The sequence below is a fragment of the Epinephelus moara genome, chromosome 12, assembly GCF_006386435.1.
Source record: "Epinephelus moara isolate mb chromosome 12, YSFRI_EMoa_1.0, whole genome shotgun sequence".
Lineage (NCBI taxonomy): Eukaryota > Metazoa > Chordata > Actinopteri > Perciformes > Serranidae > Epinephelus > Epinephelus moara.
This window is the reverse complement of record NC_065517.1, coordinates 18,333,845-18,438,121: the sequence shown is the minus strand read 5'-3', so window position 1 is coordinate 18,438,121 and position 104,277 is coordinate 18,333,845. Positions and strand designations below refer to the sequence as shown.

The 104,277-nt window shown below is 40.7% G+C and overlaps 5 protein-coding genes across 7 annotated transcripts; 3 read left to right on the top strand and 2 right to left on the bottom strand.

Annotated features, from left to right (window-relative positions):
• The first annotated feature begins 8,197 nt into the window (after positions 1 to 8,197).
• Positions 8,198 to 26,844, top strand: clu (clusterin). Its single transcript, XM_050057610.1, has 10 exons — positions 8,198 to 8,297; positions 15,116 to 15,274; positions 17,252 to 17,400; positions 17,641 to 17,811; positions 17,933 to 18,103; positions 20,013 to 20,226; positions 21,206 to 21,346; positions 22,001 to 22,221; positions 23,384 to 23,571; positions 26,092 to 26,844. Exons 2-10 carry the CDS (start codon positions 15,160 to 15,162, stop codon positions 26,102 to 26,104), a joined length of 1,383 nt encoding a protein of 460 aa, XP_049913567.1. The 5' UTR covers positions 8,198 to 8,297; positions 15,116 to 15,159; the 3' UTR covers positions 26,105 to 26,844.
• Positions 26,845 to 29,627: 2,783 nt separating this feature from the next.
• Positions 29,628 to 52,538, bottom strand: reps1 (RALBP1 associated Eps domain containing 1). 2 transcript variants are annotated; one of them, XM_050057598.1, is made up of 19 exons: positions 51,792 to 52,538; positions 48,701 to 48,824; positions 45,670 to 45,899; positions 44,872 to 45,034; positions 42,919 to 43,049; positions 42,157 to 42,319; positions 41,990 to 42,053; positions 41,744 to 41,898; positions 39,268 to 39,389; positions 38,749 to 38,829; positions 36,933 to 37,020; positions 36,297 to 36,398; positions 34,573 to 34,633; positions 34,174 to 34,372; positions 33,872 to 34,066; positions 33,559 to 33,648; positions 33,029 to 33,186; positions 32,825 to 32,930; positions 29,628 to 32,738 (listed from the first exon to the last, which is right to left on the bottom strand). In XM_050057598.1, exons 1-19 carry the CDS (start codon positions 51,942 to 51,944, stop codon positions 32,670 to 32,672), a joined length of 2,454 nt encoding a protein of 817 aa, XP_049913555.1. In that variant the 5' UTR covers positions 51,945 to 52,538; the 3' UTR covers positions 29,628 to 32,669. The 2 variants fall into 2 exon arrangements, with proteins under 2 accessions (XP_049913555.1, XP_049913556.1); XM_050057599.1 differs by lacking the exon at positions 38,749 to 38,829.
• Positions 52,539 to 56,273: 3,735 nt separating this feature from the next.
• Positions 56,274 to 62,871, top strand: abracl (ABRA C-terminal like). The gene is made up of 3 exons (XM_050057639.1): positions 56,274 to 56,420; positions 58,223 to 58,288; positions 59,927 to 62,871. Exons 2-3 carry the CDS (start codon positions 58,228 to 58,230, stop codon positions 60,109 to 60,111), a joined length of 246 nt encoding a protein of 81 aa, XP_049913596.1. The 5' UTR covers positions 56,274 to 56,420; positions 58,223 to 58,227; the 3' UTR covers positions 60,112 to 62,871.
• Positions 62,872 to 65,542: 2,671 nt separating this feature from the next.
• On the top strand, positions 65,543 to 87,975 carry heca (hdc homolog, cell cycle regulator). Of its 2 annotated transcripts, none has more exons than XM_050058416.1 (5): positions 65,543 to 65,991; positions 70,155 to 71,220; positions 76,763 to 76,929; positions 82,858 to 83,012; positions 85,426 to 87,975. In XM_050058416.1, the coding sequence occupies exons 1-5, from the start codon at positions 65,850 to 65,852 to the stop codon at positions 85,588 to 85,590; spliced, it is 1,695 nt and encodes a 564-aa protein (XP_049914373.1). In that variant the 5' UTR covers positions 65,543 to 65,849; the 3' UTR covers positions 85,591 to 87,975. The 2 variants fall into 2 exon arrangements, with proteins under 2 accessions (XP_049914373.1, XP_049914374.1); XM_050058417.1 differs by having other exon boundaries at positions 82,858 to 83,044; positions 85,426 to 85,562.
• An 86-nt stretch (positions 87,976 to 88,061) lies between these two features.
• Positions 88,062 to 93,543, bottom strand: mtif3 (mitochondrial translational initiation factor 3). Its single transcript, XM_050058418.1, has 4 exons — positions 93,420 to 93,543; positions 91,874 to 92,333; positions 89,425 to 89,576; positions 88,062 to 89,226 (listed from the first exon to the last, which is right to left on the bottom strand). The coding sequence occupies exons 2-4, from the start codon at positions 92,328 to 92,330 to the stop codon at positions 88,984 to 88,986; spliced, it is 852 nt and encodes a 283-aa protein (XP_049914375.1). The 5' UTR covers positions 92,331 to 92,333; positions 93,420 to 93,543; the 3' UTR covers positions 88,062 to 88,983.
• Between the last annotated feature and the right edge of the window lie 10,734 nt (positions 93,544 to 104,277).

Here is a 104,277-nt window from a genome sequence, read left to right as displayed (position 1 = left end):
TCCCTTTATGACCACAGTGTACCCATCTTCTGATGGCTACTTCCAGCAGGATAACGCACCACGTCACAAATCTCAAATCATCTCAAACTGGTTTCTTGAACATGACAATGAGTTCACTGTACTCCAATGGCCTCCACAGTCACCAGATCTGAATCCAATAGAGCACCTTTGGGATGTGGTGGAATGGGAGATTCGCATTATAGGACAATCTGCAGCAACTGTGTGATGCTATCATGTCAATATGGACCAAAATCTCTGAGGAATGTTTCCAGCACCTTGTTGAATCTATGCCACCAAGAATCAAGGCAGTCCTGAAGGCAAATGCGTCCAACCGAGTACTAGCAAGGTGTACCTAATAAAGTGGCTGGTGAGTGTATACCAAAACATCAGTTTCCAAGTCTCATGTACCCATTTGTCTGCTCAGCACTTCCCAAACATGTGCACTGTCACTAAAATTTAGAGTTAGAGAGAAGTTAGAAAGAATGAGCTTACCAGATCTCTGTAGCCCACTCCTCAGCTCTGCTTGAGGCTAGCAAGGCAACATTAGCTTCTACTAGCATAACACACTCAAATCTTAGTCGAGTTGTATTGTGGGTAATATTGGCGCCAGGTTTTGACATGGAAGAAAATTGTGTGGAATAAAAGAGACTTTATCTCTGGTTCTTATGATCTTATGATCTTTCATGGAGCCAACAGTGTTGGAGTGCAATGCTAAATCAGTGGACTCTTATAAATGCAAAAACATTCAAATCTCAAGTTCTGACCCAGTAAAATACCAGAAGAGCAAAAGACAAAGAGTAAAGACAGCAACAGAGACCCCATTTACACTTAGCCACAAAATACATCTGCTACACAGCTCACAGATTGTGTAGTTTTAATAGTCAGTGAGACTTGCAGCTGGCTTTTGAGGACTTGTGACTTGATTTTTTTTATCGTACTGTTTCTTCAAATTAGGACCACATTTCTCAAAAAGAAAAAAAAAAGCTATTTGATGCTCCTTCTTCCAAAGAGTGTGCTGTTTCTCTGGTTAAATATTTTCTCTTTGGAACATGTTGGGGAATATTTCCAGATCAGCAACTTTAGGCAATGCAAGTGAAGGGCAAACACTTCAAGAAAAATGCCAGAAAGTACAAGCGGAAAACTTGGTATGTATAAAGTATTTTGTTTTAACATCTGGTGTACAAAAATTTAATTGAAAAAGAACATCTCAGAAATACAAAGCTGCACCATGCAAGCACATAGATAACCTTTACCTGCTGATTGAAAAGTGCAGTGACCTTATCTAGTTATACTAGTTAACATCACCACTAACATCAGAAGAAACCGACCATCTAAACATCAATCTACCCATAACCACTTATCCTTTACAGAGTCAAGGGGGGCTGGAGCCAATCCCAGCTTACGTCTGGCGAGTAGCAGGGTACACCCTGGGCAAGTTGCCAGACTAACATAGGGCTGACACATAGAGCCTTATTGCACCTGCTATTAACATGCATTTCAGTGATCCTAACACAAGTGGACAGCCGAGACACATCGCCGTTCACAACTTTGTCTGTATCCCCAGATGACCACTTGTGTTCAGATGTTGTTACTGCCTACTTCACTTACGCAAGAAGGTTTAAGGGCCCCGTGCACAGTTATTAGCCTACGTCCGCACTCTTGCTGGCTGCTCGCTAGCATGGTCACTAGCTTGCTCACAAGCCACGTTGGCAGTTTTGTTAGTACACATGGAGATAACAGTCTCAACAGAATTTAATGCGTCTCCTTCAACGTGGCAAAACGATGGAGGGTACTGCAACGCGTCATCAAACTCAAAGTAAAATGGATGAGTTAAAGAGTATTAACACGCTGTCACTAAAACAACTATCACGCTGGGGACGCATCATGATGCATTAACATGTACACTCCAAAAGATACGTGGTCAAATGAATGCTGACTGATCGGATCATAATGCACCTTGGTGGTCGTTTACACTTGCATTTATCACTGTCCACTTGTGACTGGATCACCCAAGAGGCATGTCAATACCAGGTATAAACAGGGCCATAGGGACAGAAAGCCAATCACGCTCACACCTACGAGCAATTCAAAATGACCAATTAACCTAACCTGCATATCTTTGAACTGGGAGAGGTAGATGGAAGACCCACGCTAAGACGGGGAGAACAAACTCCACACAGAATGGCCCAAGCTATCCTGCGGATTCGAACCTAGAACCCTATTGTTGTGAGACAACAACATTAGCAATTACTGCACCACAATGCCGCACCATACCCAACAGTGGACCCATTATTCCACAGTTGCCTTGAAAACAAATGCCACAAACATTTTATTTCTTCAGTATGTTGATCCAGACGAGGCTCTTGCTCAGTCATCATCTAATCTGCTGACTAAAAAGAAAAAATCTTACATATTTTGTCCAGAACTGTTTATCAGAAACATCCTGTAGCTACATTCTTGTGTTGGTAATTGATACCAGTTACTATACAGTACCAATGTCTCAAAATTAGCAAAAAAAAAAATAAAAAATTGTTTTGCATGTCTGTGACGAGAAGCGTCTTTCAGGAATCTTCCAGCTGAGAGTGCAAGAGTGAGTTCAGCGTGGCTATAAATCAACATAAAGGATAAACACTGCAAGATGCTCTAAGAATACCATCTTCCGCACGGCTGTCTGACAGCAATTTACTCTTTTGCAACAATGTCCGTCTTGGTTTGATGAAGCTCCATCCGGAGTATGTTGTGAAGCAAATCAATCTCCAGAACCCAAGACAGTAAGGGAGGCAAAACAGGAACAAATAAAACGACGTAATGTGATAGGAACACTTGAAATGAACATCTGGCTCTTGTCACTCCTCACCACACGGTCATTGTTATTCAAACGCTGTTACATTTCCATGCGATGTTTTGAATGGAGAGGAACTTTGTTTAATAGATTATCTAGATTAAAGCTGTTGTTACGCCAACAATCAAGCCGCTGTTAAATGAGGGATGCAATGTCACAGCTGGCTGGAATTTCACACGTGGGGTCCATATTGGACCATGGAGGACATTTTTTCAAAGTGTGTCATTGACATTTATAATTCCAGTGTTCTCTCCATCCTCAGTATCTTTACACAGATGTTTTGGTCACTTTGGATGATTTATTTAAATGCAGTGAGACGCTGTAAACAGACTCTAAGTGACTTGTGGCTGAGGAACAACACAGACATGTTGTCAACAGCAAGGAAAAACGACATTAGTAGCAAATTTACACATAGTTATATTTGGACTGAATTCTTTCCAGAGAATTAAAAGCAAATAAAGGTGCAGGGTAGGAAAATAAATACTGAACATGTAGTTGAAAACAACCAGTAAAATATGTAATATATGCAGTGTTAGGATATGGAGGAGAATTCACTGCAAAAGCATGGAGCTCCTGCCACCTAGTGTCACATTTGGCTTTTGCACTTAGGTACAAGACAGCCACATCCCTCACAAAAAAAGAAAACAAAAAAAAAAACACTAGCTGACTCAGAAGTTAGTAATTGATTACGTCTGTGTGGACATGTTTCAGCTGCAGGCAGCAAAGAACAAGGCGTCAGCCAGATTCACAGACTGAGCTCCTTTATTTGATTTTTGAAAATGTGGATGATCAATTCCACTTTAATCTTCCCTAGAGGGCATATTTGGGATGCTGTATGTGCTCTAAGTGCAGGGTGCTGCATGTAAATGAATATTACATGTAATCTGGTGTATATTTTTGTCTCAGGAAGAACTCTATGCTCATTAAACTGTCTGACGCTTATAAAAGGAGCTGCTGTGATTGGAATTACTGAAGCTTATAATAACTCCACCTGTAATATTTGGACATTACTTTAGAAATCAAGTATGATTTGTTTGTATATGACATTATAATTTTACTGTTTGTCTACCCTCCAAGCTATGAGGCTAAGAATAAAGTTCTCCCCGGTGGTTCAAAACAGTACACTTTAACAAAAAAATTTAATCTGCACAAAGCAGCCAAACCCTGCTGTCTGTTATCTTTTTTTTAATCTTGCAAAAGCCTGACACTATTAAAAATGTGAGTTTAAAAGTCTAAGTCATTAAAGTACCACCATATAATATAATGCACATACCAGAGCGTTTGTCCAAACGTGTGCTGACACAGACCTAAGGAATGCGTATGAGTGCATAAACGTGTGTGCAATTTACTGGAATATCCATCCCTCAGATGACACACTCCTCATCCGTTGTGTGTTTTTGTGTGCACGTCTATGTTTTGACCTCTTTGTGTGCCTCTGTTTGCCATTATGAATTCCCAACAGCCTCCTCACACTTACGGAAAATTACAGTTCATGTTACTGCACGCAGATTATCAGTGAAAACAATCTGAGATGAGGCTTAATTAACTAAACACTGACGCTTTGCTTTGTTGAAGGTTTTTTTTAGGGGAACAATAAAAGTAGATAATGACTCCCAAGACAGTTCTGCAGTAACTCCCACACACTTCTGTTCACACTGGTGTGCAGTTTTACTACAGAAACAAATGTTTTTTGCAGTGATTTTGATTCGTAAAAGTAGGAAAAGCACAGGTATAATTAATAACAATAAAGCTTGCTAAAGATAAAGATTTAGGCGTCCCAGTTCCAGGGTTCTGGTGGTGTGCATGACTAACTGATGCCAGTTTACTGGGACACTAAGAGCCTTCGTTTATAATAACAACTGTGCTTTTAGTGGTATGATGTATTCTGTGAAAAAAGGTCTCTGGAGTCTCTAAAACCTCTCAAATACAAATGCTAAAATGAAAATGTTAACATGTTAAAATGTTAATTTTAAAAAATCCTGAATGTCTGACTATGTGTCCAGACACAAGAAAGGATGAAGGGAACAGAGCTCTGGTTGGCAGAATATCAATACACGCCTTCCTCCTGTAGCTCTCTCCATCTTCAGCCCCTTCATCCAGATGAGCACAGGCATGTGCACATGCCTCATTCAGGAACAGTTAGCAGTGTTTCCCGTATATAGATTATTGTGGCACCCTGTCATAATATCAATAGCAACCGCCGATTATTGATTTTCCTTTCTTATAACCATTTAAAATGGGCAAAATCTTATTTCATTATAGAGCTGTATGTAGTACATTCTCTCAGCCCCTCCTTGCCACGCACTTTTTCACTTTAGCTGACCACAAATGAGACAAGAATCAGCTAGCTAGCCCACCACAGGGTGCCTCTGCCTCACCCCAAGCTGCTACGGACTGCAGTTCCAGTGACGGCCCTTTCACAGCTGTAGAGACTGTAACTCAAACAGCACAAACCCCAGTGCCAAGGGGTCACAGCAGGCCGATGGCCTGCAGCAGGGCCAGGTCTAACCTGTGTAACGGCAGCAACAGAAAGTTTGCTGATCCGGTGGGGAGTTGGGGCAGTCCGGGATCAGACCCCCAGCGCTGAGGTTTGCTCTGGCTTTGAGTTGCTACACATGTTCACTGAAGGTGTCAGTACAGCCCTTATAGAGGACATTCTGTGATTCAAGGCACTAGCTAGCTACATAAACTAGAATTAGCTGCAGCTGTGAACCTTTGGCTCCAGTTAGCAGAAGAATGAACTAACTAACTAACTACAACATTTTCTCTCACCTCAAAAATGCAAAAATGGGGTTGCTTTGCAGTGTACCCAGTAGTTGCCAGTGCCAGAAAAGCACGTTTTCCCACCATTGAATCAGGCTTTCACTGTCTAAAGGGACCTGCTTTTGCATCTGCATTTGGAGAACAGCCAATAGGAACACCCTCTCCCTAAAATAACCTGTGATAGGACACAATCTCCCATCATGGCCTAGATTTTTTGAAGCCTGAAAACAGAGCTAAGAGGGGGTGCATAAGTCCTCTGTCCTCCGACCACCTCAATAACAACATGCTGCAAGGTTATTATGGGATTTTTGACAAATGAAACACACAAAGCAAATGAAAACAAAAAAATATGCCTACCAGAGCTTTAAATGGTTGAAATTGTAGTATAGTTTTTCAGGTTTTTCATTATTTTTGGCCTAGGATTTTTTAAAGAATTCAGTCTGAATATCATTTTCACTATATTTTAAAATGTATGCACATGCACAGTCTGGCATAAAGGTAAATTAAATATTACTATTATTGCTATTCTTAAGGCTTTGCCAGATAGATAGTGTCAATATAGGAACTATGTTGTGATACATTTAATGAATTCTTCCAGTAACTTGTTTTATAAGCCCATATTACATATTTGTGTGTTAAGCAGTCCATAAACCTAAGATCTGATTTGGTATTAAGCAGATAAAGAAGCATGAAAGTGAAGGTATTAGTAAATGTTGAGTCATAGTGAGGGTGAATCAAATGTTTGTCTCCCTGCTCTGCAGCTCGGAGCGCTGCTGCCAATAAATTACAAAACTTCTGGAAATTCCTCAGGCTCAGGAGCGTCAAGTCAGATACAGCCACACACCGTGAAGACAGGAAGACGCCAAAATAAAAGCCCACCGAGTAAAATAAGAAGCTCTTCAGGAGTGGTACACATAAAAAACGATTAGTCATTGGGAAATTACTGGTGTTATATTAAGGATGGCAGTCAAAAATTATAAATATAAGATATGCAGCCTCAGTGAAAGTCAGGCAGAAAACGTAGGCTATCCAAAGACAAGAATAGTTTGTGCAGTGGTGTTTTCACATGGAAAAAAAAGGTGGGTAACATGTTACTTTGAACAGCTGTGAAAACAGAAAGTGACACTATTTCACATATTACGTTATTTCACATTTCCCACACAGTTAAACACAGGTGATAATCTGACTCGTCACTTACCTGTTCTCCTCTGTTAGCTTTCAAACAGCTTGACACTGTGTTACACTGTCAGTTCATGTATGTTTGTCCATTTTAATCATGGCGTCCTTCTGCTTCCATTTTCAGTAATCCTCTCAGAAACATGTTTTACATCCTGAGAGTCTGTTCTTGACCATGTAGGCCTACGTCTGAACAATTCACACAGGCGTCGCAGACACCTCATCTTCTCTGGCAAGCTAACGTTAACGTTAGCAATTAACATTAGCCATTTTGAAATCCGATTATTTTTACCAGCGGTCTGGTTTGTAATAATATTCCGTCGCTGGAGGACACTGGGGGGTTTAAACCACGGTTTTTCTTCGAAAGACAGACTTATAAGATGTATTGCTGTAGAAAATAATCCATATAATTGAGTGGTATCTTCTTTAAAGATGCACCAACGGCTGTAAACCACGCGCATGCGCAATGGTGTTTTCCCACACTAGCGGCACTTGACGTTGAGAGGCCTCTCAGACCGAGCACCATTTTAGAACACCATTTTAAAACTATTTTATCAGTCACTGACCATAAATTGTAAAATAAGGACAAATAACAAAAGCAACCGAGGATTTTTTTATGCCATGCATTAATCCAGAATTTCTTGGTATCACTAAAATACCCTTTTTGAATGATGTGATCAATTGAATAATACTGGCAACTTTTTTTGCAGTTCAACAGTTATTTCAGTCGTATCACTTAGATGGGGGTGTGTTTTATTATTGTAGCCTTAATTAATATTTGTGTTATGGGAAATCTTTTTCATTTATTTTATTTATAATACGCAGTTATTTTCATAATCATTTAGCAACTTTTCATGGAAAAATGGCAATCATTTTACAGTTTTAGCATCTGAAATGTGAGGATTTGCTAATTATGTTTTTATTACTTTTGAGGTTTGTATTATTTGTTGGAGAAAAAAAAGCCTTGTGAAGGTGTCACTTTAGGCATTTATTAGGTTATTTTCTGAATTTTTATAAACCAAACAATCAATCATTTCATGTAGCAAATTATCAGCAGATGAATCCATGATGAAAATAATCATTAGTTGCTTTTTAATACAGAATAGTTTATCACTACAACTCAAATGGAAGATCGTGACTTTACATTAATGTATAAGAAGAAATCATTTAGCAGCATGAGATAACAGTCACAGGGGCCATTCAAGTCCAATTTTCCACTTAAATACTTTCATGAAGGCATAAATAACATTTTCAGTGCAGGACTTTTACTTGTAATGGAGTAAGCTTTTTTTGCAGGCTGGTATTCTAAGGAACTGAATATTTCGTCCTCATATCAAGCAACTTATTTTGAAGGGTAAAACAGGAAGCTAAGTTTTGTTTTGCTGCAGCCTGACGGTAGCGGCGGGGAGAATGAATCACATGTCTGCACCGTCCCCGTTATCCGCTGGTATAAAACCGAGCAGCAGAGAGACTGGAGCAGCTTCAGACGGTCTGGAGTCTCAGGAAACAAACAGAGGTGAGTCACAGGGACCTTTGTGTTTTGTTTTTTTCTCGTGCAGAGTCTGCAGCTCGGTGATGCTCAGAGGAAAACGGGCTCTTCATGTGCAAGCTGTGATTTTAGGGTTATTATGATCAATTAGAACAGAATAGGGTGCACTGCATTTTCCCGGTTTTGCTTATAAAATGACATCATATCTAACTTTAATGCAGCTGTTTAATGTGTCTTGATTTTATCTCTAAAATCTGGTCCCTTCAGTTGTTTTTCTTTATGCAGACTTTGTGGCTGACAAGGTGACTGTTGTTTGTATTGCTTACTCATGGGTGTGACCTCCATCTTTGGATCAAAACAACTGGATTAGGGTAGATGACATCATGTGGTTTAAACTGGACACACCCAGTAACAGCAGGCTACTATCTGTAAAATAGAAAAAGGCTATGACATGCTATTTGACCAGGAGCTGTTGACAGAGTTGAGCACAGGTACAGATGATTTTAAAAGAAAATTCTGGCATTTCAAATATTATAATATTCAAAATATACATATTTTTGACAAATAGCTATTCGCAGCATTGACAGTTCTTAAAATTTTGTACATATTCTTCTTTGAGATGACCCTAATTTCTTCATAGCCTCATGACAGGTGAATCCTCTGGGTGCAGAAATCCCCAAACACCAAAAATGAGGCCAGAATAGGGCCGTGTGTGACAGTGTCCCATTTGTTGTAAATGGAGCCGAGATGATCCAGATTAGTTGGTCCCTGTTATTCGGGCATTGGGAAAGTCGTTTGTGCAGGTTTGAGCTTCTGAAAGAGAGAATGAGACACAAGGAGGGGAATTAACCAATAGTGATAATAACAGGCATCAGCAGGAGCAGTGACGTGCAGTTATCAGCTGATGTGTAATGTTACCGCACCAGATGTTTTAGACATGTCAGCTCACCTCAACCAGGAGGGAAAATAATATGTTACAGCAGCACAGACACGAGCCAAGAGGTAAGAAAACATAAATAACCGTTCAATCAAATTTAAAAAATAAGAGAAATTACAATTAAAAGGTGATATACAGAACAATACATACATTGAAGTACACCTGACTACATCAGTTAGTTTGCAAATATTTGTGCCAAGAAATCCAGTCATGCAAGTCTACTATGCATGAACTGATAAGCATGAATAAGAAATATAACACTCTTAATAATATGTTAATGTGTGGTTAACTAACAATTATCAATCTGCCAATTATTTTCACAATTAACTGATTAATTGTTTGGTCTGTAAAATGTAAATTATTAGAGTAAAGTTTCCTGAGGTCAGGGTTGTGTCTTCAAATTGCTTGTTTTGTTCGACCAACAGTCCCAGACCCAAAGATACTACATTTATTATTGTAAAACTATCAAGAAAACAGGCAAGCGTTCGTATCTGGAGCTGGAACAGAAGCCGGAGCCGGTGACATTTTTGCAGTTTGGCTTAAAAATGATAAACCGATTATCAAAATCTTTGCAATTTTTAGCAAGTAATCAACAAACCATTTCAGCTTCATATGAAAGTACATAGTGTTATATCCTTCTGAGACCCGAACTTTTGTTTGGTATGCATTTTTAGTTTCTCCTAGCTATTTGGGATCAGTAGGACCCAAAAAGTATAAAACACTAAACACTGTCAATGATAATTAAGTCCCAATATCCTCAAACGAGTACTTCTCAGTGTCAGCTTGTTACTGTTGCTTTAATTAGTCACATTTGTATTCTTTATCAAACTACAAAGCTTATTAATCATACATAAACAAGTTTCAACCGTAAAGGTTTTGGACCTTGTCCACTTTTGTGTCGGGATCGGCTGCAGACTGACTTGGCAGAGATGGCTGCCATCTTGTTTTCACATAGATTAGTGTATTGTGCGAATTATACTTCCGCATGTTTACCGACGAAAACCTTGTTATGACTTTTACTTCTTTAGATATTCAAGTTTTATTGTCCTCTAAGCGCTCCGCCAGGGCTGCTAGACGAGTCAAAAAAGTGTCCACGAACGAGGACAACTGGTCTAAGTTAAGTAGGATGAAGTATAAGGTCAAGTAAACCCAAAATGTAAAGTCCTTATATGAGGACACAGGGTCTCAGGAGGATATATATGTGCAGTGTGTATAATAAACACACACAGTACAGTACCAATACAATGCTAAGAAATGTATACTGTATAACAATAGGAGACAAGGCCATGATTTACCATATAACAATATAAATGAATGTGTATTTCACTTCATGGAGCTGTAGCTGAACTCTCTAGAAGGCCTCACAGGCAACATCTGCACGGTTGGTCGCTTTGCATTCTTTCAGTTGTGTAACCAGGATCCCTGCAGCTGCTACTCAGCAAATAACGTAGCTCGACCTCTGCCGTGTAAATTATTTCCCCTTTCTCTCCTCCTTTTCCTTTTTTATTTGTTTAACTTTCTCTCTGTAAACCTTACTCTCTCGGGCTCTGTTTTTTTAAAAGCATTGCTCATTCTTTCCTCTCTCTCTCTGTACGTCAAGCCTTACTCATTATGTTTTTATATTTTCTCATTTAAAAAAAAGGTCTCAGTGGTCAGAGTCAGCTCCTGTTTACAAACCTTCCAGTAAGCGGTGTGCTGTAATTAAAGCGAGAGGCTTATTGTCACATGGATAATGACCTCATTGTGTTAGCGGCTGCAGTTTGCCGCACTGTATGTGTTAAACTCATGAGCTCATATAGAGAGGAGAAAGTGGGACGGTTTTTTTTAGCTGCCAGGTGGGCGTCCAGTTCTTTTTTTTTCTTTCTGTTTTTCACTGCAGATTTAAAGCTCAGAAATTCGAAAAGGTTATACCACAGTGCACTGAATATATCCTCAGTGTAATACTCATAACAGATACAACTAGATTTATCTGAGAGGTAAGAAAATCCATTGTTCAATATTTGATGGTGCAGCCTAAAAACACAGACTCTTTATGTGCAAACATTTTAGAGCCTCAATGAAAGTTTGAATAAGATGATACTGAATCTACTGTATGCGTGATATAGTCAGATAGTGTGGGATAACATGGGAAAAAGTGGGTAAATTGTGTGTCAAGAGGCCAAGTATAACATTAATGTAAAAAGTTGTAAACCTTTTTAGTGTTTAATGGACAGCTTTAGACCAAATATGATGCAAAAACAACATGCTGTACTCTACTTGTTTCCATAGGAACAGGAGATGGTGGGCGAGCAGGTGACTGCACACACATCTCAGAGCAGGGAGATCAATCGGAAAAAAACAAGTTACATAAGATATTTTGGTTTCAGGACATTTTATGGTTTTATAGTATTTTTAGAAACACAGTTCAGATAGTAAACAAACAACCTTTTACTGCTTTTATTGCCCTCTTAGCTTGGAGAATATAATGACCTACCATAACTTCACTTATACGGTCCATTTGTACTTTAAGTTGCTATTATCAGTGTTTTTATACTGATTAAATGGCTGTGTGGTGTGGAAGGTGTCGCTCGTGTAGACAGTCTCACCTGACTGCAGTTCCCCTCAGCTCCACAGAGTGTTTTAGCATCTTACGGCTCATTGTTTCTGTTTTCCAGGCCACAAGTTTACGGTTTTGGTTCAGTCTCAAAGCTCAGATAATCCCTGTGTACACTGTAAATAAAAAATAAAAATAAAAAACTATTTACTTAACTCAAAAAAGTTGGTGTTCAGGCTGCCTTAAAATTTTAAGTTGACTGCATTTGTGAAGACAAGTTGAGCCAATTTTGTAACAATTCAATGTGTCTTCTCAAATTCAGTCAATTTAAAAATTTAAGGCAGCCTAGACACTAACTTTTTTTAGGTTAAAACAAATGATTTCTTTTTACAGTGTAGGCTACTGGGGTGCGAATTTGCCTTTCCTAGGATAGTGAAGGCATGACACACCCTACTCTCTCTATGATTGGCTAGTACTCGTTGTCTTCATTGGTTGAATTGGTTTGGTTTAAACAGGAGGAGTAAAATTAGTTAGGGTATGAATGTCAGGGTAAACCAATCGGAGTAAGGCAGGGTAGGACGGGTCATGCCTAGTCTAGGAAATGCAAATTAGCTACCTGTCCAGCACTAAACAGCAGAGGGACAATGCTAGCAACTAGCTGGTGAACATAGTGGAGTATTTAGCAGCTAGAGAGACAGATTTTTCCCTCAGCAGTTGGTGGAGACCAAAAACAGAGATAAAAGAAGAGTGAATATTAGACTTATATTCAGCAGGTGGACAAAAACACAACTATAAAGAAATGATAATGTTGCTCTGTGTCTGTTGGATGTGTAAATAAGCTGTTTGCTAACAAGTTCACCATATTAACTTAACTTTATACAATGTCAGTGATGTGTTTAGAGATGGTTTGCCTAAAAAAGTCAGTTAAAGGGAAGCTATATTACTTTTAAACCCAAACTCTATTTTCCCATGTTTTTTTGTCTCATCTAATCTGGTTGAAATCAATATACATAAACTCTTGAGGATCGACTCATTACTCAAAGTGTATGTCATTCAAGAGAGACAATAAAAACTAAAGTAATGGTCAAAGTTGTCACAGTGAAAATTTTTTAGATATTTAAAGATATTTTTTCGGGCATTTTTAAGCCTTTAATTGATAGGACAGATGAGCGTGAGGGGGAGAGAGAGAGAGAGGGAGTGATATGCAGCAAAGGGCCACAGGCTGGAGTCGAACCTGGGCCGCTGCGGCAACAGCCTTGTACATGGGGTGCCTGCTCTACCACTAAGCCACCGACGCCCCAGTCACAGTGAAATTTAAGGTGTGTTGATGGATTCACAACATCAACTCATACATTGAGTAAAATTACAAGTAAACGTTCCACCTTAAAAGTTGCCGGCAGTCGGCCCAGTGAATTAAATAATTTTTTTCTCAGACTCCAGCTGCTGTGAGAGGCAGCAAAACATCCTTTCATTTTATAGTTACAGTTTACTAATAAAACTCTCCACAGTATGAACAGTGGTTACATGAGCTTTAAAACCAGCCACAACTCAGCCCTGAGCAGAGTGACCGTCCTCTATTGACCAATCAACAGACTGCAGTGTTCACAGCCCCACCTTTTAGTACCAGATCTGTGTGCTAGGTGTCCCAACAGAGGGGGGACCAAAACGTGCTTGTTTTTGCCACTGACAGGCTCAGTCAGTGGCCAAAACATTACAGAAAGAACCCTGCAGAGAAATTAAACCTTTTCCTTACCTTTTACTGATGTGTGTTGTCAGTATGTGTAACCAAGTCGCTCAAGGAGAAGTCTTGCTGTGAAATCTCTTTTCCACATTGACAAAATCAGCTACATATTCAGCCATGACGTTGAAAATCTTTTAGATAACACTGAGCTACACTTTACTCCAACGCAGCAATCTCTTCCCAGCACTCCTCCCTCTATCTCTCACAAATGTTTCCACCTTTGTCTTTCTGCAAGTCACCTCCTGTGAGACTTCTCCTTGAGCAAGACTTTGTCACAATAACAAACAAGTAAAGGTAAAGCAAAATGTTTCAATTCTCTGTAGGATTCTTTGTGTAATTTTTGAGCCTGTCAGTGGCAAAAACAAGCACTTTTAATGGACGTAAAATGTTGTTGCACAATTGCCTGCAGGGATTACATTGCAGTCTCACTCAACACTGGACCAGTTTCAAAAATGGTTGACTCCATTAATCACTTAGACACAAAAACATCGGAAAATTGGGTCTAGCTTTTTAAAAACACCACCCTTTAAGCCCACCTTGTGTCCCTGTGGACAGAGTGAGGTCTGTAAAGAAGTGGTTTCCTGAGAAGACCTTGACTGTCCTGCACAGAGCTCTGACCTCAACCCCATTCATCACCTTTGGGATGAAATGGAAAGCTGACTGCGAGCCAGACCAACATCAGAGCCCGACCTCTGTAATGCTCTGGTGGCTGAATGGGAACAAATCCCTGCAGCCAGGTTTCTATATCTGGAAAATTCTGGAGGGTGTTACTACCAGCGTGATTTTTGAATGAGACATTTAACAATCACATATGGGGTGTAATGTTTAGTTGTCCACATACTTTTGGCCATAGAGTACAATGTAGCCTATGCTAAGTGTTGGTTATTCCCCACTCTGGCTGGCTAACTTCACATAATGTCATTACTTTGCTCAACAGTGGCAGATAGATCGGTGCATTTAGACTGCTGCGCTGTGTATTTACAGGAAAAGGGAGGATTATGTCCGGCTGCAGAAATAATCAACAGAGCGGCGTCACATAGAGATATGAATACTGCCAGGGGAAAGCTGCACAGAGAGGAGAGAGGGCCAGTCCATCTGTCTGATGACTTTCTCCCTCTGTCTTTTTCTTGTGTGTTACGGGAATAAAAACTATCAGGAGCTACAGACACTCTCTGTTGGAGCTGTCATTGTTGAATATGCAGGCAGCTGACCAAGCACACGTCAGAAGAAAAAAATGGGTAAACAGAGAAAGGGCCTGCTGTTCCCTTTATATAATGCACAGTTTGTCAAAGTCACAGGAAACACTGATCTGAGGTCAGTTTGGTGATAACGCCCTTGCTGGTTTTAGTGAATGAAACAAGAGAGGAGAAAAATGATCCTTTCAGCAGGCGTGCATCTGAATTATTTATTAGTGTCGATCAGTGGTGTTATTTTTATGTTTTGCTGTGTAAGGGTGCAAAACTGCTGAGCAATGATTGTTATTTTCTACTGCGTAGGTCTCTGTCTGCTTTCTGTACAGCTCATGTCGCCCTCCAGTGGAGATGCAGGGGCATTACAACAACATCATGACAGCCAGGAGTCAAAGACTGAATCTGTACATTTATGTCTGATGTTTTTTTTTTTCTATCCCCCAGATTTTTTTCATCATTGCCTGCTGGCCCTGTGAGAGTCAGAGAGGATGTTAATGATGATGATGATGATGAAGAAGAAGGGGTCCAAGTGTCTGGCGATGGTGGCTCTTTTTCTGGCTACAGCCAACTGCATTGTTCCTCCATCAAAAGACGATCTGAACGGTATGTTTCTTTGCACTACATTAGAAAACTTTAAAGGGTCAGTTCACCCAAAATCCAAAACTAACTTTTACTGTGTGTATTTGTCATTTTTGTTTTTGTTTTATTTTCCAGTAAAAAAGAGTATAAAGTGACCTGGACTCACAAGCGCCCTTGCCAATCTTCCCCTTTTCCCAGGAGACTCCCATTTTTCATTGCCCTTTCCTGGTGTCATCCCAGGGTCACAGTTCTCCTGTATTTCTCCTGATTTATGACGAATGTTCACACCATTTTTTCCTTTTCGCTATCTCAACCTTTATGGCACTATAAGCCCTACAATTTAAAAATCTACTGTTTCCTACCTCCGACCTTCCAGGGGCGGAGCGGGGTGCCCGTCAGGCCGACCTAAGTTGGGCTGTCGGTAAATACCTTCTGAGCTGTGTTATGGTACATGACCACAGGCTCTCAGAAAAAAGCCTTGCATTTGCTGAATTGGTCTTCATTTTAGATCGACAACAGTTTGTGTAAAAGGTTATCAGGTGTATTCAGAAGCAGTGAGTTGCACCAGGTGCCCCTGCTTTGCATTAAGTTGCTAGATTCAACTTCATGCAAATGAGAGGCGGATGCCCCAACTCTTGAAATGCAATGCAGTGCTACGAAAATGCATTGCACAACTAATGAATGGGAGGCATGGAAATGGAGACATGTACTTGGACACGCGTGCATAAGTCCAACGGGACACCCAAGAAGGGTAGATTATGAGACAACAATCATCACGCCACAGAGGCACTGACGTGAACAATTTTGTTTATGGTGCAGCCAGCTGACTATGTGAAGTATATATCCAGTCCTTAAAATGTTTCAAGATGACTTCTTATGTTCATCTTTAAAGTGAATGTTTAGGCTGTTCTTTACATTTTTCAGTAGAACTTTTGGAGCATTGACATGAATAACTACGCCCTTTAATAATGCAACAAGAAAATGCAAAGTTAACAGGGACTTAAAGCAGAAGTTCTGGCGTAGGAGCCCCACCCAAACTTTCAGGCTCCTGGACCCGAGCCTGGTAGGCCCGTTCTGTAATCCATCAATGGGTTTGAGGAGTGTCTCAAGGGTTGCGGGGGAACTGGTTTGCCCTTTTCCACCGTGGCAGGGTGCTCAGTTGTCTTCCAGAGACCGCAAGCCTCCCTTTCCACCTCGTCTAGGCAACCAGGACTCAGGAGTGAGTGGGCCAGAGAGGACAGCTGGCTGTGGGACCCTCTCCTCCCGGTACTCTGGTGGAGAACCATGGTCATGAAGCAAAATGTAAACCAAATCAAAAGTATTTAACATAAAAATCCAGATGCTGTGTGCTCATTATTTTATTTTGAATCTTTAAAAGTCCCTAGAATGAAGGAAACAAAGTCTCTGACTCCACTTAGGTTTCCAAATCCTCCCTATTTTTGAGGTCTCAAGGTTGGCAAATGTGCTCCTACGTATTTTGTTAATGCTTTAAACACCACAAATGAAATACCATTTGTCTACATTACATCACGGTGGCAGCAGAAATCGCAGTGACAAATATCAAAACTAAAAACTTAAGTTGCAGTGTTTGGATGACTAAATATCACATGAGAAGGAAAATTTATTATGATTTTTTTGGCGAACTGGTCCTTTAAACCAACTCAGCCTGCTGAAAATAACTTACGCTTATTTGAAATTTAAAAAGTACCCTATAAATTACCCTTAAGTGCTCTAAAATGTTTGTTATTTGCTTCATGTTTCAGTTAAAATGTCTAAAATAGATATTAGGAGATGTGGCAGTATCACAGGGTGCAGACAGAAATAAAAGGATTTTTCTTATAAAGAATATTAAATGAAACAAAAAAGCATTGAACAAAAATATCCCACATATATTTCTATCTACTTAAATCCTCAGTTTGGTCAAAGAGTGTAGACTCTCAGGAGCCTGTCACAGAAATCCACACCTGCAGTAAATATATGAGACGTTTCTTTATTTTACAGCGATCTCACTCCAGGGAGAAAAGTATCTGGATGAACAGATCGAAAATGCCGTTAACGGAGTGAAGGAGATGAAGAGCGTGATGCAGAAGTCTTCAGAGGACCACCAGAAGTTTTTGGACGACCTGGAGAAAACCAAGGAGAAGAAAGAGGTAGAGACATCTGATGATTTGTCTCCGATATCAGCGCTGATGACAGAATGAGATGTTTCTTTATAGACTTTATAGAATTTCCTGTTGATAATCATTTTACTTTGACCTACAGATGCTCAAACTTACTGATATCTGATCCCTCAGAAGCATGATGCAACAATAATAACTCGCAGTGACCACAATGGATCCCACCAAAATAAGAGCTTGTCTCTTGAAATCTTTGTTTCTGTTTCATGACAGGAAGCGATGCGTGTTGCTCAGGAGATGGAGGCCAAGCTGGAGCAGGAGGAGGAGGTTTGCAACGAGACCATGAAGGCTCTGTGGGAGGAGTGTAAGCCGTGTCTGAAGAACACTTGCGTTAAATATTACTCCCGAACATGCAGCAGTGGATCCGGAATGGTGGGACGTCAGGTCAGACTATCACATATTTACATACATGTACTCATACCAGATTATATACACAGGGCTAACAAAATATAGATATGCTATGTACAATTTGATTTTAAATCAAAAGTTCTCCTTTGACATGCAGCTTGAGGAGATGCTAAACAGGACGTCTCCCTTCTCCATCTGGATCAACGGGGAGAAGATAGACGACCTGATGCAGGAGGGACAGCGTCAGAACAAAGAGTTCAAGAACCTGGAGGAAAAATACACAGAGATGGCCGACGGTGTGGACACCATATTTTCAGACAGCATGAAGGTACCACAGATGGAAACACTGGACACAGAGATACATGTCTTCATGTATACATAGGCCTATATAGTGTATGGAGGTAGTACCGTACCTGCTGATGATGTCCAAGAGGTTAACAACACAGTGGACACTGTTTCCAGGGGACACCAAAAAGTGATGCACACAGCTGGGACAGGCTTGTTGTTGCCATAGTTTTTGGCTTATTAATTTCTGAAGTTGGCTATCAGTCACCTAAAATATATATCTTTTTGGCCTAACATTGTGATCCCCATTCAGATATTATACAACTGCTGTTAACCCATAAATTGTACAAAGAAATGGATGTAGCTGCTGTAGCTACCGCAGCCTGTCACTCAAAGGCTTTGCCCTAACAAATGCGTAACTTTAAGCCTTAATAGAATGTGAATGGGTGAGTTATTTAAAAATTCACACCTCGCACAGTTGTTATGAGGGGGTAAATTAGCCACAGAGCCCAAAACTGTAAACATGTTGTGCTGTAAAGTTGGGCATCTTAACATGGGATCTATCTATGGTGATTGACTGGCTTCTGGAGTCAGCCTCCAGTGGCCATTAGAGGAACTGCAGCTTTTTGGCACCTCGTGTTGACTTTATTTTTGAGACATGTACAGATGCAGACACATTCCGACTGTAGCGTACACAACACGCCCCTACAAACCGCGCCCACCACTAGTACAAAACGAACCCACCAATGCGACAGCTATCTGAAGTGTGCTACAATACTACACTGTATGAGACTAAATGTCACAATAATCCACATTATAATTCATAATACATGAAGACGTGGTTCCCTTTATATGTAACAAGATGTAACTCTTACCCTTACCCTTATCATAACCTTAACCACCTCTCTTTTAACGTAATACTTCATAGCTAGCTAATTGCTAACTTAGCATTAGCTACGGGATGTAGCCTTCCCATTACCTAGAGCCATAGAATAGACAGGGCTCTACCCTTACCCTACCCTTAACCACCTCTCTTTCAACGTAATACGTCATAGCTTGGCAGTTTCTTTGGGACTTCCACTTTAGGGCTAAGGAGTAAGGAGAGCTGATATGTAGGTTAAGGTGGGCGGGTCACGTAGCTAGAGGGTGGGTCATGTAGCTGCTGCAGTTATGTGTACTTGTATGTACTTTCATCTCTGGAGGTTGCTGCTTGTGCTAACCTGGAGTTAGCCTTTAGCCTGCCAATACAAAACAAATTTATAGCACCACAGGCAAAGTTATTGAACTAGTGTTAGTATCCTCCAATTGGAGATAAGGTAATTTAAGGATGACCAGCTATCGTTACGTAATTGTTAGCTGATAAGTGAATTAGGCAAAGTGATTTTGTTTTATTAGCCATGTTAGCAAAACCTACCAGTACTTTATTTAGCTCAACCCCTATTACAGTGTTACATAATTGGTGGTGTGTTTTTCATCAGATTATTTGAACTGGCAATTTAATAATGAGCAAAAGGCTAACGCTAGGTTAACAAAAGATCTGTAATAATATGTGAATCAGGATCATAATATTAAAGTTAGCCACTTTAACACCAACACCACTGATGATAGCTACCTTTAACAACTTCATAAGCCAAAAGCCATGGCAGCAATAAATGTGTGCATCACTACGTAGTGCCCTCTGGAAACAGTTAACCTTGTGTTGAGAGTTTCTTGCAGCCCTTTTTGATAAATGATAAATGTTTCTTTATTTGCTCATGGTGTGTCTATTTGCAGCGCGCTTGCCTTAGTCAGCCACTGTAGAATACACTGAAAAACACATACCGCAATCACATGTTCTAAATTCAGAGTAATATATTATTGACTCATTATACACAGATATAGATACAACAGCACACTCACTGAGGAACAACGTAGTGAACAGGCTGTGTCTCTGTGTTGTCGGTGTGTCTCAGGTGGCCGATCACGTGCACCACAACCCTCCAGTGTTCTACATTCCCAACTTCCTGGGGCCGTACACCCGCCACAGCAGAAGCATCCGCTCTCTCTTCCACGATCCATTCCACAACTTCCAGAGTATGTTCTCCCCGATGATGGGCATGGGCAGGAACTTCTTCAGCTCCATGGGCTCCATGATGGACATCGACCCAGACGCAGTTCCTAATGAGGGTGCATATTCTGCTTCAATCTAAACTACAGATGCCCTGTTTACTGTTGCTCAGTCTCAGCTTTTGTAGGGTTTGCAGGTGGTTTTTTATTGAGTCTAAAAGATCCTTTTTTAACAAAATATCTCAAACACTTCATGAAAAACGAGTTAAGTAACTAAATCAACACCAGTATAAGAATCAGTCATATAAGGTAAAATCAGATCTCAGGAGATGACTCGAGGGCTGAGCACATGGAAAACAGGGCAACAAAAAACATGTGAGCACAAAAAAACACAAGGAAGAAATCACTACAGAAGCAACACTGGAAAAGAGTACATTTGGCAACACAGACAGAATTATCTAGCAGAGTGGTGAAGTGAGGACCGGATATATGTAGGCAGGTTGATGAGCTGAATAGAAACAGGTGTGCATCGTCAGCTGCAGTGGGAAGAGCTAGCCACGCCCCCTTCCACACACAAGCCTGACAGGAACAGAAAGAGAAAGGGATGGGAGAAGGGAGAACACACCAAAACTAAAACAGAATCATCACATATGACCTTCTCCGTATCACAGAAGGACATAACAGATTTTATTTTAGAGATGCTTCTTAATTGCAAGAAACAAGCTTGAACTAGTGTCTTGACCTGCTTTTCAAAGGTGAGGCATGAGTCAGGGGTCTATTCAGAATGGACTGGTGACCCACTTTTGGACCCCAAACCACCAGTTGGGAACCACTGTTTTAAGAGAATATCAAAAACAGTGATATATTGTTGCTCTATCAGTTCCCCTCATCTGCAACAGGCTCCTCAAACATATATACATATTTGTATCATGTCATGTGACTGGCTATAAAATCATAAGAAATTATTATGAAAGTTTGAGTTCAAACAAGTCGATCTTTCATGGTTCCTCAGTAAGTTTCAAACCATACATCTAAACTTAGAAAGAATATGAGGTTGTGAATTTACAAAAAACATTTTCACGTTTGTGTCTGGTTGCAGACGGCAGTGTGAACGAGGACGTGGTCATCACCAAACCCTTTGGCAACGGCAGGATGACCTGCAGAGAGATTCGTCGCAACTCAGCTGGCTGCCTCAAGTTCCGCGACGAGTGTCAGAAATGCAAAGATATCCAGCATATTGGTAAGATAACCCTTTTATTCTGAAAGGTATGATCATAGACATCATGATATAGACTGTGCAAGATGTGTAACATAGAGGCAGCAAAAATAAACAAGTAATAAGCAACACTGCATATATTAAATAAAACAGAACATGAATAACATCCTTGATTATTAAATAAACTGTTTAAATGTCATAAAACAACTAATAAAAGGTTCAGAAGGTTAAGTGGATGGAGTGAGGTCCAGCTGTGTCCTTTCATGCCGCCTCCTCCTGCAGGAAACCGGAGGTTGAGACCTGAATGATGGACCACAGATGTTTTTATTAGAGCAACACAATTAGGATTTATGATAATGCTGGAAACAGGAAGAGCTTCAAATGAGGGTGATTTAATCATGTAATCTCTTCCTTTGTGTTGATGATGTTTTGTTCCTCTGACATCATAAACGTATCATCTGCATCTGAGGTATTTAGACATTTGGAAAATACAGAGACTTCACATTCAAAGGGATGCTTCAGCCGGTTGATATAAACATTGAAGCCTAAAATCTTTGCTTCAGTATAAAAAATCATGCAATGAGTGAGATACGTCTTCTGCTAATGAAAATAATCCCAGCGTGATTATAAAGTGCTTTCTCTAACATTACTGGAGCGCCATGATGCTTTCTCCATCAGACTGCTCTGGGAAGAGACCTCTGGAGGGCCCGCTGAAGAAGGAGCTGGAGGACGCGCTGGCGATAGCAGAGCGCTTCACTCAGCAGTACAACAACCTCCTGAAAAGGTTCGAAGAGCAGATGTTCAACACATCCTCCATCGTGGACATGCTCAACAGAGAGTTCGGCTGGGTGTCATCTCTGGTGAACAACACCAGGGGCGACGTCTTCCGGGTTCAGATGGTACGTAGACCTGGGGGGCCAGTTTGTAGCCAATATCAATAAGTCGTTATCATTTGTGACATTGTTCTTTTACCAGTGCCAGAAAAAAATGTTGGCATTGTGCGCTCAGAGTTACAGTGCACGTCACACCTTGTTTCCACATAGCTATGATTGTATGCAAGTCAACCAGAAGTCCATTCATTCCAGTGAGAACTTCTGAGATCTACAATGTATTTGCGAAACCCCTTGAAAAAAAGAAAAAAAATTAACTTTGTGGCAGACTGTATCACTGTGTCACAGTGAGTTAGCATAAACATGAATTAGCTAATAGACTGATGAATGTAATACAGCTCTGTTTATAGATTTTTTCAAGTGAAAAATTCACTCTGTGCCGCTCCACGCAATCTATTCATAAAGATTTAATGGCGAAAAACTTTTTCTAGCCTTCCATAAAGAGATGCATTTCCTGGCGTTGAACACTAGGGGGCATACTTTATATACTAAACAGAAAAATGGACAAAAACCAAAACAGTGGGGAAACAAGGCTTTATTATGTAGCAGATACATTTAATCTTTATGTTTTAACAACACTGTCATTAAAGTGTGGTTAGGTTTGGGAACAATATCCAAACCACACAAACCAAAGATCATATTTTGGCTTAAACCACCCAGTTTTGGGGGCACAATCCTGGCAGGACAGGCAACGATGTCTTGGCAAAAAACAACTGCTTTTCGTGGCAATATCCTGCTAGAAAAACAGACAGGTCGCTACAAAACACTAACATGTGGAGCCAAAAAAGCAACACAGCAATGCTATGTTAAAAAAATAATAGTTTTGTTATTTGTTGGTCTCGACCAGTGGTCTGCTCTGCAGCTTAGCAGGCATCTCACCTAGGTGACACACCATCCACCATCCCCTGCGCCTCCTGATAATAAAGATGCTTTAGAAACGTTGATATGATATGTATGAAACGTGCAAATGTAACATACTCACGGTTTGCAGAAACGTACAATGCCATTATTTTCTTCTGGTGACTGGGCTTTTTTATTTCATGTTGGTAATATGACTTTCTAACAAGCTGCTACAGAAAATGGGTTAAGTAATACAATAGCATGTTTGGGCTGTAGGAATAGGCTTTGTAATGTAACTAAAAAATAAACTAAAACTGTCCCGGATCTGCAGGTGAACTGCAAGGACACTGAGGAGAAGTCAGGTGAGGAGAAGAAGCCTGGAGAAACAAACGTGTCTGTGCAGCTCTTTGATGGTCCAGCCATGAACTTCACCGTGTCAGGCGACATCCCCTGGACTGACCCCAAGTTCTCTGAGGTGGTGGCCCAGGAGGCTCTGGACCGCTACAAGGAGACCAGTGTGTGAGTGTCGAGCAAGAGGAAATATTAACCAAATTTAGGGGAGAAGTTTGGGGATATATGTGTATTCTTCTTTCTAAGAGTTAGATAAAAAGATTGATACCACTCTGATGTCTGTATGGTTAGCATAAAGCTACAGCCAGCAGCTAGTTAGCTTAGCTTAGCTTAGCATAAAGACTGGAAACTGTGAAACAGCTAGCCTGGTTCTGGCCATGGCTAACAAAATTCAGTCGTATAAAAAGGTTAAGTGTTAAAATAATAATTAGATGTTTTACGGGGGGTTCGAACATTCTTGAATCCTCACTGGTTGCCTGGTAATGGCTCGTAGTGCATGTTACCATTAGACAGATGCAGGCTAGCTGTTTCCCTTGTTTCCAGTATTTATGCTAACGCTGCCTTCACATGTAACGTAAATTGTGAGCTTGTGGTAACCACATGCGAATCAGTGTACATATGCTTGACGTTAAAGTGGTTGTCGTGAGAGCACCACTGCTAGGCAGCAACAACATGGATGTTACTGTCGTTGTCTAGAAGCCACCGAGGCTAACAATCTAGCAAGCTAAGAAGCTAACGTAAGGGACTATAAAGCCATAGTGGCAGGAAAAAGATGAGGCCATTGGAAATATCGACATTTTCCTTGCACACATTGTAAAATTACAAATAAAAACTCTAAACTAAAATTACATTATCTTACCATACATGAAAAATTTACGTTCATGGCCTCCACCATTTCAGAAAACGCCAGCAAACACGTCACAACTTGAGAACCAGGAGCTTTCAGAAGATTTCCTCTTATGATATCATGAATGGCACAAGAGCAGGGCGTTCATATGGTGTTTTCTCGTGATCACAGGAAACACAACCCCATTTAAATTAATATAATATAAATTAACCTTACTGGCTGTAGCCACTTATTTACCACACGCGTATATTTTTCAGAAGGTCAAACAATTTCTTTAAGCATTTGTATGTTCTTGCCACATGCCCTTAAGGATACCTACAATTTAGTTGCAGAGCTGCTAGCATTTTTCATTTTCTAGATAACTATAATGACACTGGTCAAAAGAAACCGAGCAGAGTTACTATACGGTACGTACAGTCATTAGTACATATATGAGGTAATGGTTCGTTACTTGAGTATTCCCTTTTAGATTCTGCTTTTACCCCACAACATTTCAGAGGGAAACATTGTACAGTTTACTTGATTTTATGATCAATGTAGTGACTAATCAAATTCTGAATTCAGTATTTTTTTTTTACATGTAAGGTAATAGAGTGGTTGCCTGATATCAGACAGAATTGTCAACTCGTTGCACTATGTTTCCATCTTCGGTCAACTCGAACTTAGTTGGTTAAAAGGTCTGGACCAAGGCAAATAGAGTGGTGCAGGGATGATGTGCATTTGTGGGCCAGCCTGGAAGTTAGTATCACTCTGGTTCCCTCGTCAAAAGCCTATGGGATTTTCCCATTGGATTTTGGATATTTGCAAAATAAGCTCTGTGGCAAACAAACATTTATGATACTTACATATTTTGTTTAGCAAAATAATCTTGACAAGTAAACACCACTTTTAGGATTTTTGATGCCTAAATGCAATCGCCAGAAGTAAAAAAAAACTAATGTTAGGTTATAAAACAACTCCACCATGGTCGCATTACTTCACGTCTTCAACACAACAAGGTTATAGCACTGAGTTCGGCGCAGTTCGGCATTATGATGTTCTGTAATATCATTTAGCCACTTGTTAGCAACTGCCTCTTGTAAGACACTTTAAAGCTTCAAAATTCACATGTGGGGTGTTTACTGACATATTTTATGTCGTAGAACAAAACGTGAATGTCTCTTAAGCTTGTGTTAACGGCAGATCTCATTTCAGGCATGTAATTGCACGTTAAAGAAAACCTACTGACCTTGAGACGAACCAACCGGTGGTGCTAAAATGCTGACTCATTCCTGTACCACTTTATAGTCCTCCCCCTTGCCTTGTGCTTTTATTTAAGTAAATTATTAGTTAACTTTGACCTGAATTTAGGATCTGAAATCTCACAAAGAAAATAGAGAAACTGCCAGGATTTTCCTTGACACTTTTTTGAAATAGTTTCAGGGATTTCAAAGTTATGATTCAAGGTTAACATACTAGATTTACCCATCACTTTTTTCACAACTTGTGGTCTTCCACAGCGGATCATCTTAAAACAATGATTTTGTCACTATAGAGATACAGATATATACAGATACAGAGGGTCACTGCACTTTGAGTTAATTTTTTTGGTTAAACTATTGTTTCCAAGGTCAATAATGAACTGTAACACTGAACAACAGCAGCGTTTCAAAGATATACTCAGCTCTTGTCTTGTCAGGGCTCTTTGGTCCTCTGCTATCCCCAAATCCTGCTGTCCTCTCTGTCTTCAGTTTACAGGGAACAGTAGATGGATTGAATGTAATGAAAATTAACTTTCTAAGGATGATAGAATTTAGAATAATCACTGACAATCACTGATCTCCTTCTCTTTGTTTTTCCAGTGTGGTCAAATAAAGTCCCAAAGTCCCCATCTGCGCTGTCTGCTGACAAGTGAATGTTCTGGACTCACCCGACGAAACCCCAATGATAAACAAACCTGGGGGAAAAAAACAACCTGAAGCCAACACACTGATTCTGTTGTAAATCCTCTTTAAGTCCTGCTTTTGCAAACGACTCAGTTTAAGCTCAGAGATTTATATTGTTACATTAGAGCTCTTTGTCCTGCTGTGAGAGAAGATACTCAGTAGATGTAGATAACAGGCCTCCATGTGTCTATAGTACCTTCAACATTTACGGCCTTACGTCATATATGTAAACTGGGCTTTGCAAAAAAGGGCCATTGTACTTACATGATTTACGCTTGAGTTTCCATTAAAAGCCAGAATGGTTGTAACTGACTATTATTTCCCTGCTTTTTTAACACATGAAGATAAAACCTGATACTTCCTCCATCACAGTGTAATGAAATAAAGAACTGGTTTGTTTAAAGATTTGTAGAAAGCAAACGTTTAGAGCGAGTTAATTGAGGCTGTTTCAGTGACTTTAAAGACCTGATTCACTCTTCTGCAGATCTCTGATAGCTCTTATCTGAGTTGGTTGAAGTGGTTGATTTGCTGGTGTTAAACTCACTGATTGGAGAGACTGAAGTTGAGAAATAGGAATTGATTATGTTCAGGATTGCTTTGGGCCCCTCTGTACAACAGCCTAGCCATGAAGCAATACTTAGAGATCCAATAAAAACCTGCTCAAACCCACTCAGTGTCTTTGTGTTTCTGTTGATCCAAAGGAAAGCAAAGGTTATACAATCTCTAATTTGTCCAGCCTTTATCTCCTAAACATTCCTGAGCTCAGTATAACATCAATATGAGAAATCAGCTTCTAAGAAATAGTCTTCCTCTTGTCTCAGCCCGATCCTAATCTAAGATCTTAAAATGCTCTCCCACTGCAGTAAATCTTTATTTGTCTGATGTAATCAGCTCTTGAGATAACGGTACGATATGAAAGAAAACTTGATTGGCTTATAAATTAACCTTCACAGTTTCAGAAACTGGTTTTAGTGGGGCACCCATCAGCTCAACTATTGGAGCAGATGCCCCATGTACATGTTCCTTTTGAGATTATTTCCTATCCTGCTTCTGATGGAAGATATTACGCCAAACTCCCTTTGAGAAATATGACATATTAACAATTCCTTAGGTGTCTGCAATAACACATAACTCTAGAAACACAAGATAAAATATGTTATATGTCGACAGTCTTCTTGTCAATTAGGCATCAATATCATTTTTCATAGATTTTGTCACCTCAGCTTGCTATACCAGCCTCCATTGGTTAGCTGTGACATTTTAGTGGGAGAAGAGGAATGTGAAGATGAACCATTTTAAAAAGTAAGACTTTCACTATAAAAAGTTGTGGTTGGTGAATCAGACACACGCTGAATTAACAACCAACTCTTGTTCCCTCCACAACTTTCTTCTCCTTTTCCACAACACAAGTATGACATTAAAAAATGACATTAAAATGTGTCTACAACAGTGAAATTTCTTGAAAAGTAGTTGGTGTAAGCCCGGCATAAGCTGATTTATGCATTTCAGAGATATCAGCTGCTTTGTCAAACGAAGACTTTTTTCCTTTTGTGGAATCAAAATATGTCTGTGTGCCTGAAATTGAAATTTTGGACTCTTAAAAGTAAAAGTTTGCAATTTTCCCATGATGATCTTAGTAAGAAAAGACATTTGACAAAGTTTTTGTGACTTAGAAATACTTTTAAGTTTGGGAGAGCTCGGGAGGTCTCAGATGGTGTCAGTATAGAAACAGGCGAAACATAACTTCTGAGACAAAATGTGGATTGACTTGGAAAGTGTTCAAATCCCTTGACTTTTTACACACTTTATTGTGCATTATAGATGTGATATGAGATGTATTTTATTTTCACTTTCATTCACACACAATTACCCATAATGACAAGGCAAAAACATGGTTTTAAGTTTGTTTTTTGTTATCAAAACCTGAAATCTTTGCAGACTGAGCTCAGGTGCATCCTGTTTGATTCCTTTAGATTTCTCTAGAACTCGATTAATAATAATCAGACAAGCTTTAGTGAACGATTTGCAGCTGCTGCTAGTTTCTTAGCACTTTCCTTTCATGCCTGTAGACCTTTTTCACAGCAGACATTTTGATGCATCATAGTAGGAAAACATTTGTGACTAATAGCACTAATGATGGCTCTGCTCTGTTTGAGTGAGAGTGACAGTGAGCATGTATATGCACATACCAGGAACCTGAACTCAAAGCAGCTAAATGGAATTCAGCCATCATTAACTTCATTATTTACTGTGCTTTTCCTACTTTGACATATCAAAATGTTATCTGAGAAAAAGGTGTATTCTTCCTTGATCTGGTTTGATCTACTGTTGGTTTCAATTTTAGCTATTTCACAATCAATTTTTTTCACAATTAATCTGTAATTTTAAAACACAAACATATCAGATTGTTCTTATTTTAGCAATTACTTTCTATTGGCGATATTAAAGGCAGCACGGTGGTGCAGTGGTTAGCACTGTCCCCAGGGTGGGGGAGCCCATTTGTGAGGCGTTTGCATGTTCTCCCCGTGTCAGCGTGGGTTTTCTCTGGGTATTCCAGCTTCCTCCCACAGTCCAAAGACATGCAGGTTAATTGGTGACTCTAAATTGGCCGTAGGTGTGAATGGTTGTTTGTCTCTATGTGTCAGCCCTGTGATAGTCTGTTGACCTGTCCAGGGTGTACCCCACCTCTCACCAAGTGTCAGCTGGGATAGGCTCCAGCCCCCCCACGACCTCTTACAGGATAAGCAGTTACAGAATCAATGGAGATATTAAAATATTTCACACCAACAAAATTAACGTATTGAAAAAAAATCCTTTAGCCCCAAAGGCTCGTAAAATATCATGGAGAAAAACCAAGAATATGTTTTGGAATTTTCTTGAAAAAGAACCAGTGTCTGGCTATTTCTCCTACCTTTAAGTACCTCTACATTACATTAAATAGGCAAAAAACCTCAGCATGTCTGCCTCATCATGACTGTTGATTAAATATTGCGTTTTTCCAACATAATTCAGTCCACTTTAAATAAGTGAGACGGAACAGCACACAAAGAAATCTCTTGTGTAAAACATCTAAAAAATTGTTCTGACTTTCGCACTAGATGGAGTTCATGTGTAGGTGTAGATTTCAGGGTGGACGCAGGGGACATATCCCCTACAATAAAAACATTTAGGTAGCAGACGACTTGTTTTGTCAAAATTAAAGGCACTTATACCATAAACGGATGCATAAAAGGCACAAACTGCTGCGGAAACATCCACCAGAATGCAGGAAATTAAGTGTTTGACGCACATAATCTTCTGAAAGAGGATTCACAAACCCCTTCTTCTCATCCCACTGTTAAAACCTACGTCCTTGTGTTCACGACGGACTTCATCGCTAATTAAAGGAAGCACGAAAACCTGTTTTCAAGGCCTTTTAACAAACAATAAAGAAGTCAGTAAAGGAGCGCACATTTAAAATATTGTGCCGTTTTTATTTTTGTGTAAAAATCACACAGCTGCTAGTTGACTCTGCAGAGATACAGTACATCCATGCAGTTAAACATCTAGGATCCCACAGCCAAGAGAGAAGGAATTAAATAGAATATTCTTTCGCTGTTAGTCAGCAATTAATGCAAATTTACATATGAGTCCAAAAGTGTGTATCATATACAATATACAACACAGATCTGGGAGCAAATAGCATTCAAAATCCCATCAAAGACTTTCGTGATTGCTTCTGCCTGCCTGGATTGCCTTTTGGGTTTCAGGATGAACGGGGGAGCTATTGTGCTAGCAAACATAAATCAATCCCACATCAAGGTTTTTAATAGGCTTTTAAATGGTATTAGTTCCAGGTCTGGAGACAATATAACACACACACACACACGCACGCACGCACACGCACACATACACACAGTACATCATCGTCCTCAACAGCAGAAAAAAGAAGGCGAGCCTTGATACGACAAGGAAGAGAGGTCAGTCAGCCACCATGGAAACCTGAACGCCAGTCGGGGAAGGGGGAGTAAGGCTTTAGAAGAAGACAGATTCTTCGCGAAACACACACAGGAAGCTCCGGGGACAAAACATTCATAAAAATAAAAAAATAACTAACCAAACAAGACGGGATTATTTTAGGGTACTGGCACAAAAAACACTCTTACAGTTTCCAAGGTTGTACTGAAGAAATAAAACTCGAGTGGTTCATTATTTTTCTTTCTTCTTAAAGCATCTTCTTTTTTTTAAATACATGTGACAGACAAGAACATGCAACGTTAAAAGAAAGCAACGAGGGATTAACAAATAAAAATACAAAAAGAAATACAGAGAAGGAGGTGGATTGCGGTGGGGTGGGGGTTGAGTTCAAAGTGCAGTTGGGTCATTCAGGTCTCCCATTCTGTTGACTGGTCTCCGTCTGTAGTCCTGTTAAGCTTCATCTACGCCCAGCAAGGGTCGCATCTTGCAGATTTAGGGTGAAAGTGCCCTGATAAAACACTGATCTGGACTTCCCTCTGGAGCCGGAGGGAGCAGGGCGGGGGAAGCTCCAGAAAAAAAAAAGGCAAAATGAATCACAAACATACAGTAGATGGTGTTCTGGAAGATCTACGATACAAAAACCAGAGTATACTGTTCACACAGTTGCTACTATCATAGTACAAACAGCTAAGTATAGTTGGTCTGTGAGGATGTATCGCCCGTACTTGCATAGTGCCGACTGCCCGATTGGAAAACAGCTGAATCTGAACCTGCTCTATTTGCACCGTGAGTTTGGATCTGTGCACGCCGATCGGAAAAATCACAGGAAAACTTCTCCCCGATCGCAATTCTTCATAAATGCCGCCTCCTGCAGTCAAGCAGCTGGAACATCCCAAACCCTTGAAGTGAATGCCGCTTTTGATTCAACGGTGTCCCGTCCAGACGCGAAATAACCGCAGCAACCGAGAACAGGACGCTGACAAAGAAAGCTGAGATGCTGACACACAGCTATGCTTGAGAATAAACACAGCCCAAGTAGAGGTGAGAGAGCGGTGATAGTTCAGTCATTTGGCATTAAGTTAAACCATTCAGTCACATCAAACCCCAAACACTGTGTAACATAAAGAAAAAGACATTCATTCATCACATCATGCCATCAACCACACACACACACGCACACATATATATATGTGTAGACTTCAAGGGGCAGTTAGAAGAGAGAGGTGGGCTGAATTCATGTCACAGGATGAGTCAAACAAAAAACATAAAAGCCTTCACTGTGATGATTTAGCCGTTAAAGGCCTCACAGAAACACACACGCAAAGTCCTGTCCAGATGTAGCACAGTATGTTTTACAGAGAGACCGACCACACCAAACCCCAGTCGAGAAAAGGCCAATTTTACGCTCAGACGTAGATTACTGGTTCCTGTATCGTGTAGTAGCATGTCTCTGTGACTTAGTTTTACATGTAGATATTTGAAATGGTGACATTCAGGAGGCAAATGTTCAGTAGAAAGACTTTCTGTGAGGATGTTTAAAGCAGAAAAGCTTCCACAGTTGTCCAGTTTTGAAGGCAGTAGAGAAGACGGTACACCAATATGTGAGCAGACAATTAAAGGAATAGTTAAACTTTTTGGGAAATACATCTGAACACTTTCTTCTTCAGAGTTAGATGAAGTAGTTTAGTATATAACTTCCCCCCCCTTAATCACAAATTGATGTTTCACTGTTCCATTTTTGCATGGATAAAACAAACGAGACAAATTTTGAACCGTGGACAGAGCCAGGCTAACTGTCCCCCCCGCTTCCATTCATTATGCTAAGCTAAGCTAAGCTAATCACAGACTCCATCTCTTTACTTAAGGGACGTCAAGTAGAGCTTCTCATCTAACTCAAACAAAGAAAGCGAAGGAGCTTATTTCCCAAAAATACTGAGCTGCTCGTTTAAATTCGCCTTTTTTTTAACAGGAGTTTGGTGCGGCACAGTCTGTACCCTCAGACAGAATAAACTTATCGGTGCTTGCCTCAAGTTGAGTCACTTAACAGGAACACAAATACATAAACAGTCACACACGCAGGACAAACACACTCCGCCTTTCTTCTTCAGTCATTCCGAGAGTAATCAGACACCAGCAGTTTGTCTTCAGACGGCATTCGTCGTTGGAAAAAGTCTCGTCCGCCACGCCTAACCGTTTCTCAGTTCGCTGTCATCCTCACCTCTCTTCAGAGAAAATTGAAAAGTGCCAGTTTGTAAACCCCCCGCACACGCACACACACGGGTGCACGCTCCTGTCACCTCCTCCTCTTGGTAAGACTGTGCTCTCAGGTCCTTCTGGGTTTATGATTAATAAGTGTGAGATCGAGCGTAAGAGTTTTAACGGAGCACCCTGCGGCAGGTCGGAGCCTCCAGGGAAAGCTGAGATGGTGGAAGGAGGAGGGAGGGAGGAAAGGAGGGATGGAGGGGAGGGGGAGTCACACTGAGGACCACAGCTTTGCTTCGCATGAACTACAGCCGAGTTTTTCCTCCTCATGTTGGTTAAAGATGAGAGAAAGGTCTGAGCTGCTCCAGCTGGACTTCCAGGGATATCCTCTCTTCAAGCAGGTCCTGGGAAATGTTGAGAAGTTAGGAGTGACTTTTTGTTTTGCCAGAGATAAAGAGAGTCAGAGAGAAAACATTTTAATCGTGCGTACCTTCAGCTGTTGCTGCAGTTCACTGTTAAGTCGTGCCAACACTGTGTTTGTCTCCTTGTTTCTTCTGATTGAGGCTTGAATCGCCTTTTTGTCCTTTCCTATTGACCTGGAAACACACAAGCACACACATTTGTACTCAAATGTGTTAAGAAAAATTACATTTCAGATTAAACAAGAGCTCCTAACAACCAATGAGTGTCCTACCTGGGGATGGAGGGCTGAGTGGCCAGGACAGCAGCTATGACGTTTGATTTCTGCGGGCCGTGTTGCTCGTCCTCCGGTCGTAGTTCGTCTTCAGATTTCAACCTTCGGCGCACAGGTTTTGGAGGAGGCGCTAGCGGACCGGACCCAGAACCTTTGGCCTGATGGGAAAATAAAACCAACAAAAACATTGATTCAATCAGTGGCATAAAAAATAGTTACAAGTTATGTCACTTTTCACCTTAGATAACATTGTGAGACAGGGCATTTGGCCATGACAGAAAAAATGCCATACATCTTAAAATCTAGTAGATGTAGACAATGCTAACCACTGCTCTTATCTTAACTTTATCTGGTAGTATATTGAATATCTTTAGGTTTCAACTAAACAAGCAGTTGTCAAATTTTGATCTTGGAAACTGATCAGCATTTTTTTTTTATTTTATAAATGTATAAGTAATAATCACCAAGGACACAAAGTGACATGATCCTTCATTACATTTTTCAGATATAACTCAGCTGTGTTGACTCACAGAGTTGACAGTAGCTGTGACTCTCTCATCTGCTTGGCCGTCACTTTTGACTGTTCTTAAAGGGCCGGCTCCCTCCGATGTCTTCTCCACCTGTAAACACAAAAAAGTTCACATGGTCAGAAACATGACACGCCAAACTCTGAACCCGAAACAGAACACCAGACAAAAGGAGAATCTTTGCTTAACAACTTTCACCTGTTGGTAATTTTTCTCATGCATAAAAGATGATCATGACCAAAAAGACATTTACAATGTGATACAAAAAAGAAATTCTCGAAACAGAGACACACACACACTCCAGAAAACAACCTACCTGTCCGGGCTCACTGTGTATGTCGACCTCTGGCAGGCTGGAAGGCTGTTCAGACGCAGCGAAGGCCTGAAACTGACTGAAGTCAGCGAAATTGGGTTGCTGGGGAATTTGTTGGGGGGAGGTGGTGGTGAGCACCGCGCCGCCTCCTGGTACACCCTCTGCCTCCGCACGATGCCCTGTGTGTGGTGCTGACGTCTGAGGGAGAAGATGGAGGAGTAGGGTGAAGGCGTTTATATAGTCAGAACAAACTTATTGCAGGATTTATGACGCTGTGATGCAGTTAGAGAGTTAGTCAGTCGTACCTGTGTGGGTAGCGGTCGGGGAGGCACAGCAGGCGGGTAAGCTATTGTAGAGGATTGTGGTTGTCCTGCAGCAGTTGCGGCAGCGAAGGTGCGGTTCATGTCCAGAGATGAGGATCGGGAGTGAGAGGGGTGAGGACGAGGCGGAGGTGGAGGGGGGGCTACCACCTTCAGAGCCTCGGGAGATGTTCCCGACTGAGACCTGAACAAAACAACAAACATTGATGCTTCTCAGGATACTAACTCATACTCCATCTATCTACAGTGCAGTTTATCAGAGCAGATCTTAATCCAAGAGGAAAGATGGTCAACGATACAGAGAAACACATAGATACAAAAGTCAAAACCCCCAACAATAAAGAACATATACAAAATTAAATCACAGGTCAATAAGCCACTGACCGTTGTCTTGTGATTGGCTCCTGGTCTGAGGTGAAGGAGTCTGAACTGCTGTAACCATCACCTTCATGACAGACAAAACAAAACAAAAAAAGTATCCCATAAACATTTGATCAACCTACTGACCTATAATGCAAAAAAATCCAAATTACAATGCGTTCAAAAAAAGATCAGCAAATAAATACATTTAATGCCACAGTTAGCTAAAACAACTTAATTTCTATGACATTAAAAACGAGCAAATTTAATCACTTTGGCCAAACTGATAAAAATATTTAGAGTTTTTCTTACATATTATAGCATGGAGCCTAACTTTAAGGGATTTCCACTGATTTTACACATCAAAGTCTGTTTTACAGGTCTTGGGGAGACCTCCTGCATATGGTTAAAAAGTTACATTAGGCCTCTTATGGCTGTAGAGGGAGCTGAGCAAAACCTCATGAGTTCAACTGATTCAGCTTATATCACTTGAGTCAGCACTGGTTGGAGATGAATACTTGAAGTCTTAGGGCAGGGCGATATAGACGAAAATTCATATCTCAGTATTTACAGGCTGACTACACCAAATATACCTCTTAATGAAATGGACTATATATTTAGTTGCAAGTCAAAGCCACATTTGAGATGACACAAGCACTTTTATAAAAACAGACTGTGATCTAAATAAAATGTAAAGACAGGGATTTTATTCCCCGTTTGAAAATATACAGCTGCACAACATGTAAATGAAAAATGATATTCACAGCCGCTGCTGATTTTTTTTTTCTTTCGTCTTAGCTCTTTATAAACTACAGTTATATTATTTGCCGCTACGGACGCTTCATATCCAGTCCTATAGAACAGGTCTATACCTTGTCCTTTTATTAAACAAACTAAATAGCCTTATGCTATTTATGTTATTTACATGACGGCATGTCATTTCTGTCTCTACATGGTCGCGTGTTTACAATTCTGTATCGCGCACGGCGTAGTTTCGCCCCGATACGCGTGCACGCACACACACACACAGACACAGACACACAGACACATGTGCCTGCACACACAGGTGAGCGCACTAGAGTGCAGGTTGGGACACATTTTCCTGATTGAAGCCGACCCGAGTCCGAGACAATTATAACCGAGCACGGCACTAATGGAGTGGAGCCTGTGTTGCATTCAGGCGTTGTCACGTAAATAACAAATTCCAGCACTTGAATAGGCCATAGCACAACACAGCAGCATGTCAAGTGGGCCGAACCCGAGCAAAATACCGTCAAATACCGTGAAACCGATATGATTAAAAAAAAAAAGAAAAAAAACTTTTGTCATACCGGCCAGCCCTAACTACCAAGAAGAACGGCAACGTGCTATGATCCACCTCACACACAAACTGGCAGCGCAGCAATGGATTGCACATGTGCTACTGCGGTAATTTCATTCACCTCACAGGCTGATTTAGCGTAGCACATGCAACATAAAGACCGTTGTCACACCGTAGACTAATTAACAGACATTTTACTCAGTACATAGTCGTTATATCATCATATCATCATCTCTGCCTGAGCTTACATTAGTCCCAACTACCACAACACAACTGAACCTTAGACCCAACTATCGGTGGCTGAGTTGTATCTATATCTCTGTTTTTCTCTTAAACTCTCCATCACCAATCTGCCAACGATTCATTCAAGGATAACTCAGTGTAGTTCTCTGTTAAACATGGACCCTCTGACACAGCAGCTACTCACCTACAGTGTTGGCGGCTACAAACTTCATGGAGGGAGGTAATTTGGCTTCTTCAGACAGTTCGGGAGGTTTAGCCAGCAGCGGACTGGTTGGGTGGTTGTGGTCTGAAAGTTTGAGAAATAACAGGAAGGGCAAAAGTGTTGCATCAATTACACAGGGTGACGACAATAACTGAAAACAGTTAACAGTCTAATTTCATCCCAAAATATCTGCAGTGGCAGTTTTGGGGAAAACTAATAAGCCTCACCACAGAAAAATTCCACTGTATGTTTATAACTAAAATCCAGACTGATTATGTTTAATGACGTTGGTTTCTGTTACTCATAACAAACGGCAGCCTCTTTGGTTTGTCATTACCTCTCCCTCCCTGGAAACTTAGCGAGGAACACAATGTTCTGGGGTGGTAGACATGTTCTGAATGTGTCAACAGGACGTTACTGAGCCGATCATGTGAAAACCATTCACATCTTTGTGTCTTTACATCTCCAAAATGTGCTAGTTAGCTTCTAATGCAGGTTTATTTTATTTTACATATCAGCACTTTTGGTTCTGCATACACACAACGACACAAACTGATTGTATGTATATTTATACAACTGTAATCTGTGATGCAGCCATGAGGCCAGAGGTTTTCTCACCACTGCCAGTCCTCTTCAGCTCCATCTCCTGCATGTGGATCTTACTGGGTGTCATCCGGATGGGGACTGGGTGGACGATGGCCGTGTCCTGAGGGACAGATAAAAGAGACAGGAGGTGAGACAGATAGATATATAATGAGAGAGACAGACATCTTTCACAGAAGGAGACACGTTATAACACTTTGTTGTCAGTTTACTTTGTCAGGCTTTGCGTCCATCTGTCAGTGGACCTGGTTTGAGACGTAACAGCTTTGTGTATCGAATCCAAAGAAACTGAAAATTCGACTTTCTAACAGCTTCAACTGTCATTGTTTCAATGAAAGACATGTATGATATTGACATTTTTTTTTTCTTCTAAATATTCTAATTAAATTGACTGTGGTAATGAAGTAACTGTACATTTACCCTTTACTTCAACTGTACTTTAATACACATTTGAGGTATCTGTACTTTACTTGAGTATTTCCATTTTATGCTACTTCATACCTTTACTCTACAACAATTTTCTAAAGTTACTATTTACCTAGCTGATTATGATTTTAAATGGAAAACCTATGATGATCTTAGACAAATACGATGCATTATTACAGACTGAACTACCCAACTATCTAACAGCAACATTTGCATCAGTAATAATACTTTTTTTTTTCAACCTTTTGTAACTTAAGGCCCACTTTTGATTGTTGAAAAATTCCAACTACCACCTTCCCAATTAAATGAGAATTTTTTTTAGCTCCACATTTGACAGTATTTCACCAAATTCAACACACTGTGCTTTCGCTCAGCATCACTGCTTGCTGTTATGAATCCAAATTTAACGTATTCAGGGTCATATTTGGAGCTTTCACTGGCTCTGGGTCGTCTCCCACGTCACTTGTTTGTTTCAAAACTAAGGGGACATTTGCTAGCCAACAGCTGCAGCGCATGTTTGTCTCTACCTGATGATGTGTTGTGATTAGCGTGTGGTGATATTCAAATACAACTAGTTACTGATATTACGCAATCTAATTTGACGGTTTTTATTTGTGTGAATTCTTGAGCATGTTTAGATATATAAAAAAAGTAAGTAGAAAACTTAAGTTATATAAAGGACTGTATGAACCTCTGTGCATGTTCCATCCTCTTAGTAAAACATCTACCTGTCATATTTCAGTAAAACAGCTCATTTATTTGCCGTTCCAACGATTTAAGCGAGACGTTTTACATCATTGTTCAGGTTCTGCTCTGTGAATCTTTGCTCGGATTTCTGCCCAGAATTTCAGAGCCCCCAAAAGCAATCTAAAAAAGATGCACACTCTTGCAATACAGCATATTGTGGTAGTCAATAGTGCACTTTACACCAGATTAATTGTGCAGAGCCATTCGTGAGCCAATTATTGCTGTAAAAAAAAAAAAATCTGCCAGAGGGGCAAAAAAAGGACCTGGATACTTGAACAGTAAACGACAAGGCAACACAGTACTTACAGCATATGACCATATATGGAAAAATGTGCAAATGCACTAGGTGGATGTCACTGTAGAAAAAAAGGTGATGTCCAATAAAAGCTAAGCCAGCCAAATTACAACACACACACACACACACAGGCCACTGCTGATGCAGCAGACTGCACTTTGAAAGAACATCATGCAAAGACAGAGAGAGTGTGAGAGGAGGGAGAGATGTAGAGAGAGAGTAAGACTGAGTGACAGAGAGAGTGACAGAGAGATAGAGACTTAAAGAGAGAGGCTGAGACTGAGAGAGAATTCATGGAGATCCAGAGAGGGTTAATGTCTGTCCATTAATGGTGAAACCATGCATACTAAGTGATTGACTTACAGGGTCAGCTGGTGCAATGTTAGAGTCAAATTGGGTCAGAGTTTGTGAGCTGGAGGAGCGCTCGCTAAACGTCTCCCACTGCTGCAGGAGACAGACAGACAGTGAGAAAAAACATGTCAGTCAGCCAGTGCAGTGACATCACACATTTACATCATCAGCCTCGACCGTCACGTGACACCATCAGCCATCGGCAGACAATGTGGCGATGTGACATCGTCGGCGGGCATGGAAACAAAACAAGACTTTGGTACAGAGCAGCTGCAGGCTACCACCACAGTCCAGGAGAGTGAGAGAAGAGGTGCTGAATTATCAGTAATTATGATTGATGACGAAGAGAATGAAGTGGCAATCAAATCATGATGGATGGATGAAGAAAATAAAAAGCACCTAATTAACCCTGAGCAATTAATTATGATGGTACAAATGCAAACACAGCAGAAGCAAACAGACATGGAGCTCACAGTATGTGTGGAGATACACCAAGTAGCTGTGTGTGCGTTGTGTGTGTGTGTTGTGAACCTCATTGCTCTGGTTCATCTCCGGCCAGGCCTGGTTGAGTGAAGGCATGGAGGGAGACTTGCTGGGGGTGACCTCCACTGGGGAGCCCGAGTATCCAACGTCAGCAGTCTGTTCTGGGACCTCTGAGTACAACAATATTAGACACAGGTTAGCCAGGCTCCTTAACAACAACCATGGGCACAAATAGGAGTCCAGATGGTCAACAAAATGCAAAATATGATCTTGAGAATTGTGTCTTTAAGTTTCTTTCAGGGTTTGAAATTAACACCAGCCAAGTGCGAGATGTGGGTAGGTTTTCATGTGACGAGAAATTCTCAGAAGGCTATTCGCCACGCTGGTGGGTAAGTGTTTGTACCAAAATAACCATGTAAACTACGCTCAGAGTCTCAACTGCCTTTTGATGTCATTTATAAGCAAGTGTGTCTGTCTTCTGCTGTCAGTGTCAGAGTCTGACACACACGCACACACATACATATATACAACCAGATGTGTTTTTCCACATGTCTGTGGAGATTAAGGAGCATGATGAGCAGGTTCAAGTTGATTAAAATGATAAAACATCCGACAAAACCTTAAAATTTACTCTGATGTTTTGACCCTGAACGACACTTAATAGCAAATACTTTGGTAAACTTCTGAGATCAGTACCTCTTGATTTGCACTGAGGCTTGAACTGATTAACTGTTGATCAAAATATTAAAATAGCTTTACTCCAAAACTTGCTCTGGCCTCTTCTTTGAGTTTCAACATAATACCTTTATTATTGCCATGAAATGTACTGAAATGAATTTAGGCTATATGTCATACAAAAAAAAGCAATTTATGATTTTGACCGGTAAAAAATAAGTCAAAAGTTAATTCTGGACACTGGCTTCTTCCTTCAGAGAGCTACAGAAAATACTCTGAATATTTCGTGACTATACTTGGGGGAGGAAACATTATCGACCAAAAATCTGGTATGCATTTTTAAAGTGTGTGACTTTCAGGAGACGAAATGCTCAAATCAGTCCACTCAGAGGTTTGCAGCAAATGCTAAAATTGGTCTGGTGTGACTGATGACTGTTAGCTTAACGTGGCTAATGCTACCTAATTAGCAAAGTTAAGACAGATGCTGCTGTGTAACTGACAGTCAGTTTGCTGACATTATGATTCATATCCATTTTTGCTGCTGTTCCACTACCTTCTGGGCAATATGGACAAAATTTCATATCTCTGTATTTTCTATGAAATGGACTACATGTTTTCAGATGTCAAAAGCACTTTTATAAAAACAGACTGATCAAAATAAAATGCAAACACAGGGATTTTATTCCTGTTTGAAAATATGCAGCAGTGGAGCTACAGAGGTTCAAAGGTTTGCAGCTCAGGACACAAAACTATAACATGAGTATAAAAGTATCAAGTAGGCCTAAATATATTGTAGTTTGAAACAATTAAAAATCTTTCTGGGGGGAATTAAAAACTCATTTTCCATCTGTTGGCCTTTCAAATCAATCTAGTGCTGGGAAATGATTTAAATCTTTTTATTTATTTAGGCTATTAATCTGATTTATGCACAGAACATCAACAGAGAGGCCAAGGGAGGGAAGAGACACCTTGTCCACTTTATACACGTCTTGTAAATGACACGTCTGTGTTGTCACTGCATTAAAGAAACACATCTGTCGCTGTCTCCATGTCACAAAATAGACTACAGCGACCAAGAAGAACAGCAGCGCGCAATGATCTACAGCGCTGGGTTGCACGTGTACTGCGCTAACTTCATCTCACAGCGTGATTTAGCGTAGCATGTGCAACATATATACCGATGTCACACTGTAGACTAATTAACAGACAGATTAAACACAGTAGCAGCACAATGTGTTGCTGGAGAACTTGTGAGTGAATGAATAGGGAGGAGCTGTGCGGAGAGTGTGAGAGAGGAGATGCTCACTGGTATGCATTATGTAACGCAAATTGACCCTATATCGATATAAATGGTGTTGTCTATATTTATATCTTGCTTGAAAATATATCAATACATTGTGCATAGTCATTATATCCCCTCACCCTAGCATAAGGAAAAGACACCACAGGCCTTATATTTGGCAAACAATGGTTAAAAAGATTTACATGGAACCTGAAACCCCAAGAGCGATGAACAATTCCGCCTAATGCCTTGCTACTCAAAACACAATTATCTTACAATACAGAAAACAATGATGCTGATTGCAAAGCATTTAGTCTCTTTGCTGTTCTGACAGAATCCAACATGTATAAACAAGTTGTTTGCTAAATAAGTAATGCTAAATAAACACGTGGATTGTTGTTGTCAGCACAAACACACTGCCCCACTAAATCTATGAATGAACTACAACTCCTGTGATTCAGGTTTTGCCCACTGCAGTGCTGTAACCTCACAGCTGTTATGAGGCCTGAGGGTGAGAAATTAGGAGAGGGAGCAACACAGAGAGCGAGAGAGAGAGAGGCTGCGTACCTGCTGAGTCATCCAGGTCAATCAGCTTTGGCATCAGGCTCTCAGGCAGCTTTTCAGGCAGGTCGTAGCCATTCTTCCTGGCCACCACCAGGTGGAAGGCAGCGCAGAACTCATCTAGGGTCAGCGCCCCGTCTTTATCGAAGTCTGACAGCTCCCTTCAGAACACACATTAGACATCGGTCATTACACACAACAATATTCAATGACACAGCAGAGAAAGTGATTAGCAGAATACTGACGACTCACCAAATATGTGACAACTCTAAAATCGGTAGTTTTGATTTGGTGAAGAATTCTTTTGCGGCTGAACCTGGAACACACACAAAAAAAACAACAAAAAAAACAGATGATTAAAACATTTTTTTATCTAATGGAAGTCCTGTCTTGTGTGTGTATGTGTCTGCTTAACCTACCAGGTATGAAGCCGGTGAGGTCTGGCTGGATGGTTTTGAACTGGTTAATATAATACTGTCTCTGCTCGTCCGTGATCTTCCACGGATCATCGTAGCCACTGGACTGTCGTTGGATCTCATTGGTCATCGCTGCTGAGGCCACCGTTCGTATCGTTGTGCTTTCCTACGGGAAGCCACAGGGGACATTAACAGAAACACATGAAACATATCAGCATGACGTTTGTCTACAATCACTGGGTACAGAGGCCTTTGTAGTTTTTTTCTTTGCCCGAGCAATGTCACACAAGTTGCTTGCAGAGTTTTACTCGAGCGGTGCAGGCAGATAAAGCACTGATATAAAATGCTGGCTCATGTTTGACGCACCAATGTGGTTAGAAAGATATCTTCCATGTTATGTTTGCAGTGTCTGGTGGCGCCTTTTCATCTGATGAAAGAGGTTGATGAAGTTTACCATCCTGATTAACACAGCCTGTCACTGTGTTTCTTTGGTCATGCTAATAATTTATATTGATGATTTAATATATTGCCTCCTGCCTCAACAAGATGTGAGACTGTCTTTGTGATTTCTTTATTACCACAGACCCCATTTTTACTGTATGTAGCTCTAGTTTATGAGGGGATTTTGTGTTTAATAAAAAAAAAATAGCATAAGGGCCAGAAAGAGAGAATAATAAATAAATAAATAATACTTCATCAGGGTAAAAAGAGTACGTCTGACCAGCCCCCGTATTGGGACAGAGACGATGTGTAGCACTGCCCTACCTGGACTGACGAGGGATGCATTCCTGGGATGGCGCTGGATGGCGGGGTGTCTGCTGTGAAACTGACCCAGCTTTCCTGACCTGGAGGCGGGGGAGAGTGGGACGGCCACATGCCTTCACCGGGCACTGGGCCTGCAGGGAGGAGGAGAAGAGGAAACATTCAGTCATATCCCATGCTACACAAATAAATATACTGTAAATGTTTTTAGGAAACATTTAAGGCTGCAACTATTGACTAACTGATCAAACTTTGCAGCTCTACAAAGGATCATTTTCATACCATTCTTTTCAACTACATCTCCACCACATATTGTGCTGATGGAAGCACATGATGTCTCCTTTGTTCCTCTAATGACTAACTGCTGTAACTGCCGCTCTCAGCAAACATTATTTATGTTCAAGCTGCAAACATCAGGAAGTAACACAACCAATAGGCTCCGTACTGACTCGTCCTGACCAAAGCCAGAGTTTCTGCCAAGTCTGTCACATTTTCTTTGGTGTTGTCACCATCAGTGGACCACAAAGAGTGAAACTCTGCCCCTCTTTGCTACAGTCAGCAAATATGATAGCTGGAAAGCGTTCTTTTTAAACATTATCTTTTTGGATTTTTGGCCTTTTATTTGATAGGAAGGAGGGGAAGATGTGTGGCAAAGGGCTGCAGATCGGACTTGAACCTCGGCCGCTGCTAGGATTCAGTCTATGTAGGGCCAAATGAGCTATTAGGGCACCCCACCTTGTTTTGGGTTCTCCTATAAAAATATTACTTCTACTTTAGCTTTAGAAAATACACCAGAAAAAGAAGCCATTATCATTCACCCTGTGGCCTCTTCCTATTGACTTTAATTTACGACTACTGACAATTATTTTCAGTATCAGTTAATCTACAGATTATTTTCATGATTGATCAGGAGATACAGAAAAGTGTCCATCTCTGTTTCTCAGAGTCCAAGGTGACTTCTTCATATATTATGTTTTGTCTAACCAACAATCTAAAACCCAAACATCAGTTCACAACGATATCAAACAGACAAAAGCATGAAATCTGAGAAACTGACAGCAGAGTATCTTGGCATTTTTTAAATTAATTAATTTCAAATTCGACCTCAGAATATTTGCAAATTAAAGAGATACTTCCCTGATTTTCAACCAGCTCTGTATTATAATACTGTGGGAAGTATGTGTGAATGAACTTTGATAAACTTCCCTCCATCTTACCAGCACCCAGATCCCTGTGCTTGTTTAACAACGAACTTCTTTTCGCAGGTTCTTAGGCTGTTGTTTGAACTACAGATTGTACGTCTGCACCACAGAGTAAAGCAACACATCTCAGACCAAACTCAGTTCAAACAGTAAAACTAAGCAGTGCTGATCAAATATAAACCAAGATTCTGTTACTGCGTTGTCTATTTCTCACCTAAAATGTGCTAGGAAAAATATTTTAGTGCCCTGTTTAGCTGTAATTCAACAATTTGTGAACAGGAGGTGGGTGCCAAACTGTTTCCGAGCCTGAAAAAACTAAGCAGTAGTGATAAAGTATAAACCAAAATTCTGTTACTGCTTTGCCTATCTCAAATGTTTCCAGAAACATATTTTAGCTAAGTGTTTGTTAGCAGCTGGCAGCCATATTGTTTTCGAACTTGCATTAATTCACCCACTAGCAAGAGTATTTATTGGTCCAGTGAGACGCAGTGCACTCTGGTGGTTGTAGGTTCTATACCTCTTAAGCAAAGGCAAATGCCACAGCCCTTTTTTCTTTATTTTCTCTGGTCATGTTGCACCAATTTCAAAAGTACTTGTGTCTTTCTGCTGCAAGGACAGCCCAGTTTTATTAAAAGATCTTTCCAGCAGTGAAATACTTTAACATGCTGCTGATCGACTAATCACTGAAGCTCTACTACAAACGGCACATGTTAAAGAAACTTCTCCTCAGCAGCAGTGGGTTATGGGATGTTACCTGCTTGTGGTTCTCTAAACTGCGTCCACACAGCTGTAGTTGGAGCCACCACCGGCTGCCTGTCTGCGTTCCCTCCACTGGGCTGCCTCTTGTGTTTCCTCCACGAGTGAGGGGAGGTGGGAGGGGACTGGTGAGGGGAGACCACCGGGGACGTTGGCTCAGGCTGGTAACACATACAAATACAATCACAGGCATGAAATATGGATGTGGTCAGTCAACATTTTAACAACTGTAGAAAAAAAACACACAACAAGGAAACAGAAGCGAAGTGTGCAGAAGTGCAGTCACTACTGCCTTATCATGGTTTCAAATGTTATGGGTATTAACTTTCAGCAGATACCATCTCGTATAACACAAGATGAACACATGAGCCACATCTGAGCCCATAAAGACTGCTTCAGAGCTTTTTATCTGCTCATCACAGATGTAAGATGTTCAAGCAACCGGCGAATGACCATTTCACAATAGCTGCAACTAGATTAGAGGTCTCTGTAACTGACACGCTACACACAGCTGGTTACAGCCAACACACAGGCAGCAGCAGGAAACGTCACGCAGTAATTTGAGCTGGAACTACTCAAACATGCACAGGAAGAAGACACAGGAAAGGACAACAGTATTCCAGTGGCATATCTCTAGTGACCACAGGGGAGGAAATAAAAATGTGTGTGTGTGTGTGTGTGTTTCCAAGATAAATAACAGTAAAGCCCATTTTTAACACAGTTATAAATCTATTGTCAATGCACATACATGTCTTTTTATATCATGGGATAGGTCATTATAAGTACATTTACTGACCTGTGGTTCTATGCTGGGTGCCAGGGGCTGGATGACCTCGTGGGCAGGAAGTGAAGTGGACGATGGCGGACCCTTCTTGTTCTGGAGCCCCCTGCCTGGAGGTCTGGGCATTACTGCAGTGGCAGAGGTTTGGTACAGCCCCTGGCTGTCCGTGTCCTGGTACAGGGCTGCGTGCCTCGCCTCTGCCTCATTCTTCCCCACCACGAACCTGGGCAGCGGCAGGTCTTTGACTGGTGAGACAGGAATCCATTCACAGGATTAGAGGGAGGGATTAGTTTCATATTGATTTGTCAAGCGCTTTAATGCACTAAACTTGAGGAGTGAAGACACTCTCCATCGGACTGAAATTGTCAGATATCATTAGTCTGTCATGTTTTGTGGATTTCATCTGTTTCATCCTCACTTACTGAAACCCTACATGTCCCAGAATGCCTAGAGGAGAAGCATGAGCTGTGGTTTGTTAGTGTTTGTGAAGAGGGTGACAACAGTATAATGACAACAACAGTATGAGAGTATCGACTTCAGAAAGAGTCGGGCTGCTTCCTCAAAATAACATGCACTGAATGTTAATATGTGTACTGTCTGAGACAATTACTGTGTATTGTATTGCATGCAATTTACCTCTACCTTGCTGAGCACTTCTCATGAGTCTTTACAAGAATGAAATAAGCAAGCAGAAATTAATAAAACAGGCATGAAAAAAAACAACAAAAAAAAACAATATCAAAAAAGCAGCACGGACTCAGAAACGCAAGGTGCTTTGGCAAAAACTCTTCTCTGGCAGCGGCCTCTGTACCCCAAAACCTCACTATGCGATACTGAGCAGGGAGAGTAACAAATGAGGTGTGTGTTGTAAAGAGCAGTGGTTCCCAGCTGGTGGGTCACAGTCCAAAAGTGGGTTGCAGATCCATCCTGAATGGACCGCAGGTGACTGGCAACCATGTCAAGTTTGTAAAAAATTTCCAGCACAGAGCTTTCATTTCAAAGTGCCGTTTCCTGCTGTAGAGTGAGTGACTAACAGACATTTATGTGACAGAGACAGAAAAACTAGCTCGGCGATATGGCCAAACAAAAGTATGACGCTCAATGTGTCAAACTGTTTGGACCTTGAAGTAGTGACTAAAAAAGAAATCTGGATCCTGGGACTGGACCAGTTGGGAACCACTGGTATGGAAAATGCCAACTTGACGTCACGCAGTGGATTGCACTGTGTTATCTGTGCCTACTACGGTGGACAAGCAATGGTCTAACATGGGTGCCACACTGAATGACTAGCTAGCGCAGCTCATGTTAGTATAGTATAGTGAGGTCACTATGGCGCTATGGTGCTTGGAAGAGCTGCCAAAACTAACATACACCTTCTTGCGAAAGCCAGCAGTAAAGCTCCATAGAGCTGACCACCCTCTTCTTAAACTTGATGGTGCTTTGCTTCAATTTAGTAGCCAGCTAGGCTAGCTAACGGGCTAACCTCACTATTTAAAGACTGAGGTGATTATCACAATGATCAATAACGCTATATACAAAAACGAACAGTACATACATGTACAAAGTTAACTGAAAAGTGAAGTAACTAACTTAAGGATGAAAAAGCACAGTGATCACTGAGGTCACAGCAAAGGTTACGTTACTGTAGTGCTGACAGGAAGTAAACAAACATGAAGTTTGTAAAACAGATATACGTCATACACTACATTGTGCAAATAGATACTTTGACTGTCAAAATTAACCATAAACAAGTGGGAGTGTAGCATTGCAGTGCCAGATTTTGAATGCCAAAACTGATATCAAAATAAAAACTGACTGCCAACTGTTCTAGTAATTGATTACCCATTTCAGTCATTCAAATATTTGCTGGTTCAAACACCTCAAACATGAGGATTTACTGCTTGTCTTTGTCACATATGACAGTAAATCAAATGTCTTTAGGTTTTAGACAGTTGGTCTGACAAAACAATTTACTGTAGGCTATGACTTTCAACTGAATTGAAAGATCTAATGTGTTGCTGCCCAACAAGCCTGAATGCATGTAGCAGAAAACACAGGACCAATATGTGCTATGGACAGCCTTATAGCAAGCACACAGCAAATCCTATCCATGATTCACTGCATCTCCTCCTGAGACAGGCGGCCAGCCTTATCTATAAGAGAGAAAGGTTTCCCAAGTCCGAAAATCCCCAAATCTAATAAGCATCACGCTGTGCATTGCATCCATTTCGCTATGAGGAAGTGGCCCCTGTGCTTCCTTATATTTATATGAAATTATGAAATAATTTCAGCAACTTCATGTTGCAATATTTCAGGTCAGATGAGTAGCTTCATGCGGCGGGTGACTGTGACATCTTCCCTTGTGTTTTGTTTTTTTTTTTGTGAGAGGAGTCACGCCAAAGACAAACAGACAAAAGCAATTTTGCAGTTGAACCCTCAGGGACTTAGGCTACAGACTCTATTTAGTAAAGATAAATAGAAAGCCAGGAGAAACAGCATCTTGCTGTCAAGCATCTGATGACACGAATATTGTGCTACTGCCACCAACAGTGCGGAATGAATGAAATCATTGCTAATATTACATTTATACATATTTACATTACATTTTTGTCCCCCCCACCCACATAATGAGCAGTTTGGGGTTCAGTGTTCTGCTCAAGGACACTTTGACATGTGGACAGAAGGAGACTGGAATCAAACCATCAACAATAATGGCTGACACACAAACCCACAGAATAAAAAGCTTTTTCTTTTTTATATTAAACCCATCATCTGCACAGTTAGAAACACAGACTGCATTCTTCAGGACTCTAAAGTCTTCCCTACTGCTCCTTACTTCCTGCCCCATGAACTCCTCAAATTCATTACATCTAAACTGATAACAAGACTTTGATCAAACTAGATACACACAAAGCTTTGAGTCCAGTGGCGCTTGTCTGAGAACCTTGTATGTTTCACATGACAGTGCTGAATGGGAATCTGTTCTTCTTTGTGTGAGGGGAGGTTCTGAAGCAAGATCAATGGTTAAACACAACGGTACACTCACCAGAGTTGAGGCTTTCCACCCTCAGCGGCAGACCCGACTGGGCGATGGCGATGAGCTTCAGAGCGATGTAGAACTGGCTCCGCCCGAAGTGACCCAGCCGAGTGGCTCCACACAGCTCTGTGATCTAAACCCCCCCACACACACAAAGACGAGAAGGAACAGTTAACAATAATGTATTCATAAGAAACTCTGATATTGACCGTTACAGAGAGAAGAGAAGACTTACAATTTACAAAATCTGATATGGAAGTTAAACAGGAAAATAAAAGCAACACCGTGGACACGATATATTGTATGAAACAGTGACCTAAGGGTCCAGTGTGTAGGATTTAGGGGGCTATAATATAATAAGTATGTGTATAATTACCTGAAAATTACAATCATTGGGTTTTCGTTTCCTTAAAATGAGCTGTTTATATCTACATTGGGAGCCGGTTCTCATCCATGGAGTCCACCATGCTGCACCGCTGTTTCTACAATAGCCCACAATGGACAAACTTAACACTGGCCATAGACAGGGCCATTCGCATTTTCGCATGGGTCACCATAGTTAGCAGCTGCTCCACAAGAAGCCAAACAGCATCAGAAAAACACTGATTTGTAACGGAAAACTGCTTTATTCAGTGATTATACCGGTTTAAATCACAAGGTCCATTTGTTTTGGAGAGGAAGAGACCTCTGCGGATAATTCGGCTCCTGGTAACGACCCGCTGAATGTCTGGATCTTAATTTATCAGAGAAAAATGTGAGCACACATTAGCAGGTGCTAGGCTAGCAGCCCATCTGCCACAAGCCAAACAGCATAAGAAAATACCTGATTTGTAACGTGAAACTACTTCATTCAGCGTTGTTACCGGTTTAAATCCCCTAATCTGTTTGTTTTGGAGAGGAAGAGACCTCTGTGGATAATTTGGCTTCTGCTAATAACCTCCAGAACAATAAACACTTAAGGAATCCTAGCCTGGAGTTCATGCCTGGCACACGGGAGAGGTTTCAGCTGGTTGCAAACTGCAATCCTCATCACTAGATGCTACTAAATTCTACACACTGCTCCTTTAATGTGATGTAGCTTACCTGCTTATGTCACTAAAAACGGCCCAAGCACCAGTCTCCTTTAATCAGCTCATTGGCAGATGTTCAGAGGGTCTCGCCACTAATAAGCCTGATTATCACATATTTTGTTGAACTTGACGTCATGCTGAGCAGGATTTGTCCAGAATGGTAGCTTGGGCTCATAGCAAGAAACTACAAAATGTCACAGATGCATTTTTTGTGCGAGCCTGCAGTATGATGAATGTGGTCACGTGATTAATTGTGGACGCCAGCAACCTGTGGGCGATTAACACCCGGGGAGTTAAACTTCATAACATTAGGTTGAGTCCCTCAGTGCCGGGAGCAACAACACCGACAGCCCGCCACAGCTGACTGATCCCTTTCTTGCTGACAAAGGACTTATTCTGAGTATGTCTGGATACAAAGCACCAGTCACTTTTCTCCGCCTGTTACAACATGACACTGTAGCCGCATGTGTCTCATTGGCCGCCACAGTGTGCATTTTGAAAGTGGAGGATTACAACACTGCCTAATTCTTCCACCACACAGCTCCCCTTGTTGACCTTGAAAAAGGATTCTGACTCACAAACTGCAAATATTGGCCTGCTGACTGAGACCTGAAGTCACAACAAAATGGAGCTGCTGCAGTTGAGCTGGCTGCTTGTAACTCAGTTAGACGGAGCAGGGACAGCGTGGATGGCATCATGCTCGGTGTGACCATAATGTGACAATGATAGTCTGACAAGTAGTAAATGTATGTTTGGGTTATTTACAACATCTGTGCAAAGGCTGCTTGAATGATTCCTCAGATATATATTTAGCTCAGGTAACAACTTTTATAAACCAAGTGGCCACTGTGACATTGAGTCTGCATTTCCATCATGTCAGCTCGACCCAGTGGCAAGCTAAATAACAGATTTAAATGCAGTGAGAAGACAGGAAAGAGTGAGCAGTGATCTGAGGCAAAGGGCTGATGAGGACATAATTTACTCTGGGTGCTGTTCAACACATGCCCACAAAAAGATACTTGGAGAGCAGACATATAAACATCTGTTTTATGTATAAGACGCTCATTTGAGCCACAATCTTCAGCTAAGGTTAGCTATGTGACTGGCCTGGAGCAGCTACATCATTTTCAGTCTGCAATCGTACCAAAGCAATACACTACTCAGAATGTATATGTTCCCCATCATTTAAGCCCTGCTCTGTCACTCATCTGCTTTAAATGCAAAGAAGAAGTTGGGACTCATTTTGTTAGGTCATGCTGCAAGCTGCAAATGTGTATTACAATGTGCAATGTGCTATCTGAAAAAGGAAAACTACTGGGTATGGAGCTGGCCATGGACTTTGTGTCTCACATCCTGGGCTTGCCAAAAATATATGCACTGTATTCTTACTTATGGTGCTAGAAAATAACATAAAGGTGAAATAAAATGAATGTGGATTAAGTGGATTAATGATAAAGTACCAGCTGTTTAAGGCTGGCAGAGAGTGGTGTTTGTTTTAGTCATTAGAGTACCTTACATGTATACTACATACAATAACAGACTATTTCTATCAAGTGTGGGAACCCTACCTGAGCTACACAGAGTCTGGTGTCTCTGCCATTATGCTGCAGACATTTTCTTGATTGTTCTTAATGCACATTATCATTGTAACCTCTGAGGTTGAAGCTGAGCTAGTGTTTGTTATTGTTGTTTAGTCTGGTGTAGTTTGTCTCTCATGTGAATTCTATAATGTACCCACCTTCTACTTGTTGTAAAAGTGAAAACTACTGAATATATTGTCAAAAAACTAGGTGACTTAGCAGCCCACTCTCTCTTTGGCTAAGGCTAACATTAGCCAGAAGAAGGTGTGTCTCCTTTGCTGCGCAGCATTGCTAACCACCAAGGCTAACTATAGCTCTAACTGGACGCCAGGTCAGCTCTGACAGCCAGTCAAGTTTGTAAAATATCCATAATTAATGCTACATGTCATGGCCGACCTCCCGGTGTGGTGATAACACTTGAAAAGCTGGCACTGGCTAGGGCTAGCTTACCTGCAGAACAACTTCGCTGGGTAGCTGGGCCGCCCGGAAAAGGTCAAGAACTCTCCCATTGGAAGCCACTTTTTTGGTGTTGTCCGTGTCGCAGTAAACGAACAAATCCGAGTAATATTTCTGCTCGACATCAGTCAGCGTTAGACTTTCCATCGTAGTACCAGTCGACCCTGAAAACCAGACGACTTGGCTGTTGATTAGCCTTTAGCCAATGGCTGGGGCAGGATCCAAAAAATGGGCGAGACTTCAGGATCCCAACTTAGCTAGCGTTGCTGCACTAGCTAGGTTAGCAGGAATAATGTTCTCAACGCGCTGTGTCGACTTGTTGTCGCCTGATCCCACGCTCTGTGGGAAACCCCTAATACTATCTGGTGACACACACGGCTGATCGCCACTCGGATATTCAAATGAGGAATGCTTTCATACAGTTAATCACTTAGTTAACTTGTTGGGCCAGCCAAGCCAAGTAGCCAACAGCGAGCTAACAGCTACCTTGAATCAAAGTCAGTGGCACTAACGTTAAGCTAACTAGCAAGTCGCAAAGTGCGTCCACCTCCTCAGCCTGGACGTGTGCCGCGATAATCTCGCGTTGGAGCACTTCTCCTCCGTTATATCCGTTATGGGGTGGTGTTTCTGCGTTTCGCTGGAGACAAATTCCTCAGCGGGGCCGTTAGAAGTAAAGTTTCATGGTCTTTGGGTTCCTTCCTCTAGTAATCTTAGCCGCCATTCCTGCCACCAGTGTCAAGCAGCTCGGAGTACAAGTAACATTTCCGGTGGGACTTTCAGATTAAAACACCCGTTGACGTTCATTTCAGAATCAGAATCATTTTTATTGTCCAAGCAGGTGAACTCGGGTGCCCTTTCAGTGGAGAAAGCATAATTAAGTGCCCTCTAGGATGGCCTTCTAGTGGGGAAAACGCGAAGGGTTCCTTTCCAGTGGAGAAAATGTCATGACGTCCCTTCTAGGATGCCTAGAGTCCTCCGGGATGCCTTCTAGTAGAGAAAACATGATAAAGTGCCATCTTGGGTACCCTTCTAGTGGAGAAAATGCAATGAAAACAAGATGAGGTTCCCTCTAAGGTGTCTTTCTAAAAGAGAAAACGTGATTGTCCTCTGGGGTGTCCTTGTAGTAGAGAAAACATGGTGAAGCACCCCTAGGGTACTTTCAAGGGTGCCCCTCTAGTAGAGAAAATGTGATAGAGTGCCCTCTTGGGTGCCCATCCAGTGGAAATAAATATTATGAAGTTCCCTCTAGAGTGCTGTTCTAGAAAATGTAGTCAAGTCCCCCCTAGGGTGCCCTTCTCATAGAGAAAACTTGATGAAGTGCCTTCTTGGGTGCCCATCCAGTGGAAAGAATATGATGAAGTGCCATCTAGGGTGCCCTTCAAGTGGGGAAAATGTCATGAAGTGCCTTCTAGGGTGCCCCTCTAGTAAAAAAAACATGATGAAGTACCCTTTAGGGTGCCCTTCTAGTAGAGAAAATGTGATGACGTGCCCTCTAGGGTGCCTTTCCAGTTGAGAAAACATCATAAAGTATCCTTTAGGGTGCCCCTCCAGTGGAGAAAACGTAAAGAAGTGCCCTCTAGGGTGCCTTCTAGTAGAGAAAATGTGATGACATACTGTCTTGGGTGCCCATCCAGTGGAAAAAAATATGATGAGGTTCCCCCTAGGATGTCCTTCCAGCGCAGAAAATGTAAAGAGGTGCCCTCCAGGGTGCCTTCTAGTAGAGAAAATGTGATGAAGTGCTTTCAAGGGTGCTCTTCTAGTAGAGAAAATGTGATGAAGTGCCCTCTTGGGTGCCCAGCAGTGGAAAAAATATGATGAAGTTCCCCCTAGGGTGCCCTTCCAGTGGAGGAAACGTAAAGAAGTGCCCTCTAGGGTGTCTTCTAGTAGAGAAAATGTGATGAATTGCCCTTTTGGGTGCCCCTCCAGTGGAGAAAACATGATGATGTGCCCTTAAGGGTGTCTTTCCAGTGAAGAAAACGTCATGAAGTGCCTTCTGGGATGCCCTTGTAGTATAGAAAACATGATTAAGTTCCCTCAAGGGTGCCTTTCCTTTTTAAGAAAATTTGATGGAATGCTCTCTTGGATGCCCTCTCAGTGGAGAAAACATAAAGAAGTGCCCTTTAGGGTGACCCTAAACCTAACAAAAAATGTGATGCAGTGCTATATAGGCTGCCCTGCCTTCCTGCACACTGGTGCCCCACTGCATGTAGCTGCCCTTTTAATTGTTTCGCCCCTGCCTCTCAGACAGTATGAGTCTGTCACTGTGTACACATACAAAAAAATCTCACAACAGTTTTCATCTGTTTCAATAGTATAAATGATTTCAGTAGAAACAGAGATTTAAAAGACAAACAGCTAAAAACAGGGACGACAAAGGTAAACGTGTTTTCTACTACAGTAAATATATATGACGTAATGTATATGTCTAAACATAAGTCAAGTGTTTCTGTAAACAAATACAAGCAGGCAAAGAAATAAATACATGGTAATTCCATCACTACTCGACACCAACATTTTCAAAGCATTTCTTTTTCCACAGCTTGAGTGTGAGTAGGCAAAGTGGGCAGTTGTCTCTGGGCCCAGACTGTTAGGGCCCCCAAATGCCCCACATCCATTATGCAAGTTGCATGTGCTGATTTGATCAATTGGAAGTATATTATAATGTGTACCATGTCTACCTGTGTCTCTTTCACAGGTGATGCATTTTCACCTGCCTTGTCTACCTGTCTTGTAGAGGGAACCACACGCAGGGAGTCAATCTGGACCCACATCAGGTGTGATCCCCATGCAGGACTCTCTGGAGGGCCCAAAATTAAGGTCAGAATCTTTGTCTGTCTGAATACACAAAATACTAATGACTGCACATCTCATGTTGAGCTTTCACGTGAGAGTTTTTAATGTGTTCAAGACTGAATAGAGCAAAGAATTACAGCATCAAAATGTACAACTTTAACTGATTAATTATATTTACTGTAAATATAAATGGGCCTGAATGGAGATAAACACAAAAGTAAATGTAATTCCCTGCAGTATAAGGTTTTAAATACATTTCTGCAGCAGCCCCTGAGAGAACCTTGACACAAAATCCTCTGGCATAAATCCAACAAATATTACACCCTCCAAAAACCAACACACACGTTACGCTTTTTGTTCTGAAAATAAACGTGAAAATCTTCCGGTCTTTCCTCCTGTTTCTCGGAGCTAGCTTGACGGTCTCGCGACGTCACTGGGCTACGGTCCGAGTCAGCGCGAGCTTGCTTGGCCTGCAGAGACCCGGATGAGTGATTTCAAAATAAAAGCTGTACTGATACCATGATACAGACGGGACAATTTACTGTAGTGAGAATAAGGACAGGAAAGAGGAGGTTAGACTTTCAGAGTGTTTTCTGTCTCTCTCAAGTGCTTTCTCCCTTTTCAGGGATAAATAATATGATAATAAAACATAAATTGTGTGTCATTTATCAGTTTTCACATACAAAAAGCATACACACTCATCACTTACACTTAGCTTTAACAAAAATACAACAAAATCATGAGCTGTTGGGTCCCTTTTAACCCCTGTTCCTCCCTTCTTCTGAGCAAAGAGTTTATCTTTATTGAAATACTGCCTGGCACATTTTTCCAGTGTGGTGAGGTTTTAAATGCATTCATTTTGGAACATGCACAATATAGGCAGAAAACTGAAACCAAAAGGTCTTGAAACTACATTTGTGACACTGGGATCCTCTTCAAGACAAGGCCTTGAAACCACTCAGACCCTACAGCATCTTAAGGTGATAAAGCTGCCTTGCCCTGCTGTAAGGTCTTCATCATGCCAGTTGACACTGATACTAAATCAGGAATGCCATGCAGGTGGTGGAGGGAGACAGGAAAAGACAGGAAGGTGGGAGAAAGGTGGATAAGGGATGCAAGAGAGGGAATGGAAAGGAAGAGGTGTGGGAGAGGAAGATGGTAAATATGGAGATGAAGATAAAAAGGGCTGTTGTGGCCTGTGCACAGACATACCATTAATTCCTACATGTTTGAGTTTTATTTTGTCTTAAGACAGCTTCCATACAGTAAATACACAGCTTTGTCCAGCTGCCCTGGACTGCATGTTTACAGCTGTGATAGATGGAGCTGGTGTGTGAAGGAAATATAACAAAAAGCTGTTTTTATTTTGTAGTTGCATGTGGGCTATTTCCTCTGTCATTCAGGAGGACTAGAAAAGGTAAGTGGTTAGAGACAGGCATCTCTCCTCCATGCCATATAAGGAGCCGTGAAAGTAACGCATTGTGTCACGATGAAGTCAGATGAGCTTTAACGGTGCCTTTAGGGGTCATAGGAAATTCGATTTCTAATATAACCCGTGGCAGTTATACAATAAATCCTAAGTTTTGACACCTTGTGATGCCTCGCTTTGGCAGACGGTCACTTATTGGACTCACATCACATCTCATGTAATTCATCAATGAATTTGCTTTCCGCGTCTTACTAGATACAACTAGTCTAATTAGATGCAGCTAGAGCACAAGGGAAGTGTCCGAGGCTCCGAGCAGACAATGAACGCGTCGTCATTATCCACCGGAGCAGACTGAGCATAAAGTCGTCCATCATTTTATTAGACTCAAGACGAATAAACCGGTAAGTATACACACTTTAACTTAATATTTAAACATGTTTTGGGTTGACTTTTGTTACATCGTCTTGCCGCTACATATTGCATCCGTGTAGCAGCCTGAAACGCCTCCATCCTCCTCATTAACGGATCATTTGTTGAACGTTAGAAGCTAACGTTACCGGCGAGCTCGTATCTGCTGCTTATTTTATTACTTCCTGTTGTGTCTGAAGTTGTGTAAGATATATTTGAGTTGTGAATATTAACCCGCACTCAAGAATGACTGCATATCTGTATAAATGAGTAATAGTAATCGGGGTTTGCGCTCAGTGATGGCTAGCTGGGAGTGCTAATCCACCCATTTCCGCATTGATCACAGTCCGCCCTGCTCGTGTTGAGGCTTGTTACGTTAATCTCAGTGCTGCACTCAGTTCTCCTGTTAAACCATTTTTTAAAAATAGTTTTTGTGTATTTTTGACAACTTAAAATTGCATTTATATTCACTTAATGGCCATATCACCCGTTTTCTTGCAAAAGAAAAATCCCAGTCCCAAACTCAATTAAACTATTCAGGGAAAAAAATGAAATTGCCTTACTGATAATCAAATAAGGGGGACAAAAGAAAAGTTAATATTTTTCTCTGAATTTCTACTTTCTTCTTTAAAATTCGGCGTGCATTAAATCACCAAGCAGCACTAACTTTAGTGATTAAAAGAAAAATCACATAATCATTGTTGGTCCAAGGTTCCTATTTCAGTTAAAAAAGTTGAAGATTTATTAAAAATAAACGCTACTTCCTGGATTAGGTGTATGCCGAATTAAAGTATGGGCCTGTATTGAAAAGATCATATGTTTAAAAGGCATTAACTTTTCCCTAAAAGCATCAGAACATGAAAATATTATAATTTTGAACGGACTTTGGCTGGGTGGTCTCTCCCTGCAAGAGAATGGCGTGTAAAAGGGATAATTGCTCCCCTCTCACACAGTGTGTTTGATGCTTTAGCGGTCTAGTGTGGATATATTGGCAGATAGGATATATAATATAATAAGTATGTTTTCTTGAGTGTATAATCACCTGAAAATTAGAATTGACATGTTATATTACCCCAGAATGAGCTGTTTATATCTGCATAGGGATAGGGAGCGGGTTCTCGTCCACAAAGTCCACCATGGTACATTGCTATCTTTCTACAGTAGATCAAAACCAACACATCAAACCCTGGCTCTTATGTGTTTTCCAGTCAGCCACCTTAGTTAGCAGCTCCTCTGAGACGAGCCAAACAACATTGGAAAAACTTGGATTTTAAGCATGAAACCGATTTATTCAGTGTTGTTAGCGGTTTAAACCACCAAGTGTGTTTGTTTTTGAGAGGAAGAGACTACTGTGGATGATTCAGCTCCCGGTAAAAACTTCTTGAATGTCTGGATCTTAAGTTATCAGAGAAAAAATGTGAGCACATTTAAAAGGTTGTGGGCTAGCTCAGTGACTAACCAAACAGCATCAGTGAAGCACTGATTTGTCACATTAAACTGCTTTATTCTGTGTTTTTACTGGTTTTTATTACCTGGTCCGTTTGTTTTGGAGAGGTAGAGACCTCTGCGGATAATTTGGCTCCAATTTAAAAACCTCCTGAACAATAAACACTGAAGGAATTCCAGCTGGGAGACGTTTTAGCTCATTGCAATCTGCATCCTCACTGCTAGATGCTGTGCTACTTAATGCTACACACAGTTCCTTAAAGAAAATAAGCAGACTTATTTCAAGTTAAGATGTCAATTTTTGTTTATATATTTAATATGTTTGCTTTCATTGTGTTTTCTTTTCCAGCAACAATGAATATCTCTCATGAAGTCGAGTTGCTGGTGGAGGAGATCAAGCGTCTTGGCAGTCCAAGTGAGTCCATGCTGTGATTTTGTGTGTGTTTGATCTTCAAGTATTTTGGCATAGCTGACAAAACAAGCAATTTGAAAACATCAACATGGGCGCCGGGACATTGTTATTACCCTTTTCCTTTGTTTTCCGACATTTTGTAGTCTAAATGGTGAATGAATTAGTTGTAAGAAGTCCCAAAGCCACGTTTACGAGTGGTTACACCAAAATAAAATCCAATATCAACACTAATTCAGTCTATTAAGCAGATTTAAAAATGAGCTGTACACTGTATGTATTTGGTTTCACCTGTTAATAAACCACTTTAACAAAGTAACACAACAACAACAACAGCTAATTTTGGTTTAATTCTCATTCTCTCTTATCTGGTGTGACTTAAAGGTCAACACTGGGGGAACGTTGTAAAATAATGCATTAACACTCCAGGCATTATTACTTTGTAGGCCCAGACACACCAAACTGACATCAAAGAACTAGGGGCAACAAAAGCTGAGTGTTACTTTGCCCCACGTTGCCTTGGTCTCAGCCAAAAAGTTGCACATGAACACACCGCAAAGGCTACAGCCGACAGCCAACCAGCATGTACGTTCTGTGCCTACGTGAGAGGAAATAAGTCTCCACACCAGCAGATGGCAGTGGTCTGTATTTGTCATTCAAAAAGGGAAACGGAAGACCAACTCGATGGTAGTTAGCCACTCAGCACATTATCAACACATTCCAGTTTTAAAAGAACTGAGCATATTAACTGTGCACCAGCGAACAACACCACAAACCATCACCAGACTTTCCTGCTATAGAGCTCAGTGGCTAAAGAGAAATCATCTTACCTTATGTAACAAGTTCGTTTTGGTCTCACTCCCTCTTGACTTTAGCTCTTTGTTTACTTTCCTCACTTTCATTTCTCTTCTTGTGCGCTAAGCTGAACTGCCAATCAGAGTGAGTTCCCTCACCAATTGGCTCCGCCGTCATCAACGCTGATTCAACATGCTGAATTTGGCAAAAACAAAGTAGACGAGGGCTGACGAGAGGCAACTGTGTGAGAAACGCCACACTGACTAGGGCGACAGACGCTCATAGACGGCCTAACATTGATCGACGGCCGACTGTCGGCTTGGTCTGTCAGGGCCTTCTTTTTTTTTCATTTGCATTTCTTATTGAGTTTTCTCAGATGGATCAACAGTACAAACACAATGACACAAAATAAAACAATGCAGGACAAACACCAGAGTAGCAATAATTGTTTTTCTGGGGCGGTTTCAGTATTTAAATAAGTGTCTTCAAGTTAGGGATTCTTTTAGATGGCGTCTTGTCTCATATAGATGTTCCATTTTCTCCGGTTCTTTTTAAATGTATTCTCTTTAACTCTCAAAACATATGTCAACTTTTCCATCACTAAAATTTCTTGGACAGTTTCTAGCCAGTGTTCCCGTTTTGGGGGGGTTTACCTTGAGCCAGTGCCTGGTAATAGCTGTCTTACACGCTGCAAGTAAAACTTTAGTCAAGTAAATATTGTAAGGTAAATATTGTGAGGTACATCACAAGGCAGGTATTTGGGATGTCATATGTGTTGGGGCCTTTTATGATTATGATCTGTCCTATCTGAAAATAACTCAATCAATCTGCTTTGCGTTCTTGTTTCAGATGCTGATGGTCAGATGACCGTGAAATTTGGCATCTTATTCAATGACGACCGTTGTGCCAACATCTTCGAGGCGCTGGTGGGCACCCTGAGGGCAGCCAAGAAAAAGAAGATCATCAAATTTGAGGGCGAGTTGCTCTTGCAGGGCGTCCATGATAACGTTGATATCGTCCTGCTCCAGGACTGAGGCCAGAGTTTGTACCAGATGGCCATCTAGCGACTAACACTGAGCTTCTGCAGTGTACCGGCTTGTCACTGAGCTTCTGTTTTCAGTTCTCTTCCCTCATGTGCAAGGCTCAGTGTCTGAATTGACAACATAACGACCAAACAGACTAGATCAAACAGTACGCTCACAGACCCAGCTGGCATGTCTGCATACGACTTAATTTGATTCCACCGTGCCAAACGAAACAGTGTCACAAATATTTTAGTTTTTCAGGGGCTGAGTTAACGGCCACATTTCATAGTTTCAGACGACGACAAGGAGAAATGGTGTTTCTCTCTTTCTCAGGCGCTGCTCTTTTATCAACCACAGGTCTGAAATGTCATTTTGATACACTTTTAAGACTATAAACGCACAAGTCAGGAATGTAACAATTTGTGTAACATGTTAATTTGGGTTTTTTTTGTTAATTTTTGGGAGAAATTACAGTATGGGGTAACTATCACAACCAAATGCCTCTCTAGATGGTATCAGTGTACGGATAAAGGACACACAGAAAAGACACTGGTCAGATTTTTGACAGACTTCTTCAGATTTTGAATTGGAGCACTCAGACAGCGGGTAGTGTGTGTCCACCATGTGTCACCAAATGGCGGTTATTGTTTACACGAGCCATTTCTACTACCTCTTGTGGACTTTTTGAGAAGACATTATAAGACTAGTGCTTTTGGAAATACAACTCCTTGATAGAAACTACACAGACAGACGCATTTCAAGAAAGACTTTTGCACCTTTTTGTACTCGTTGCAATCTGCTAGAGTAGTTTTTATTCCATCTTTTTACACGTGGTCGATAATGAATTTTCTCGTCTTCTAAACCAACTCCAAAACATGCCTTTTGTAAAGAAACAGTTGATGAGCAAATGGCGAATGTATTTCTCATGCACTTTTTGTTAGTGTGTAAATCATGACAGGGTGATTGGTGCCAAATGCAAAAGATGAATTTGTGATGTTTCTCAGGACCAAATCGACACAACCAAAATGTTTGAATAATTGTCCTGTAGCTTAAATTAGGTGTCGTACTTGTGACACAAGATGTGCATTTATAGTTTTATTAGTTTTTTTTATTTTTCATTTTGCCACTCTTTGTTCTGTACTGTAGGTCAAATGATACTTGCAGATACGGCGTAGTGTTTTCCCACGGTCAAAACTCATCACTGGCGGGCGTTTTATTGTGTCTGTTTTCAGCAAAGGTCCTTCTTTTGGTATTTAATTCAACAAAAATGTCATTGACAAACACGCCGAGCTTTGTACGGAAGCTCAAAGTGGTCAAAATTGAATAAATTAATATGAACACCATAAAGAAACATAAAGTTATAAAATAGTCCAATATGTACATTTAATAGTGATCAATAAATTCTGCTTTTTTTTTTCCATGTTAACATTTAAGGTATTTTTTTGTTAAAAAAATTTACAGACATTAATACAGCACTTTAGATCATTTTAATTTAAATCCAGCTGTTTTTTCCTAAGTGTCCTTTTCATAAATTAAAAAAAATAAATAAAAATCAAAAATGAAGTTTTTCCAAGTGATAATATTATTTCAAAATGCCACACTGTTTATCACAAATAATTTGACATGACGGATACAGCTACGTGATTGGCTGTGGACTCATTCAGACCAAAGCAACAGCCAATGACATAATTTTTAGTGCCTGGTTTGACTTCATTTACAAAAAAAATTTGTGATGAAATATGGTTTGGGGGAAAATTATTTAACAAAAGAGTTCAGGCAAAAAAAAAGAACATTTTGAAAAAAAAAAAGAAAAAATGTAAAATAACCTCTATTAAACACTCTTATTTTGAAAAGACGCCAAATCAATTGACATTTCATGAATTGAGTTTTAAAAATATTTTAACAATTAAATGGTTCTAATTTCAGATTTTTTCATATCATTTATTTCATAATATTTTTATTAGTTTAATTTTGACTACTTTAAGCCGCCATAGCTATTAAAATAAGTAGAAAGATTTATCTTGGATAAACATCAGAAGGACCAACAATCTCCAAGTTTGCCTGAATGTAACATCACCTACACCTGCATAATATCAAGCTTTACATATCACAACCACAGAGAAGCGATCAGCTGTGTAAAACTGCGCCTCATCTGCAAGTTTCACAAGACCCATCTCACATTCACTGCTGTGTACCAACCTAGCTCCATCTTTTATGCTCAGGTGTTTTGGCTGTTTTGTTTCAGTTTGACTTGAATTATGTCTTTCTGTTTCTCAACCATTTGGGAGATTGTGCTCTGAAAGGCGTGAGCGGCTCAGATCAATTAAGAACATGTCAAAATCAGGAAAACCGTACGAGCTTAAAGCTGAAATGTAGCCTAGAAATAAGATGTAATCATCAGGATAAGAAACACCGGGCTAAGTAGGAAAGTTATGAAAATAATGGGGGAGAAAACGAGCTTGAGGACGAAACATGCTGCTTTCATCACTGTCATTTTGGATTATCCTGCTGTGTGTTGCACTGGAGTGAGCTGAACATAAATGCACATTACAGTACAAGTTCACACTTAGCGAGAGGGGAAAGTTACGGTGGGAGCGGTGCCAGTACCTCGAGCCATTTCTGTGAACTGGTGGGATGCCTGCATGATGTGTTCATGTGCGTCATGACTGTCTTTTTGTATTGGCAATAACACATTCCTAAACCAACAAAGGTTTCTGTTACTGTGGAATACACTCTGAGGAATTAAATCTTTACACTTGAAGCCTTCAACCTGCTTTGCTGCGTGTTTTTTCTGATGACTCGAAATCTTGAAACACACTTTAATGACACTTGATGGCCTGTATTTTTTTTATGTCTTTTACTTTTCATTCATTACGTCAATATTTAGTTACATTTAAATACTATATTCTGCTATGTATTACGTCGGTTTCTGGTTGTCAAGGTAGCTAGTGCTCGGCTGCCGAAGGGCCCCTATGGTGTGTTTAGGTGCAAGACGATTGTGGTAATAGCAAGCAAAAAGTTAAAATATTACTGAAACAAATGTTTGGTGTGATGGATTTAAGCTGAAATTAAGAGCAGCCTCTGTTGTTTAATATATCATCTGAAGTTGTGTTTTAACAGGTTTGAATAATACACCAAAAAGCAAGAAACCTTTTAAATTGTAAGAATTATGAATGGAGTTTGGTGCTCTGATCTTCACCTTTTTAAAAATTATGTTTTCATTTGTCATTCTTTTCACTATGGGGTTGAAATATTGGGTTACATTTAAATATTGTTTGTCATGCAGGTACTTTAGTTTATTTATGGGACATTTTGTAACATCTCCACCCAGGCTGATTAAGTATGTGCTGTCACAACTGCTACATAAGACATTAATGCTTCCCCACAGGTGTGTGATGCTTACTGCTTTTTACCAACTTCATGTCTTAAGGCTGCTGCTGCGTTCAAGAACTGTGGGAATATCTGAAACACCTTCAACATCATAAATATTATTTTGAAATGGGCCACTCTGCACAGTGAGTTAGTACTTTAGTTATATTTTAATGGTAATGCTTGTGTATTTTTTAATTATGTGAGATTTGGAATAGAATACTTTTACCTTGTTTTTCTATCAGAGTACTCCTTCCACTGCTGGCTTCGCTAATAATACTTCTATAAATTTACTTCAGATTGTAATGCTTGTTGGATTGATTTATACACTTTGTTATATTTCATACTATATTTATTACAAATACTCAACTCATAGTCTACTATACTTGCTATACTATATTCTGTACAGTGTTAATGAGACAATCACTAAGGATCCTACATAAAGACACTGCCTAAAACTGCCCAATCATACACATGTATTTACTATTACAGTCTTTTTTAATTTAAATGCACAAACTGAAGGAACTGACGGGATTACTCTTACTAGAATTAGGATTTTATGTGACAAATAAATTGATAAGTATCATTACTTAATCATATTATTCATATTAATCTGGTTTACATATACTAAACTTGCAGACTCTGCTGCTATTAATCACCTTGCAATTATGTCTTTAATTGCTTTTTTATAGTTTCTGTTTTACTTCTATTGTTATTATAGTTTTATACACTCATCGGCCACTTTATTAGGTACACATTCAGATGGTAGGGTCAGAATTTGGTGTAAACAACATGAAAGCATGGATCCATCCTGCCTTGTATCAACGGTTCAGGCTGGTGGTGGTGGTGTAATGGTGTGGGGGATATTTTCTTGGCACACTTTGGGTCCCTTAGTACCAACTGAGCACGGTTTAAACACCACAGCCTACCTGAGTATTGTTGCTGACCGTGTCCATCCCTTTATGACCACAGTGTACCCATCTTCTGATGGCTACTTCCAGCAGGATAACACACCACGTCACAAAGCTCAAATCATCTCAAACTGGTTTCTTGAACATGACAATGAGTTCACTGTACTCCAATGGCCTCCACAGTCACCAGATCTCAGTCCAGTAGAGCACCTTTGGGATGTAGTGGAATGGGAGATTCACATCATGGATGTTGCAGCTGACAAATCTGCAGCAACTGTGTGATGCTATCATGTCAATATGGACCAAAATCTCTGAGGAATGTTTCCAGCACCTTGTTGACTCTATGCCACAAAGAATTAAGGCAGTCCTGAAGGCAAAGGGGTCCAACCTGGTACTTGCAGAGTGTACCTAATAAAGTGGCCAGTGAGTCTATTGTGTCTAGTGTACAGTTTACATATACTAAACTTGCAGACTCTGCTGCTATTAATCACATTATAATTTTGTCTTTAATTGCTCTTTTGTAGTTTCTGTTTTTACTTCTATTGTTATTATAGTTGTATATGTATCTATTTAGGCTATTATGTGCTTTTTGCTTTATTTCTATCCTTCTGTAAATAAAAGCTGGGTCAGAAAACAGGTGAGCACACATTAGCAGGTGGTGGGATAACTGTTCGTCTGCTATGTGCCAAACAGCATAGGAGAAACACTGATTTGTAGCGCAAAACTGCTTTATTCAGTGTTTTTACTGGTTTTAATCACCCGGTCTGTTTTTCTCCTTAAGTTGACGGCTTCTTGACCTCTCCTTACACATTTTTTTTTTTTTTTTTTTTTTTTTTTTACTAATTGGATTTTATGCAGTTTTGGGTGTGTGCAAATAAATAAAATAAAATAAAACAAAACAAATTAGAATAAAAAAATAAAATAATTCGGCTCATGATAAAAAATAAAGAAATAAATAAAAACGGAACATTGAACACTGAAGGTATTTAAATCTGGAGAAATTTCAGCGGGTTGCAGACATCAGTCCTCACTGCTAGACACCACTTTATCTCCCTAAATCTCACACAACGGACCTTTAAATAGTGAAGCTGTAAAGTTCGAGCTTTCCCACAGCACATGAACGCAGCGTAAATCATCGACGGCCAATGCGGGGGGCGGGGTCCCCGTGACGTCAGGGGGTGGAAGAAAACAGCAGAGCAGGAATCAAAACAAGAGACGGACACGCCTTCGTTGTTAAAGGTTACAGCAGCTTATTCTTCATAACTGCTGCTGTCAGGGCTGCACAAAACCCCGCGTGTCGTGCACGAGGACACCCAAAAAACAACAACAACAACAACACAAAGGGGGAAAACACTGCAAACAAAACAAAGCACCTCTGCAGAAATGGAGTCCACAGAAATGTCAGACAGCGTTGACAGCAGCCGCTGATAGAGGTCGAAAATAACACTGACATCCGAATCGTGTACAATGCCCAACCAGAAGAACAACAAGGGCAAGAAAAGCAAACGCACTAACAGTAGCGGAGATGAGCAGGAAAATGGAGCCTGTGCGGCCGCAACAGGAGGCGCGGCCGCGGCGGCTGCTGCACCCAGACACGAGCGCTCGAGTGGTAAGAGAGAGGAAACGGACACAGATGTAGAAGTTTGGTGATGCTGCCTTCCTGCCAGGGGAGAAGCTCTGCTCTGTCTTGTCTCTGCGACTGTGACATGCATGCACTGCGACGTTGCAAATGGCTCTAACCCCCCCCCTCTCCACTTGTCTCCACTCGCCTTGCCAAAGTTCGATTCAAAAACGTATCAATTTCATGGTTACTTGATTATCGGCACATATTGTCTGCACTGGTCGATCACGACTTGAGGCCTTGCATGAATGGGTTTTGTTTGGTCGCTTATGTGAAGCTGCATGTAGCTTGCACTCATCTGCATTGAAATCTCGGTTTGTGTAACTGTTTACAGTGATTTTGAGAGCCACTGTGGTTTGTTTTGGTGCAGGAAGATTGTGGGTAGAGCAGGCAAACAAGTTGAATTATTACAGAAACGAGTGTTGCTTGGCGTGTGGGACGCTAGCCGAATTGAAGAGCGCTAAATTTTATTTCATAATCAATCTCTAGTCTTGTTTTAATGCATCTTAGTTTCACAAGATAAGCTAGAAATCTCTAAATTGCCAGATTTATGAATGGGCTTTGGCGCGTCGAGCTGCTCAGGGGAAAACAGCAATACCACCTACTAAAATGGTACTCCTTGAAGTCAAATGCAGCCTCAGTGAGTCTTAATGACACAATGCAGCACTTTCTTTGAATGCCATCACACCCACGGTAATGGTCGATGGCTGCTACATGTGGTGTGTAGGCTACAAAGCAGGCCTCAGCTGTCTTTTTCCTGAAGCGCACCTTGTCCATAGTTTTGGGTTGTGGCCTTCCTCAAGGGTAATACTGACACCTCACCGCTTGTCTGCGCACTCAAGTTCAACTTCATCCCACACAGACTCACAGCAGCTAGGGGAAAAGTTAAATGTGGTACACATGTGGTTTGATGCAGACTTGGATTTGGAGAAACAGCACAACAAATAGGTGATTGCACTTTAGATAATAGTGGTGTCATATGTTCTGAGTCACTTTATTTCATTGTTATAACACTTTAACTATGAACTTATAATACCTATGTTGCACCTGAGAGGTAGAAAAAGCACTAATTTTGTATGTATATTTATTTTTCCAAATAGTTAAGGGTACTTTTTTTTAGTAATTGGAGTTGATATTCAGATGCTTAAAGCTGAAACAATTAATCTATTAATCGATCTACTAATCTTTAAACGCAAAAATGCCAAACATCAAAGGTTTTTAGCATCTCAAATATATATATATATATATATATATATATATATATAAATACATATATACTTGATTCTCCTTAACTTAGACCTGTTGTCCTCGTTCGTGGACACTTTTTGTGCCATCTAGTGGCAGTAAGAGCACAACACACTATTCCATGTAAAAACAAGATGGCAGCCATCTCTGCCAAGTCTATCTGCAGCCGATTCCGACAAAGTCCAAAACCTGATCACATTTTATGGTTTATTTATGATTAATAATGTTTGTAGTTTGATATGGCAACAAATTTGACCAGTTTTAGCAACAGTAACAAGCTAAGACACTGTTAATTTGGAAGTACTCGTTTGAGGACATTAGACTAATTATGGTCTTGTTTGAGGACATTGGGACTTTATTATCGTCTCGTTTGCGGGAATTAGACTAATTATCGTCTTGTTTGAGGACACTGAGACTTTATTATCGTCTCGTTTGAGGACATTAGACTAATTATGGTCTTGTTTGAGGACATTGGGACTTTATTATCGTCTCATTTGCGGGAATTAGACTAATTATCGTCTTGTTTGAGGACACTGAGACTTTATTATCGTCTCGTTTGAGGACATTAGACTAATTATCGTCTTGTTTGAGGACATTGGGACTTTATTATCGTCTCGTTTGAGGACATTGGGACTTTATTATCGTCTCGTTTAAGGACATTGGGACTTTATTATCGTTGACAATGTTTAGTTTTTTATACTTATCGTCCTACTGATCCCCATAGCTAGGAGAAATTAAAAAAGCATACCAAGCAAAAGTTCACATCGCGGGAGGATGAATTATATTGACCAGAAATCCATCGATTAATCAAGAAAATAATCAACAGATGATGATGATTATAATAATAAACTTTATCAATAAAGCACTTTTCATGGCAAAGTTACAAACTGCTTTACCCGGTTGATCCCGGAGTTAAAACAATGTGGAATTCAAGCAATTAAAATCAGGCAATTCTAAGGAATACAAAGAACGATAAAAGTAAAATAAAGATAAAATACCATCGCTGAAGCAGATAAGCAAAGTTGGCAACCAAACAATCAGAGTAATACAAAATAAAAGAATACAATAACTGATGACAACACAAGATAATCAGTTGAGACATATTTAAAATTAACAGTGTGCTGAATTCAATAAAAGTCTTTTTTGAACGAATGAGTTTTAAGAAGCGATTTGAAAGATGTCACTGGTTAAGCAAGCCTCAGATCCTCAGGCAGGGAGCTCCAGAGCTGAGGGGTTGTGACTGCAAAAGCACTTTTAGTTGTGAGCTGGGACTGAGGATCAGCCAACAGGGCCCTGCCTGAGCATCTGAGACTGCGACCTGGCTCACAGGGGAGCAGCATCTCAACATCTGATAAATCTGTACCTGTAGCCTTAGATAAAATCTATGTGCATGTCCTTAAAATAAGTAAAGTGTATTGTTAAGTCACCTTAATCTCACTATTATTCAACACTAGGTTTCTGTGTGTATTTGTCTCTACTGTGTGGTGACTAGAGGGAGAGAAAGAGAAAAATAAAACCACGCTGACACTGAGTGTACCGGAAAAGGAAGGAGGAAACTATCCCCCACACACACACCCACAGTGTATTATCATGAGCTACTTCTTGTAGAGACTGTGTGCCCACATTTACTTGATTCACATCCAGACTTGACAGTTGGCAGAGCTTGAATAGAGGCGCTCACAGGCTTGGATGGCCTAGTTGAATTTCATAAATCGACGGCGATGAGGCAGCGAGGACACTGAAATCACTCTTTGAATGTTTTCACGTCATGTTATGCTGTTTATATGATGTAACGTATGGTGGAGAGACTGCTTTAATGTCAATGAAGCAAGCAATTGATTAACCTACAATGAAAATAATCATTAGTTGCAGCCTTAAATTGAATAACTTTGGGGTTTGCACTCAGAAAATTAGCAATTTAAAGAGATTACCTGGTTTCTTTTTTCATATTTTTTGGCATCTTACAGAGCAAATGATTAACTGATTAATGAAAAATGAAATCGAAAAACATTTAGCGAGCTAGCTTCCCTGATATCTACAGGTAGTGTGTTCCATAGCTTTGGGGCGTAATTGACAAAGGCCGCATCCCTGATCTTTGTCCGGCTGTTGCTGGGAACCTCCAGTAAACCAGCAGCAGATGATCGCAGTGTTCTTGGAGGCAAATAGTTAACAAGGGAGTTAGCGATGTAGCTAAGTCCCAGCCCATGTAGGGCTTTGTATACAAGGAGGAGGACCTTAAAATCAATTCTGATTGTAACAGGAAGTCAGTGCAGAGCAGCTCATACTGGCCTGATGTCCTGTGTCCTCTTGGTTCTGGTTAATAGCCAAGCTCCAGAGCTTTGAATGAGCTGAAGTCTCTCAGTGGCGTTTTTTGGGAGGCAAGTAAAAAGTGTGTTATAGTAGTCTAGTCGACATCTTTTCATTTAGAAATGCTCGTACCTTGGCGATGTTTCTGAGGTGGAAAAATTATGTTTTTGTCACCTTGTTAATGTGGGACTTGAAGCTTAGATCTGGATCAAGGATCACACCAAGACTTGTCACTTGCAGAGTTTAATTCCCCAAATTATTAAGCAGCAGTTCTCTTTTTGTTAGAGATGTACAGTTGCGTGTCATCCGTGTAGATATTGAAACAAACATTGTGTTCTCGAATGATGTCACCAAGTGGCAGCATGTACAGTGAGAATAGTAAGGGACCAAGGCAGCTCCCTTGTGCAACCCCAAAACAGAGGTCATGTTTCTCAGACACATGACTGACGTAAAACTTCCTCCCTTTAATGTATGTTTTGAACCACTTTAACACACAGTCAACTTTTCAAAAAAATAAGTTAATAAATCTGACTTTTGTGGGAACTTGTGATGACAACACAATAGAATCACCCCCTCTCCTCTTGTCTTTACACATCCAGAGGTCCAGTGTGCGACCCCTCTGGGCTGCAGCTTGGCCCGTCCCATCGACCTGGAGAAGGACGACTACCAGCGGGTGCTCTGCAACAATGAGCTCTGCCCTTACGGCAACTGGATGCACCTGCAGTGTTTCTACGAGTGGGAGAGCTCCATCCTCGTCCAGTTCAACTGCATCGGCCGCGCGCGCTCCTGGAACGAGAAGCAGTGCCGGCAGAACATGTGGACTAAGAAGGGCTACGATCTGGCCTTCAGGTTCTGCTCCTGCCGCTGCGGCCAGGGCCACTTAAAGAAAGACACCGACTGGTATCAGGTGAAACGTATGCAGGATGAGCGGAAGAAGAAGCCATCTGAGAGGAGCACGGGCAGGAATGGGTCCGGTGGAGGTGCTTCAGGATCAGGGGACGGGCTTTTTGAGGAGCCCAAGAGAAGTAAACCACCAGGAGCATCAGGAGGAGGTAAACTACCCCACAGAGCCTCTAGTCAGGAGTTACCTCGGAGACAATCAGTGGACCGTCAGAACTCTACAGAGAGAGGAGCAGCAGCAGCAGCAGGAGGAGCAGTAGGTGGAGGACCCCCTGCAGGAGGACCCTTTTCTCTGGGGCCTCCTCAGAAGTCTCCATGTGACTCCCCAGGACAATCTCCCCCAACTGGTTTCACTTTCTCCCCCACTGCTGCCCTCGGAGCAGGATCTGGAGGGGCAGGATTGCGAGGTTCCCGTCAGCTAGGAGAGTTCCTCAAATCAGCCGTCCACATGGACCCGCAGAGGAAACACCTGCTGGTCGGGGGAGCTCTGGGTCGGGGCGGCGGCTGCTCGATGGGAGCATCCAGCGGTGGAGCTCACCTCGACCCTGGATCTGTAATTCCCTTGCCGCTGTCCTTCGCCCTACCACTTCACCACCGGCTCACCTCCGGCAGTGTGGGCGATGGCACCCACTCCCACCCAGTGCAGTTCCTGAGGAGGCTGGACCTCTCAGAGCTCCTCACCCACATCCCTCGACATAAACTCAACACCTACCACGTCCGCATGGAGGATGATGCCCAGGCAGGCCAGGGAGAAGAGCTGCGCAGGTACATGGTGAAACATGTTTCCCCTCTGCCTTCATATGTAAACTTAAAGGGACAGTTCACCCCAAAATCAAAAATACATATTTCTCCTCTTACCTGTAGTGCTGTTTATCAATCTAGATTGTTTTGGTGTGAGTTGCAGAGTGTTGGCGATATCAGCCGTAGAGATGTCTGCCTTCTCTTGAATATAATGGAACTAGATGGCACTCAGCTTGTGGTGCTCAAAGTGCCAGAAACTCAACAGCAATGTCTCTTTCCAGAAATCATGACCAAGTTACTCAAGATAATCCACAGACCTTGTTGTGAGCAGTTTCATGTAGGAAATATTTTCCTTCTACTGTACACCTGCCAACTGTATCACTGCACAGAGGGAAGCATGCATCTACTCATGGACAAGAGGCTCATAGACATTACAACTTCTCACAACAAGGTCTGTGGATTATCGTGTGTAACCAGGTCATGTTGAGTTTTTCAGATGTATTTTTTGGCACTTTGAGTACCACAAGCCGAGTGCCATCTAGTTCCATTATAGTGGAGAGAAGGGACATCTTTACGGTCATATTGACCAACACTCGGCAACTCACACCAGAATAATCCAGACTGATAAATAACACTACAGGTAAGTTTGAAAAAAAAGTTTGACAAGCATAAGATATGAAGTTTAATCAACAACTGTTCAGTTGAACTGACAAAGTTACAGATATTCTTAAATTTTGGGAGTCAGTTTTGACATTAAGAACTTACTGATGTGGCTGCTGGAGCTACTTTTCCACTTAATAGAGTGCTAACCTTGTTGAACTATAACTGGAGTGAAGGCTGAACTCCATACTAACCATCATGGATCACATTGTTTTTATAATTATGAAAAGAAACAACATGACTTAAAGGGATAGTGCACCCAAAAATGAAAATTCAGCCATTATCTACTCACCCATATGCCGATGGAGGCTCAGGTGAAGTTTTAGAGTCCTCACAACACTTGTGGAGATCCCAGGGGAGAGGGGGTAGCAACACAACTCCATCTAATGGAGGCTGACGGCGCCCCAGATTCAAACGTCCAAAAACACATAATTGAAACCACAAAATATCTCCATACTGCTCGTCCGTAGTGATCCAAGTGTCCTGAAGCCCAGACATAAAAAGTTGTCTGGAAAAACGTCATTTAAACTCTATTTTTAGCCTCATTGGAGGTATTGGAGATATGTTGTGGTTTCAATTATGTGTTTTTGGACGTTTGAATCTGGGGCGACGTAAGCCTCCATTAGGTGTAGTTGTGTTGCTACCCCCTCTCCCCTGGGATCTCCACAAGGGATGTGAGGACTCTAAAACTTCATCTGAGCCTCCATCGGCATATGGGTGAGTAGGTAATGGCTGAATTTTCGTTTTTGGGTGCACTATCCCTTGAACATGAACTAAAGACACAAAGTAGGATTCCATCATGTTTATGTCAAACCACAAAATAGAGGGATCTGTGGAGAGTTTTAACACTCAAACGATGCATGCTGGGGAGTCTACTAAATCATCAGGTGTCATTAGAAAAACTAAATGTAATGAGTTGAGTGAACTCTGAGCAGTACTTTTTTTTTAACTCATTTCAAGCCAAAAGACTTTATTTGATCAATATAATGTTAGAAAACAGCACAAATGCCAGTCACATTTTGTGTGAGCCCAAGGTGTGCTATTCAAAGAGTTTATTTTGTCCAACCAACAGTCCAGAACAACTCATGTTAACAAGTAATAATGTCCTGTAGTGATCTACCAAGAAAAAAAGTTTTAAGTTGAATTAACTTAAAATGAAGTAAAATATAAAGACAGATTGATTCTACCTAATTCCTGTATGACTCACAGTGTGCAACCTCTGGGACATCTGATTGTTATTCTTGGTTAAAAAAAAAAACAGCGTAGTCTTACTGTAGCTTATAGTGTAGTTGGTTTGTTGTTATAAAACCAGATTCTTTGTCACAGTAATTGTCAAATATCTGATAAATACATACGTGTTACCTAGTAACATAAACTTAGAGATTAAATATATTTAGCTTACAATTAGAGATTGACCGATTCATCGGGGCTTCGATAGTGGCAGATAGCTGTAACCTCCGCTTGTCACGTGGGTATAGCGGTAAGGCTTTTGCACGGAGTACCCCACATGCAAATACAAGGTAATGTGTGCTTTAGATAATTTCTATGATTTAAATGAAAGTTAAGTGATAAGTGTGTTATAGCAGCGATGTCTCACAGTCACGGGGGTGTCTGTGTTGATTTGTGCACCTGGCCTATGATTTGTGTCCAGGTGTTCAGGTTCATGACATAATTCTGGTAGCATTGATTATTACTTTTAAATGAATTTCATGGTGTATGTTGTTAGTAGCAGTCGCTAAAATTTCATCGGCAGATCAATCGGCTCCAAACTATCATTATTATATCGGCCGTTAAAAATCCACTATTGGTCGACCTCTACTTACAATTGTAAGAGAGCAATCAGTTCATTCTGAAAAATGATTGACTCTTGTTCAGCTGCTGTTTCAATACCATATATGCTTAAATTAAAACAGTGAGGTAAGGAAAGTTTATTTATAATGCACCTTTCAGCAACAACGCAATTAAAAGTGCCGTGTATAAGGCATAAAAGGCATTAAGACATTATATAGAAGAAACACAAAGCTGTATAAAAACGGATATATTTGTATGCATTTAGAATACTAAAAGTAAAATTCAATATAATATGTCAAGCACAAACTGGAGAAGGACACACAGACTCTGATAAAAGTTCAGGGTCTTAAATCAGGCTCAGGTCAGTACTTGGGTTATCAGTAACACAGGCAAATGTATCCAGTTTGACAGACGAAAAGGGTGAACAGGCAAAATTGGTATAAAACACACTCAGAAGTAACACTAGGAAAACACTGGAACTCTCACTCAAAAGTAAAAACAATCTGACAACAAAGGAGGAGAAGACAGGGCCTGAAATAACTAAGACAAGGGTGACAATACCTGCTTTTCCACCGCAGGAACTTTTATCAATTACCCGGAATTATGAAAAACCTCCGCGTTTCCACCGAAATTACCTGGGTAAAAAACTTTCCCTCAACCCCAAATTTACCCTGGAAAAAGTACCTAGTAGGTGGGTAGGACTTTTCAGATTACCTGGAATTCTTGAGGGGCGGGCCTTTTGCTGAAGAGCGCTGATCAGTGGAACACACACTTGCAGCGTTCCGCACTTCCTGGTACGGGCAGCCGCGACAAGCTTTATTTAATTTCTACAAGCTTCACTTTGTTTGTGTTTTGATTAAGGATGGGTACTGAAACCCGGTACTGAATTAGCTCCGGAACTAAATTAAGACCGTAGTGTTGATCAGCGCTAACAGTATCTACACACACCGATGCGACACGATAACCGGTGAACAGCTGAGCGGCCGCAGTGGAAACGAAGTGAAGATAACTTGAAAATGACTCGAGCTTCGGCAGCTACACTCGTTACTGTAGGTGACATTACACCTTAGCGAGTCAGAAGCCAATGCTTTATCAATACATGTGTTCAGTAAGCATGAACATGTAAACATGTAGACAGAGATATGCTCGTCCACAGTCTCTCATCCACCGACGCTAACGTTATGTCTTACACAAGGACAGCACGCTAGTTCAGTTGATAGCGAATTGTTACCAATAAGCTAAAATGACAGCTGTCTGTATGTAGACTAACTTAGTTTGACACTTATCTTAAAATACTTTTAAACTTAGCTGCTGGCTGAGACAAACAGCCCCAACTCTCTACACCAGCATGTAACCAGCCAAGCTGGCGGAGCCAAATACAGGGCACACGCCAAATCATCTACGTCGTCACGCTAATTTGAATAAATTTTCCGCAACTTTGAGGTGCGGTGGAAATGCAAACCACAGAGATTACAAGGAATTCTTTTACCCAGGTAAATAAATTCCTGGTAATAAAAGTTCCTGGAAATGTTGGTGTAAAAGGGGCTATTGAGACAGGTGAAACACATCAGGGCAGGGCAAATAATCACAAAGGAGGGAAACTTGACAGGACGTGGGATCTAAAACAAGACAAGACTGTCTGTGCTTTCCAGTACCCATACTACCATACTGTATAGAATGTCAGATAAAGATTGAGTTAGTCCCAATACATAGTATATCAAATGCAGTATGTCAAAAATACCAGGATGTTTTACTACATCCGGTCCGATTTTGCAGTATGTAAGCCTGCATGCTTTTCTGGGTATTCTGACCCACAATCCTCTGCACAGCTGACGATACCGCAAACACATGACAGCTTGACCGCTGGTTGACAGTTGTCACTCGTCCCAATGACGGATGACAGCACATTCAAGTAACTGATGACCAGTCGAACAGTAATAATAGGAATATTAATTGTTAAAGTAAACAATTGTGAATATCACAAACAACAATAGCACATAACTATGAAAATGAACGACAGAGAACTGCACAAGGAATGTCACTGTTGCAAATATATAATGTTAGAATCTACAATCTGTGCAGTTATAAGCTTAGCGTAGTATGTCATGATTGTGTGCACACTGCATGCAACAGTACGCACCTTTTCAGGGCAGCTGCAGTATGTACTAACAGTAAAAAGTATGTAATTTGGATGGCACCAAATGGTCAGGGATGACAAATAAACATGAACTCAGGTAGCTTGACGGATCATGACACAAAAGCTAAAACTGAATAAACTAGATGAAACAGCTACTATGCAGCATAGGATTTGAATGAGTGAATAAATGAATGCAGCTGTCTGACTGACCTGTAACGACACCATTACAGTAGCTTCTATAGTTATTATTGATTGAAACAGAAATGTTTAGTAAAGAATAACTGTCTGCCGCTCGAACATCACCTTGAAGCGTATTCTTGTGTGTTTCAATGCTAACTTTGAGCTCTGTTGCTCATAATATCAGATACCAGATGACAATGAAAATGTGCAGAATTTAAAAACAAACTTCCACATTTGTAGCAAAACTGTTGTCAAAAGATGGTGCAGCTGTTTGGACCATCGTTTTTATTTGTGTTAAGTTTATATTCGTGGCTGCAACCACAATCATAGTGGCTTTGATGCTGCGAAAAGCCAAGCAGAATAATGGGATGAACGTGGACACCTTACTATTTACGTTATGAACATTATAGAAAAAAATGCAAGGAGCGTAGCTATGAATACTTGACTCCGTTTTATAAATCAAAGCAGTACCTAACATATAAATCCTGAATAATCAGAGCTAAGTAAATGTTGGACTTACATTTGCCTGGTGGACACAAACATGACTTCTTCACAGTGTCTCATTAGACATATAAACTATGACTACAAAGAGACATTTTTATGCACTCATGTTGTCTGTGACTTGATATTTATTGGCAGTAATGAGCTGTGGTCCAAATTAGGAGCTACTTACAAGATTGATTCTTAATTAAGTACAACTCAGCTTGTTTATAAAGACAGCTCTGATGAAACCATACCAAAGAAAAACCATGCAACACATAAACCTGCCATGTTGTTTGTGTCCATGTTGTCCTGCAGGTTCATCCTGTCAGCCCTCAGTGCGAGCCAGAGAAACGTGGTCAACTGTGCGCTGTGCCATAGAGCGCTGCCAGTGTTTGAACAGTTTCCTCTGGTGGACGGGACTCTGTTTCTCAGCCCTTCACGCCACGACGAGATAGAGTACGACGTCCCCTGCCACCTTCAAGGTTAGACCTGCTTTCAAGATCATGGCGTGAGACACAAACACTTAAATGTGTGGGGTTAACATAGCTCAAAATAGTGCTAATATTTTTCACATTTGATTCACAAATGGTAAATGGACTGCACTTTTATTGAGCCTTTCTAGTCTTCTGACCACTCAAAGCGCTTTTTTACACTATGAGACACATTCATCCATTCACACACACACACAAGGTGCCACCTGCTACTCAGTAACCATTCACATGCTGTCACACACCGATAGAACAGCCATCAGAGGCAATATGGGGTTCAGTATCTTGCCCAAGGATACTTCGACATGTGGAATGGAGGAGCTGGGGATCAAACCCCCGGTCTCTGAAGTTATGCACTTTCATTTATCCCACGATAATGCTGTGAAAAGTGGGGGGAAAAGTTAGTACTGTCTACAGATAAGAGCAAGAGAGTGGAATAACCTATTAAACAAAGAAATATCTACCGTAAAACTTCAGTTAAAAGCCTAATCTCAATTAAATGCCCAGTCCCTTTTACTAGCCCGGTGTGGCAACACATTCCAACATATTAAGGCCTGTCTCAATTAGAGGCCTGGTCTGGTTGCCAAGCAGGTACCAGGTACCGTAATCCTCGGGTGCCATAAAACAAGTGTTAAAACTCTTTCTCTCTCTGTAGTGGGGTTTCCATCCAAATGTATCGAAATTTTTGAGCAAATTTTGTGAAAATGCGCAAAAGAAAATGCGAATTTATGCCCGTTTCCATTCGTTATTGTTTTGTGATTATTGGGAGTCAAGAGGAAGAGCAGTAGGTAGCGCTTCTCATGAAAAATTAACAAAATAAAAACCCCCCCGTAGAAGAAGAGTCTTATGCCCACTGTAAACAACAACACACCAACTGACACTCAACAACTGACCATGGACAGATTCCTGATAAACCTGTCGGCTCTTGGGAGAACTCTGGTTAGCATTTTGTCAGCGTTCACAGCGTACCTAACCATCTTGAAGAAAAGACAACAAAGAAGAATGTTAATGTTAAGAGTACTGTCGGAAATAGCTGGAAGGAGACCACTGCGTCGTTCTCCGACTTTTGGGAAGTAACGTTAGTTGTCCAGCAGCATTTCACTCACGAACTCTGGCTGAAACATATCCGTATGTCAAAGGCCACATTTGAGGATCTGTGTGCCGGTATGTCATCGTTTATTCACAAAACCTGTTTCCATAGCAAAAAGTTGCATTGTCCTTTTATTGATACGCTGACAAATCCAACCCCTCCGAGCGTAAAAACTTTTTTGCGAATTTTCGGCCTTTTTTCGAATTTCTGGTGTTTCCATTCAAGTTTTTTTTTTTCCGCAATCTTTGAAAATGCGAATAAAAATAGGTGGATGGAAACCCCACTTCTGATGCCCTGTATGTCAGAGCTAGATCCTATTAATGATTCATAATTAATGTTTTTCGAAGCCTAATTTTTAAACCAGTAATATTCATACTGGTTTAAATAAACAGTTTCATCGTATATCCCATCCAACAGTTTTGTGTGAAAGGAATTAAAGGCCTCTCCCTAATATAGGCCTGTTGATTTCAGTGATTTACGTAAATAATAGCCTGGGCTACTAATTGAAGTTATACAGTATTTGAAGATATTATTCACAAATCTCCCTCTCTCTGTCTTAAACTCAGATCAAACTATAATACTAGGCAGTGCTGATCAAATATAGACAAAGACTATGTTACTGTATTGTCTATTTCTCACCTAAAATGTTTTCAGAAACATATTTTAGTGCACTGTTTGCCTGTATTTTGAGAGTTTGTGAACAGGAAGTGAGGGCCGTACTGTTTCCTGCATAGTGAAAACAGAGACTGAAAAAACTTAGATCAAACAATAAAACTAAGCAGTGCTGATAAAATATGAACCAAGATTCTGTTACTGCTTTGCCTATTACTCACCTAAAATGTTTTCATAAACATATTTTCGCTCACTGTTTCACTGTAGTTTGAGATTGTTTATTACCAGCTAGCTGCCATATTGTTTCCTGCATCAAAACGGCCAAACTTGCATTACGTCACCCACCAGCAGGAGTGTTTATTGGTCTGGTGCATCTCAGTGTTTTCCGGTTGGTGTAGGTTTTTTACCTCTTGAGCAAAAACAAATGCTGCAGGTTTTCTTTGGTCATTTTTTGAAGACCATCTTTCCAGCAGTGAAATACTTCCGATGAAAACCAGCAGAAACACATGAAGCCAGTCGTGTTACCAAGCTCTGAATCTCCAGGACTGCTTGTAGTCAGAAAAAAAATTGCATATTTACAGAGCTGCAACCATTAATATTTAATTTGCTCAATTATGTATTCACTCTCTATTTAAAATGTCCAAGCTTTGCTTTCTTTAAAGACAGATTATGACTAGTTAATCCATCAATAAGCCCACTTCGTACTGTGTGTATAGACATAAAAGGTTTTCCGCTGGCTTCTGCACAGTCCAGCATGAATGTGAATTAGCACAGCGGCTGCATGAAGCTTCTTTGATGTGCCGGCCCACGAGCTTTAATATGTATGGTCCTTGATATGCATCAGTGTGAAAGGATTATTTATTCAGTTTGTCGTGTTATTGTGCGGCAGGCAGAATATAAATGTTGGCCAAAGAGAAACGGTTGAGTCAAACTGTACAGTTAAAAAACGACGTCATGTCAATTTGTTTATTTAAAGGTAGCTGACAGTTAGGACCTTTTTTCCCTTAAGAAGGTGGAGTTTGGAGAAAATAGACGTGGAAATGCACGTGGGTCTTTACAACACAAGTTCACTGAAACACACCAGAACACCTGAATCATGACTCTCTGTGTGAGTGGCTCTGAATGCATTCGTGTTTACAGTGTTACGTGGATTATAAACTGCATTGTATTCCCTCCATAGCTTCAGTTTGATGAGGTTTGAGTGAAGCTGCAATGATTAATTATTTAGTTGACTTTTAATGCCAACTATTTTGGTAATCAAATAATTGATTTAGTCATTTTTAAGCTAAAAAACCCCAAACATGTTGGTGACATGCTTCTTAACTGTGAGAATTCAACGCTTTTAATTGTCAAACATGATTGTAAACCAATAGTTTTGGATTTTGGAATGAGCTACACAGGGCATGCTTCACTGTTTTCTGACATTTCATTCACAAAATGATTAATTGATGATGCAAATAATCGTTAGTTGCAGCCCCTAGTTTAAGGCTCTGCTTGGGTAGCATAGATTTAAAACTAACACGCTAAATAAAATGACCTGCAACTGTTTTCCAAGTGTGGCTTTGTTTGTATTCACACAGAATTCGTACAGAGCTGGGAAAGTTTCATTTTTGGACATGCCAGGCTCTTCTTGTAGGAAGTGAAACCACATTATGGTAATCAGTCATAGTCAACTTTTATTTGTGGACAGGCTTGCTGACTGTCCATCAGCTCAGTCACCCAGGCTGCTGTGGTCTATAACTGTATGACAGCATCAGGGCTTTTCCATGGACACTTTTGGCCACACCACGTCAAACCATGCCGCATTGATTTACATTTCCATTACCAGTTCATAACCCTAGATGGATGATCTCCAGAGTCAGGCCAAAGATCACGCGATCGCTTCCAAGCAGGTTGTGGTGACATCAGGAGAGCTTCGTCATCATAATTCAGAAAATAATGAAATAATGCAACTAGAGAAACCGTCAGAAGTTCTAGCTTTAGACTGAGGTAATTTAATAATTGAAATCACTGTGCTGCCCAAATACCCCTTTTCCACCAACATGGAACTGGTTCTGTTCTGGTTCTGTTACCTAATTTTGAACTGTTTGGAGCATTTCCAAAAGTAAAGTGGTTCAGAACCAGAAAAGTTTGTTCTCAGCTGGAACCAGAAAATATGACGTCTTGATCTAAAGTGCGAACTGTGATGACATCAGTGGGTGTATCATATACAGACTGGAGAGAAAGGATGGAGAAGGCAACATTTGAAAAGTCAAGTGAGAAATCATCAGAAAAAATCGAGTGTGCAGTGGTCTTATTAATAGTTGGTCCTTGCTTGTTTTTTGGGTAAAAACAAATATCTGTGAAGCGCAGAGGAGCTCAGCGGTTAGAGTGGGGGTTCCATGTATAAAGGCATTGTCCTTGCTGCAGTGGCTGTGGGTTTGATTCCATCCTGGAGCCCTTTGCTGTGTATCGTCCCCAGGCTAAAAGGCGAAAAAGCCAAAAAAATAATCTTTAAAAAAAGATATATATATCTGTAATAGCAGAAGTTAAGTAAAGTTTGCAGGTAAAAAATGTAATCCGCCATTTTGCTTCTACTGTTTACTTCCAATGTGTAATGTGCAACGTCTTCCATTGATAACATATCCTTGATTATAATGGTTCCACTCAAAACTGATCGAAATGCAGGCATGAGATAGCACCAAGGTTCTCCAAGAACCCTGAACATAACTGGCTCAAGAACCAGAGCTAATTTGGTGAAAAGGGGTAAAACGCTACCATGAGCAAGTTTTATGATTGAATTTTCATCGTAAATCAATCAATACACCTAAATGTCAACTGGTTACACTCCGTTTCCATCTTTAGTGTTACATTTAGTCCACTTTAACCAGTTTCCATGGGGTAGGGGGATTTGATTTTCCCTAACCTAGCCCTAAAGACCAATGTCTAACGTCAGTTTGAGTCCACACTTATGTGAAGCCATACCAATGTACTTGTTTTGAGGAACTTTTAACAGTGGAGCAAGTAAAACAAACTACGATGTCAGGCAATATTGAGAAGACGTCAGTTTAGAACAGCCTTGATAGCAGTGTTTATCCATTACTATCTATTACCCCTCATAGATTCTGGTGCACTGCTTGACAACATCTTGACAACAGTGTCCTGCGCGTGGTGCTGATTGTCGAATGAGTCGTCCGGTGGCGTTCATTGGTTGTTCTTTATTTCAACCAAGAAACTGCTGTTTCATATCACGATGCCAGATGCCAGATGCCAGAAGATAATTCATTGGAGTGAGCGGTTTCAAATGTCTAGTCCCAGGAAAGATTTGATCTAAAGGGGCTTAAAAACTGAAAATGAATTTCAACTGGATTACGCAGCTGTGAATATTCCATTCCCTCACTTGGAGAAAAAAGCAGCAAAGCGTTGTTCTGGTGCGCTCCAGCAGCACTACACCGACAAACTGAGACAATGCAAGCAAGATGGAGGAGATGGGCATCTGGTGTGTGCTCAAGCAGTGCAGAGAGAAAATTAAAAACCCCATCAACAGTAAGACAAAGTTGATGTTCAGTTGGGGTTCACAAACACAAACATGTCATATGTTAAAAACACATCTTCAGGTGGGTAGCCCTGTGTAGAGCTATGTATGGAGATGCACCGAGTCAGATTCAGGTCAAGCCATGTGTATGGAAAAAGGCTGCATGATAATGGGCCAAAGACGCAATAAGAAGTTTAGGTAACACTTTACTTGAAGGTATCTACATAAGAGTGACATGACACGGTCATAACTGTGACATGACACGGTCATGAACCTGTCATGAACATTATGTACATGTCATTAACGTTTATGACTGCTGTCATTAAGTGTCAGTCGGTTTTTGTAATGACAAGTTGAAACTGTTTGGGTTGTCTTGATTATGACAACTTGACATTAATCAAAGTGACATTACCAGAAGTTGTCTNCTGGTAATGTCACTTTGATTTATGTCAAGTTGTCATAATCAAGACAACCCAAACTATGTCAACTTGTCATTACAAAAACCGAATGACACTTAATGACAGCAGTCATAAACATTTATGACATGTACATAATGTTTATGACAAGTTCATGACAGTGTCATGTCATAGTTATGACAGTGTCATGTCACCCTTATGTAGATACCTTCAAGTAAAGTGTTACCAAAGTTTATTGATTCTACAATCTGACTTGTTAATCAGTAACTGTATTTCTTTATTTCTAACAGGCAGGTTAATGCACCTCTACGCCATCTGTGTGGACTGTCTAGAAGGCGTCCACAAGATTGTCTGCATCAAGTGCAAATCACGCTGGGACGGGAGCTGGCACCAACTGGGCACCATGTACACCTACGATATACTGGCTGCTTCACCCTGTTGCCAGGTAGGGACACTGATGAGCACACCATAAATAAGGTACATTCACTTTCCAGGAGAGCAGTTGTTTGTCAGACAATGCATAAAATGTTTATTTTTTTCCCTTATCCAAAAAAGCTGCGTACAAGGCCAATGAAAATGAATATTCCACTAATGGTTGGTCCTGTTTATATGCAGCCGTGTGTGCTCTGATTGAAATGCCCTAACATGGTGTCTGTCATGTTTAAATATAGAAAAGTGGATCGGCTGTCCAGGTATTTTTAACAGTTTCCACTGGTGCCAGACTTGTTCAACCGTGCGAACACAACCTCCTTCTGTCATTCAGTCAACCGCCTTCTTGAAACGGTTGACTGAATGATATTTGCTCATATTCAAAAACCTGTTGATATCCAAGCCTGTCATAATGTTTAAAAGTAGGTGTGTTTGTCCTTCTGACCAGAAATGTGGGCTTTTGTTTTGGTCATGCATCTCTACCTCGCAGCCTTGCAAACTGTTGGCTAGTTGGTTTGTGTACAGCGTATCAATGACAACACACGCGGCCCTCACAGTCCCTCAACCTAAACATCATTAAAAATCTGTGGATAGACCTCAAAAGAGCAGCATTCTCACAGAACTAGAAGCCTTTCGCAGGAAGAATGGGTGAAAGTCCCCCAAACAAGAATTGAAAAGCATTTAGGTGCTATTATATTTGCCAAAGGGGGCGCTACTGAGCACTGACCATGCAGGGTGCCCAAACTTTTGCTTCAGGCCATTTTCCAGTTTTGGTATTTTGAAACTGTTAACGATTGAAATTAAAAAACTTATCTTGCTTACAGTATTGAAGAAATGTGTCATCTTTAACTTCATGCCTTTTGGAAATAAGTTCGTCGACGACTTAACCCTTTGAAACCTGACAGCAAATGATTTCTTTCAAAAACATCAGAAGACGGCAGCGAGCAACGAAAGAAGAAATGGCCAAAAAAAGTGCAAGAAATTGATAAAAACAATTTTTTAAAAACAAGAAAATTAGTTTAAAAAATAAATAAAATAAAGTTAAGATTAAAAAATGACTTGGAAAAGTGCTTAAAAGTTATAATAATTCTGTGACATAATTTTTAAATGTAATAATATTACTACTACTAAATGTAGTAAATGTGTAATTTATGAATTGTTTGCAATTTGTTTGACATTTCTTAACAAGTTGCTCATTGCCTTTTCCCCCATGTTTTGGAAATAAATTGCAGCAGTTAGCTCAGGGTTCAGAGGTTTAATGGTGCGTTCGTTTTGTACTCGGAGTTCGGAAGTCGGAAGTGGGAATGACGTCACCTCCGAGTTGACAACAGTTTTTGCATTCTAGTTGACAACGGTGGACAAGTCGGAAAAAACATGGACGATACCGTTGTACCGTTGGACTAGCTGTAGCCACTGTTAGCAATATCAGTTGATAACAACGCTCTGTGTGGTTTTTTGCACATACAGACAACGTAGCAACATGCCCACGGATAAAAATTGAACAGTACTATGGGTATGGCTGACGTAACGTAAAACAGATAAGATAAAATTGCTATAAACAGTACTTTAGCAGTGTTTACTCACTATGTATGTGACCGGCAGCCATCTTGAATTTGTAAGTCGGGGTTAATGCGGTTGCTCCAAGTTTCCGTGTTGGAAATCCCATCTCAGGGTGCGTTCAAGTTTAAACTTCCGACTGGGAATTGGGAATTTCCGACCTCCGAGTACAAAACGAATGCACCAAGAATACTTGTGAAAGGCGCCTGAAAGTAGCACAAGAAAAGTGATGTCGCCGCACGTCTCGAGGGTTAATTAACCACTCACAGTAAATGAAATTTTGACCAGGGGTGCCAAAACTTTTGCATGCCGCTGCATTCCAAAAAGGCTGCATACATGTCCAAAGAGTGCTACTAAAACCCAAATAATACAAAGCCTGAGAGAGAGAGGAGATGAAGAGAAGGAGAGAAGGCGCTCAGTGTGTCGTAGGAGATCCCCCGGCACACAAGTTTGCCATATGACTAAAAGCTATAAACACTAAAACAGTTGTCATGGTGCTCAAATTTTAGTTTCCAGTAAGTAGATGCCAATTAAGCGTTTTACAAAATAAGTGTGAGGACAATGAAGAAAACCCCCTTGAGTTATAGATGTTCCTTAAACAGTCAGAAACATTCCTTGTTCTGCTTTTAGTTTAAGCGTCTCACTTCCTGTGGCTTGAGCCAATGGATATAAAGTTGCTCCAGGCTCAAGTTTGAACTTAAGAACAGCTGGTGCAACTCAGGTACAGGGTCGTTGCCGATTCACTAGTGTGCTGTTGATTTTGAGTTAATTATTTTGTCCCACATGATCAACTTCCATGCTCAAATCGTGCAGTTTTAATCCAACGTCCTGTTGACTGACCTGCGTTCCCTCTCGTCCCTGTGTGTCCTCAGGCTCGCCTCAACTGTAAGCACTGCGGGAAGCCGGTGGTGGACGTTCGAGTCGGGATGCAGTATTTCTCCGAGTACAGCAACGTCCAGCAGTGCCCTCACTGCGGCAACCTGGACTATCACTTTGTCAAACCTTTCTCCTCCTACAAAGTACTCGAGGCTTATTGACAAATGCTGTTTATGCAGGCTAGTTAAGCTGCTTCTGTTCTCTTTTTTTTCTAACACAATCTAGGAAAGAGTTTATTTTTGGGGGCCTTAAGGTGATTTTATGTTTTCAAGTTCTCTTTCTTTTGGTTTCTTTTTTTATGTATAGAAAAAAGTTATGACTATAGTTAATAAAAAAATAAAAAGTTCCAAGACAGTATATCTCTGCTGTTAGAGAAAGGTGTTGATAAAGTGTGGAACTGACACATCAGTCAAGCAAACACATTTATCTGTGACAAGTGAATGTATCTGTATGCCAAAATTTGCTTTTATTTTTTATTTTTTACCAAAAACGTAAAGATGAATCTCGAATAAAAGCAGAGACAGATAAGAGCTGGCGTTGGCTTGTTATCTTCATCCCATTTGAAACACTTTTCACAGCATTGTTGACGGGAGTGACCGCCTCCTCTGTGCAGTTTTGACACATAATTGTGAAAATCATCATCAAGCTATTTATTGATCAAGTGCGTCATGCAGATCCGTCAGAGTCATTATCAGTGTGTGTTGGAGAGAAAAACAGCCTTGTGTTCAAAACATTTTGGGTACAAAAATGGTTTCACATGTGGGGACTCACCTCCCATCTAAGCACACAAATTAAAGGAAATAGCTGAATAAATGAAAAGAGAAACAACGAATGCAGATGCTTCCATATAGGAGTAATGCATCATATACTTAAGCAGTTAATTTCCTCACATACTCTGTGGCATGTGCAAAATGCTGTTAAAGCTGTAGTTAAAGGTAGGTTCATTCATTCATTTGGAGTCTATTCCAGCTGACATTGGGCGAAAGGTGGGGTACACCCCTGGACAGGTCACCAGACTATCACAGGGCTGACACATAGAGACAGACAACCATTCACACTCACATTCACACTTAAGGACAATTTAGAGTCACCAATTAACCTGCATGTCTTCGGACTGTGGGAGGAAGCTGGAGTACCCAGAGAAAACCCACGCTGACGAGGTGAGAACATGAAGGCTCCATGCAGAGGGGCTCCCCCACCCTGGGTTTGAACCAGGAACCCTCTTGCTGTGAGGCAACAATGCTAACCACTGCATTGCCATGCTGCCAAAAGGTAGGTGATTTTTACAAAAATTAGTCTTTGCCATTGTTACGCCCCACCCTTAGGTGGCCCTATGGGGTGAACAAAACTCCAAACACTGACCCAATAATAACCACATAATCACCTTTAAAACAATCAAATCCATGGGACTTCTTAGAATGAAAACAAGCAGACAAGACAACAAAAATCCCACGGTGAGAGGCAGCAGGACCAGCAGTCCCCACGCCAGAGCCTCTCCCCTCTGCTGCTGGCACAGGAGCTCTTCAACACCTCCTCCATGCCAGGTGTGCTGCACCTCTTTAGGTAATGCAGCACACCTGAGCAGGGAAAGGGAACAGCAGCACAGAGCACACATACAGCCGTAACAGCCATATCTGGTGAAACTGTCATTATATTCAAACAGTAGTACATGTGGCAGATAATCTGTGACAAAAAATCATGTTCCTCCATGTAGTGCTTCTAATGGCAAGAACTGCAAGAATGCACTGCTGAATGAAAACAACCAATCAGTTGAGGAGTCTCTAACACAGCGGTCAATCATGTGAATCACTGCTTTAAAAACTGCAGCTAGACTGTTAACCTCACAGCGCTGATCATATATGAATCAAGATTCTGTTACTGCGTTGCCTATTTCTTGTTGCTGTTTCCAGAAACATATTTTAGTGCACTGTATAGCTGTAAAATGAGAAAGTTGGTCAGGCAGGTGAGCGGTGTTTGGTACATTGGTAGACTGTTTCCAACATGGCAGCTGGGTCACCAGCATTCTCATTTTACAGCTAAACAGTGCACTAAAAATGTTTCTGAACACATTTGAGACCAGAAACAGGCAGTGCAGTAACAGAATCTTGGTTCATGTTTGATTAGTGCTGCCTAGTTTGACAGATTGACAGCAGTTTACAAACAGTTACTGACTTGTTTTCAAGTACAGTGGATTCTGCAAATGCCATTAGAAGCACTATAAGGAGGAGTATAACTGTCTGAATATAATGACAGTTTCATCAAATATGATGAAAGAAAGTTACCAGCTGTAGCGGGGTGTCTACAGGTATCAGACACAGTTAAATTTAATATTTTTAAGACCCTTGTAAGACACCTTTTAACCAAATTTAGGACAGACTTTTGGACAAATAATGTCTACTTATTTAAGCATAGCAGGTAAGTAGTATCCATGTGGTCTTGTGCAGGGTAAGTGTTATGGTTATTAGAGTTAGTTAAGTCAATCTGCATTCTGCCAACAGGTAAGTGCAAGTAAACAACAGTATTTTAGTTTTTTTGTTGTTTTTTTTTTAAATATTTGTAACATTAGAAATGTGGACTTTTACATTGAAAGGCTTCACTCATTTTCACAAGAAGAAATTAAAACATGGATAAATTAAATTAGATAAAATATTTATTGAAGTTAAGACCTCAGAAATTCAAATTTAATACTATTTGATGACTTTTTACATCTTTGACATTTTATGATTTTTTTTTTAGGACCAGTAGGCACCCTGTGTAGTTTTAAGGCCCAGCTAACCTCAATTTTGGATCAAGATGGCAAAAGGGAAAAATCTGACTGACTCAAATCTAAATGATTAAACATTTTTGTCTTTAATGGTTTGGTCTCTTCAGTCCACTAGAGGTCACCACATGTGGAGAATCTGTAACAAGGAGCATTAAAACTGTTGTGGAGGATCATGGTGGCCCAACAACTCACTAAGATACTGTTATTTTTTTCCTTTACCACCAATTTGTATTTTAAGGATAAGATAAGGATAATGATTGGGGTAAGGCATGTGACAGTTCTAGTTACGGTTAGGTAAAGCTCCAGAGGAATAAATGCAAGTCAGTAAAATGTCCTCGTGTTTTGTTTTTAGTGGAGAGATGACAGGTAACATGGTGCACCCCAAGTGTGTGTTTTTAGGGATGAAACCTTTGGATGGTGACCTGCACTTACCAAATAAAATTCAGTCATAACTAGGGCCTGTGACAGTGAAAATAAAAGCAACTAGCTAGCCAGTTATTCAGCTGATTATTGGCTGATATTTCAGAGTACAGATGTATTAAAAGTGAATACAGTGTTAAAACGAAAACTTCCCTCTGCACATGCAAAACATTTTGGTACCAGTGTAGCTGTGCCAGCTTTGAATCGTTTAGAGGACTGATGGTTAGCTCCTTCTGCTGGATGCATCAAGCTCTGTTAAATACCTACACAATACACTTTGAGTAGAGTCTGCTGAAGGACTTTACACCAAACTGTGACATTTATGCACAGACGTCAATTCGTTTTCTGAGAATGTTTTATTTCCATCAGATCACTGCTGTATAGGCCCATCTGTCGTGTCCGTGTCGCTATCAGATGTTTTGCTCTCTGTGGCTGTCAGATTTGAGTCAGCAGACTGCAAAGCTGCAGCCTCTTTCTTCATTTTCAACAGTTCTTTTGCTGAAGGTGGTCGGATGATGCACATGGCTGCCCGACCCTCTTGTATGAGTTTTGGCGTGGCGACAAACCCCACTGTCACCTCCAATTGTTGCACAATCTGCTCCAGAGCTTGGTCCTGTGGGGAAAAAAAACACACACACAGATGTTTCAGATTTACCGTGTATATTTGTGAGGACATTTTGGGGGGAATAAGCTGTGAAGGTAAAAGTCAACAGAGCTGTTTGGGAAAATGACATCAAGGGAAGATGACAAGACAGAAAGAGTTGAGAGTTGACTGAACATGGTGTCGTGCAAGGGTTTGTTCTGTTCTCACCAGGTTGTCTGCAGGTGTCCAGCGTCGTGATCGCAGAGTGATTCTAACATGGTTCTTCTTCTCCAGCCAACTCTCCACTTGTTTTAGCTTGGTGGAGAGGTCATGAGCTGCGATGCCGGATGAAAAGCTGACCTCTTTCACCTGCACAGGGGCTGTGGAGACAATACATATGCTACGGCTGTGTTTCACATACTGTGTGACCATTTTTAGATCTGCTGAATGCTGATGTTACTGAGATGGAACTGCCCTGATGCAAAGTAACAACCTACTTCACAGAGTTACTGGGCCTTGTTTTGAAGGAACAGTGTGAAGGATTTAGGGGGATATATTGGCAGAAAAAAAATATAATGTTATAGGTATATTTTCTTACTTGAAAATAAGAAACGCTGTGTTTTTGTTAACTTAGAATGAACCTTTTACATGTACGCTGGGAGTGGGTCCCAGTCCACACAGATTGCCATGTTGCACTGCCATGTTTTTTAACTAGCCCAGACCAAACAAAAACTGGCTCTAGATAGGGCCATTCATGCTTTCACGTTGCTCACTGTAGTAACTGTAGCAAGGGCATCGGAAAAACTGATTTTTGTTTATTTTTATGAGAAACTGCTTTCTTCTGTGTTTTTACCAGTTTAAATCAGCAGGTCCATTTGTTTTGGAGAAGAGACCTGTGTGGATAATTCAGCTCGTGGTGAAAACCTCCTGAACATCTGGATCTTAAAGGGATAGTGCACTCAAAAATGAAAATTCAGCCATTATCTACTCACCCATATGCCGATGGAGGCTCAGGTGAAGTTTTAGAGTCCTCACATCACTTGCGGAGATCCAAGGGGAGAGGGGGTAGCAGCACAACTCCACCTAATGGAGGCTTACGGCGCCCCAGATTCAAACGCCAAAAACACATAATTGAAACCACAACATATCTCCATACTGCTCGTCCGTAGTGATCCAAGTGTCCTGAAGCCCCGACATAAAAAGTTGTCTGGAAAAACGTCTGTACTCTGTTTTTAGCCTCACTGTAGCCTGTAGCTCTAACTGCCTCTCTGTGCACCGCGCTCACGTGTGCGCGCGAGACCAGCGAAAGCACATGAACACACATGAACGCGGTGCCCATGTCTCACGGTCTCGTGAGACGTTTTTCCAGACAACATTTTATGTCGGGGCTTCAGGACACTTGGATCACTATGGACGAGCAGTATGAAGATATTTAGTGGTTTCAATTATGTGTTTTTAGATTGGAATCTGGGGCGCCGTAAGCCTGCATTAGGTGGAGTTGTGTTGCTACCCCCTCTCCCCTGGGATCTCCGCAAGTGATGTGAGGACTCTAAAACTTCACCTGAGCCTCCATCGGCATATGGGTAAGTAGATAATGGCTGAATTTTTATTTTTGGGTGCACTATTCCTTTAAGTTATCAAAGAAAAATGGTGAGAACACCTTAGCAAGTGCTGGGGTAACGGCCCATCTCTGACAAGCCTAATGGCATCAGAGAAACACTGATTTGTATAATAAAACTGCTTTATTCAGTATCTTTACTGGTTTTAATCAACTGGTCAAATTTTTTTGGAGAGGAAGAGACCTGTGCAGATAATTTGGCTCCTGGTGAAAACCTCCTGAGTAATGAACACTAAAGGATAACCAACTGAGGCATTTCACATGGTTGCAATTTGCAATCCTGACCACTAGATGCCACTAAATCCCCCTAAATCTTACACACTGTTCCTTTATGAAACATTTTGACTAGACTACAGATGGACATCATTTAATCAGCTCCCAAACTGTGTACATTTATCAACAGCTGGATGAATGTGGTTTTTAGTGCTTTTTAACGATCAAGACATTCAGGAGGTTTTTACACCTGGTGATTTCAACCGGTAAAAACACTGACTGAAGCAGTTTCACATTAATAAATAAGTGTTTTTCTGATTCTGCTCATCGGAGGGGGTCTGCTGACTACAGTGGCTGACACAAAAAACGCCAATGGCCTTATCTAGAGCCAATGTTTGGTTTGTCCGTTCTGGGCTACTGTAGAAACAGCTAATTAAAAGGTAGGGAAAACTCAACGATTCCTATTTTCTGGTGCTTAAACACACAGGAAATCACACCTATTATATTGTGTTCCATTTCTACCAATATATCCCATTAATTCTACACTAGACACTGGACCTTTAAATCACAACTTTTTTGGCCTGTTACCTTTTGAAACAAAATAAAGTTAACCTGCAAAGTAGCTGTGAGCATTTCACACAAAAGTGATTTTCACCTTCTCAGATTGCTGGATTTAACACTGTCATTTAACATGTGAAAATCAAAGATATGAGAAATATAATCTGTCATCTTTTCCTAACTTGTTTACCATCTTATGACCCCTTAAAGAGATCCTGACCCCCAGGTTGAGAGCTGCTATATTAATATATATGGCCTGATTAGGGTCCCTGCCAGGACACCACATACCTGGTTTTGCTTTCTGCTTCTCCCGCAGTTTCATCTTCTCTTCGTGGATCTGTTTGCCGCTCATCAGCTTGTAGACGGGAGGATCTTTGCTTCCACTGAGTAGCACCAATTTGAGACCCTGCGTGTCCATCATTCTGATAACATTTGCACGGTGCATGATGCCCAGGTTCTCGCCTGTCTCACTAATCACCTGTATCTCACGCTGTGGGATGCTGTGGCCAACGTTGCTGAGTGTGGCATGACCTCTGGGATCCTGCTTTTTTTTCTTTGGTGGCGGAGTCTCTTTTGTGTCATCTACAGCAGTAGAGAATGGAGAACATCTCCAGGAGGAAGTGATGATGTTGGATCTTCCGCTGCATATGGTAAATCTAGATGCTGGTGTCCAGCAGGCACGGCTGTCACCACATACAGCTCTCAATGCGTGGCTTAGCACCCACCTGAGACAACCTGCAGACATATCCTAGATAAGAAAAGAGAGGGGACAGTTTACTTAGCAGGCGTTTAACACAGCTCTGTTTGCTCACCATCAGTGTATGAGAATGTTGTGTATTTTAGGTTCATCAGATATAATGTGGCTGACACATATATACAGTTGCTTTCCTTATGTTTTCTCTTGCCTCTGTAGGTAATGTAAGTAATGTCTTGTAAGGCCATATGTGAGTTTTATTTATTCTTCATCTAACTCTACAGGTTAGGCAGACCTGATAACACAAAAAATATTTCATGAATGTTCAGTTAAATGGCATCTCTCCATCCCTAGTAACAGTACAAACACAATGCATCGACAGTCAGTTCATACAGTTGCGAAATAGTTTTCCAGTTTCCTTTGCATCCCGTCCAGCCAGCCTCCGTTAAAAAAACGACCAATTAAAGTTTGCCTTATTTATTTGTCACTGCACACGTCACAAACATCACAAATAAGACATTTTTCAAACCCTCAGGTTACACTGAGGTATTCGGGATACTATATGCTTACTTAAAGACTTAGTTTTGGAAGTTTTACACTTATTTACCTCTCACAGAAGTTGGTTCATTTGGCATTATGACAAGCGTCCGCAGATAAAATACTCAGGTGGTTAACCACTAGAAGTAGGTTGCAAAGCTACAATTTAATTAAAAAAACACCAGTAATGTTATGCCGAATTGACAAGCGGACCTTACTTATTAGTAAAATGCCTCGCAATGAATGCACCGTGTCGCACTTGGTTTTAAATTAACGGAGGAACGCTAAAATGTGAGATTTTAGATGGTAGTCTGGAGTTAACCGAGGGAGCTGTTTATCGTCATGTTGGTTGATTAGAGTCGGCCTTACATTATGGAAACAGTGTTATTTGAATAAGTGAGATTTCAGTGTCATTGCCACTTAAAACAAGTTGTCCTAGACGTGTTAACTTGTTCTTACATTAACGTTAACGTTACACACAAAACGAAGTCCTGGATTAAAACATGAATGCAGGCACAAATGCTCCAATACGCGATAAAAAGTAAATGTCGCCAGTCAGTAAATTCCCTAAATGTGTCTTGTGTTTTTGTGCTTTTTACTCACTGTAGCTCAATGTCGTTATTTCATGCTCTCTGCAGGGTGACTGTTTGCTGTACCTTCTTCCGCCATGTTCTTCTTTGTTTAATTTGTGTCACAGCGGATGCAAAAGTCACGATGCCGCCATCTTGTGGACAAAAGCAGAAGTCGCTATTACTCCATCAGAGGGTCAGGGGATAATGGAGGTTAAATAAATTTAACTAGTAGTTTAATTAATGGTCAAATTCGTGGCTATGTAGGTGCTAACTGTTCACCAGCTAGGACTAGCTACAACTTCGTTAGCTTTGTCTGAATGCTGTGTGGTGCAGGTAGCAAACATACAGCTGGTTTATTAGAGATTTTTCACTCAAATAATAAATGAGAGTGAACCAAAACAGTAGCATAATATCGCGAATGTAAAACAATAACCTGTAAGATGGTTAAACACTCGGGTTTGTCCTACACCCGCAGCCAGTTAGCTTAGCTTAGCGTAAAGGCTAGCTAGGAACAGGAGTAAACGGCTAGCCTGGCTCCATTCAAAGTGAGCCTTGTGTGAATAGCACTTAAAAAATCTTTTTATTTGTTCCACAATGGCAAAATTTGAAAAGTAAAAAGTAAATTATAGCATAGTTCATAATAATAATTTGTAAATTGCACCATGTACTTATTGTCTTATTATCACTGACTTTGTGTAGTGTGACAGCTAATTTAACATCAAGATGGTCAGATGAAGATAGTGAAAATTAGCTGTTGATGCTCACTTCCAAGCAAAGCTTTTTCTGTTCATCATTATGAATTAAGACCCCATGTACATTTCTGTTCAATTTTATTGCTGAAGTCAGCCCACAATTCATACAAAATAAAGCCGCCTTTCCTCACTGTCACAACAACCCTCTCCCTCCAGCATCCTCCCTTAATCCCCTCTCACCAAATTTCACAAAAAGTCAAAAATTCACTAAATAAATTTCCCACAAGTAAAAAGAGGCTTTAGGTCTAAAATTCATTAAAAACTGTCCCCTATAGCCCCACAAACAGTCTGATGAACGCATCCTTTGATTCAGGCTGGTACAACTAACAAAATCCAGCTAGTCCATTAATATTTCTATAGTTGATTATTGTTCTGCACACGCGAAGAGGCTGGGAACCACTAATGTAGAGCATAAAGAGCACATGCAATAGTTTTCTATTTTTTATCAAAGCCTTTCAGCACTGTCCCAATCACACAAAGCATATTTGAGTGAATGCGACAAAATAAGATACAAGATAACCAAGCTATGATTAGCTGTGTAATCAATTGTTTGTAACAGTCATCTGACTTTTTCTCAGCTGTCTGAACGCCAAGCAGGGTTCACAACCCGATCTTAATTTTATGCACATTATATGAAGGTATAGTTCATCTATTAAATCATCACAATCTTGGTAACATCAAATATGAGTCAGCTGAAGATAAAGTCAGGAACCATACGTTCTCAGGAGAGATTGTTATCAATGTGATAGCGTGACAGCTGTGGAAGATGCAGTTACAACACTTTACAGGTGTGCAGGCCGAGTTGAGGTCAAAATGAAGGCCGAGGTCGGAGATGGGTTTGGTCTGGCCACAGGCACCGGAAGTAGGGGAGTAGGAAGATGGGAAGGGGCCATTACTGTATGCAAGCCCATTCCTTACACGTTTTCTAAGTCTGATTATATTAATTACTTTTTGTGGCCCAGTCAGTGTTTAAATATTTAACTTAATGATTTAGATGTAAACTTTCTTCACTCTTTACATTGAAACTTTGCTCTTTGGCATTTACCACTTACACTTATGGCAGTCTTGTCTGAAAAATGATCAGGTATTCATGGGGAGTTATTTGGTATTTACACATTTAATATAACTTTCTCACAAAAAATGTGCACACAAGCTACTGTACATCAAAGCCACAACCAAATTCATTCCTTGAATTCACAGAGGCATGATGTTGCTTTGCATAGGAAAATGACATTTTGTTTTTTCAGGAACTCTGAATTTGCAAAACAAAATGCTTGCAGCGGGCTGCCATGCAAAGTCAGGTGACAACATATCCATGTAGAGAAAGGCTCAGTTGCATCCGTTTACTGCTGACGTTCGGTGCTTTGACTTTACTTCAGCCAGAGAAAGGTAAGAATTAAAATCCTTTTGGCCGATAATTCATATGGAGAAAAAAAAAGTACTTGATACTGAAATGATACTTATTCATCTACTGTAGCAGTGAATGGATCACACAACAAGACTTAATACCATCAAATGAACATGAGCTGGATGACTTGGATTTTGTTTGTGAGCCTTCTTTGGATTTATTCTGTTTGTAAGTAAACACAGTCTCATAATGCTGAAATCTAGTAGCCAGTATCACATTGTATTATCCTCCTTTAGCATGAAAACAGAGACCTGAAAAAGTCCTAAGATCTACCTTGGTTAATATAAGGTCTGAAGGTGTGAAGAATATGGTACTTTTTGTTTAATTTGTTATCTGATTTGATTAAAGGTATTTCAGACGCTGAAAAATGCCCTCAAAAATATAAAAAACTCAAGAAATGTATGAAGCAGCAGAGGACAAGTCTTGTTATTGTTGACGACCTCAGAGGCTTCTTCAACGGAGGCAGGAATCAGAGTGAGTCAAAACTATGACAAACTTTTTAAATACAGTTGTTGTTGATTATTGTTGGAGAGCAAAACATCATGCTAAGTGTGCGAGGAAGGGTGCATCTTTTCAGGATTTAATTGGTAACCTGTATGCAGGGAGGGAAAGCGACAATGATTCCACTCAAATATACCACCTGAACATAGAGTACCAGTTATCCGAGTAAACTGTTTAGGGCCACTTATATAATATTTTAGCTTCTTGGAATTTCAGAAAATAAGATGTCCATTTATTTTTTTGCCAAAATGATAGATGATGTGTGATGATGTAGAAGATAAACATTTTGATTTTTTTTTTCTTCGCCCATTTCTGGCGCCCTGATCAGTGGAGCCATATAGGGGAGAAAAGTTAGGACGATTTCAAGGGCCCTGACTGACAGGGGCCCCAAAAATAGGTAAAAATGAATATAAAATTATTAAACCATCATCATTAAGAATTTTTTTTTTTCAAATATAGTAATAAAATGAATGATCTCTTTGTTTTTACTTGTTTTTGGCAGTAAAAGTTAAATATCCCCATTGACCAAAAAGTAAACATCCATATTGACTGACCACCCCCCTGCATCTGCATGAAATGGTTTGGTCCTGCCTTAGCACACTGATGGTGATGGTGCCTAATAGCAATCAGCAGTTGCACTAGAACGCTATAGTCCTCATCATGCTACCTGGTACTAAAAAAAAAATCTGGTTTTCACAAAAGGAAAGAGAGAAAGGAGAGAGAGGCAAAAGAAAGGGTGTCAATGTGTGAGCCAGTGTTTCTCCAAGAAAGGTGGGTAGCCTATAGTCTGTGAGTGGTAGAAATGAACCTGTTAGCTTAATGTCCAATATTAAAATAATCCAGTTAGATGCTTTCATTTAAATTGAATTATGGCCATTAAATGACATCTATAGATACAGACTTTAGTATTCCCATGAAGGGCAATTTATTTGAGCAGCTTGCACGCACGCACGCACNTTTAGTATTCCCATGAAGGGCAATTTATTTGAGCAGCTTGCACGCACACACACACACACACACACACGCACGCACACACACACACACACACAAACAAACAAACCTATGTATATAATGTATGTAATTTAGTGGTAGGATTTAGTGTCATTCATTTATTGGTATCAAAAATCTGCTGTTTTCATTATTTTGTTACTTGTAACACATTATTAGGGGCCGGGCAGCCTAAGCTGCATGTTCTTCTTCTTCTTCTTCTGAGGAAATCCTACTTCCCATGCGCGAAAAATCACCAAACTTTGTACAAAGGTCCAGTCCCGTGCCAGATTGCCTCAGCTGCAAAAACAGGCCAATAGTCCTGATGGTGGCGCTACAGCAAGCCTCTAAAGTTCAAAATGAAAGTTGAAAATTCACAACAAATCAACCATATGTGCTACAGATTTGCAACTTTCACCAAAATGTAGCCCCAATACTGAAGAAACTTTTGTACATTTAAACCTATTAAAAATTATGAATCCATCACTCTGTTTTTTTCAAAAACTAAAACTTATTAAACCTATCTCCTCCCACAATTTTTGCTCAATTGACACCAAACTTGCTATAGAGCATCTTCAGACTGTCCTACACAAACGATCCACACAGATTTTTGATTTATCGAAAATTGAGCCGACAGTGCATCAAAATGTTTGACTGTTAACGGTATTGTAAACATATACTTGCAAATTCTTGCTAAATAAATCTTCAATGTTCATGAAAAAATGACAAAATTTTGGAGTCATGGTAGATGATGTTTGGAAAATATCAGAATTTTATCTCAAAAACCGAATTTTTTTTTTTTTACAGCATTTTGAATTTCGCTCTCATGTGAACAATTGGAGTCAATGTAAAAATGGCATTTTTAAACATCAGTTTTTCACTTATGGAGCCAATAAATCATCGTTAAAAACAAATTACCAACATCTCCATGCTGTCTAGATGCAATTTGTGTATTTTCGGATTTTTGTCTTAATAACTGAATTTTTGACAGCCGTTTGAAATCTGCCTTTACACACTAACAGCTGCTGTCTTGCCGTCTTGCACACAGGTGACTGGCTTAGTCAATTTGTGAAGCTACATGTGACATTTCTGTTTGCCAATTAGCTCAGTGAGATAGAGGATGGTTCTTGGTGTTGAAGATTGTGAATTCAAGCCTCAGCTCGTGCAACATTTCCATATGAGAAATCTACCCAAACTTTTCATAAAGGTCCAGTCCCATGCCAGATGTCCTCAACTGGAAACACAAGACAATAGTCCTGATGGTGGCGCTACAGCAAGCCTCTAAATTTCAAAACTTTGAAAATTCATAACAAATCAACCATATGTGCTACAGCTTTGGAACTTTCACTTTGAAATTTGCTTTTCCATGGCATGGATGGCTACTGTCTGGCACCCTGATGCTTGGCTTAGTCAATTTGTGAAGCCACACATGAACTGTCACTTGCCAATTAGCTCAGTGAGATAGAAGACGGACCTCAGTCTCAGAAGTTGTGAGTTCAAGCCTCAGCTAAGGCAGAACGGACATTCTAATGTGAAAGTCCTATGTTCAGGCATCATGCTATGTGGATTAGAGACTACTAAGGTTAAAATAATTATGATCCAGGCAGTTTCGCGGAGAGACAAATACTCTTTATCAACACTTTTCCCTGTTATCCCTTGTCTCTTTTCCCTGTTTATTTGGCTTAGCTATCAGTCAATATGCAGAGTCTATCCAATAGCTACTTTTACATTTTAAAAAATGTTTTCATCTTTGTCACCATGGATAATGTTTAGCTTTAAGCTAGATCAGGCCAGTTTGTTCATAATTGCTAGCAGTTAATGTTATTCTTACTTTCTTGTTCTTGAGTTTTTTCTTTCCTTTGTATATTATGAGTCTGATCACTTCAGCCACTCATCCACAATTTGAAGGGCGTGCCATAATTATATAATGTAACTTCTATGTTGTGATATGCTTTGTTTTAGTGTGTGTGTTGCTCAGAATTGCCTAATTTTGCCTAAAATTGCCCGGCCCCGACCATTGCTGCACAGCAGCTATAATTTTTATTACATTTCAGTATATTGATATATATTTATTTAGTATATGATCTTACCTGGTGATTCGATACTATTATTATTGTTGTACATTTCAAACTATGTCACTACTGGCCACTCAGTGGACACAGGGTGTTAAATAATCCTTTGACATGCTGAAATCTACGTTTTTTAGCTTGCCATAGGCATTTTGTTTTAGCCGTCAGTTGCATATTATGGCGCCGTTTGTTCCTCCCCCTGGTGGGTTTGGTTGTCAGAGTAAAGCAAGTAAGTAGGTAGTTTTTAATTTAATCATTTGAGTAACTCTGGTTTTGGATTACTGCTGTAAAAGTATGCAAGAGATGTATTATGAAATGACTACGTGACATGAAAAGACTGCGTTCTCTGCCTCTCAGCAGGAATGGGTTGCATCGTATTTCTAAGGAAAAACCAAACTGAACAACGTGAGTATCACCGACTTATCACGGAATATTGGATTTTTGTTTACACGTTTACATCGGCATTTCAGCAGAATAGAAACGGTACTGACGGTATTTCTGTTTTTAATTAACAGAAAATTTCAAGCAGGCGTGGCCTCAAATGATGGCAAAAGATGGTTCTTATCTACTGCTTATCTCACAATGGCATATCAACAAGAAACTGCACCTGCATGTGCTGGAGGGGAAGCACTGCAACTCCACATCATGTAACGGCACAGGTGTGTGTGTGTGTGTGTGTGTGTGTGTGTGTGTGTGTGTGTTCTACCTTAAAGTCACAAAGATAAAAGTTGATAATAAGTTTGTGTTAATATGAATTTCTCTTATAATTCAGATTCAACGTGTGTCTTCCATCACACTCTGACAGGTAAACTCATTTTTTACTGTTACAGTACCGAAGCACTGCAACCAGTGCTTAATTTGAGCCGGAACGTACTGGAACACATACCAAGATCTTTTCAGAAAAGGCCCTGGTGCGTTCCGGAACTAATTTGCATGGGTCTAGACCTTTTCACATCTAAAAACTACATACAGTATTGGCTGATGTCACTAGTGTTGCAGGGTCATCACAGCCCTGAGCAGAGTGACTGTCCGCCACTGACCAATCAACGGACTGCAGTGTTCACAGCTCCATCTTTTAGTACCAGATCTGTGTGCTAGGTACCCCAACAGAGGGGGGACCGAGAATGGGGACAGTACGGAATGGTCCCATTGGTACCATTCACAACTTTTCACAGTGGAAACAGAGAAAAAGCGTACTGAACTGAACTGTACCAGACCGTACTGCTCGCTGGAAACAGGGCTTTATTATAAGGTATATTATAGTTACTTACCCCCAAAATCCCACCCACATATTGATAAAAATATTTTAAAAAACCCTAAAAATTCACAATATAATATGTCATAAAAAGTAAAGTAAAATAAAAAATTCTCTTAACTTGTGAGTTTAGCGTTTAGGTTTCTAAGAATTTTTCCTGGGGGTAATTCCCCTCGAAACTCACAGAAGGTGAGTGCAAAATACAAATTACAAAATACTCAATCAAATATGTATTATAAATGCATTTACTGAATTACTGTCCATCTCTGATATAATACTATTAAACAGTTTAAAACAGTTTAGAAGGAAATTATTCACTATTATTTTCCAGTCATCTCTCTTCAACAGTTTGATATACTCTGACATTATTTTACATTAACTTTCTGAATATTGTATAGCTTTCTCCCACTTGGCTTTTATTTTTATTTTTTTACTGTGTTTATTCGTTACTAGATTCTTGCCAGATTCGATGTGTGGATACAGGCACCATATGTAATGGATATAGTTACAATGATAAGATCTGCAGTGAAATGGGTGAGTTCTCTTCAGACAAGCAAAGAATGAATGTGAAAATGTTTCTCCTGCAGCTCTCCAAACTTCTATTTTTTACACAACATAATGCATGCTGTGGACTCTGGCTCAAACTGTTACATACTGCCATATATTTTACCTCACAGATGCTAGTTAATGCTTGAGATAAAGCTTCTTTCCTGATATTTTTTTATTTCCAGAGGTCAAAAAAAGGTACATCATCAACATTACAGCAACAAACAACAACTGTATCAACTGCCACAACCCAGTGAAAAAGCCTGAGCAGAAAATTATGTGTAATGCAACAATAATAACTGAAGGAGAAAAAATCAACGCTACCAAAGCTTCGTAAGACATGCTCCATGGATTTATTAAGATACAGCTGAGAATTTGGGGGGGTGGGGTGGGGGGAATCTTTTATTTGTTTTCTTGCAGAGAGTGAGATGAGAAGATTGAAAATTGCTGTGGAGGTTGAGCACAGAGATGGGAAGATTGAAAGCAGGGAGAAACAACCGGTTCTGTACAAAGATGAAAAATCTGCCTATTTGTCTGTACACAAATAAAAATGTAAATATCACAATTTGCCTGAAATAGTTACAAAACTCCCTGTCAAACCACCGACTTCACATTTTTGGTTGAGCACAAATTAAGAATACAAGATACAGTGTGTTCAAGGTCTAGTGTTCAGGATGTAGAGGCAGAAATGGAATATGATAGAATATTTTCTTTAGTGTATGATCATCAAAGTAAAATTTATGAGCCATTTATATCTACATAGGGAGTGGGTCTTTGAATGTGAGATAGTCATGTCCACTACAGTAGTCCAGAACAGACAAACCAGTTCCATCTGTGTGTGAGAGTGTTAGGCCCAAGCCTAGTGAGTCAGGTTGGGCCCAATCATGCTCGCGCAGGGAATCAGATTTCTTGTTAGCAGTGTTAATTTTGTTGACGAAAACTAACAAAAAAATGTAGTCAGCAACCATTTTTTTTTACAAAAACGAGACAATGATGAGCTAAAAACAGATCCTGAAAATAGATCTACCACCCTGTGGATGGTAGAGCTGCTCAATAGATTTGTGGAGTTTGTTAGTAGCAGCGGTGGCTGTTAGCAGCTCTGCCTGTTAGCTGCTGAATGGCAGCGGAGCAAGCAGCCACTGGCCGCCGGACGTCATAGCTGGTCCACGTGGGACTCCACTCAGTCCAGACTCGGGAAGGTTTATGGATTGATTCTGTTTGACAGGCAGGTAGGAGGCTCCGTTGTCAGTGAGTGTAGCTGTGTTGTACAGATTAGTTGAAAGATAAGAAAAACATATAGAAAACATATTGAATAAGAGTAACGACTGAAATGTCATGAATTTTCATCTACTAAAACCTTTTGAGTTTTTGTCAACCAACTAATAAGCATTTTCATCTCAAGACTAAGGCCTCTAGTTTCGCAGACCGGGCGAGGCGGAGGCGCAGCGCACATGCACTTCGCCAACTGGGTGTGGCCAGGCAGATTTTGCAGTTTGGCACACCGTGCGCGCTGGCGCAGCTACTCCCCTTTCCCACCTCCGTCCCTCCTACCAGCGCAAGTCGGAAAGAGGGAGGAGAGAAGGCGTGGAGGGGGTTTTACACACATCACACCAATCAAATGAGCCCCTCTCCTCGCCCTTAAATGCGCCGCACGAAGGCGTAATGAGAGTTTACTCAATTCGCCATGGCAGAAGAGAGCAGCAGCGTCAGACGGCCAAACTTCTCCCAGGAGGAAACTGATGTTTTGGTCCGGGAGGTCCAAGCTCGCAGTGTCCGAATATACGGAACTGCGAGCAGACCTCCACGGGCTGATGATGCAAAGGTAGCCTGGGAGGAGGTCACCACAATTGTAAATCAATGTTGCGTTTCTCTCGTGCGCGCGCGCTCTCTCTTTCTCTCTCGCAGTCTCACTCTGTTTCTTTTCTTTTGACTTTTCTAAGATGACAGATGCTGAATATATACTCCCTATCTGATGCTGTGGCTGTTTGTGGTTGGCTGAGAGGGATGTGAACTCATTAGTTTGCAGCTGTGTTAATCAAATCAGGTTGGGTTTCCATTACGCGTGCCAAACGTGCCAAACGGTGCCAATCCCCTTTGATCTGACATCAGATGTGACGGGACAGTCGATATAGAGATACATTTATGTGCTGATTGCAGATAGTTGCATTGAATAGTGTTTTTTTGGGTATTTATTGCATCGTTAATGTGCCTGATATTCTGGAAACCTGCCTGTGAGGTTTTGGTGACGTGTGCGCACTGTCCGCCGGTCAGCCAAACTTCCCCTACACCGGCTGCGCTCCGCCTGCGCTGACAGTAGACGTGGTTTCAGCTGGCGAGCTTTTAGCGCACCTTCGGCGAAGCCTTTTGGCATGAAACTGTCACTGCGCCAAGCTGGATCTGTCAACACCTCCCCCTGCTGCGCCGCCACCCCCATCTCAGCGCACCTCGGTCTACCAAAACTAGCTCTGCGCGGGGTTCGCCACCCTGCGCAACCCAACTAGCTCTGCGCGGGGTTCGCCACCCTGCGCAACCCTGCGTCGCGCTGGGAAACTAGAGCCCTAAGACTAAATCTAAAACAGCTGTCAAAATTAACACTGCTGGTTAGAATACCATCTGTGACGACTGTATTGGAGAGGAAGACTCCTCTGTTGATAATTCAGCTCCCAGTAAAAACCTGTGAACCTCTGAACAATGAACAGTGAAGGAGTTCTAACCAGGAGAAGTTTCAGCTGGTTGCACTCTGCAATCCTCAGTGCTAGATACCACTAGATCTCCTACATCTTACACACTGAACTTTGATTTGTAAACTTCAGAGGTGCTAAAAGGCAGATTTAAAAACAAAAAAAACAAAACAAAACTTTGAACAGTGCTCGGCTAGCTGTTTCCCCGTGCTTCCAGTCTTTGAGCTAAACTAAGCTAATCACCTTCCAGCTTAAAGGGATAGTTAGACATTTTGGCAAATTCGCCTATTGCCGTAATCCCTATAGTCATTTGAGTATGTACATTACCTTTAATTGTCAGTGCGTGCTGTTCTGAGATCGGTGGGGCAGAGCTGCCCGCTGAAATGGAGGTGAATGGTACAGGTCCCTTTCTCCCTCAAAACTAATCAAATACACCATCAAATGACTCCAAAACGCTCTGGTAGACAACACATGGCTTGCGCATTCACCACGCTATGAAATAATAATGTAATATTACGAGACAGAGTTGTTTTGAAGCCAAATGCAGAGCCGGAACTACATTCCAGACATACAGTACTTGCTGGGCAGAGTGATTTCAAACAGCGTATGTTTAGTGCAGTTACTCCCGTCATCAAAACAACAAGTTTGTTGAGAAGAAGACAAAATATACAGAGGAAGAGTTACAGGTTT

Excerpts from the sequence above, each read along its gene's own strand:
- clu (XM_050057610.1), top strand. The coding sequence starts at position 15,160 with ATGTTAATGATGATGATGATGATGAAGAAGAAGGGGTCCAAGTGTCTG. Across the intron at positions 15,275-17,251 it reads ATCAAAAGACGATCTGAACG|CGATCTCACTCCAGGGAGAA; the intron begins GTATGTTTCTTT and ends TTTATTTTACAG. Across the intron at positions 22,222-23,383 it reads ACGTCTTCCGGGTTCAGATG|GTGAACTGCAAGGACACTGA; the intron begins GTACGTAGACCT and ends CCGGATCTGCAG.
- reps1 (XM_050057598.1), bottom strand. The coding sequence starts at position 51,944 with ATGGAAAGTCTAACGCTGACTGATGTCGAGCAGAAATATTACTCGGAT. Across the intron at positions 42,054-42,156 it reads CCTCACCGGCTTCATACCTG|GTTCAGCCGCAAAAGAATTC; the intron begins GTAGGTTAAGCA and ends TGTGTGTTCCAG. Across the intron at positions 41,899-41,989 it reads TTAGAGTTGTCACATATTTG|GGAGCTGTCAGACTTCGATA; the intron begins GTGAGTCGTCAG and ends TGTGTTCTGAAG.
- abracl (XM_050057639.1), top strand. The coding sequence starts at position 58,228 with ATGAATATCTCTCATGAAGTCGAGTTGCTGGTGGAGGAGATCAAGCGT. Across the intron at positions 58,289-59,926 it reads CAAGCGTCTTGGCAGTCCAA|ATGCTGATGGTCAGATGACC; the intron begins GTGAGTCCATGC and ends TTCTTGTTTCAG.
- heca (XM_050058416.1), top strand. The coding sequence starts at position 65,850 with ATGCCCAACCAGAAGAACAACAAGGGCAAGAAAAGCAAACGCACTAAC. Across the intron at positions 65,992-70,154 it reads CAGACACGAGCGCTCGAGTG|AGGTCCAGTGTGCGACCCCT; the intron begins GTAAGAGAGAGG and ends TTACACATCCAG. Across the intron at positions 83,013-85,425 it reads CTGCTTCACCCTGTTGCCAG|GCTCGCCTCAACTGTAAGCA; the intron begins GTAGGGACACTG and ends GTGTGTCCTCAG.
- mtif3 (XM_050058418.1), bottom strand. The coding sequence starts at position 92,330 with ATGTCTGCAGGTTGTCTCAGGTGGGTGCTAAGCCACGCATTGAGAGCT. Across the intron at positions 89,577-91,873 it reads GAAGCAGAAAGCAAAACCAG|CCCCTGTGCAGGTGAAAGAG; the intron begins GTATGTGGTGTC and ends TTGTCTCCACAG. Across the intron at positions 89,227-89,424 it reads GGACACCTGCAGACAACCTG|GACCAAGCTCTGGAGCAGAT; the intron begins GTGAGAACAGAA and ends TTTTCCCCACAG.